This window comes from Anthonomus grandis, chromosome 19 (assembly GCF_022605725.1).
Source record: "Anthonomus grandis grandis chromosome 19, icAntGran1.3, whole genome shotgun sequence".
In the NCBI taxonomy this organism is placed as follows: domain Eukaryota; kingdom Metazoa; phylum Arthropoda; class Insecta; order Coleoptera; family Curculionidae; genus Anthonomus; species Anthonomus grandis.
In genome coordinates, this window is record NC_065564.1 from 2,324,511 (window position 1) to 2,466,796 (window position 142,286).

General features: G+C 37.7%; 7 protein-coding genes, 1 long non-coding RNA gene and 2 other non-coding genes across 24 annotated transcripts in view; 6 read left to right on the plus strand and 4 right to left on the minus strand.

Moving 5' to 3' along the window:
• The first annotated feature begins 46,196 nt into the window (after window positions 1–46,196).
• On the plus strand, window positions 46,197–47,585 carry LOC126747521 (keratin-associated protein 5-5-like). Of its 2 annotated transcripts, XM_050456210.1 has the most exons (3): window positions 46,197–46,455; window positions 46,531–46,910; window positions 46,971–47,585. In XM_050456210.1, the coding sequence occupies exons 1-3, from the start codon at window positions 46,340–46,342 to the stop codon at window positions 47,519–47,521; spliced, it is 1,047 nt and encodes a 348-aa protein (XP_050312167.1). In that variant the 5' UTR covers window positions 46,197–46,339; the 3' UTR covers window positions 47,522–47,585. The 2 variants fall into 2 exon arrangements, with proteins under 2 accessions (XP_050312167.1, XP_050312166.1); XM_050456209.1 differs by having other exon boundaries at window positions 46,197–46,910.
• Window positions 47,586–48,651: 1,066 nt separating this feature from the next.
• Window positions 48,652–63,396, plus strand: LOC126747691 (roquin-1). Of its 5 annotated transcripts, none has more exons than XR_007664326.1 (8): window positions 48,652–48,802; window positions 48,889–49,461; window positions 54,213–54,388; window positions 54,451–54,850; window positions 54,914–56,038; window positions 56,098–56,336; window positions 58,719–59,830; window positions 61,199–63,396. XR_007664326.1 is itself a non-coding variant. In XM_050456486.1 (8 exons), the coding sequence occupies exons 2-8, from the start codon at window positions 48,891–48,893 to the stop codon at window positions 58,884–58,886; spliced, it is 2,625 nt and encodes an 874-aa protein (XP_050312443.1). In that variant the 5' UTR covers window positions 48,652–48,802; window positions 48,889–48,890; the 3' UTR covers window positions 58,887–63,396. The 5 variants fall into 5 exon arrangements, 3 of the variants coding, with proteins under 3 accessions (XP_050312443.1, XP_050312444.1, XP_050312442.1); XR_007664327.1 differs by having other exon boundaries at window positions 62,317–63,396; XM_050456486.1 differs by having other exon boundaries at window positions 54,914–55,434; window positions 55,489–56,038; window positions 58,719–63,396.
• On the plus strand, window positions 56,343–58,160 carry LOC126747693 (uncharacterized). The gene is made up of 2 exons (XR_007664328.1): window positions 56,343–56,612; window positions 56,763–58,160. It is a non-coding gene; the product is annotated as an uncharacterized LOC126747693 (long non-coding RNA).
• Window positions 63,397–66,490: 3,094 nt separating the features above from the next.
• On the minus strand, window positions 66,491–75,908 carry LOC126747690 (trafficking protein particle complex subunit 10). Its single transcript, XM_050456484.1, has 14 exons — window positions 75,694–75,908; window positions 75,409–75,626; window positions 75,190–75,348; window positions 74,890–75,120; window positions 74,553–74,828; window positions 74,284–74,490; window positions 69,860–70,045; window positions 69,070–69,801; window positions 68,751–69,011; window positions 68,537–68,702; window positions 67,469–67,683; window positions 67,248–67,406; window positions 66,983–67,196; window positions 66,491–66,929 (listed from the first exon to the last, which is right to left on the minus strand). Exons 1-14 carry the CDS (start codon window positions 75,752–75,754, stop codon window positions 66,697–66,699), a joined length of 3,318 nt encoding a protein of 1,105 aa, XP_050312441.1. The 5' UTR covers window positions 75,755–75,908; the 3' UTR covers window positions 66,491–66,696.
• Window positions 75,909–80,303: 4,395 nt separating this feature from the next.
• LOC126747692 (nucleolar protein 8) lies at window positions 80,304–82,549 on the minus strand. Of its 3 annotated transcripts, none has more exons than XM_050456490.1 (4): window positions 82,405–82,549; window positions 82,132–82,336; window positions 80,601–81,968; window positions 80,304–80,536 (listed from the first exon to the last, which is right to left on the minus strand). In XM_050456490.1, exons 2-4 carry the CDS (start codon window positions 82,328–82,330, stop codon window positions 80,346–80,348), a joined length of 1,758 nt encoding a protein of 585 aa, XP_050312447.1. In that variant the 5' UTR covers window positions 82,331–82,336; window positions 82,405–82,549; the 3' UTR covers window positions 80,304–80,345. The 3 variants fall into 3 exon arrangements, with proteins under 3 accessions (XP_050312447.1, XP_050312448.1, XP_050312446.1); XM_050456491.1 differs by having other exon boundaries at window positions 82,132–82,345; window positions 82,405–82,547; XM_050456489.1 differs by lacking the exon at window positions 82,405–82,549 and having other exon boundaries at window positions 82,132–82,388.
• Window positions 82,550–82,599: 50 nt separating this feature from the next.
• LOC126747689 (uncharacterized) lies at window positions 82,600–112,625 on the plus strand. 8 transcript variants are annotated; one of them, XM_050456483.1, is made up of 15 exons: window positions 82,930–83,078; window positions 96,110–96,324; window positions 96,381–96,524; window positions 96,580–96,741; window positions 96,810–97,022; window positions 97,085–97,430; window positions 99,788–101,191; window positions 101,247–101,480; window positions 101,538–101,832; window positions 102,807–103,006; window positions 103,073–103,339; window positions 111,125–111,571; window positions 111,623–111,946; window positions 112,008–112,111; window positions 112,522–112,625. In XM_050456483.1, exons 1-14 carry the CDS (start codon window positions 83,042–83,044, stop codon window positions 112,076–112,078), a joined length of 4,359 nt encoding a protein of 1,452 aa, XP_050312440.1. In that variant the 5' UTR covers window positions 82,930–83,041; the 3' UTR covers window positions 112,079–112,111; window positions 112,522–112,625. The 8 variants fall into 8 exon arrangements, with proteins under 8 accessions (XP_050312435.1, XP_050312440.1, XP_050312439.1 ...); XM_050456482.1 differs by lacking the exon at window positions 112,522–112,625 and adding an exon at window positions 112,229–112,470; XM_050456478.1 differs by lacking the exons at window positions 82,930–83,078; window positions 112,522–112,625 and adding exons at window positions 82,600–82,734; window positions 112,229–112,470 and having other exon boundaries at window positions 111,623–112,111.
• A 5,684-nt stretch (window positions 112,626–118,309) lies between these two features.
• Window positions 118,310–141,125, minus strand: LOC126747197 (tyrosine-protein kinase-like otk). The gene is made up of 19 exons (XM_050455700.1): window positions 140,864–141,125; window positions 139,646–139,789; window positions 139,156–139,320; window positions 126,297–126,420; window positions 124,781–124,944; window positions 124,202–124,483; window positions 123,998–124,152; window positions 123,806–123,947; window positions 123,609–123,745; window positions 123,375–123,546; window positions 123,050–123,322; window positions 122,837–122,984; window positions 122,656–122,783; window positions 122,443–122,598; window positions 122,194–122,383; window positions 121,785–122,133; window positions 121,488–121,733; window positions 119,177–119,398; window positions 118,310–119,122 (listed from the first exon to the last, which is right to left on the minus strand). The coding sequence occupies exons 1-19, from the start codon at window positions 140,904–140,906 to the stop codon at window positions 119,036–119,038; spliced, it is 3,327 nt and encodes a 1,108-aa protein (XP_050311657.1). The 5' UTR covers window positions 140,907–141,125; the 3' UTR covers window positions 118,310–119,035.
• Window positions 129,502–129,573, minus strand: Trnah-gug (transfer RNA histidin (anticodon GUG)). The gene has a single exon. It is a non-coding gene; the product is annotated as a tRNA-His (tRNA).
• On the plus strand, window positions 129,764–129,835 carry Trnah-gug (transfer RNA histidin (anticodon GUG)). The gene has a single exon. It is a non-coding gene; the product is annotated as a tRNA-His (tRNA).
• A 1,052-nt stretch (window positions 141,126–142,177) lies between the features above and the next one.
• The window catches only part of LOC126747200 (retinoblastoma-binding protein 5 homolog), a 2,897-nt gene continuing 2,788 nt past the window's right edge, over window positions 142,178–142,286 (plus strand). Inside the window, exon 1 of the mRNA XM_050455703.1 lies at window positions 142,178–142,286. This exon is cut by the window's right edge and continues 122 nt beyond it. The gene's annotated coding sequence lies outside the window, so the exon portion shown is untranslated.

Sequence of the window (142,286 nt, forward strand, 5' to 3'; positions counted from 1 at the left end):
CAACGCAACTATTCCCAAAGTCGTAGCTCCTTTATTAACCGAGATACAAATTTTCAGTTTCCATATATGTGCACCAAAAACCCAAAGTTTGGAAATCTATATCTCGACTTCTGTCAGTACTAGCTTTAAAAATCCAACGGTTTTGTCTTAGTTTCGTCGTTCTGAATCCAACCAGACTATTCCCAAAGTCATAGCTCCTTTATTAACCGAGATACAAATTTTCAGTTTCCATATATGTGCACCAAAAACCCAAAGTTTGGAAATCTATATCTCGACTTCTGTCAGTACTAACTTTAAAAATCCAACGGTTTTGTCTTAATTTCGTCGTTCTGAATCCAACGAGACTATTCCCAAAGTCGTAGCTTCTTTATTAACCGAGATACAAATTTTCAGTTTCCATATATGTGCACCAAAAACCCAAAGTTTGGAAATCTATATCTCGACTTCTGTCAGTACTAGCTTTAAAAATTCAACGGTTTTGTCTTAGTTTCGTCGTTCTAAATCCAACGCAACTATTCCCAAAGTCGTAGCTCCTTTATTAACCGAGATACAAATTTTCAGTTTCCATATATGTGCACCAAAAACCCAAAGTTTGGAAATCTATATCTCGACTTCTGTCAGTACTAACTTTAAAAATCCAACGGTTTTGTCTTAGTTTTGTCGTTCTAAATCCAACGAGACTATTCCCAAAGTCGTAGCTCCTTTATTAACCGAGATACAAATTTTTAGTTTCCATATACAGTACATATATGCACCAAAAACCCAAAGTTTGGAAATCTATATCTCGACTTCTGTCAGTACCAGCTTTAAAAATCCAACGGTTTTGTCTTAGTTTCGTCGTTCTGAATCCAACCAGACTATTCCCAAAGTCATAGCTCCTTTATTAACCGAGATACAAATTTTCAGTTTCCATATATGTGCTCCAAAAACCCAAAGTTTGGAAATCTATATCTCGACTTCTGTCAGTACTAACTTTAAAAATCCAACGGTTTTGTCTTAGTTTTGTCGTTCTGAATCCAACGAGACTATTCCCAAAGTCGTAGCTCCTTTATTAACCGAGATACAAATTTTTAGTTTCCATATACAGTACATATATGCACCAAAAACCCAAAGTTTGGAAATCTATATCTCGACTTCTGTCAGTACCAGCTTTAAAAATCCAACGGTTTTGTCTTAGTTTCGTCGTTCTGAATCCAACGAGACTATTCCCAAAGTCGTAGCTCCTTTATTAACCGAGATACAAATTTTCAGTTTCCATATATGTGCACCAAAAACCCAAAGTTTGGAAATCTATATCTCGACTTCTGTCAGTACTAGCTTTAAAAATCCAACGGTTTTGTCTTAGTTTTGTCGTTCTGAATCCAACCAGACTATTCCCAAAGTCATAGCTCCTTTATTAACCGAGATACAAATTTTCAGTTTCCATATACAGTACATATATGCACCAAAAACCCAAAGTTTGGAAATCTATATCTCGACTTCTGTCAGTACCAGCTTTAAAAATCCAACGGTTTTGTCTTAGTTTCGTCGTTCTGAATCCAACGAGACTATTCCCAAAGTCGTAGCTCCTTTATTAACCGAGATACAAATTTTCAGTTTCCATATATGTGCACCAAAAACCCAAAGTTTGGAAATCTATATCTCGACTTCTGTCAGTACTAGCTTTAAAAATCCAACGGTTTTGTCTTAGTTTCGTCGTTCTAAATCCAACGCAACTATTCCCAAAGTCGTAGCTCCTTTATTAACCGAGATACAAATTTTCAGTTTCCATATATGTGCACCAAAAACCCAAAGTTTGGAAATCTATATCTCGACTTCTGTCAGTACTAACTTGAAAAAATCCAACGGTTTTGTCTTAGTTTTGTCGTTCTGAATCCAACGAGACTATTCCCAAAGTCGTAGCTCCTTTATTAACCGAGATACAAATTTTTAGTTTCCATATACAGTACATATATGCACCAAAAACCCAAAGTTTGGAAATCTATATCTCGACTTCTGTCAGTACTAGCTTTAAAAATCCAACGGTTTTGTCTTAATTTCGTCGTTCTGAATCCAACGAGACTATTCCCAAAGTCGTAGCTCCTTTATTAACCGAGATACAAATTTTTAGTTTCCATATACAGTACATATATGCACCAAAAACCCAAAGTTTGGAAATCTATATCTCGACTTCTGTCAGTACTAGCTTTAAAAATCCAACGGTTTTGTCTTAATTTCGTCGTTCTGAATCCAACGAGACTATTCCCAAAGTCGTAGCTCCTTTATTAACCGAGATACAAATTTTCAGTTTCCATATATGTGCACCAAAAACCCAAAGTTTGGAAATCTATATCTCGACTTCTGTCAGTACTAGCTTTAAAAATCCAACGGTTTTGTCTTAGTTTCGTCGTTCTAAATCCAACGCAACTATTCCCAAAGTCGTAGCTCCTTTATTAACCGAGATACAAATTTTCAGTTTCCATATATGTGCACCAAAAACCCAAAGTTTGGAAATCTATATCTCGACTTCTGTCAGTACTAACTTGAAAAAATCCAACGGTTTTGTCTTAGTTTTGTCGTTCTGAATCCAACGAGACTATTCCCAAAGTCGTAGCTCCTTTATTAACCGAGATACAAATTTTTAGTTTCCATATACAGTACATATATGCACCAAAAACCCAAAGTTTGGAAATCTATATCTCGACTTCTGTCAGTACTAGCTTTAAAAATCCAACGGTTTTGTCTTAGTTTCGTCGTTCTAAATCCAACGCAACTATTCCCAAAGTCGTAGCTCCTTTATTAACCGAGATACAAATTTTCAGTTTCCATATATGTGCACCAAAAACCCAAAGTTTGGAAATCTATATCTCGACTTCTGTCAGTACTAACTTGAAAAAATCCAACGGTTTTGTCTTAGTTTCGTCGTTCTGAATCCAACGAGACTATTCCCAAAGTCGTAGCTCCTTTATTAACCGAGATACAAATTTTCAGTTTCCATATATGTGCTCCAAAAACCCAAAGTTTGGAAATCTATATCTCGACTTCTGTCAGTACTAGCTTTAAAAATCCAACGGTTTTGTCTTAGTTTCGTCGTTCTAAATCCAACGCAACTATTCCCAAAGTCGTAGCTCCTTTATTAACCGAGATACAAATTTTCAGTTTCCATATATGTGCACCAAAAACCCAAAGTTTGGAAATCTATATCTCGACTTCTGTCAGTACTAACTTGAAAAAATCCAACGGTTTTGTCTTAGTTTCGTCGTTCTGAATCCAACCAGACTATTCCCAAAGTCATAGCTCCTTTATTAACCGAGATACAAATTTTCAGTTTCCATATATGTGCTCCAAAAACCAAAGTTTGGAAATCTATATCTCGACTTCTGTCAGTACTAACTTTTAAAATCCAACGGTTTTGTCTTAGTTTTGTCGTTCTGAATCCAACGAGACTATTCCCAAAGTCGTAGCTCCTTTATTAACCGAGATACAAATTTTCAGTTTCCATATATATGCACCAAAAACCCAAAGTTTGGAAATCTATATCTCGACTTCTGTCAGTACTAACTTTAAAAATCCAACAATTTTGTCTTAGTTTCGTCGTTCTGAATTCAACGAGACTATTCCCAAAGTCGTAGCTCCTTTATTAACCGAGATACAAATTTTCAGTTTCCATATATATGCACCAAAAACCCAAAGTTTGGAAATCTATATCTCGACTTCTGTCAGTACTAGCTTTAAAAATCCAACGGTTTTGTCTTAATTTCGTCGTTCTGAATCCAACGAGACTATTCTCAAAGTCGTAGCTCCTTTATTAACCGAGATACAAATTTTCAGTTTCCATATATGTGCACCAAAAACCCAAAGTTTGGAAATCTATATCTCGACTTCTGTCAGTACTAGCTTTAAAAAATCCAACGGTTTTGTCTTAATTTCGTCGTTCTGAATCCAACGAGACTATTCCCAAAGTCGTAGCTCCTTTACTAACCGAGATACAAATTTTCAGTTTCCATATATGTGCACCAAAAACCCAAAGTTTGGAAATTTATATCTCGACTTCTGTCAGTACTAGCTTTAAAAATCCAACGGTTTTGTCTTAATTTCGTCGTTCTGAATCCAACGAGACTATTCCCAAAGTCGTAGCTCCTTTATTAACCGAGATACAAATTTTCAGTTTCCATATATGTGCACCAAAAACCCAAAGTTTGGAAATCTATATCTCGACTTCTGTCAGTACTAACTTTAAAAATCCAACGGTTTTGTCTTAGTTTTGTCGTTCTGAATCCAACGAGACTATTCCCAAAGTCGTAGCTCCTTTATTAACCGAGATACAAATTTTTAGTTTCCATATACAGTACATATATGCACCAAAAACCCAAAGTTTGGAAATCTATATCTCGACTTCTGTCAGTACTAGCTTTAAAAATCCAACGGTTTTGTCTTAATTTCGTCGTTCTGAATCAACGAGACTATTCCCAAAGTCGTAGCTCCTTTATTAACCGAGATACAAATTTTCAGTTTCCATATATGTGCACCAAAAACCCAAAGTTTGGAAATCTATATCTCGACTTCTGTCAGTACTAACTTTAAAAATCCAACGGTTTTGTCTTAGTTTTGTCGTTCTGAATCCAACGAGACTATTCCCAAAGTCGTAGCTCCTTTATTAACCGAGATACAAATTTTTAGTTTCCATATACAGTACATATATGCACCAAAAACCCAAAGTTTGGAAATCTATATCTCGACTTCTGTCAGTACTAGCTTTAAAAATCCAACGGTTTTGTCTTAATTTCGTCGTTCTGAATCCAACGAGACTATTCCCAAAGTCGTAGCTCCTTTATTAACCGAGATACAAATTTTCAGTTTCCATATATGTGCACCAAAAACCCAAAGTTTGGAAATCTATATCTCGACTTCTGTCAGTACAAGCTTTAAAAATTCAACGGTTTTGTCTTAGTTTTGTCGTTCTGAATCTAACGAGACTATTCCCAAAGTCGTAGCTCCTTTATTAACCGAGATACAAATTTTTAGTTTCCATATACAGTACATATATGCACCAAAAACCCAAAGTTTGGAAATCTATATCTCGACTTCTGTCACTACCAGCTTTAAAAGTCCAACGGTTTTGTCTTAGTTTCGTCGTTCTGAATCCAACGAGACTATTCCCAAAGTCGTAGCTCCTTTATTAACCGAGATACAAATTTTCAGTTTCCATATATGTGCACCAAAAACCCAAAGTTTGGAAATCTATATCTCGACTTCTGTCAGTACTAGCTTTAAAAATCCAACGGTTTTGTCTTAATTTCGTCGTTCTGAATCCAACGAGACTATTCCCAAAGTCGTAGCTCCTTTATTAACCGAGATACAAATTTTCAGTTTCCATATATGTGCACCAAAAACCCAAAGTTTGGAAATCTATATCTCGACTTCTGTCAGTACTAACTTTAAAAATCCAACGGTTTTGTCTTAGTTTTGTCGTTCTGAATCCAACGAGACTATTCCCAAAGTCGTAGCTCCTTTATTAACCGAGATACAAATTTTTAGTTTCCATATACAGTACATATATGCACCAAAAACCCAAAGTTTGGAAATCTATATCTCGACTTCTGTCAGTACCAGCTTTAAAAATCCAACGGTCTTGTCTTAGTTTCGTCGTTCTGAATCCAACGAGACTATTCCCAAAGTCGTAGCTCCTTTATTAACCGAGATACAAATTTTCAGTTTCCATATATGTGCACCAAAAACCCAAAGTTTGGAAATCTATATCTCGACTTCTGTCAGTACTAGCTTTAAAAATCCAACGGTTTTGTCTTAGTTTCGTCGTTCTAAATCCAACGCAACTATTCCCAAAGTCGTAGCTCCTTTATTAACCGAGATACAAATTTTCAGTTTCCATATATGTGCACCAAAAACCCAAAGTTTGGAAATCTATATCTCGACTTCTGTCAGTACTAACTTTAAAGATCCAACGGTTTTGTCTTAGTTTTGTCGTTCTGAATCCAACGAGACTATTCCCAAAGTCGTAGCTCCTTTATTAACCGAGATACAAATTTTCAGTTTCCATATATGTGCACCAAAAACCCAAAGTTTGGAAATCTATATCTCGACTTCTGTCAGTACAAGCTTTAAAAATTCAACGGTTTTGTCTTAATTTTGTCGTTCTGAATCCAACGAGACTATTCCCAAAGTCGTAGCTCTTTTATTAACCGAGATACAAATTTTCAGTTTCCATATATGTGCACCAAAAACCCAAAGTTTGGAAATCTATATCTCGACTTCTGTCAGTACAAGCTTTAAAAATTCAACGGTTTTGTCTTAATTTTGTCGTTCTGAATCCAACGAGACTATTCCCAAAGTCGTAGCTCTTTTATTAACCGAGATACAAATTTTCAGTTTCCATATATGTGCACCAAAAACCCAAAGTTTGGAAATCTATATCTCGACTTCTGTCAGTACTAGCTTTAAAAATCCAACGGTTTTGTCTTAATTTCGTCGTTCTGAATCCAACGAGACTATTCCCAAAGTCGTAGCTCCTTTATTAACCGAGATACAAATTTTTAGTTTCCATATACAGTACATATATGCACCAAAAACCCAAAGTTTGGAAATCTATATCTCGACTTCTGTCAGTAGTAGCTTTAAAAATCCAACGGTTTTGTCTTAGTTTTGTCGTTCTGAATCCAACGCAACTATTCCCAAAGTCGTAGCTCCTTTATTAACCGAGATACAAATTTTCAGTTTCCATATATGTGCACCAAAAACCCAAAGTTTGGAAATCTATATCTCGACTTCTGTCAGTACTAGCTTTAAAAATCCAACGGTTTTGTCTTAATTTCGTCGTTCTGAATCCAACGAGACTATTCCCAAAGTCGTAGCTCCTTTATTAACCGAGATACAAATTTTCAGTTTCCATATATGTGCACCAAAAACCCAGAGTTTGGAAATCGATATCTCGACTTCTGTCAGTACTAGCCTTAAAAATCCAACGGTTTTGTCTTAGTTTTGTCGTTCTGAATCCAACGAGACTATTCCCAAAGTCGTAGCTCCTTTATTAACCGAGATACAAATTTTTAGTTTCCATATACAGTACATATATGCACCAAAAACCCAAAGTTTGGAAATCTATATCTCGACTTCTGTCAGTAGTAGCTTTAAAAATCCAACGGTTTTGTCTTAGGTTTGTCGTTCTGAATCCAACGCAACTATTCCCAAAGTCGTAGCTCCTTTATTAACCGAGATACAAATTTTCAGTTTCCATATATGTGCACCAAAAACCCAAAGTTTGGAAATCTATATCTCGACTTCTGTCAGTACTAACTTTAAAAATCCAACGGCTCTGTCTTAGTTTTGTCGTTCTAAATCCAACGCAACTACTCCCAAAGTCGTAGCTCCTTTATTAACCGAGATACAAATTTTCAGTTTCCATATATGTGCACCAAAAACCCAAAGTTTGGAAATCTATATCTCGACTTCTGTCAGTACTAACTTGAAAAATCCAAGGGTTCTGTCTTAGTTTCGTCGTTCTAAATCCAACGCAACTATTCCCAAAGTCGTAGCTCCTTTAATAACCGAGATACAAATTTTCAGTTTCCATATATATGCACCAAAAACCCAAAGTTTGGAAATCTATATCTCGACTTCTGTCAGTAGTAGCTTTAAAAATCCAAGGGTTCTGTCTTAGTTTCGTCGTTCTAAATCCAACGCAACTATTCCCAAAGTCGTAGCTCCTTTAATAACCGAGATACAAATTTTCAGTTTCCATATATATGCACCAAAAACCCAAAGTTTGGAAATCTATATCTCGACTTCTGTCAGTACTAACTTAAAAAATCCAAGGGTTCTGTCTTAGTTTCGTCGTTCTAAATTCAACGCAACTATTCCCAAAGTCGTAGCTCCTTTAATAACCGAGATACAAATTTTCAGTTTCCATATATATGCACCAAAAACCCAAAGTTTGGAAATCTATATCTCGACTTCTGTCAGTAGCAGCTTTAAAAATCCAACGGTTTTGTCTTAGTTTTGTCGTTCTGAATCCAACGCAACTATTCCCAAAGTCGTAGCTCCTTTATTAACCGAGATACAAATTTTCAGTTTCCATATATGTGCACCAAAAACCCAAAGTTTGGAAATCTATATCTCGACTTCTGTCAGTACTAGCTTTAAAAATCCAACGGCTCTGTCTTAGATTTGTCGTTCTAAATCCAACGCAACTACTCCCAAAGTCGTAGCTCCTTTAATAACCGAGATACAAATTTTCAGTTTCCATATGTGTGCACCAAAAACCCAAAGTTTGGAAATCTATATCTCGACTTCTGTCAGTACTAACTTTAAAAATCCAACGGTTCTGTCTTAGTTTCGTCATTCTAAATCCAACGCAACTACTCCCAAAGTCGTAGCTCCTTTAATAACCGAGATACAAATTTTCAGTTTCCATATATATGCACCAAAAACCCAAAGTTTGGAAATCTATATCTCGACTTCTGTCAGTACTAACTTCAAAAATCCTAGGGTTTTGTCTTAGTTTCGTCGTTCTAAATCCAACGCAACTATTCCCAAAGTCGTAGCTCCTTTAATAACCGAGATACAAATTTTCAGTTTCCATATATATGCACCAAAAACCCAAAGTTTGGAAATCTATATCTCGACTTCTGTCAGTAGTAGCTTTAAAAATCCAAGGGTTCTGTCTTAGTTTCGTCGTTCTAAATCCAACGCAACTATTCCCAAAGTCGTAGCTCCTTTAATAACCGAGATACAAATTTTCAGTTTCCATATATATGCATCAAAAACCCAAAGTTTGGAAATCTATATCTCGACTTCTGTCAGTACTAACTTGAAAAATCCAAGGGTTCTGTCTTAGTTTCGTCGTTCTAAATCCAACGCAACTATTCCCAAAGTCGTAGCTCCTTTAATAACCGAGATACAAATTTTCAGTTTCATATATATGCACCAAAAACCCAAAGTTGGGAAATCTATATCTCGACTTCTGTCAGTAGTAGCTTTAAAAATCCAACGGTTTTGTCTTAGTTTTGTCGTTCTGAATCTAACGCAACTATTCCCAAAGTCGTAGCTCCTTTATTAACCGAGATACAAATTTTCAGTTTCCATATATGTGCACCAAAAACCCAAAGTTTGGAAATCTATATCTCGACTTCTGTCAGTACTAACTTGAAAAATCCAAGGGTTCTGTCTTAGTTTCGTCGTTCTAAATCCAACGCAACTATTCCCAAAGTCGTAGCTCCTTTAATAACCGAGATACAAATTTTCAGTTTCCATATATATGCACCAAAAACCCAAAGTTTGGAAATCTATATCTCGACTTCTGTCAGTACTAACTTGAAAAATCCAAGGGTTCTGTCTTAGTTTCGTCGTTCTAAATCCAACGCAACTATTCCCAAAGTCGTAGCTCCTTTAATAACCGAGATACAAATTTTCAGTTTCCATATATATGCACCAAAAACCCAAAGTTGGGAAATCTATATCTCGACTTCTGTCAGTAGTAGCTTTAAAAATCCAACGGTTTTGTCTTAGTTTTGTCGTTCTGAATCTAACGCAACTATTCCCAAAGTCGTAGCTCCTTTAATAACCGAGATACAAATTTTCAGTTTCCATATATATGCACCAAAAACCCAAAGTTGGGAAATCTATATCTCGACTTCTGTCAATAGTAGCTTTAAAAATCCAACGGTTTTGTCTTAGTTTTGTCGTTCTGAATCCAACGCAACTATTCCCAAAGTCGTAGCTCCTTTATTAACCGAGATACAAATTTTCAGTTTCCATATATGTGCACCAAAAACCCAAAGTTTGGAAATCTATATCTCGACTTCTGTCAGTAGTAGCTTTAAAAATCCAACGGTTTTGTCTTAGTTTTGTCGTTCTGAATCCAACGCAACTATTCCCAAAGTCGTAGCTCCTTTATTAACCGAGATACAAATTTTCAGTTTCCATATATGTGGACCAAAAACCCAAAGTTTGGAAATCTATATCTCGACTTCTGTCAGTACTAGCTTTAAAAATCCAACGGCTCTGTCTTAGATTTGTCGTTCTAAATCCAACGCAACTACTCCCAAAGTCGTAGCTCCTTTAATAACCGAGATACAAATTTTCAGTTTCCATATGTGTGCACCAAAAACCCAAAGTTTGGAAATCTATATCTCGACTTCTGTCAGTACTAACTTTAAAAATCCAACGGTTCTGTCTTAGTTTCGTCATTCTAAATCCAACGCAACTATTCCCAAAGTCGTAGCTCCTTTAATAACCGAGATACAAATTTTCAGTTTCCATATATATGCACCAAAAACCCAAAGTTTGGAAATCTATATCTCGACTTCTGTCAGCACTAGCTTAAAAAATCCAACGGTTCTGTCTTAGTTTCGTCGTTCTAAATCCAACGCAACTATTCCCAAAGTCGTAGCTCCTTTAATAACCGAGATACAAATTTTCAGTTTCCATATATGTGCACCAAAAACCCAAAGTTTGGAAATCTATATCTCGACTTCTGTCAGTACTAGCTTTAAAGATCCAACGGCTCTGTCTTAGATTTGTCGTTCTAAATCCAACGCAACTATTCCCAAAGTCGTAGCTCCTTTAATAACCGAGATACAAATTTTCAGTTTCCATATATATGCACCAAAAACCCAAAGTTTGGAAATCTATATCTCGACTTCTGTCAGTACTAACTTGAAAAATCCAAGGGTTCTGTCTTAGTTTCGTCGTTCTAAATCCAACGCAACTATTCCCAAAGTCGTAGCTCCTTTAATAACCGAGATACAAATTTTCAGTTTCCATATATATGCACCAAAAACCCAAAGTTGGGAAATCTATATCTCGACTTCTGTCAGTAGTAGCTTTAAAAATCCAACGGTTTTGTCTTAGTTTTGTCGTTCTGAATCTAACGCAACTATTCCCAAAGTCGTAGCTCCTTTATTAACCGAGATACAAATTTTCAGTTTCCATATATGTGCACCAAAAACCCAAAGTTTGGAAATCTATATCTCGACTTCTGTCAGTACTAACTTTAAAAATCCAACGGTTCTGTCTTAGTTTCGTCATTCTAAATCCAACGCAACTATTCCCAAAGTCGTAGCTCCTTTAATAACCGAGATACAAATTTTCAGTTTCCATATATATGCACCAAAAACCCAAAGTTTGGAAATCTATATCTCGACTTCTGTCTGTACTAACTTTAAAAATCCAACGGTTCTGTCTTAGTTTCGTCGTTCTAAATCCAACGCAACTATTCCCAAAGTCGTAGCTCCTTTAATAACCGAGATACAAATTTTCAGTTTCCATATATATGCACCAAAAACCCAAAGTTTGGAAATCTATATCTCGACTTCTGTCAGTACTAACTTTAAAGATCCAAGGGTTCTGTCTTAGTTTCGTCGTTCTAAATCCAACGCAACTATTCCCAAAGTCGTAGCTCCTTTAATAACCGAGATACAAATTTTCAGTTTCCATATATGTGCACCAAAAACCCAAAGTTTGGAAATCTATATCTCGACTTCTGTCAGTACTAGCTTTAAAAATCCAACGGTTTTGTCTTAATTTCGTCGTTCTGAATCCAACGAGACTATTCCCAAAGTCGTAGCTCCTTTATTAACCGAGATACAAATTTTCAGTTTCCATATATGTGCACCAAAAACCCAAAGTTTGGAAATCTATATCTCGACTTCTGTCAGTACTAGCTTTAAAAATCCAACGGTTTTGTCTTAGTTTCGTCGTTCTAAATCCAACGCAACTATTCCCAAAGTCGTAGCTCCTTTATTAACCGAGATACAAATTTTCAGTTTCCATATATGTGCACCAAAAACCCAAAGTTTGGAAATCTATATCTCGACTTCTGTCAGTACTAACTTTAAAAATCCAACGGTTTTGTCTTAGTTTTGTCGTTCTGAATCCAACGAGACTATTCCCAAAGTCGTAGCTCCTTTATTAACCGAGATACAAATTTTTAGTTTCCATATACAGTACATATATGCACCAAAAACCCAAAGTTTGGAAATCTATATCTCGACTTCTGTCAGTAGTAGCTTTAAAAATCCAACGGTTTTGTCTTAGTTTCGTCGTTCTAAATCCAACGCGACTACTCCCAAAGTCGTAGCTCCTTTATTAACCGAGATACAAATTTTCAGTTTCCATATATGTGCACCAAAAACCCAAAGTTTGGAAATCTATATCTCGACTTCTGTCAGTACTAGCTTTAAAAATCCAACGGTTTTATCTTAATTTTGTCGTTCTGAATCCAACGAGACTATTCTCAAAGTCGTAGCTCCTTTACTAACCGAGATACAAATTTTCAGTTTTCATATATGTGCACCAAAAACCCAAAGTTTGGAAATCTATATCTCAATTTCTGTCAGTACAAGCTTTAAAAATTCAACGGTTTTGTCTTAATTTTGTCGTTCTGAATCCAACGAGACTATTCCCAAAGTCGTAGCTCTTTTATTAACCGAGATACAAATTTTCAGTTTCCATATATGTGCACCAAAAACCCAAAGTTTGGAAATCTATATCTCGACTTCTGTCAGTACTAGCTTTAAAAATCCAACGGTTTTGTCTTAGTTTCGTCGTTCTAAATCCAACGCAACTATTGCCAAAGTCGTAGCTCCTTAACTAACCGAGATACAAATTTTCAATTTCCATATATGTGCACCAAAAACCCAAAGTTTGGAAATCTATATCTCGACTTCTGTCAGTACTAGCTTTAAAAATCCAACGGTTTTGTCTTAGTTTCGTCGTTCTAAATCCAACGCAACTATTGCCAAAGTCGTAGCTCCTTAACTAACCGAGATACAAATTTTCAGTTTCCATATATGTGCACCAAAAAGCCAAAGTTTGGAAATCTATATCTCGACTTCTATCAGTACTAGCTTTAAAAATCCAACGGTTTTGTCTTAATTTCGTCGTTCTGAATCCAACGAGACTATTCCCAAAGTCGTAGCTCCTTTATTAACCGAGATACAAATTTTCAGTTTCCATATATGTGCACCAAAAACCCAAAGTTTGGAAATCTATATCTCGACTTCTGTCAGTACTAGCTTTAAAAATCCAACGGTTTTGTCTTAATTTTGTCGTTCTGAATCCAACGAGACTATTCCCAAAGTCGTAGCTCCTTTATTAACCGAGATACAAATTTTTAGTTTCCATATACAGTACATATATGCACCAAAAACCCAAAGTTTGGAAATCTATATCTCGACTTCTGTCAGTACTAGCTTTAAAAATCCAACGGTTTTGTCTTAATTTCGTCGTTCTGAATCCAACGAGACTATTCCCAAAGTCGTAGCTCCTTTATTAACCGAGATACAAATTTTCAGTTTCCATATATGTGCACCAAAAACCCAAAGTTTGGAAATCTATATCTCGACTTCTGTCAGTACTAGCTTTAAAAATCCAACGGTTTTGTCTTAGTTTCGTCGTTCTTAATCCAACGCAACTATTCCCAAAGTCGTAGCTCCTTTACTAACCAAGATACAAATTTTCAGTTTCCATATATGTGCACCAAAAACCCAAAGTTTGGAAATCTATATCTCGACTTCTGTCAGTACAAGCTTTAAAAATTCAACGGTTTTGTCTTAATTTTGTCGTTCTGAATCCAACGAGACTATTCCCAAAGTCGTAGCTCCTTTATTAACCGAGATACAAATTTTCAGTTTCCATATATGTGCACCAAAAACCCAAAGTTTGGAAATCTATATCTCGACTTCTGTCAGTACTAGCTTTAAAAATCCAACGGTTTTGTCTTAGTTTCGTCGTTCTGAATCCAACGAGACTATTCTCAAAGTCGTAGCTCCTTTATTAACCGAGATACAAATTTTCAGTTTCCATATATGTGCTCCAAAAACCCAAAGTTTGGAAATCTATATCTAGACTTCTGTCAGTACTAGCTTTAAAAATCCAACGGTTTTGTCTTAATTTCGTCGTTCTGAATCCAACGAGACTATTCCCAAAGTCGTAGCTCCTTTATTAACCGAGATACAAATTTTCAGTTTCCATATATGTGCACCAAAAACCCAAAGTTTGGAAATCTATATCTCGACTTCTGTCAGTACTAGCTTTAAAAATCCAACGGTTTTGTCTTAGTTTCGTCGTTCTGAATCCAACGAGACTATTCCCAAAGTCGTAGCTCCTTTATTAACCGAGATACAAATTTTCAGTTTCCATATATGTGCACCAAAAACCCAAAGTTTGGAAATCTATATCTCGACTTCTGTCAGTACTAGCTTTAAAAATCCAACGGTTTTGTCTTAATTTCGTCGTTCTGAATCCAACGAGACTATTCCCAAAGTCGTAGCTCCTTTATTAACCGAGATACAAATTTTCAGTTTCCATATATGTGCACCAAAAACCCAAAGTTTGGAAATCTATATCTCGACTTCTGTCAGTACTAGCTTTAAAAATCCAACGGTTTTGTCTTAGTTTCGTCGTTCTAAATCCAACGCAACTATTCCCAAAGTCGTAGCTCCTTTACTAACCAAGATACAAATTTTCAGTTTCCATATATGTGCACCAAAAACCCAAAGTTTGGAAATCTATATCTCGACTTCTGTCAGTACTAGCTTTAAAAATCCAACGGTTTTGTCTTAATTTCGTCGTTCTGAATCCAACGAGACTATTCCCAAAGTCGTAGCTCCTTTATTAACCGAGATACAAATTTTCAGTTTCCATATATGTGCACCAAAAACCCAAAGTTTGGAAATCTATATCTCGACTTCTGTCAGTACTAGCTTTAAAAATCCAACGGTTTTGTTTTAGTTTTGTCGTTCTGAATCCAACGAGACTATTCTCAAAGTCGTAGCTCCTTTATTAACCGAGATACAAATTTTCAGTTTCCATATATGTGCTCCAAAAACCCAAAGTTTGGAAATCTATATCTCGACTTCTGTCAGTACTAGCTTTAAAAATCCAACGGTTTTGTCTTAATTTCGTCGTTCTGAATCCAACGAGACTATTCCCAAAGTCGTAGCTCCTTTATTAACCGAGATACAAATTTTCAGTTTCCATATATGTGCACCAAAAACCCAAAGTTTGGAAATCTATATCTCGACTTCTGTCAGTACTAGCTTTAAAAATCCAACGGTTTTGTCTTAGTTTTGTCGTTCTGAATCCAACGAGACTATTCCCAAAGTCGTAGCTCCTTTATTAACCGAGATACAAATTTTCAGTTTCCATATATGTGCACCAAAAACCCAAAGTTTGGAAATCTATATCTCGACTTCTGTCAGTACTAGCTTTAAAAATCCAACGGTTTTGTCTTAATTTCGTCGTTCTGAATCCAACGAGACTATTCCCAAAGTCGTAGCTCCTTTATTAACCGAGATACAAATTTTCAGTTTCCATATATGTGCACCAAAAACCCAAAGTTTGGAAATCTATATCTCGACTTCTGTCAGTACTAGCTTTAAAAATCCAACGGTTTTGTCTTAATTTCGTCGTTCTGAATCCAACGAGACTATTCCCAAAGTCGTAGCTCCTTTATTAACCGAGATACAAATTTTCAGTTTCCATATATGTGCACCAAAAACCCAAAGTTTGGAAATCTATATCTCGACTTCTGTCAGTACTAGCTTTAAAAATCCAACGGTTTTGTCTTAATTTCGTCGTTCTGAATCCAACGAGACTATTCCCAAAGTCGTAGCTCCTTTATTAACCGAGATACAAATTTTCAGTTTCCATATATGTGCACCAAAAACCCAAAGTTTGGAAATCTATATCTCGACTTCTGTCAGTACTAGCTTTAAAAATCCAACGGTTTTGTCTTAATTTCGTCGTTCTGAATCCAACGAGACTATTCCCAAAGTCGTAGCTCCTTTATTAACCGAGATACAAATTTTCAGTTTCCATATATGTGCACCAAAAACCCAAAGTTTGGAAATCTATATCTCGACTTCTGTCAGTACTAGCTTTAAAAATCCAACGGTTTTGTCTTAGTTTTGTCGTTCTGAATCCAACGAGACTATTCCCAAAGTCGTAGCTCCTTTATTAACCGAGATACAAATTTTCAGTTTCCATATATGTGCACCAAAAACCCAAAGTTTGGAAATCTATATCTCGACTTCTGTCAGTACTAGCTTTAAAAATCCAACGGTTTTGTCTTAATTTCGTCGTTCTGAATCCAACGAGACTATTCCCAAAGTCGTAGCTCCTTTATTAACCGAGATACAAATTTTCAGTTTCCATATATGTGCACCAAAAACCCAAAGTTTGGAAATCTATATCTCGACTTCTGTCAGTACTAGCTTTAAAAATCCAACGGTTTTGTCTTAGTTTTGTCGTTCTGAATCCAACGAGACTATTCCCAAAGTCGTAGCTCCTTTATTAACCGAGATACAAATTTTCAGTTTCCATATATGTGCTCCAAAAACCCAAAGTTTGGAAATCTATATCTCGACTTCTGTCAGTACTAGCTTTAAAAATCCAACGGTTTTGTCTTAGTTTTGTCGTTCTGAATCCAACGAGACTATTCCCAAAGTCGTAGCTCCTTTATTAACCGAGATACAAATTTTCAGTTTCCATATATGTGCACCAAAAACCCAAAGTTTGGAAATCTATATCTCGACTTCTGTCAGTACTAGCTTTAAAAATCCAACGGTTTTGTCTTAATTTCGTCGTTCTGAATCCAACGAGACTATTCCCAAAGTCGTAGCTCCTTTATTAACCGAGATACAAATTTTCAGTTTCCATATATGTGCACCAAAAACCCAAAGTTTGGAAATCTATATCTCGACTTCTGTCAGTACTAGCTTTAAAAATCCAACGGTTTTGTCTTAATTTCGTCGTTCTGAATCCAACGAGACTATTCCCAAAGTCGTAGCTCCTTTATTAACCGAGATACAAATTTTCAGTTTCCATATATGTGCACCAAAAACCCAAAGTTTGGAAATCTATATCTCGACTTCTGTCAGTACTAGCTTTAAAAATCCAACGGTTTTGTCTTAATTTCGTCGTTCTGAATCCAACGAGACTATTCCCAAAGTCGTAGCTCCTTTATTAACCGAGATACAAATTTTCAGTTTCCATATATGTGCACCAAAAACCCAAAGTTTGGAAATCTATATCTCGACTTCTGTCAGTACTAGCTTTAAAAATCCAACGGTTTTGTCTTAATTTCGTCGTTCTGAATCCAACGAGACTATTCCCAAAGTCGTAGCTCCTTTATTAACCGAGATACAAATTTTCAGTTTCCATATATGTGCACCAAAAACCCAAAGTTTGGAAATCTATATCTCGACTTCTGTCAGTACTAGCTTTAAAAATCCAACGGTTTTGTCTTAGTTTTGTCGTTCTGAATCCAACGAGACTATTCCCAAAGTCGTAGCTCCTTTATTAACCGAGATACAAATTTTCAGTTTCCATATATGTGCACCAAAAACCCAAAGTTTGGAAATCTATATCTCGACTTCTGTCAGTACTAGCTTTAAAAATCCAACGGTTTTGTCTTAATTTCGTCGTTCTGAATCCAACGAGACTATTCCCAAAGTCGTAGCTCCTTTATTAACCGAGATACAAATTTTCAGTTTCCATATATGTGCACCAAAAACCCAAAGTTTGGAAATCTATATCTCGACTTCTGTCAGTACTAGCTTTAAAAATCCAACGGTTTTGTCTTAGTTTTGTCGTTCTGAATCCAACGAGACTATTCCCAAAGTCGTAGCTCCTTTATTAACCGAGATACAAATTTTCAGTTTCCATATATGTGCTCCAAAAACCCAAAGTTTGGAAATCTATATCTCGACTTCTGTCAGTACTAGCTTTAAAAATCCAACGGTTTTGTCTTAATTTCGTCGTTCTGAATCCAACGAGACTATTCCCAAAGTCGTAGCTCCTTTATTAACCGAGATACAAATTTTTAGTTTCCATATATGTGCACCAAAAACCCAAAGTTTGGAAGTTGATATCTCGGCTTCTATAGTCACTATCTTCAAAAATCCAACGGTTTTATCTTAGTTTTGTCGTTCTGAATCCAACGAGGCTATTCTTAAAGTCGTAGCTCCTTTAATAACCGAGATACAAATTTTTAGTTTCCATATATGTGCTCCAAAAACTTAAACTTTCAAAGTCGATATCTCGGCTTCTGTAGGCACTAGATTTAAAAATCCAACGGTTTTGTCTTAATTTCGTCGTTCTGAATCCAACGAGACTATTCCCAAAGTCGTAGCTCCTTTATTAACCGAGATACAAATTTTCAGTTTCCATATATGTGCACCAAAAACCCAAAGTTTGGAAATCTATATCTCGACTTCTGTCAGTACTAGCTTTAAAAATCCAACGGTTTTGTCTTAGTTTTGTCGTTCTGAATCCAACGAGACTATTCCCAAAGTCGTAGCTCCTTTATTAACCGAGATACAAATTTGTAGTTTCCATATATGTGCACCAAAAACCCAAAGTTTGGAAGTTGATATCTCGGCTTCTATAGTCACTATCTTCAAAAATCCAACGGTTTTATCTTAGTTTTGTCGTTCTGAATCCAACGAGACTATTCCCAAAGTCGAAGCTCCTTTAATAACCGAGATACAAATTTTTAGTTTCCATATATGTGCACCAAAAACCAAAAGTTTGGAAGTCGATATCTCGGCTTCTATAGGCACTATCCTCAAAAATCCAACGGTCTTATCTTAGTTTTGTCGTTCTGAATCTAAAGAGACCACTCTTAAAGTCCTAGCTCCTTTAATAACCGAGATACAAATTTTTAGTTTCCATATATGTGCACCAAAAACCCAAAGTTTGGAAGTCTGTATCTCGGCTTCTATAAGCACTATCTTTAAAAATCCAACAGTTTTGTTTTAGTTTTGTCGTTCTGAATCCAACGAGACCATTCTTAAAGTCATAGCTCCTTTAATAACCGAGATACAAATTTTTAGTTTCCATATATGTGCTCCAAAAACTTAAACTTTCAAAGTCGATATCTCGGCTTCTGTAGGTAATAGCTTTAAAAATTCAACGGTTTTATCTTAGTTTTGTCGTTCTGAATCCAACGAGACTATTCCCAAAGTCGTAGCTCCTTTATTAACTGAGATACAATTTTTAGTTTCGATATATGTGCACCAAAAACCCAAAGTTTGGAAGTTGATATCTCGGCTTCTATAGTCACTATCTTCAAAAATCCAACGGTTTTATCTTAGTTTTGTCGTTCTGAATCCAACGAGACTATTCCCAAAGTCGTAGCTCCTTTATTAACCGAGATACAAATTTTTAGTTTCCATATATGTGCTCCAAAAACTTAAACTTTCAAAGTCGATATCTCGGCTTCTGTAGGTACTAGCTTTAAAAATCCAACGGTTTTATCTTAGTTTTGTCGTTCTGAATTCAACGAGACCATACTTAAAGTCGTAGCTCCTTTAATAACAGAGATACAAATTTTTAGTTTCCATATATGTGCACCAAAAACCAAAAGTTTGGAAGTCGATATCTCGGCTTCTATAGGCACTATCTTCAAAAATCCAACGGTCTTATCTTAGTTTTGTCGTTCTGAATCTAAAGAGATCACTCTTAAAGTCGTAGCTCCTTTAATAACAGAGATACAAATTTTCAGTTTCCATATATGTGCACCAAAAACCCAAAGTTTGGAAATCTATATCTCGACTTCTGTCAGTACTAACTTTAAAAATCCAACGGTTTTGTCTTAGTTTTGTCGTTCTGAATCCAACGAGACTATTCCCAAAGTCGTAGCTCCTTTATTAACCGAGATACAAATTTTTAGTTTCCATATACAGTACATATATGCACCAAAAACCCAAAGTTTGGAAATCTATATCTCGACTTCTGTCAGTACTAGCTTTAAAAATCCAACGGTTTTGTCTTAGTTTCGTCGTTCTAAATCCAACGCGACTACTCCCAAAGTCGTAGCTCCTTTATTAACCGAGATACAAATTTTCAGTTTCCATATATGTGCACCAAAAACCCAAAGTTTGGAAATCTATATCTCGACTTCTGTCAGTACTAACTTTAAAAATCCAACGGTTTTGTCTTAGTTTTGTCGTTCTGAATCCAACGAGACTATTCCCAAAGTCGTAGCTCCTTTATTAACCGAGATACAAATTTTTAGTTTCCATATACAGTACATATATGTGCACCAAAAACCCAAAGTTTGGAAATCTATATCTCGACTTCTGTCAGTACTAGCTTTAAAAATCCAACGGTTTTATCTTAATTTTGTCGTTCTGAATCCAACGAGACTATTCTCAAAGTCGTAGCTCCTTTACTAACCGAGATACAAATTTTCAGTTTTCATATATGTGCACCAAAAACCCAAAGTTTGGAAATCTATATCTCAACTTCTGTCAGTACAAGCTTTAAAAATTCAACGGTTTTGTCTTAATTTTGTCGTTCTGAATCCAACGAGACTATTCCCAAAGTCGTAGCTCTTTTATTAACCGAGATACAAATTTTCAGTTTCCATATATGTGCACCAAAAACCCAAAGTTTGGAAATCTATATCTCGACTTCTGTCAGTACTAGCTTTAAAAATCCAACGGTTTTGTCTTAGTTTCGTCGTTCTAAATCCAACGCAACTATTGCCAAAGTCGTAGCTCCTTAACTAACCGAGATACAAATTTTCAATTTCCATATATGTGCACCAAAAACCCAAAGTTTGGAAATCTATATCTCGACTTCTGTCAGTACTAGCTTTAAAAATCCAACGGTTTTGTCTTAGTTTCGTCGTTCTAAATCCAACGCAACTATTGCCAAAGTCGTAGCTCCTTAACTAACCGAGATACAAATTTTCAGTTTCCATATATGTGCACCAAAAAGCCAAAGTTTGGAAATCTATATCTCGACTTCTATCAGTACTAGCTTTAAAAATCCAACGGTTTTGTCTTAATTTCGTCGTTCTGAATCCAACGAGACTATTCCCAAAGTCGTAGCTCCTTTATTAACCGAGATACAAATTTTCAGTTTCCATATATGTGCACCAAAAACCCAAAGTTTGGAAATCTATATCTCGACTTCTGTCAGTACTAGCTTTAAAAATCCAACGGTTTTGTCTTAATTTTGTCGTTCTGAATCCAACGAGACTATTCCCAAAGTCGTAGCTCCTTTATTAACCGAGATACAAATTTTCAGTTTCCATATATGTGCACCAAAAACCCAAAGTTTGGAAATCTATATCTCGACTTCTGTCAGTACTAGCTTTAAAAATCCAACGTTTTTGTCTTAGTTTTGTCGTTCTGAATCCAACGCAACTATTCCCATAGTCGTAGCTCCTTTATTAACCAAGATACAAATTTTTAGTTTCCATATACAGTACATATATGCACCAAAAACCCAAAGTTTGGAAATCTATATCTCGACTTCTGTCAGTACTAGCTTTAAAAATCCAACGGTTTTGTCTTAATTTCGTCGTTCTGAATCCAACGAGACTATTCCCAAAGTCGTAGCTCCTTTATTAACCGAGATACAAATTTTCAGTTTCCATATATGTGCACCAAAAACCCAAAGTTTGGAAATCTATATCTCGACTTCTGTCAGTACTAGCTTTAAAAATCCAACGGTTTTGTCTTAGTTTCGTCGTTCTTAATCCAACGCAACTATTCCCAAAGTCGTAGCTCCTTTACTAACCAAGATACAAATTTTCAGTTTCCATATATGTGCACCAAAAACCCAAAGTTTGGAAATCTATATCTCGACTTCTGTCAGTACAAGCTTTAAAAATTCAACGGTTTTGTCTTAATTTTGTCGTTCTGAATCCAACGAGACTATTCCCAAAGTCGTAGCTCCTTTATTAACCGAGATACAAATTTTCAGTTTCCATATATGTGCACCAAAAACCCAAAGTTTGGAAATCTATATCTCGACTTCTGTCAGTACTAGCTTTAAAAATCCAACGGTTTTGTCTTAGTTTCGTCGTTCTGAATCCAACGAGACTATTCTCAAAGTCGTAGCTCCTTTATTAACCGAGATACAAATTTTCAGTTTCCATATATGTGCTCCAAAAACCCAAAGTTTGGAAATCTATATCTAGACTTCCGTCAGTACTAGCTTTAAAAATCCAACGGTTTTGTCTTAATTTCGTCGTTCTGAATCCAACGAGACTATTCCCAAAGTCGTAGCTCCTTTATTAACCGAGATACAAATTTTCAGTTTCCATATATGTGCACCAAAAACCCAAAGTTTGGAAATCTATATCTCGACTTCTGTCAGTACTAGCTTTAAAAATCCAACGGTTTTGTCTTAGTTTCGTCGTTCTGAATCCAACGAGACTATTCCCAAAGTCGTAGCTCCTTTATTAACCGAGATACAAATTTTCAGTTTCCATATATGTGCACCAAAAACCCAAAGTTTGGAAATCTATATCTCGACTTCTGTCAGTACTAGCTTTAAAAATCCAACGGTTTTGTCTTAATTTCGTCGTTCTGAATCCAACGAGACTATTCCCAAAGTCGTAGCTCCTTTATTAACCGAGATACAAATTTTCAGTTTCCATATATGTGCACCAAAAACCCAAAGTTTGGAAATCTATATCTCGACTTCTGTCAGTACTAGCTTTAAAAATCCAACGGTTTTGTCTTAGTTTCGTCGTTCTAAATCCAACGCAACTATTCCCAAAGTCGTAGCTCCTTTACTAACCAAGATACAAATTTTCAGTTTCCATATATGTGCACCAAAAACCCAAAGTTTGGAAATCTATATCTCGACTTCTGTCAGTACTAGCTTTAAAAATCCAACGGTTTTGTCTTAATTTCGTCGTTCTGAATCCAACGAGACTATTCCCAAAGTCGTAGCTCCTTTATTAACCGAGATACAAATTTTCAGTTTCCATATATGTGCATCAAAAACCCAAAGTTTGGAAATCTATATCTCGACTTCTGTCAGTACTAGCTTTAAAAATCCAACGGTTTTGTTTTAGTTTTGTCGTTCTGAATCCAACGAGACTATTCTCAAAGTCGTAGCTCCTTTATTAACCGAGATACAAATTTTCAGTTTCCATATATGTGCTCCAAAAACCCAAAGTTTGGAAATCTATATCTCGACTTCTGTCAGTACTAGCTTTAAAAATCCAACGGTTTTGTCTTAATTTCGTCGTTCTGAATCCAACGAGACTATTCCCAAAGTCGTAGCTCCTTTATTAACCGAGATACAAATTTTCAGTTTCCATATATGTGCACCAAAAACCCAAAGTTTGGAAATCTATATCTCGACTTCTGTCAGTACTAGCTTTAAAAATCCAACGGTTTTGTCTTAATTTCGTCGTTCTGAATCCAACGAGACTATTCCCAAAGTCGTAGCTCCTTTATTAACCGAGATACAAATTTTCAGTTTCCATATATGTGCACCAAAAACCCAAAGTTTGGAAATCTATATCTCGACTTCTGTCAGTACTAGCTTTAAAAATCCAACGGTTTTGTCTTAGTTTTGTCGTTCTGAATCCAACGAGACTATTCCCAAAGTCGTAGCTCCTTTATTAACCGAGATACAAATTTTCAGTTTCCATATATGTGCTCCAAAAACCCAAAGTTTGGAAATCTATATCTCGACTTCTGTCAGTACTAGCTTTAAAAATCCAACGGTTTTGTCTTAATTTCGTCGTTCTGAATCCAACGAGACTATTCCCAAAGTCGTAGCTCCTTTATTAACCGAGATACAAATTTTTAGTTTCCATATATGTGCACCAAAAACCCAAAGTTTGGAAGTTGATATCTCGGCTTCTATAGTCACTATCTTCAAAAATCCAACGGTTTTATCTTAGTTTTGTCGTTCTGAATCCAACGAGGCTATTCTTAAAGTCGTAGCTCCTTTAATAACCGAGATACAAATTTTTAGTTTCCATATATGTGCTCCAAAAACTTAAACTTTCAAAGTCGATATCTCGGCTTCTGTAGGCACTAGATTTAAAAATCCAACGGTTTTGTCTTAATTTCGTCGTTCTGAATCCAACGAGACTATTCCCAAAGTCGTAGCTCCTTTATTAACCGAGATACAAATTTTCAGTTTCCATATATGTGCACCAAAAACCCAAAGTTTGGAAATCTATATCTCGACTTCTGTCAGTACTAGCTTTAAAAATCCAACGGTTTTGTCTTAGTTTTGTCGTTCTGAATCCAACGAGACTATTCCCAAAGTCGTAGCTCCTTTATTAACCGAGATACAAATTTGTAGTTTCCATATATGTGCACCAAAAACCCAAAGTTTGGAAGTTGATATCTCGGCTTCTATAGTCACTATCTTCAAAAATCCAACGGTTTTATCTTAGTTTTGTCGTTCTGAATCCAACGAGACTATTCCCAAAGTCGAAGCTCCTTTAATAACCGAGATACAAATTTTTAGTTTCCATATATGTGCACCAAAAACCAAAAGTTTGGAAGTCGATATCTCGGCTTCTATAGGCACTATCCTCAAAAATCCAACGGTCTTATCTTAGTTTTGTCGTTCTGAATCTAAAGAGACCACTCTTAAAGTCCTAGCTCCTTTAATAACCGAGATACAAATTTTTAGTTTCCATATATGTGCACCAAAAACCCAAAGTTTGGAAGTCTGTATCTCGGCTTCTATAAGCACTATCTTTAAAAATCCAACAGTTTTGTTTTAGTTTTGTCGTTCTGAATCCAACGAGACCATTCTTAAAGTCATAGCTCCTTTAATAACCGAGATACAAATTTTTAGTTTCCATATATGTGCTCCAAAAACTTAAACTTTCAAAGTCGATATCTCGGCTTCTGTAGGTAATAGCTTTAAAAATTCAACGGTTTTATCTTAGTTTTGTCGTTCTGAATCCAACGAGACTATTCCCAAAGTCGTAGCTCCTTTATTAACTGAGATACAATTTTTAGTTTCGATATATGTGCACCAAAAACCCAAAGTTTGGAAGTTGATATCTCGGCTTCTATAGTCACTATCTTCAAAAATCCAACGGTTTTATCTTAGTTTTGTCGTTCTGAATCCAACGAGACTATTCCCAAAGTCGTAGCTCCTTTATTAACCGAGATACAAATTTTTAGTTTCCATATATGTGCTCCAAAAACTTAAACTTTCAAAGTCGATATCTCGGCTTCTGTAGGTACTAGCTTTAAAAATCCAACGGTTTTATCTTAGTTTTGTCGTTCTGAATTCAACGAGACCATACTTAAAGTCGTAGCTCCTTTAATAACAGAGATACAAATTTTTAGTTTCCATATATGTGCACCAAAAACCAAAAGTTTGGAAGTCGATATCTCGGCTTCTATAGGCACTATCTTTGAAAATCCAACAGTTCTGTTTTAGTTTTGTCGTTTTGAATCCAACGAGACCATTCCCAAAGTTGTAGCTTCTTTATTAACCGAGATACAAATTTTTAGTTTCCATATATGTGCACCAAAAACCCAAAGTTTGGAAGTCTGTATCTCGGCTTCTATAAGCACTATCTTTGAAAATCCAACAGTTCTGTCTTAGTTTTGTCGTTTTGAATCCAACGAGACCATTCCCAAAGTTGTAGCTCCTTTATTAACCGAGATACAAATTTTTAGTTTCTATATATGTGCTCCAAAAACTTAAACTTTCAAAGTCGATATCTCGGCTTCTGTAGGTACTAGCTTTAAAAATCCAACGGTTTTATCTTAGTTTTGTCGTTCTGAATCCAACGAGACTATTCCCAACGTCGAAGCTCCTTTAATAACCGAGATACAAATTTTTAGTTTCCATATATGTGCTCCAAAAACTTAAACTTTCAAAGTCGATATCTCGGCTTCTGTAGGTACTAGCTTTAAAAATCCAACGGTTTTATCTTAGTTTTGTCGTTCTGAATCCAACGAGACCATTCTTAACGTCGTAGCTCCTTTAGTAACCGAGATACAAATTTTTAGTTTCCATATATGTGCTTCAAAAACTTAAACTTTCAAAGTCGATATCTCGGCTTCTGTAGGTACTAGCTTTAAAAATCCAACGTTTTTATCTTAGTTTTGTCGTTCTGAATCCAACGAGACCATTCTTAACGTCGTAGCTCCTTTAGTAACCGAGATATAAATTTTTAGTTTCCATATATGTGCTTCAAAAACTTAAACTTTCAAAGTCGATATCTCGGCTTCTGTAGGTACTGGCTTTAAAAATTCAACGGTTTTATCTTAGTTTTGTTGTTCTGAATCCAACGAGACTATTCCCAACGTCGAAGCTCCTTTAATAACCGAGATACAAATTTTTAATTTCCATATATGTGCTCCAAAAACTTAAAGTTTCAAAGTCGATATCTCGGCTTCTGTAGGTACTGGCTTTAAAAATTCAACGGTTTTATCTTAGTTTTGTCGTTCCGAATCCAACGAGACTATTCTCAAAGTCGTAGCTCCTTTATTAACCGAGATACAAATTTTTAGTTTCCATATATGTGCACCAAAAATCCAAAGTTTGGAAGTTGATATCTCGGCTTCTATAGGCACTATCCTCAAAAATCCAACGGTCTTATCTTAGTTTTGTCGTTCTGAATCTAAAGAGACCACTCTTAAAGTCCTAGCTCCTTTAATAACCGAGATACAAATTTTTAGTTTCCATATATGTGCACCAAAAACCAAAAGTTTGGAAGTCGATATCTCGGCTTCTATAGTCACTATCTTCAAAAATCCAACGGTTTTATCTTAGTTTTGTAGTTCTGAATCCAACGAGTCCATTCTTAAAGTCATAGCTCCTTTAATAACCGAGATACAAATTTTTAGTTTCTATATATGTGCTCCAAAAACTTAAACTTTCAAAGTCGATATCTCGGCTACTGTAGGTACTAGCTTCAAAAATCCAACGGTTTTATCTTAGTTTTGTCGTTCTGAATCCAACGAGACTATTCCCAAAGTCGTAGCTCCTTTAATAACCGAGATACAAATTTTTAGTTTCCATATATGTGCTCCAAAAACTTAAACTTTCAAAGTCGATATCTCGGCTTCTGTAGGCACTAGATTTAAAAATTCAACGGTTTTATCTTAGTTTTGTCGTTCTGAATCCAACGAGACTATTCCCAAAGTCGAAGCTCCTTTAATAACCGAGATACAAATTTTTAGTTTCCATATATGTGCACCAAAAACCAAAAGTTTGGAAGTCGATATCTCGGCTTCTATAGTCACTATCTTCAAAAATCCAACGGTTTTATCTTAGTTTTGTCGTTCTGAATCCAACGAGACTATTCCCAACGTCGAAGCTCCTTTAATAACCGAGATACAAATTTTTAATTTCCATATATGTGCTCCAAAAACTTAAACTTTCAAAGTCGATATCTCGGCTTCTGTAGGTACTAGCTTTAAAAATCCAACGGTTTTATCTTAGTTTTGTTGTTCTGAATCCAACGAGACTATTCCCAACGTCGAAGCTCCTTTAATAACCGAGATACAAATTTTTAATTTCCATATATGTGCTCCAAAAACTTAAACTTTCAAAGTCGATATCTCGGCTTCTGTAGGTACTAGCTTTAAAAATCCAACGGTTTTGTCTTAGTTTTGTCGTTCTGAATCCAACGAGACTATTCCCAAAGTCGTAGCTCCTTTATTAACCGAGATACAAATTTTCAGTTTCCATATATGTGCACCAAAAACCCAAAGTTTGGAAATCTATATCTCGACTTCTGTCAGTACTAGCTTTAAAAATCCAACGGTTTTGTCTTAATTTCGTCGTTCTGAATCCAACGAGACTATTCCCAAAGTCGTAGCTCCTTTATTAACCGAGATACAAATTTTCAGTTTCCATATATGTGCACCAAAAACCCAAAGTTTGGAAATCTATATCTCGACTTCTGTCAGTACTAGCTTTAAAAATCCAACGGTTTTGTCTTAGTTTTGTCGTTCTGAATCCAACGAGACTATTCCCAAAGTCGTAGCTCCTTTATTAACCGAGATACAAATTTTCAGTTTCCATATATGTGCACCAAAAACCCAAAGTTTGGAAATCTATATCTCGACTTCTGTCAGTACTAGCTTTAAAAATCCAACGGTTTTGTCTTAATTTCGTCGTTCTGAATCCAACGAGACTATTCCCAAAGTCGTAGCTCCTTTATTAACCGAGATACAAATTTTCAGTTTCCATATATGTGCACCAAAAACCCAAAGTTTGGAAATCTATATCTCGACTTCTGTCAGTACTAGCTTTAAAAATCCAACGGTTTTGTCTTAGTTTTGTCGTTCTGAATCCAACGAGACTATTCCCAAAGTCGTAGCTCCTTTATTAACCGAGATACAAATTTTCAGTTTCCATATATGTGCTCCAAAAACCCAAAGTTTGGAAATCTATATCTCGACTTCTGTCAGTACTAGCTTTAAAAATCCAACGGTTTTGTCTTAGTTTTGTCGTTCTGAATCCAACGAGACTATTCCCAAAGTCGTAGCTCCTTTATTAACCGAGATACAAATTTTCAGTTTCCATATATGTGCACCAAAAACCCAAAGTTTGGAAATCTATATCTCGACTTCTGTCAGTACTAGCTTTAAAAATCCAACGGTTTTGTCTTAATTTCGTCGTTCTGAATCCAACGAGACTATTCCCAAAGTCGTAGCTCCTTTATTAACCGAGATACAAATTTTCAGTTTCCATATATGTGCACCAAAAACCCAAAGTTTGGAAATCTATATCTCGACTTCTGTCAGTACTAGCTTTAAAAATCCAACGGTTTTGTCTTAATTTCGTCGTTCTGAATCCAACGAGACTATTCCCAAAGTCGTAGCTCCTTTATTAACCGAGATACAAATTTTCAGTTTCCATATATGTGCACCAAAAACCCAAAGTTTGGAAATCTATATCTCGACTTCTGTCAGTACTAGCTTTAAAAATCCAACGGTTTTGTCTTAATTTCGTCGTTCTGAATCCAACGAGACTATTCCCAAAGTCGTAGCTCCTTTATTAACCGAGATACAAATTTTCAGTTTCCATATATGTGCACCAAAAACCCAAAGTTTGGAAATCTATATCTCGACTTCTGTCAGTACTAGCTTTAAAAATCCAACGGTTTTGTCTTAATTTCGTCGTTCTGAATCCAACGAGACTATTCCCAAAGTCGTAGCTCCTTTATTAACCGAGATACAAATTTTCAGTTTCCATATATGTGCACCAAAAACCCAAAGTTTGGAAATCTATATCTCGACTTCTGTCAGTACTAGCTTTAAAAATCCAACGGTTTTGTCTTAGTTTTGTCGTTCTGAATCCAACGAGACTATTCCCAAAGTCGTAGCTCCTTTATTAACCGAGATACAAATTTTCAGTTTCCATATATGTGCACCAAAAACCCAAAGTTTGGAAATCTATATCTCGACTTCTGTCAGTACTAGCTTTAAAAATCCAACGGTTTTGTCTTAATTTCGTCGTTCTGAATCCAACGAGACTATTCCCAAAGTCGTAGCTCCTTTATTAACCGAGATACAAATTTTCAGTTTCCATATATGTGCACCAAAAACCCAAAGTTTGGAAATCTATATCTCGACTTCTGTCAGTACTAGCTTTAAAAATCCAACGGTTTTGTCTTAGTTTTGTCGTTCTGAATCCAACGAGACTATTCCCAAAGTCGTAGCTCCTTTATTAACCGAGATACAAATTTTCAGTTTCCATATATGTGCTCCAAAAACCCAAAGTTTGGAAATCTATATCTCGACTTCTGTCAGTACTAGCTTTAAAAATCCAACGGTTTTGTCTTAATTTCGTCGTTCTGAATCCAACGAGACTATTCCCAAAGTCGTAGCTCCTTTATTAACCGAGATACAAATTTTTAGTTTCCATATATGTGCACCAAAAACCCAAAGTTTGGAAGTTGATATCTCGGCTTCTATAGTCACTATCTTCAAAAATCCAACGGTTTTATCTTAGTTTTGTCGTTCTGAATCCAACGAGGCTATTCTTAAAGTCGTAGCTCCTTTAATAACCGAGATACAAATTTTTAGTTTCCATATATGTGCTCCAAAAACTTAAACTTTCAAAGTCGATATCTCGGCTTCTGTAGGCACTAGATTTAAAAATCCAACGGTTTTGTCTTAATTTCGTCGTTCTGAATCCAACGAGACTATTCCCAAAGTCGTAGCTCCTTTATTAACCGAGATACAAATTTTCAGTTTCCATATATGTGCACCAAAAACCCAAAGTTTGGAAATCTATATCTCGACTTCTGTCAGTACTAGCTTTAAAAATCCAACGGTTTTGTCTTAGTTTTGTCGTTCTGAATCCAACGAGACTATTCCCAAAGTCGTAGCTCCTTTATTAACCGAGATACAAATTTGTAGTTTCCATATATGTGCACCAAAAACCCAAAGTTTGGAAGTTGATATCTCGGCTTCTATAGTCACTATCTTCAAAAATCCAACGGTTTTATCTTAGTTTTGTCGTTCTGAATCCAACGAGACTATTCCCAAAGTCGAAGCTCCTTTAATAACCGAGATACAAATTTTTAGTTTCCATATATGTGCACCAAAAACCAAAAGTTTGGAAGTCGATATCTCGGCTTCTATAGGCACTATCCTCAAAAATCCAACGGTCTTATCTTAGTTTTGTCGTTCTGAATCTAAAGAGACCACTCTTAAAGTCCTAGCTCCTTTAATAACCGAGATACAAATTTTTAGTTTCCATATATGTGCACCAAAAACCCAAAGTTTGGAAGTCTGTATCTCGGCTTCTATAAGCACTATCTTTAAAAATCCAACAGTTTTGTTTTAGTTTTGTCGTTCTGAATCCAACGAGACCATTCTTAAAGTCATAGCTCCTTTAATAACCGAGATACAAATTTTTAGTTTCCATATATGTGCTCCAAAAACTTAAACTTTCAAAGTCGATATCTCGGCTTCTGTAGGTAATAGCTTTAAAAATTCAACGGTTTTATCTTAGTTTTGTCGTTCTGAATCCAACGAGACTATTCCCAAAGTCGTAGCTCCTTTATTAACTGAGATACAATTTTTAGTTTCGATATATGTGCACCAAAAACCCAAAGTTTGGAAGTTGATATCTCGGCTTCTATAGTCACTATCTTCAAAAATCCAACGGTTTTATCTTAGTTTTGTCGTTCTGAATCCAACGAGACTATTCCCAAAGTCGTAGCTCCTTTATTAACCGAGATACAAATTTTTAGTTTCCATATATGTGCTCCAAAAACTTAAACTTTCAAAGTCGATATCTCGGCTTCTGTAGGTACTAGCTTTAAAAATCCAACGGTTTTATCTTAGTTTTGTCGTTCTGAATTCAACGAGACCATACTTAAAGTCGTAGCTCCTTTAATAACAGAGATACAAATTTTTAGTTTCCATATATGTGCACCAAAAACCAAAAGTTTGGAAGTCGATATCTCGGCTTCTATAGGCACTATCTTCAAAAATCCAACGGTCTTATCTTAGTTTTGTCGTTCTGAATCTAAAGAGATCACTCTTAAAGTCGTAGCTCCTTTAATAACAGAGATACAAATTTTCAGTTTCCATATATGTGCACCAAAAACCCAAAGTTTGGAAATCTATATCTCGACTTCTGTCAGTACTAACTTTAAAAATCCAACGGTTTTGTCTTAGTTTTGTCGTTCTGAATCCAACGAGACTATTCCCAAAGTCGTAGCTCCTTTATTAACCGAGATACAAATTTTTAGTTTCCATATACAGTACATATATGCACCAAAAACCCAAAGTTTGGAAATCTATATCTCGACTTCTGTCAGTACTAGCTTTAAAAATCCAACGGTTTTGTCTTAGTTTCGTCGTTCTAAATCCAACGCGACTACTCCCAAAGTCGTAGCTCCTTTATTAACCGAGATACAAATTTTCAGTTTCCATATATGTGCACCAAAAACCCAAAGTTTGGAAATCTATATCTCGACTTCTGTCAGTACTAACTTTAAAAATCCAACGGTTTTGTCTTAGTTTTGTCGTTCTGAATCCAACGAGACTATTCCCAAAGTCGTAGCTCCTTTATTAACCGAGATACAAATTTTTAGTTTCCATATACAGTACATATATGTGCACCAAAAACCCAAAGTTTGGAAATCTATATCTCGACTTCTGTCAGTACTAGCTTTAAAAATCCAACGGTTTTATCTTAATTTTGTCGTTCTGAATCCAACGAGACTATTCTCAAAGTCGTAGCTCCTTTACTAACCGAGATACAAATTTTCAGTTTTCATATATGTGCACCAAAAACCCAAAGTTTGGAAATCTATATCTCAACTTCTGTCAGTACAAGCTTTAAAAATTCAACGGTTTTGTCTTAATTTTGTCGTTCTGAATCCAACGAGACTATTCCCAAAGTCGTAGCTCTTTTATTAACCGAGATACAAATTTTCAGTTTCCATATATGTGCACCAAAAACCCAAAGTTTGGAAATCTATATCTCGACTTCTGTCAGTACTAGCTTTAAAAATCCAACGGTTTTGTCTTAGTTTCGTCGTTCTAAATCCAACGCAACTATTGCCAAAGTCGTAGCTCCTTAACTAACCGAGATACAAATTTTCAATTTCCATATATGTGCACCAAAAACCCAAAGTTTGGAAATCTATATCTCGACTTCTGTCAGTACTAGCTTTAAAAATCCAACGGTTTTGTCTTAGTTTCGTCGTTCTAAATCCAACGCAACTATTGCCAAAGTCGTAGCTCCTTAACTAACCGAGATACAAATTTTCAGTTTCCATATATGTGCACCAAAAAGCCAAAGTTTGGAAATCTATATCTCGACTTCTATCAGTACTAGCTTTAAAAATCCAACGGTTTTGTCTTAATTTCGTCGTTCTGAATCCAACGAGACTATTCCCAAAGTCGTAGCTCCTTTATTAACCGAGATACAAATTTTCAGTTTCCATATATGTGCACCAAAAACCCAAAGTTTGGAAATCTATATCTCGACTTCTGTCAGTACTAGCTTTAAAAATCCAACGGTTTTGTCTTAATTTTGTCGTTCTGAATCCAACGAGACTATTCCCAAAGTCGTAGCTCCTTTATTAACCGAGATACAAATTTTCAGTTTCCATATATGTGCACCAAAAACCCAAAGTTTGGAAATCTATATCTCGACTTCTGTCAGTACTAGCTTTAAAAATCCAACGTTTTTGTCTTAGTTTTGTCGTTCTGAATCCAACGCAACTATTCCCATAGTCGTAGCTCCTTTATTAACCAAGATACAAATTTTTAGTTTCCATATACAGTACATATATGCACCAAAAACCCAAAGTTTGGAAATCTATATCTCGACTTCTGTCAGTACTAGCTTTAAAAATCCAACGGTTTTGTCTTAATTTCGTCGTTCTGAATCCAACGAGACTATTCCCAAAGTCGTAGCTCCTTTATTAACCGAGATACAAATTTTCAGTTTCCATATATGTGCACCAAAAACCCAAAGTTTGGAAATCTATATCTCGACTTCTGTCAGTACTAGCTTTAAAAATCCAACGGTTTTGTCTTAGTTTCGTCGTTCTTAATCCAACGCAACTATTCCCAAAGTCGTAGCTCCTTTACTAACCAAGATACAAATTTTCAGTTTCCATATATGTGCACCAAAAACCCAAAGTTTGGAAATCTATATCTCGACTTCTGTCAGTACAAGCTTTAAAAATTCAACGGTTTTGTCTTAATTTTGTCGTTCTGAATCCAACGAGACTATTCCCAAAGTCGTAGCTCCTTTATTAACCGAGATACAAATTTTCAGTTTCCATATATGTGCACCAAAAACCCAAAGTTTGGAAATCTATATCTCGACTTCTGTCAGTACTAGCTTTAAAAATCCAACGGTTTTGTCTTAGTTTCGTCGTTCTGAATCCAACGAGACTATTCTCAAAGTCGTAGCTCCTTTATTAACCGAGATACAAATTTTCAGTTTCCATATATGTGCTCCAAAAACCCAAAGTTTGGAAATCTATATCTAGACTTCCGTCAGTACTAGCTTTAAAAATCCAACGGTTTTGTCTTAATTTCGTCGTTCTGAATCCAACGAGACTATTCCCAAAGTCGTAGCTCCTTTATTAACCGAGATACAAATTTTCAGTTTCCATATATGTGCACCAAAAACCCAAAGTTTGGAAATCTATATCTCGACTTCTGTCAGTACTAGCTTTAAAAATCCAACGGTTTTGTCTTAGTTTCGTCGTTCTGAATCCAACGAGACTATTCCCAAAGTCGTAGCTCCTTTATTAACCGAGATACAAATTTTCAGTTTCCATATATGTGCACCAAAAACCCAAAGTTTGGAAATCTATATCTCGACTTCTGTCAGTACTAGCTTTAAAAATCCAACGGTTTTGTCTTAATTTCGTCGTTCTGAATCCAACGAGACTATTCCCAAAGTCGTAGCTCCTTTATTAACCGAGATACAAATTTTCAGTTTCCATATATGTGCACCAAAAACCCAAAGTTTGGAAATCTATATCTCGACTTCTGTCAGTACTAGCTTTAAAAATCCAACGGTTTTGTCTTAGTTTCGTCGTTCTAAATCCAACGCAACTATTCCCAAAGTCGTAGCTCCTTTACTAACCAAGATACAAATTTTCAGTTTCCATATATGTGCACCAAAAACCCAAAGTTTGGAAATCTATATCTCGACTTCTGTCAGTACTAGCTTTAAAAATCCAACGGTTTTGTCTTAATTTCGTCGTTCTGAATCCAACGAGACTATTCCCAAAGTCGTAGCTCCTTTATTAACCGAGATACAAATTTTCAGTTTCCATATATGTGCATCAAAAACCCAAAGTTTGGAAATCTATATCTCGACTTCTGTCAGTACTAGCTTTAAAAATCCAACGGTTTTGTTTTAGTTTTGTCGTTCTGAATCCAACGAGACTATTCTCAAAGTCGTAGCTCCTTTATTAACCGAGATACAAATTTTCAGTTTCCATATATGTGCTCCAAAAACCCAAAGTTTGGAAATCTATATCTCGACTTCTGTCAGTACTAGCTTTAAAAATCCAACGGTTTTGTCTTAATTTCGTCGTTCTGAATCCAACGAGACTATTCCCAAAGTCGTAGCTCCTTTATTAACCGAGATACAAATTTTCAGTTTCCATATATGTGCACCAAAAACCCAAAGTTTGGAAATCTATATCTCGACTTCTGTCAGTACTAGCTTTAAAAATCCAACGGTTTTGTCTTAATTTCGTCGTTCTGAATCCAACGAGACTATTCCCAAAGTCGTAGCTCCTTTATTAACCGAGATACAAATTTTCAGTTTCCATATATGTGCACCAAAAACCCAAAGTTTGGAAATCTATATCTCGACTTCTGTCAGTACTAGCTTTAAAAATCCAACGGTTTTGTCTTAGTTTTGTCGTTCTGAATCCAACGAGACTATTCCCAAAGTCGTAGCTCCTTTATTAACCGAGATACAAATTTTCAGTTTCCATATATGTGCTCCAAAAACCCAAAGTTTGGAAATCTATATCTCGACTTCTGTCAGTACTAGCTTTAAAAATCCAACGGTTTTGTCTTAATTTCGTCGTTCTGAATCCAACGAGACTATTCCCAAAGTCGTAGCTCCTTTATTAACCGAGATACAAATTTTTAGTTTCCATATATGTGCACCAAAAACCCAAAGTTTGGAAGTTGATATCTCGGCTTCTATAGTCACTATCTTCAAAAATCCAACGGTTTTATCTTAGTTTTGTCGTTCTGAATCCAACGAGGCTATTCTTAAAGTCGTAGCTCCTTTAATAACCGAGATACAAATTTTTAGTTTCCATATATGTGCTCCAAAAACTTAAACTTTCAAAGTCGATATCTCGGCTTCTGTAGGCACTAGATTTAAAAATCCAACGGTTTTGTCTTAATTTCGTCGTTCTGAATCCAACGAGACTATTCCCAAAGTCGTAGCTCCTTTATTAACCGAGATACAAATTTTCAGTTTCCATATATGTGCACCAAAAACCCAAAGTTTGGAAATCTATATCTCGACTTCTGTCAGTACTAGCTTTAAAAATCCAACGGTTTTGTCTTAGTTTTGTCGTTCTGAATCCAACGAGACTATTCCCAAAGTCGTAGCTCCTTTATTAACCGAGATACAAATTTGTAGTTTCCATATATGTGCACCAAAAACCCAAAGTTTGGAAGTTGATATCTCGGCTTCTATAGTCACTATCTTCAAAAATCCAACGGTTTTATCTTAGTTTTGTCGTTCTGAATCCAACGAGACTATTCCCAAAGTCGAAGCTCCTTTAATAACCGAGATACAAATTTTTAGTTTCCATATATGTGCACCAAAAACCAAAAGTTTGGAAGTCGATATCTCGGCTTCTATAGGCACTATCCTCAAAAATCCAACGGTCTTATCTTAGTTTTGTCGTTCTGAATCTAAAGAGACCACTCTTAAAGTCCTAGCTCCTTTAATAACCGAGATACAAATTTTTAGTTTCCATATATGTGCACCAAAAACCCAAAGTTTGGAAGTCTGTATCTCGGCTTCTATAAGCACTATCTTTAAAAATCCAACAGTTTTGTTTTAGTTTTGTCGTTCTGAATCCAACGAGACCATTCTTAAAGTCATAGCTCCTTTAATAACCGAGATACAAATTTTTAGTTTCCATATATGTGCTCCAAAAACTTAAACTTTCAAAGTCGATATCTCGGCTTCTGTAGGTAATAGCTTTAAAAATTCAACGGTTTTATCTTAGTTTTGTCGTTCTGAATCCAACGAGACTATTCCCAAAGTCGTAGCTCCTTTATTAACTGAGATACAATTTTTAGTTTCGATATATGTGCACCAAAAACCCAAAGTTTGGAAGTTGATATCTCGGCTTCTATAGTCACTATCTTCAAAAATCCAACGGTTTTATCTTAGTTTTGTCGTTCTGAATCCAACGAGACTATTCCCAAAGTCGTAGCTCCTTTATTAACCGAGATACAAATTTTTAGTTTCCATATATGTGCTCCAAAAACTTAAACTTTCAAAGTCGATATCTCGGCTTCTGTAGGTACTAGCTTTAAAAATCCAACGGTTTTATCTTAGTTTTGTCGTTCTGAATTCAACGAGACCATACTTAAAGTCGTAGCTCCTTTAATAACAGAGATACAAATTTTTAGTTTCCATATATGTGCACCAAAAACCAAAAGTTTGGAAGTCGATATCTCGGCTTCTATAGGCACTATCTTTGAAAATCCAACAGTTCTGTTTTAGTTTTGTCGTTTTGAATCCAACGAGACCATTCCCAAAGTTGTAGCTTCTTTATTAACCGAGATACAAATTTTTAGTTTCCATATATGTGCACCAAAAACCCAAAGTTTGGAAGTCTGTATCTCGGCTTCTATAAGCACTATCTTTGAAAATCCAACAGTTCTGTCTTAGTTTTGTCGTTTTGAATCCAACGAGACCATTCCCAAAGTTGTAGCTCCTTTATTAACCGAGATACAAATTTTTAGTTTCTATATATGTGCTCCAAAAACTTAAACTTTCAAAGTCGATATCTCGGCTTCTGTAGGTACTAGCTTTAAAAATCCAACGGTTTTATCTTAGTTTTGTCGTTCTGAATCCAACGAGACTATTCCCAACGTCGAAGCTCCTTTAATAACCGAGATACAAATTTTTAGTTTCCATATATGTGCTCCAAAAACTTAAACTTTCAAAGTCGATATCTCGGCTTCTGTAGGTACTAGCTTTAAAAATCCAACGGTTTTATCTTAGTTTTGTCGTTCTGAATCCAACGAGACCATTCTTAACGTCGTAGCTCCTTTAGTAACCGAGATACAAATTTTTAGTTTCCATATATGTGCTTCAAAAACTTAAACTTTCAAAGTCGATATCTCGGCTTCTGTAGGTACTAGCTTTAAAAATCCAACGTTTTTATCTTAGTTTTGTCGTTCTGAATCCAACGAGACCATTCTTAACGTCGTAGCTCCTTTAGTAACCGAGATATAAATTTTTAGTTTCCATATATGTGCTTCAAAAACTTAAACTTTCAAAGTCGATATCTCGGCTTCTGTAGGTACTGGCTTTAAAAATTCAACGGTTTTATCTTAGTTTTGTTGTTCTGAATCCAACGAGACTATTCCCAACGTCGAAGCTCCTTTAATAACCGAGATACAAATTTTTAATTTCCATATATGTGCTCCAAAAACTTAAAGTTTCAAAGTCGATATCTCGGCTTCTGTAGGTACTGGCTTTAAAAATTCAACGGTTTTATCTTAGTTTTGTCGTTCCGAATCCAACGAGACTATTCTCAAAGTCGTAGCTCCTTTATTAACCGAGATACAAATTTTTAGTTTCCATATATGTGCACCAAAAATCCAAAGTTTGGAAGTTGATATCTCGGCTTCTATAGGCACTATCCTCAAAAATCCAACGGTCTTATCTTAGTTTTGTCGTTCTGAATCTAAAGAGACCACTCTTAAAGTCCTAGCTCCTTTAATAACCGAGATACAAATTTTTAGTTTCCATATATGTGCACCAAAAACCAAAAGTTTGGAAGTCGATATCTCGGCTTCTATAGTCACTATCTTCAAAAATCCAACGGTTTTATCTTAGTTTTGTAGTTCTGAATCCAACGAGTCCATTCTTAAAGTCATAGCTCCTTTAATAACCGAGATACAAATTTTTAGTTTCTATATATGTGCTCCAAAAACTTAAACTTTCAAAGTCGATATCTCGGCTACTGTAGGTACTAGCTTCAAAAATCCAACGGTTTTATCTTAGTTTTGTCGTTCTGAATCCAACGAGACTATTCCCAAAGTCGTAGCTCCTTTAATAACCGAGATACAAATTTTTAGTTTCCATATATGTGCTCCAAAAACTTAAACTTTCAAAGTCGATATCTCGGCTTCTGTAGGCACTAGATTTAAAAATTCAACGGTTTTATCTTAGTTTTGTCGTTCTGAATCCAACGAGACTATTCCCAAAGTCGAAGCTCCTTTAATAACCGAGATACAAATTTTTAGTTTCCATATATGTGCACCAAAAACCAAAAGTTTGGAAGTCGATATCTCGGCTTCTATAGTCACTATCTTCAAAAATCCAACGGTTTTATCTTAGTTTTGTCGTTCTGAATCCAACGAGACTATTCCCAACGTCGAAGCTCCTTTAATAACCGAGATACAAATTTTTAATTTCCATATATGTGCTCCAAAAACTTAAACTTTCAAAGTCGATATCTCGGCTTCTGTAGGTACTAGCTTTAAAAATCCAACGGTTTTATCTTAGTTTTGTTGTTCTGAATCCAACGAGACTATTCCCAACGTCGAAGCTCCTTTAATAACCGAGATACAAATTTTTAATTTCCATATATGTGCTCCAAAAACTTAAACTTTCAAAGTCGATATCTCGGCTTCTGTAGGTACTGGCTTTAAAAATTCAACGGTTTTATCTTAGTTTTGTCGTTCTGAATCCAACGAGACTATTCCCAAAGTCGTAGCTCCTTTATTAACCGAGATACAAATTTTTAGTTTCCATATATGTGCACCAAAAACCCAAAGTTTGGAAGTCTGTATCTCGGCTTCTATAAGCACTATCTTTAAAGATCCAACAGTTTTGTCTTAGTTTTGTCGTTCTGAATCCAACGAGACTATTCCCAACGTCGAAGCTCCTTTAATAACCGAGATACAAATTTTTAGTTTCCATATATGTGCACCAAAAACCCAAAGTTTGGAAGTCTGTATCTCGGCTTCTATAAGCACTATCTTTAAAGATCCAACAGTTTTGTCTTAGTTTTGTCGTTCTGAATCCAACGAGACTATTCCCAACGTCGAAGCTCCTTTAATAACCGAGATACAAATTTTTAATTTCCATATATGTGCTCCAAAAACTTAAACTTTCAAAGTCGATATCTCGGCTTCTGTAGGTACTGGCTTTAAAAATTCAACGGTTTTATCTTAGTTTTGTCGTTTTGAATCCAACGAGACCATTCCCAAAGTTGTAGCTCCTTTATTAACCGAGATACAAATTTTTAGTTTCCATATATGTGCACCAAAAACCAAAAGTTTGGAAGTTGATATCTCGGCTTCTATAGTCACTATCTTCAAAAATCCAACGGTTTTATCTTAGTTTTGTCGTTCTGAATCCAACGAGACCATTCTTAAAGTCGTAGCTCCTTTAATAACCGAGATACAAATTTTTAGTTTCCATATATGTGCTTCAAAAACTTAAACTTTCAAAGTCGATATCTCGGCTTCTGTAGGTACTAGCTTTAAAAATCCAACGGTTTTATCTTAGTTTTGTTATTCTGAATCCAACGAGACTATTCCCAACGTCGAAGCTCCTTTAATTACCGAGATACAAATTTTTAATTTCCATATATGTGCTCCAAAAACTTAAACTTTCAAAGTCGATATCTCGGCTTCTGTAGGTACTGGCTTTAAAAATTCAACGGTTTTATCTTAGTTTTGTCGTTCTGAATCCAACGAGACTATTCCCAAAGTCGTAGCTCCTTTATTAACCGAGATACAAATTTTTAGTTTCCATATATGTGCACCAAAAACCCAAAGTTTGGAAGTCTGTATCTCGGCTTCTATAAGCACTATCTTTTAAAGATCCAACAGTTTTGTCTTAGTTTTGTCGTTCTGAATCCAACGAGACTATTCCCAACGTCGAAGCTCCTTTAATAACCGAGATACAAATTTTTAATTTCCATATATGTGCTCCAAAACCTTAAACTTTCAAACTCGATATCTCGGCTTCTGTAGGTACTGGCTTTAAAAATTCAACGGTTTTATCTATAGTTTTGTCGTTTTGAATCCAACGAGACCATTCCCAAAGTTGTAGCTCCTTTATTAACCGAGATACAAATTTTTAGTTTCCATATAGTGTGCTCCAAAAACTTAAACTTTCAAAGTCGATATCTCGGCTTCTGTAGGTACTAGCTTTAAAAATCCAACGGTTTTATCTTAGTTTTGTCGTTCTGAATCCAACGAGACTATTCCCAACGTCGAAGCTCCTTTTAATAACCGAGATACAAATTTTTAGTTTCCATATATGTGCACCAAAAACCCAAAGTTTGGAAGTCGATATCTCGGCTTCTATAGGCACTATCTTCAAAAGATCCAACGGTCTTATCTTAGTCTCGTTATCGTTTATCTTAGTCTCGTTGGATTGAGAAGGGCGAAACTAAGACAAAACCGTTGGAATTTTCCAGATAGTGCCTATAGAAGCCGAGATATCGACGTCCAAAGTTTGGGATTTTTCATTTTTCGGGTATACCCCCCCCGTATCGAATTTTTCACCAAAAATTGAATTTTTTCGAAATCGAACTAACTATACCAGCGTCTCTTTAGATCACCTACATTACGAAAACACCGGGTTATAACAGGATTCGATCAGAAATAAGGGAATGAGAGCACTTTGAAAATTCGGAAATTGGTCACTTTCTGACCTCGTTTTTGAGCCCCAAAAAATGGGCCCTAAAAATGCGAGATCTCAGCTAATATGAGACCCACGAACTTTGTGGATGGTCTCGTTGGATTCAGAAGGGCGAAACTAAGACAAAACCGTTGGAATTTTCCAGATAGTGCCTATAGAAGCCGAGATATCGTCGTCCAAAGTTTGGGATTTTTCATTTTTCGGGTATACCCCCCCCGTATCGAATTTTTCACCAAAAAATTGAAATTTTTTCGAAATCGAACTAACTATACCAGCGTCTTCTTTAGATCACCTACATTACGAAAACACCGGGTTATAACAGGATTCGATTAGAAATAAGGGAATGAGAGCACTTTAAAAATTCGGAAATTGGTCACTTTCTGACCCCGTTTTTGAGCCCAAAAATGGGCCCTAAAAATGCGAGATCTCAGCTAATATGAGACCCACGAACTTGTGGATGGTCTCGTTGGATTCAGAAGGGCGAAACTAAGACAAAACCGTTGGAATTTTCCAGATAGTGCCTATAGAAGCCGAGATATCGGACGTCCAAAGTTTGGGATTTTTCATTTTTTCGGGTATAACCCCCCCCGTATCGAATTTTTCACCAAAAATTGAATTTTTTCGAAATCGAACTAACTATACCAGCGTCTTCTTTAGATCACCTACATTACGAAAACACCGGGGTTATAACAGGATTCGATTAGAAATAAGGGAATGAGAGCACTTTGAAAATTCGGAAATTGGTCACATTTCTGACCTCGTTTTTGAGCCCAAAAATGGGCCCTAAAAATGCGAGATCTCAGCTAATATGAGACCCACGAACTTGTGGATGGTCTCGTTGGATTGAGAAGGGCGAAACTAAGACAAAACCGTTGGAATTTTCCAGATAGTGCCTATAGAAGCCGAGATATCGACGTCCAAAGTTTGGGATTTTTCATTTTTCGGGTATACCCCCCCCGTATCGAATTTTTCACCAAAAATTGAATTTTTTCGAAATCGAACTAACTATACCAGCGTCTTCTTTAGATCACCTACATTACGAAAACACCGGGTTATAACAGGATTCGATCAGAAATAAGGGGAATGAGAGCACTTTGAAAATTCGGAAATTGGTCACTTTCTGACCTCGTTTTTGAGCCCAAAAATGGGCCCCAAAAATGCGAGATCTCAGCTAATATGAGACCTACGAACTTGTGGATGGTCTCGTTGGATTCAGAAGGGCGAAACTAAGACAAAACCGTTGGAATTTTCCAGATAGTGCCTATAGAAGCCGAGATATCGACGTCCAAAGTTTGGGATTTTTCATTTTTCGGGTATACCCCCCCGTATCGAATTTTTCACCAAAAATTAAATTTTTTCGAAATCGAACTAACTATACCAGCGTCTTCTTTAGATCACCTACATTACGAAAACACCGGGTTATAACAGGATTCGATTAGAAATAAGGGAATGAGAGCACTTTGAAAATTCGGAAATTGGTCACTTTCTGACCTCGTTTTTGAGCCTAAAAATGGGCCCTAAAAATGCGAGATCTCAGCTAATATGAGACCCACGAACTTGTGGATGGTCTCGTTGGATTCAGAAGGGCGAAACTAAGACAAAACCGTTGGAATTTTCCAGATAGTGCCTATAGAAGCCGAGATATCGACGTCCAAAGTTTGGAATTTTTCATTTTTCGGGTATACCCCCCCGTATCGAATTTTTCACCAAAAATTGAATTTTTTTCGAAATCGAACTAACTATACCAGCGTCTTCTTTAGATCACCTACATTACGAAAACACCGGGTTATAACAGGATTCAATTAGAAATAAGGGAATGAGAGCACTTTGAAAATTCGGAAATTGGTCACTTTCTGACCTCGTTTTTGAGCCCAAAAATGGGCCCTAAAAATGCGAGATCTCAGCTAATATGAGACCCACGAACTTGTGGATGGTCTCGTTGGATTCAGAAGGGCAAAACTAAGACAAAACCGTTGGAATTTTCCAGATAGTGCCTATAGAAGCCGAGATATCGACGTCCAAAGTTTGGGATTTTTCATTTTTCGGGTATACCCCCCCGTATCGAATTTTTCACCAAAAATTGAATTTTTTCGAAATCGAACTAACTATACCAGCGTCTTCTTTAGATCACCTACATTACGAAAACACCGGGTTATAACAGGATTCGATCAAAAATAAGGGAATGAGAGCACTTTAAAAATTCGGAAATTGGTCACTTTCTGACCTCGTTTTTGAGCCCAAAAATGGGCCCCAAAAATGCGAGATCTCAGCTAATATGAGACCCACGAACTTGTGGATGGTCTCGTTGGATTCAGAAGGGCGAAACTAAGACAAAACCGTTGGAATTTTCCAGATAGTGCCTATAGAAGCCGAGATATCGACGTCCAAAGTTTGGGATTTTTCATTTTTCGGGTATACCCCCCCGTATCGAATTTTTCACACAAAAATTAAATTTTTTCGAAATCGAACTAACTATACCAGCGTCTTCTTTAGACCACCTACATTACGAAAACACCGGGTTATAACAGGATTTGATCAGAAATAAGGGAATGAAAGCACTTTGAAAATTCGGAAATTGGTCACTTTCTGACCTCGTTTTTGAGCCCAAAAAATGGGCCCCAAAAATGCGAGATCTCAGATTTTTTATTTTGCGGGTACCTCCGAACATGGATTTTTTTGCCTGAAATTTTTTTCGTCGATATTGATTCAACTGCAACCAGCAGCAAAATCGCCTCATATCCATAGACCACAAAAACACCAAGTTTTTTTATGACCTGAGTAGAATGTTAGCTGTTTTTTGATTAGAAGATTTTGAAACAAAAATATTCTAACCCGGCTGTGAAGTAAAATTTACCTATTTCAAAAATTACCAAATTGAACAGTACATATCGCGCCATCTAGTAGCGCAACTCATACATCCTCTCTATATGGCATCAGGGTTATTGCTCGCTAAACCTTCAGATGTATTGTACGTATTGTACAATTAACGCCTAAATTGTACTGTAAAGTCTTGGAGGCCAACGAGAAAATATTCATGCAACACGATATCCCGTTTGAAATCGATCCGAAACCCTTTGGGCCTAATTGATTATTCGCATTTTTGGACGATACAGAGAGCCCGACAGGATGTAAACTTGAGACTTTTTTAGCGATCGTATTCTAGCGCCACCACGTATCGTATTATATCGCGTTTAATAATTAAGACAGGAAACATCTGACAGAAATTATTTGTTTACAAATATTAATATCATTATATCGTTAATTAATAAAATTTTATGCGTTTTAAGGTCGTAAAACTGGCAGCTGATTTCACGTTGCCACCTTATTCGCCTCGATTTATGGACGTTTGACCGCGATATGGCCATTGTTTGCTTTTTATGGCAGCGGACTGGCTTTTTCAGCACATCAGCTGCACGTGGTTTTCTTGTAATATTCCGATATTTCTTCATTCGACTAACGTCCAACGAGGCCTACACTGAAAAACGTATCTCAATCAATGCTTCCCGTTAAGATACCATCGGATTACGTTGGACACGATTCCACTTTTAGCCACATTAAAGGATACATATTTCTTATCTACTAAAATGATTTTTTTGAAAGAAACATCCGCCTCGTCACAAAACATTTCCGTTAAAACGGCTTTGGAGACATGCCTCGCTGCATAGGTGTAAAATCTATATGATATTAAAATATCAAATTAATGGCGGGTTATTTTACATTTAAACCCGATAAGGATCTACCGTGGGGAGGGAGGGAGGCCGCAGATGGCATAAAAGGGTGTAAAAACGTCCACTATAAACAATTTTTTCAACTATTAATTAGCGGGAACAGTGGTACCCAAAGCGGTGCCATCAATCATACCATGTCACTTAGCGGATACCGGAATACCACCGTCGTGTTAAGAACGTTCCTTTTTTCTTCGTTTTACTCGCTACCGCGTCCACACGCGACGAGCGAAAAAAACTTGTTGCGTTATTTTTTTTTGAAATTTAACCACCAAAACGGTTTAATTACTAGAAACGTTTTTTTTTTTAAATACTTCTTTTAATTGACGTGTTATGGTAATTCTTGAGTTATACTAATGTTTTTGTGAAGAATCCGGCTCGAAGGACCATGTCGACCAAAAAAAGGGTCATTGCCGAAGCGCTTATAAGGTGCAAGATGTCCCATCTTGGCGTAAAACTATGCGACTTTTTTAGCGAATCGGTCGCGTCGCGTTAGGCCTCGCATAAAAATCAATAGCGTCAACGGAATGCGATTCACAGCCATATTGGCCGGCCACGACACGCCTTATCCGTACCCGATTACCATCGCGGACCTTCATTATAAGTGTTTAATTTCATTAAAATGCAATGTAAATAATTTGTTATATTATGTGAGATAAGTACCAAGCAGGAGGCTACGGGGATTATAAACTTGCCAAGCCTTCGCTATAAAAACCAGCTTTTATTGCCACGCTAAAATACATTCACGTTGCATTTTAATACGTTTTTGTTAAATGCAATTTGTACCTACGAAACCACGTTATTTATGGCTGAAAGTAGTTTTCTCAGTGTAGCATGGGATCTAAGCCATAATAACCCAAAGTGCCCTCTGTTTGAATGGTTTCATCCGAAGACCTTAATCCGAGAGTGCGCTAATGTAATATAGTACTAGAAGCTGTTTAGGCCCAAGAAAGCGAGTCAAGAGCCATTTTTACCCCCTTTTACGGTGCGCAATTAGACCTAAACGTAATTTGACCGCGTACTTCCGGGGGGCGTCGAAGTCCAACCCACACCGGAACCGTGGGGCCTCCTTTCCATTGTTTTAAATAAAAGCGAACCGCGCCACGGTTACTCTATAATAATAATACAATCATTATATTAGATCGCGTGTTCGTGACATTGTATCATAAATTCAACATATCACGTTTAAGTATGCATATTTAACGTTAATTTCCACTGTAACAACATGGAAAACCGTAAATGAAATACATAATTTATTTTACGAGTAAAATGGTGGGCGCGCGAGGTGGGGCTCGGGTCCAGGTGTACCTCCCCCAGGTGAAACCTTCGTAGCCATGACCACCCCGTCACTAACTAGTCAAAAACAAAAATAGTTGAAGTCAAACCTTCAACTTCAAAATTTCAGTCCTAATTGCCCCCTTTTTTTGAGCATTTTACTGTCGAAATTCAAGTCGTACATCTCCATCCAAATTATCAGTTGCCAAAGAGTCATGGCGTTCGTTTGTCCAGAGAAGAGCCAGAAGCGGCAGAACCTCCTGAAGGATCTCAAGTGTCTGGTGGATAATCTGAGCGGCGGCGACACATCTTGCTGTCCCCCCTGTGGCCCGTCAGTAAACAGTTGTCTTGGTCCGGTAATTGAAATTTACGATCCCTTACCGAAAGCTTGTTTGCCTATTTGCAGCCCAGCAGGCTGTTGCCCCCCAGCATGCTCTCCGCCAGGCTGCTGTCCCCCACCGGGCTGTTGCCCCCCGCCCGGTTGTTGTCCACCGAGATGCACCCCGGGCACGTGTCCACCCCCAAACGCCTCGGTTCCCATTCAATCGCCACCCCCGCAACCGATCTGCGTGCCGCCCATTTTACCGGTGTGCACTCCGGTGCCACCCCCGTGCGTTCCCATTTGCAATCCGAACCCGGAACCGCAGCCCTGCGTCCCCTGTAACCCGCCCCAGATGATGGTGTGCTATCGCAGACCGAAAAAAGGCCCCAAAGAGCCTCGCAGCAAGAGTCGCGAACTCAGGGCGAGCATTTTGCACGTGGGTTGCGATTGCGAGAAGCATAACGGTAGAATAAAGGACGCTTAGGCTCAAAGATTACGAATAACCCTCTTAAATAATTCTGTAGGTTTGCAAGACGATTGTCCCCGCTCGGAGTGCCACGGTTCTCCCGAATGTTTGACCAAACCGGACCCCACTTGCGGCCCCTCGGAGTTTGCCGACGGCAAACACTTGGGTAAAAAGGGGTACAACGGTCGGGACAAGGACCTGGAGGAGTACCAGTGCTATCCTGCCTACGTTCGCTTGCCCACCTGCGCTCCGTGCAACGGAGACAGCGGAAATGGCGGCGGAGGCTCTTCGGGTGCTGGTTGTCCTCCATGTGGACCTTGCGGACCTTGTGGCCCATGTGGACCTTGCGGTCCATGTGGACCGTGTTGTCCTCCATGTTGTCCTCCGCCCTGTGTACCCCTTATCGCCCAAGCGCCGTGTCCGCCCCCGATTATTCCCTCGCCGCCGCCATGTGTCCCGGTGGGACGGGTGGTTCCGGTATGTCCGGCGGTACCGATGCCCATTCCGTGCCCCCCACCGGTCGCTTGCTGTCCCCCCACCAATCAGAAGCAGTGCTGTCCTTGCCCGCCGCCCATTTGCTATCCGGCGCCCTGTCCTTGTCCTTGTTGACCGTCTTAGGGTTGTTGTTGTTGTCATGTAAATAAGTGGAAAATATTAAAAAAATGGTGTTTTATGAAGTTTATTTAGTGTGAATGATTGTCAGTTAGACTGGACAAGGGTTTTTGAAAGAGAGTTAATGGAGATCACTTATATGTCGACGGAATTCGATTTGAATGTGTTTAACAATGTTGCTAGCTTGGAATCATCAAAAATGAATAGGAAATAAACTATCGATTAGAAAAAGCCACGACGGTATGAGATGTGGCTGTATAGGAGAATGCACAGAGGACCATGGACAGCTCACATTACAAAGAAGTTCTGAGAAGAATGAAAAAAGAATCTAGAAATCTAGAATCATGTTAATTAAAATTATGTTATGAGAAATAAAGATCGATACTCCCTACTGCAAATTATAATACAATGGAAGGAGGGTATATTGGGTAAAAGAGGGACGAAGAAGAAGAACATCATAGTTGCGGAACCTACGGACTTGGTTTCGAAAAAACTGAGTAGAACTTTTTCGAGATGTTACAAAAAAAGTTACAGTTGCCAACATCCGAAAACCTGAAGAAGAGAGTGTTTTTTGACGATCAACTGTCTGGAATTGATAAGAAAAATGGTTAAAAGTGCCTAGAAACCACGTTGAGCTTATGATCTTCCGAAATCCTTTAACTGAATTACTTTGAACACACTCCTTCTCGAACCGACGTACTCTAGGAATAGACTTTTACATGTCAAGACAAGAACAGTTTGGAAACGCTTAGAATAATTTACATTGATTTTGCTTAATTTAAACTAGCAGCATTTAGAATAAAATAACCTAAATTGGCCTCAAACAGGATAAACTACTAAAAACTAGACGCTATAATGTGAAAATAATCAACTAAACGTAAGTAGAACCCTAAATAAACTTAACTAATCAATGTAAAATATAAAATAAAAGCAAAATAGTACGAGAACTATGAGAACATTTACATTTCCATAGCGATACGTTTGAAATATAATGAAATTAATATGTAAAAAAGTGACGTCATAGGGTTACGAGATTTATCTGTCACAACTGTCAAATTAAGAACGGTCCCTTTTTTGTCCTAGGCACCTTACGATCGGTAAAGCGTTCAGCGCCATCTCTCGGTGGTCACTGTTAGTTCCGTTGACGTTGACACATGTCCTGTGACGTGACGTTGGCATGACGTGATCCAAAATTCCAGAAAAACGATTTCACAACAAAAATATTGCCCGTTATTAGTCATTCATGATGTGAAAAACGTTAGAAAACGCAAAGTTCAAGTAAGTACCCTCGCCCCCCATATTAGTTTCGCGTCGAAAACTCCGCTTTTTCCCGGTTAATTTGCATGGTAAAATCGACATTTTAGAAATGCCAATACAGGCCCCACAATGGACGGAGTTTCTCTCCTGTCCCGTTTGTTGTAACGCGTTCGATGACAAACTGCGTAGCCCCATCAGTTTGGGGTGCGGGCACACCGTGTGCAGGGGCTGCCTGTCCAATTTGCACCGGAAACAGTGTCCTTTCGATCAAACGCTCATCACTATCGATATTGAAAACTTACCAGTGAACACTGCCTTACTGCAACTGGTGGGGCTCAATGCCAAACCGGACAGTATCGCAGACACTAACGTAATACCCAGGGAAGCCCTTCCTGATTATATTAAATGTAAAACTCATGTAGAAGAACTGGCACTTTATTTGAAACCACATCAGAGTGGCAGCGGGAGCATTTTATCCAGACCTATGCAAAGGAAATTAGTCACTTTAATCAATTGTCAGTTGGTGGAGGATGAGGGAAGAACTAGGGCAATGAGGGCCGCTCGCTCTTTAGGCGAACGCACTGTAACCGAATTGATTTTGCAACATCAGAACCCACAGCAGTTATCGGCTAATTTATGGGCCGCTGTGAGGGCCAGAGGATGTCAGTTTTTAGGACCTGGTAAGTCGTTATTTTATTTAATAGCTTGTAAATGTTTGGGTTGGCTGGTTAGGTCACCTGATTTGACCCCATTTGTGTATAAATAAAGATCTCCCTGGCATTTTTATTTAATTATAATATTAAGGTTGAGTTGTATTTTTGTATGAAGTTGTTTATTTGATATTTTGTTGGTTTTTGTGGTGTTATTTTAAGTTATGTCTCATAGCTAATCGGGAGCTAGCGTGTCCCATTTGTATTTCAGTATTTGTATTTGGTAAGTCAATATAAGTAAGTAAATCAATAAATGTTATTATGCAATAATATTTTACAATTTAATATAACATTCACATAAAGTGTTCTTCCATGCTACCTGAAAAATAAAGTATTAGTATGCAGTTCCAATACAATGCTACTTGCTACTAATAATGCTAAATTCATTACTTAGAGTTACTTAGGTATAGTAAGTATGCATCAGTGTTATTTGAAAAATGTATATATCACACAGTTTATTGTTCATAAAATTCCCTCCTTTCCTTCCCTATTTCTATTGAAAACTGCTCGACTGGTTCAATCAATCAATCTCTAATAGTGTTAATACATAATAAAATGCTTACATCATTAAATAAAAAATATATAACAAAATTTAGGACAATAATAGCACTTTTAAGTACAAGCACAAATAGATTGACAGTTTATAGACAGTACAAGGTTAAAAACAGTAGATTTGCAAGGTATATATTAAAATATACCTCATAGGTATAATAACCATTTTCTATTAGTAAATCCTTGAGTGTATACGTGTGGCTAACAAGAGACTCATTTCTTAAATTCATGAGATGAACATCTTACAGCCCAATATCTTAGTCCATCTTTACACCTTTCATATGAACACAACCTGCCTACAAGTTCACTTGTACTTACTACTCGACAGCAGATTGGATTAAAAGTAAGGCACACTTTAAACCTTTTAATGTACCACCCAAATACTGTGACTTATTGGAGGTTTTTCTCACTATGGTCTTATGCAAATACAGTAAAGTCTCAATAACGTGGACGTCCCATAATGTGAACAACCTAATAATTGGTATTCAGCCTATTCTAAAACGTCAAAAATATCTCAAACTCAAAAATGCTTGATCGTCAACATAAACATAGAAGTTGTAGACAAAGCCAATAGACTGTACATTAAAGGAATAAAAACGAGAAACTAATTTAAAATAAAATTATTTCAAAACTTTGAAAAATACTTAAATGCTAATCATTAAAAAATTCACTTAAACTATAGTAGGCTTTACTAGCAAGAAATATTTTCGTCCTTGTACGTAGGCTTTTTTCAGTCATAAGTTGTCTTATTTCTAATGGAAGTTTATTAAACAGCTTTCTATCTCCATATATGATATTAGAGCTACGGACGACAAGTTCAAAATGAGGAATGGGTAGCCTCAACAAATAATTTTGTCGCGTATTATAGTGGCTTCCTAAGTGGAGTTCCTGTTTATATTTTCTAAAAACTAAGCAAACTGTTTCCAAAATAAAGATACAACACAGGGTTAAAATATTATGACTTACGAAAAGCGGGCGACATGAGTCACGAGGCTTGGCCCCACATAGATATCTAATTGCTGTTAGACATGACTTGGCATCTGTCAGGGTAGATTTGAAGGACTTACTACCATCAATATCCATATTGTGGGTTGCAGGGTGTCTGTAAACAAGACAAGTGGTTATATTTTTGTTATATATATACCACCAAACTCGCCTTTAGAAAATTACTTGTCTCTCTTTGATTATCTTTCCTCTTTTAGGGCAATTCAGAACCAAAATATTTTGTTGTTGGGGGATTTTAATATGAGGTTTATACAGGATAATTATAAACTAAACTTGCTGGCCTAAGGGATTTTATGGCGTTTTTGAATCTCTCTCAATTTAACAATGCCCTTAACTGCGACAATAATTTGCTTGATCTAGTTCTCTCCAACTTCCAGTGTTCTGTGGATAGGGACGACCAACCCCTTGTCACTGAGGATGCATATCACCCTGCTATTAATATCTCGTTGAATCTTGTCAAATTCGAGAGTGTTACAGATTTCCCCTCCAACAATGAGAGTCCTAAGTATAATTTTCGGAGGGCTAACTTTCCTTATCTTTACCAGCTTATCTCTGATGTGGATTGGACTTTTATACGCATCCAGTCAGATGTTAATGAGGCAGTTAAAACCTTTTATGACAAAATCCATGAAATTTTTTGTCTAGCTGTTCCTCGTTTTCGACCCTCTAATAGTAAATACTCATATCCTGTGTGGTACACTCATGAAATTAGGAAATTATTAAAATTAAAGTCTAGGCTACATAGGAGATGGCTTCATACACGGTGCTCTGCTGCTTATGAGGATTTTAGAGCTGCTAGGAGGGTAGTAAAAACAAAAATGAATCTTGCTTATCATGAGTATATATTCAGGAGTGAGTCAGCTATTCGGAGTGATCCAAAGCAATTCTGGAGGTTCATTCACTTTAAACGAAACAACTCTCGCATTCCAGGTTCTATGAGCTATAAAGATACCACTGTTGTGGGTCCTAAAAGTATTGTAAATGCTTTTTCTGATTTTGTCAGGAGTGTTTATGTTGAGTCCTCTATTGCTCAGCCCAAAGAATCTGATACATATAGTCCAGACAACATTTTGGTCCAATCTTTTGTTGAGGCAGATGTAAGAAAAGCTTTACAGAAGTTAAAAAACAAAGAAACTGCGGGTCCTGACCAAATACCTTCATTTCTTTTGCGTGACTGTGCATCGGCCCTGGCTGTACCACTCTTACAAATCTTTAACTTATCACTCAAGACCAATACATTTCCGGAAGAGTGGAAAAAGGCTAAAATATGTCCAGTGTTTAAGAGTGGCGACCATGGCAGAATAGAGAACTACAGACCGGTGTCAATTCTCTCTAATTTTTCGAAGGCCTTTGAGATATGTGTGCACGATAAACTGTCTCCTCAAATTAAGCACATAATTACAGAAAAGCAGCATGGTTTCTTTCAGAAAAGATCTACTGTCACTAATATGGCTTGTTTCTTGGAAACAGCATATCTAGTTATAAATCAGAAAAGCCAGTTGGATGTACTGTACACAGACTTCTCGAAGGCTTTTGATCGGCTGGATCACGGTTTGCTGGCACGGAAGCTGGCTTTGGCTGGATTTCATCCTTGTCTGGTGAAGTTCTTCTGCTCATATCTGACTGGCAGGCTTCAGTATGTTGAATTTAATGGTTTTGGGTCTGAGTATTACGTGGCTTCGAGTGGTGCGCCCCAAGGCAGTAACCTCGCCCCAATGCTGTTCGATCTATTTATTAATGATTTAGTTGATTGTATGGAGAGCTTCTGTCTTTTATTCGCTGATAATCTGAAGTTGTTTCGTATCATTCGTACTATGCTGGACTGCCTGAAGCTGCAAGAGGACATGAATAGGGTCTTTGAATGGTGTGAAAGAAACAACTACCCCTAAACTGTGACAAATGTAAAAAAATGACAATTTCCATTCTTCATGAAGAGATTTTATACCCATATATATTGAGTGGTTCTCAGTTGCAAGACTGTTCTTTAGTGAAGGATTTGGGCATTGAAGTAGATAAGAGGCTCATATTCAACCAGCTTGTAGCACAGGTCACTGGTTCAGCCTTAAAATCCCTCGGGTTTATAGTAAGGTCCACTTCTCAATTTAAGAATATATCCAGCTTGACTGTATTGTATAATTCATTAGTAAAGTCTAAATTAATGTATGGCTCTATGTTGTGGTTCCCCATCTGTGATGTTCATGTTAACAGACTGGCGTATGTACAGCGCAGAAGTTACTTTCTGTTAAGTTGGACGGAGTATATCCAGTAAGAGGTGTGGAACAGGAGTACCTGCTGAATAGATTCAACTATTTGTCACTAAAGCAAAATACTATTCTCTCTAGTCAGATATTTTTATATAAACTTTGCAATAATAAAATTGATTGTTTTGAGCTCTTAGAGAGGCTACCTCTATTTGTTCCTCCTTTTTGAATTTAATTTTTTTCTTATAAAAGTGATTGATTGATACATGAATCTAACCGAAAACTCTTGAATTTCCTGTTAAAAGTGGAAAGAGAGCATGCCCTTATTAAGTTGTATAATTCAGAATTAAACAAGAATACATCGTAATAGTTAAATTAGTTCTTAAAACCTTCAGTTCTATGCAGTATTTGAAATCTGTAGTCTTGCTGTAAAATAATCTGAAAGATATTTAGGGTACCTAGACAATTGTAAATTGTAAAAAACAATGTTGCAGTAATGTATGCTGTGATCAAACAAGAACCTCCACAAGCATTAATTTGACAAAACATGTACTTGAAAGTTTAAGACCCCATCAAAAATTAGACCATGATTCTTTGCTGATGCTGATTGAGGAAGAACACTGTTATTTATATGTAAAGTAGTAAAATTAAATTGAAAAAAATGGTTTTTCTATTGTATTAGAACCTATGAGTGTGTGTGCTTCTATCTTATTTAAATATTTAGTCAAGTTCTCATTAATCTTTTGTACACATTGACTTGCATTATAAGGAGGAAACCGGATAATACTTATATTATAATTAAATAAATTTTCCAGGTATTTTTGTTTAAATATATGAAGGTAAACCTGTCTTTTGTGTGGAACTGTTCATTGTACACTTAATTATATAGTTTGGTCACCTTGTTTAACCCTATGCGAAAAATCTCGAAACTTTTGGTTATATTACTGCACAAAACCCTTTTAGCCATGCAAGAAGAAGTACTAAAACTAGTACTATTGGCTCTGGAGGACGGTTCGGCCCTCTCCAGAAAAGTGTTGGTCATGTTCGTGGTCCAGAGGCTAGAACCTCATTTCCCCCAAGCCTCGAAAACTAGCATAGGTCACGTTGTACAACTCCTTTATAGGGCGTCTTGCTTCAAAGTAAGTTGCTGCCTCGAAAAACGCGCAAATCATCCTAAGACACCCCCTCGTTTACTCTTCAGGTCTCGAAACGAGAGGCCGACTCCTCGCTGATGCAACTCAAAGAGGAATTTCGCACTTACGACGCGTTACGCAGAGAACACGACGCGCAGATCGTCCAAATAGCGACGGAGGCCGGTCTTCGGATCGCTCCCGACCAATGGAGCGCCCTACTTTACGGAGATACTGCGCACAAGTCCCATATGCAATCGATCATCGATAAATTGCAGACTCCCCAGTCGTTTGCGCAGTCGGTGCAGGAGTTGGTGATCGCGTTACAGCGCACAGGGGATCCCGGCAAGTTGTCGGTCCTGCGGGATCCCTTGGAATTGTTGGCGGGGATCGATCCCAGTCCCGAGTCCAGCCCGCCCACTTGGAGGGAGTGCACGGAGTGTTTGGAGGCTGTGAAGCAAGTGGTCACAGGTGAGGAGGTCATCGCGCGAGGGTTCACGAGGTCGTTTTCATTCAAACAATTGGTTCAATTAGGTTTGGTCGAGTTCATTCAGCAGCACGGCAGCAGACGGGTGCAAGACAACTCGCACTCGCAACACGCCAAATACAAAATAAGCATGTGCAGGGATTTGACTTTGAGGGGCAGCTGCCCCCGCGGCACCAACTGCACCTTCGCCCACTCGAACGAGGAACTGGAAAAGTACCGAGCGAAAAATCGGAAAAACTGCAACAGAAACAATAAGCAGGATCAGCACCGCATCGAGTCCCCCGTGATTATCGATAAAATCGTGCCTGCCGCACCTCTACCTTCCGAAGAGTTCGTCCCGATTCCCGTTAACATCCCCTTCAATCCCCCGTATAATCCTTCGTACGTACAAAATCAGCAACAATTCCCCACGCCACCTCCGGTATTCCCTGGTTTCGCCTCTCAAGAAGTGATGACTTCCAACGTTGTCTTAGCCAACGGGGCTCAGGTTTATCCCGCCATGCCCCCCCAACCGGAATTTGGGCCTCTTCAGCAAGAATCCGTAAGGAGAACCGGGTGGGATCACATGGTGAGTTGTCAGTGGCCCGCCAGCTCGCCCGATTTAAGCACCGTTCGCTTTCAGATCATCAAACACCAAAACGTTTCGCCTCAGAAGCCTTCGAGGACTCAAACGAAATCGTTGGCCGAGTTGCATCAACTGAAACGGGAGGTGCTCACCCAACTGGAAAAGGTGGTGGGCAAAAGTGCCGCCACCGAAATCTCCAATACCGCGTGCACTTTGGCTCGTCAAGAGTCCCTACACGACCCGGACAGTCCCTCGTCCCCGTACAATTTTCTGTCCGGACAAATCACCTCGGGGCCGACTTTCGTACGGTCCGATTCCATATTGGCCGCAGACGACGATTACGTGCCGTACGATTGTCCGGCCATCAGTAAATACGGCCCGATATCCAGGATGCAAAAGAGCATCCAGGATCCGCATAATAACGGGGTACCGTCCGGGTTCAGGGACAACGGAAACGGATTGGGCAGGAGACCTTTGGGCTCCGGAAGTCCCGTGACTTCGTGGTTTATTAACAACAACTACCATCATCATCATCAGGGTCCCTCGGGACATGCCATAGTGGTGCCGTCAGGGGCGGCCGGGATCGGTGACGGCTACGTCACTTACGGTGAGAGAGTCCTAGGGGGATTTGTTTTTTTAACTTGACCAATGTCTCGTTGTTCGCAGCAGCCTCTCATCCGATGATGTACCACTCGCGACTGCAAGATCCCTCTGCGAATCCCACGAAAGATTTACTGGCAGAGTCGCAGAGGGTCCAGATTCAGCTCCGGAATCTGGAGAAGCAATTGAATAACTTGAAGTTGGCCTCGCAGGGGGTCACGTCCCTCAGCGAGAGCGAGAGGCTCACCAAGGAACTGCAGCTGATCGAGCAAGGGATCCAGGAGAAGCAGAAGGAGGCTTGTTTGGTAAGTTCATTGATTTCGGCACTTCGTTTTCTTATGTAATCTGTTCAGGTAAGTAATTTTTGTCATGTCTTTCAGTTGATCCTTTAATTGGTGCTTGTTTTTCTTCATATGATAAATAATCATTGGTGTAGCAAAAAAATATGTGGTACTTAGATCAGGAGTTTAGGTAGGTCATTGTTGTCACGGTTTTTGGTTCATACTTTAATTGGTGCTTGTTTTTCATATAATTATCATTGGTGTAGCAAAAAATCCGTGGTACTTAGATCAAGAGTTCAGGTAGGTCATTGTTTTCACGTTTTTCAGTTGATACTTTAATTGCTGCTTGTTTTTCATATAATAATATTGATACAATTTGGTATAATATATTTGTCATATAATAAATGTTGGTGTAGCAAAAAATCTGTGGTACTTAGATCAAGAGTTCAGGTAGGTCATTGTTTTCACGTTTTTCAGTTGATACTTTAATTGCTGCTTGTTTTTCATATAATAATATTGATACAATTTGGTATAATATATTTGTCATATAATAAATATTGGTGTAGCAAAAAATCTGTGGTACTTAGATCAAGAGTTCAGGTAGGTCATTGTTTTCATGTTTTTTAGTTGATATTATAATTGGTGCTTATTTTTCATATAATAATATTGACATAATTTGGTATAATATATTTGTCATATAATAAATATTGGTGTAGCAAAAAATCTGTGGTACTTAGATCAAGAGTTCAGGTAGGTCATTGTTTTCATGTTTTTTAGTTGATATTATAATTGGTGCTTATTTTTCATATAATAATATTGACATAATTTGGTATAATATATTTGTCATATAATAAATATTGGTGTAGCAAAAAATCTGTGGTACTTAGATCAAGAGTTCAGGTAGGTCATTGTTTTCACGTTTTTTAGTTGATACTTTAATTGCTGCTTGTTTTTCATATAATAATATTGATACAATTTGGTATAATATATTTGTCATATAATAAATATTGGTGTAGCAAAAAATCTGTGGTACTTAGATCAAGAATTCAGGTAGGTCATTGTTGTCACGTTTTTTAGTTGATACTTTAATTGCTGCTTGTTTTTTATTTAATAATCATTGATTTAGCAAAAAATCTGTGGTAGTTAGGTGAAGCCTTCAGGTAGGTTATTGTTTTCAGGTGATCCTCTAATTGCTGCTTGTTTTTCATATAATAATATTTTTATACAGCGTGTCAATTTTGAAAACTTTCCATGCAAATATCTCTGAAACTAAAAAAGTTAGAAAAGCGCAATTTGGTACAAATGTTATACAGATAGGGAGAATTTCAACCACCATATTTTGGTTCTAGGGTAAGTCACTCCTTGGGCCCCAAATTTTAAATGGCACCACTCCTTTTGTGATATTTTAAATTAAAGATCTTTTGGAATAATATTCACATGCAGAAGAATTTTTCCTAAATTTTATACAAAGGAAAAAAAAGTTAAATAAAATAAACTCTAGTTGACCCCCAGAGAAAAAGTCGAGGGGTGTTAAATCTGGTGATCTCGCCGGCCATTTCATTGGACTTTTTCTCCCAATCCACTAATCTGCAAGCGCATTAATGTGAAAATTGTCTCACAGGAAGAACATAGTGAGGTGGATCTCCATCTTGTTGAAAACGTAATAAATCTTTGCTTAGGTTCCTACCTCCCATGAATATCCAACTGATTTTCTATTTCTTCAACAGTTGTAATTATTTCAATTCTTAAAGCCATACTGTAAACTAACACAATGTTTTCTAAAACTAGGCCCAAACATCTACTTTCTGGTACGACCTGAAACCTGCATTCCAACATACTGCATTAAAACTAATTATTGTTAATTTATTTGTAAAAATTATTGTTACTTTTGACTGTGAAGTACAATCTGACACACTTGACTTAAATTGGATATTGATCGGTAACGAACAAGGAAAAACAGTTCAGCGTAGAGTACTTGATTATTTTTGGCAACGGATTTATTACAAAGGGTGTATCTATCACAAAAAGGGTGGTAGGTATCGTTTCAAATTTTACTTTGGGGTTGGGGTGCATCTGTAACCAAAATATGCTGGTGGTTGTTCCCCCTACCTGTATAAAATTTGTACCAAATTGCGCTTTTCATCATTGGTGTAGCAAAAAATCTGTGGTACTTAGATCAAGACTTCAGGTAGGTCATTTTGTCCCTGCCGTTAAAAAATGCTTTTGTGTGGCCCTGGAAAGAATCTTTCATCCACATTTCACATCTCCCAGATTAACTTGGTTTAAAGATCATGCTGGTTAAGTTAATTATCACGTTTCCTCTTAACCTTTTTAACCTGGAAACGGGAAATTACCGATGAAAGTCATTGGTGGGGTTCAAAAGGTCTCAAGTGACGGTGTTTTCAGAACAAAATCGTCCACTCTTTAACGCAGGCGAACAGGAACGGGCATTATCAGCCGAAACCTGTAGATGACGCTAGTTACGAGCAGGATATTGCTAACGATATTCGTGAGTTGGAGCGCAGGCTGCAGGAGGAGCTGGAGGAGTGGAGCGGCGAGGATTCTCCCAAGTAAACCCCTTCCTCGGAGGGAGGAAGGTGGAGGATAAAACTATATTTTTTGACCACTACTTAGAACCAGAAAACTCCTATTTTTTACCAAAAAAAACTCAAGAAAAAAGAAAAAAAAACTACCAAAACAATGTGATGAATAATTTTTTCGTTTTTCTCTTTGAATAATTTTTTAGTTGAATTTCGTTGACGTGAACGAAACCCGACGGTGAGATCGGGTTACGATATTTTTTTAAAAATGAAACTAGGTCGGTCGGCACGGTACTTTATTCATAATAAGGGCGCCGGCCGCGCTGATGCAGGGATGAAGTTCATAATTTTCGTGAATTCGGCAATACGCGTTATTCCAGTTTTATGGGAACACATATTCTTTCTGGGGGGTAATCCAGAGGGGGGACAAAGGCGAGGTTTTCAATTTGTCAGCAGTGTATTTAATTTTAATTTGCAATACACTGCTCGCACAAAATAACGTCAAGATCTTTTAGGACAGCTGTATATTTTTTGCAATTTACCATAACACTATGGAAATTTTTTAAAAATAGTGAGTCCTTGTTAGATACTATACATTTCTCTTAAACACATTTACCTGTGAGCAGTGTACTAAATTTCTTATTCTCTATTTTGGGGAATTTTTTTTTTTTTGCACAGGTAGTGTATTTTTTTCGCCACATTTATTTATTTCTTCGTTTTGTAAATACACATTTCTTTAATCTTAATTAAATAGTTCAGGTGTGAATTTTTAAACTTGCGAATAATGTTTTATTCACGTCAGCAGTGTAGGGTCTACCAGTCTAGAAGTCTACCAGTGTAGGGCAGTGTATATATGTCTGTAAGCAGTGTAGGAAATTTTGTATACCGCAGTGTATTTTTTCGCCACGTCATTTATTATATTATCTCCTTGTTTAATTTGTCCTAACCGTTGAAGGAAATACGAGTTATGGTCTATAGGTCATTATTTTCATATTTCATGGTGTGAGCAGTGTAGAAAAAAAATCATACACTTCAAAAAAATCAGATAATTTTTGAGCCCAAGAATAATGATGTTTTCATTACATCAGCGTTTACCTTTTTTAGTGTACTGTATATATTTTTTTGCACGTCATTTAATATATTTTTTTTTAATCTGCACTAATAGACTGATGGTCTACGTGTAATTTTTTAAAGCAGTGTATACAAAAATACAGACTGCTCACACGAAAACAGGTAGTTTTTGAGCCTGAGTGAAATAATGTTTTCGTTACGTCAGCATCTACCTTTTTCGGGGTAGTGTATCATTTACCACTTCATTTAATAATTCTTTTAATTTGTCACTATATTTCATAGTGTGAGCGGTGTACAAAAAAAATTATACACTGCTCACAGAAAATCAGATTGAATCTTTGATTATTTATTTTTTAATTTGACTTAAGGTGTATATTATTTATTCTGCCCTAACACTTCAACGAAGTAAGACTGACGGCCTTTACGTGATGATTTTTGTTACTAGTGTACATTTCATTATTTTAAATTATTAAATATTTCAAGAGGTGAGTAGTGTACAAAAAAAAATATTACACTGCTCACCTGAAATCGGACATTTTTTGAACTCGAAAATAATTTTCTCTTCACGTCAAGTCATATACCTTCTTTAGGACAGTGTATATATCTTTTGCCATCTTATTCATTATTTATTGCTTTCTTTTCACTTCAAGAAAATAAGAACTATGGACGGTAATGCATTAAACAGTTAACGTTTGAGCAGTGTACAGACATTTGCATACACTGCTCACACAAAATCAGATCGAATCTTTGATTATTTATATTTTAATTTACCATAACACTGGAAATTTTAAAAAAATGGCTAGTAAGTCCTTGTTAGATACTATACATTTCTCTTAAACACATTTACCTGTGAGCAGTGTACTAAATTTCGTAGTCTCTGTTTTGGGGAATTCTTTTTTTTGCACAGGCAGTGTATTTCTTTCGACAATTCATTTATTATTTCTGCGTTTTGTAAATACATATTTCGTTAATCTAAATTAAATAGTTCAGGTGTGAATTTTTGAACTCGCTAATAATGTTGCATTCACGTCAGCATCTACCAGTGTAGGGCAGTGTATATACCTTTTGCTGCGTCATTAATTTACCTTTACATTAAGGAAATTAGAGCTTTGGATAGTACGTGTTTTTGTTTGTTGAACAGTAGTAACGTTTGTCTGTAAGCAGTGTAGGAAATTTTGTATACGGCAGTGTATTTTTTCGCCACGTCATTTATTATATTATCTCCTTGTTTAATTTGTCCTAACCGTTAAAGGAAATACGAGTTATGGTCTATAGGTCATTATTTTTATATTTCATGGTGTGAGCAGTGTACAAAAAAAAATTATATACTTCTCACAAAAAATCAGATAATTTTTGAGCACAGGAATAATGATGTTTTCATTACATCAGCGTCTACCTTCTTTAGTGTACTGTATATATTTTTTTGCACGTCATTTAATATTTATTTTTTTAATCTGCACTAATAGACTGATGGTCTACGTGTCATTTTTTAAACATTTCAAAGTATGAGCAGTGTATAAAAAATTACAGACTGCTCACACGAAAAAGGTAGTTTTTGAGCCTGACAATAATGTTTTCGTTACGTCAGCATCTATCTTTTTCAGGGCAGTGTATCTTTTACCTCTTCATTTAATAATTCTTTTAATTTGTCACTATATTTCCTAGTGTGAGCGGTGTACAAAAAAATTATACACTGCTCACACAAAATCAGATTGAATCTTTGATTATTTATTTTTTAATTTGACTTAAGGTGTATATTATTTATTCTGCCCTAACACTTCAACGAAGTATGACTGACGGCCTTTACGTGATGATTTTTTTTACTACTGTACATTTCATTATTTTAAATTAAATATTTCAAGATGTGAGTAGTGTACAAAAAATACACTGCTCACCTGAAATTTTTTGAACTCGAAAATAATTTTCTCTTCACGTCAGTCATCTACCTTCTTTAGGACAGTGTATCTTTTGCCACTTTATTCATTATTTATTCCTTTCTTTTCACTTCAAGAAAATAAGAACTATGGACGGCAAATGCATTAAACAGTTAACGTATGAGCAGTGTACAGACATTTGCATACACTGCTCACACAAAATCTGATCGAATATTTCATTATTTATTTTTAAATGCTTGTATTTTATTTATTTATTTTTTAATTTACCATACCACTGGAAATTAAAAAAAAAATGACTAGTGAGTCCTTGTTAGATACTATACATTTCTCTTAAACACATTTACCTGTGAGCAGTGTACTAAATTTCGTATTCCCTGTTTTGGGGAATTCTTTTTTTTTTGCACAGGCAGTGTATTTTTTTCGCCACGTCATTTATTATATTATCTCCTTGTTTAATTTGTCCTAACCGTTAAAGGAAATACGAGTTATGGTCTATAGGTCATTATTTTTATATTTCATGGTGTGAGCAGTGTACAAAAAAAATTATATACTTCTCACAAAAAATCAGATAATTTTTGAGCACAGGAATAATGATGTTTTCATTACATCAGCGTCTACCCTCTTTAGTCTACTGTATATATTTTGTTGCACGTCATTTAATATTTATTTTTTTTTAATCTGCACTAATAGACTGATGATCTACGTGTAATTTTTTAAATATTTCAAATTATGAGCAGTGTATAAAAAATTACAGACTGCTCACACGAAAACAGGTAGTTTTTGAGCCTGACTGAAATAATGTTTTCGTTACGTCAGCATCTACCTTTTTCAGGGTAGTGTATCTTTTACCACTTCATTTAATAATTCTTTTAATTTGTCGGCCTTTACGTGATGATTTTTGGTACTAGTGTACATTTCATTATTTTAAATTATTAAATATTTCAAGATGTGAGTAGTGTACAAAAAATACACTGCTCACCTGAAATTTTTTGAACTCGAAAATAATTTTCTCTTCACGTCAGTCATCTACCTTCTTTAGGACAGTGTATATATCTTTTGCCATCTTATTCATTATTTCTTCCTTTCTTTTCACTTAACTTCTTTCACTTTCACGGCAAATGCATTAAACAGTTAACGTATGAGCAGTGTACAGACATTTGCATACACTGCTCACACAAAACATTTAATTTTTTTTTAATTAAAAATAAAAACCGCCCTCGCCCCCCTTAAACGAACCGACCCCCCTTAAACGGTTTTTCTTCAAAAAAAAAAAAACAAAATCGAAAATGTCGTCATCTCTCTTAAAAGTAATCATGCTGTGTGTGATCGGTATATAATGTTATATAACGCTATATATACAGGGTGGTCCCGTGCGAAAACCATCCGACGATTTTATGGGGAGGCCACCCTGTATATTATTTATAATATTATTAATAATAATAATAATAACTATGTTTTGTTTATTTTTTCCTTTGCGGCATTTGTTTTCAAAATGTCGCCACGCTAGAACGATTAATTAGGAAAAGTGGTCTATATACAATTATATATTATACATATATATATTTATTTATATATTTACTGCGCTTGATTCTATTATTTATACGTTCTGTGATAAATTCTCCTTCATGAAGTGTCTTTTTTTATCACAAAATTGTACTACATTTAGGACTTACTTACTCTTCTTCGTTTAACCGTTGTTTTAAATGTCACTTGTCTTATTAAATTAAAAAAAAAATGTTCTTATAACGCAATATAACGTTTTACTTAGGCTGTGTAAGTGTTTGATTAATTTTAACTTTTATTTTAATAATGTTTGCCGCCACAGTCATTTATTTTAGGCAACCATTTTGCAAAAAATTATATATATAAAATAAATAAATAAATAAAGGTCATGTTGCACATGCGCTATTACAGTTACGTCCTATATATATATTATGTTACTATTGATCGTACGATTGATTACATTAATCACTAATGTATTTTTTTTTATTTTAATCTTTTATGGTGGAAGTATCTTATACTATAAAAACAAAATAATAATTATGATGCTGTTGATAAATTAATGTTGTAACCGCCATTTTGTTTTATTATCCCCCCCCCCCATCCTTTAAAGTCGTTTCCTTAGAACCCATTTATTATATTAGCACTCAAGACAAGAAAGTTTATACCTAAAAACTGGCTGTCTTGTTTTTTCAAGTACATTAATATAGAAAAAATGTCAGTAGGTTCCAAATCAGGTGTCCACGAGGGATAAATAAAATTAGCACTCGTTTGCAAGTCAAAGAATTATCCCTTTTTTCAGGTACATTAATATAAAAAAAGTTAATAGGTTCCAAATCAGGTGTCCAAGAGGCATAAGTAAAATTAGCACTCGTTTGCAAGTCGAGCAATTTTATACCTAAAAACTGCTTATTGGTTTTTGCAGGTACATTATTATAAATAAAAAGTCAATAGGTTCCAAATCGGGTGTGCAAGACGGCCACCAAAATAAAATTAGCACTCGTTTGCAAGACGAGGAAGTTTGTACCTAAAAACTGCCTATTGGTTTTTTCAGGTACATTATAAATAAAAAGTCAATAGGTTTCAAATCGGGTGTGCAAGATGGGCACCAAAATAAAATTAGCACTCGTTTGCAAGACGAGAAAGTTTGTACCTAAAAACTGCCTATTGGTTTTTTCAGGTACATTATAAATAAAAAGTCAATAGGTTTCAAATCGGGTGTGCAAGACGGGCACCAAAATAAAATTAGCACTCGTTTGCAAGATGAGGAATTTTATACCTAAAAACTGCTTATTGGTTTTTGCAGGTACATTAATATTTAAAAAAAAAGTTAATAGGTCCCAAATCGGGTGTCCAAGAGGGATAAGTAAAATTAGCACTCGTTTGCAAGTCGAGGAATTTTATACCTAAAAACTGCCTATTGGTTTTTTCAGGTACATTATAAATAAAAAGTCAATAGGTTTCAAATCGGGTGTGCAAGACGGGCACCAAAATAAAATTAGCACTCGTTTGCAAGATGAGGAATTTTATACCTAAAAACTGCTTATTGGTTTTTGCAGGTACATTTATATTTAAAAAAAAAGTTAATAGGTCCCAAATCGGGTGTCCAAGAGGGATAAGTAAAATTAGCACTCGTTTGCAAGTCGAGGAATTTTATACCTAAAAACTGCTTATTGGTTTTTGCAGATACATTACTATAAATAAAAAGTCAATAGGTTCCAAATCGGGTGTGCAAGACGGGCACCAAAACAAAATTAGCACTCTTATGCAAGATGAGGAATTTTATACCTAAAAACTGCCTATTGCCTTTTTTCAAGTATGTACATTAATATAAAAAAAACTTAATAGGTCCCAAATAGGGTGTCCAAGACGGATAAATAAAATTAGCACTCGTTTGCAAGTCGAGCAATTTTATACCTAAAAACTGCTTATTGGTTTATGCAGGTATATTATTATAAAAAAAAAGTCAAGAGCTTTCAAATCGGGTGTGCAAGACGGGCACCAAAACAAAATTAGCACTCGTATGCAAAGCGAGGAATTTTACACCTAAAAACTGCTTATTGGTTTTTGCAGGTACATTATTATAAAAAAAAAGTCAATAGGTTCGAAATCGGGTGTGCAAGACGGGTACCAAAATAAAATTAGCACTCGTTTGCAAGACGAGGAAGTTTGTACCTAAAAACTGCCTATTGGTTTTTTCAGGTACATTATTATAAAAAAAAAGTCAATAGGTTCCAAATCGGGTGTGCAAGACGGACACCAAAACAAAATTAGCACTCGTTTGCAAGATGAGGAATTTTATACCTAAAAACTTGCCTTTTTTCAAGTATGTACATTAATATAAAAAAAACTTAATAGGTCCCAAATAGGGTGTCCAAGACGGATAAATAAAATTAGCACTCGTTTGCAAGTCGAAGAATTTTATACCTAAAAACTGCTTATTGCCTTTTTTCAGGTACATTAATATAAAAAAAGTTAATAGGTCCCAAATCGGGTGTGCAAGACGGGCACCAAAATAAAATTAGCACTCGTTTGCAAGTCGAGCAATTTTATACCTAAAAACTGCTTATTGGTTTTTGCAGGTACATTATTATAAAAAAAAAGTCAATAGGTTCCAAATCGGGTGTGCAAGACGGACACCAAAACAAAATTAGCACTCGTTTGCAAGATGAGGAATTTTATACCTAAAAACTGGTTGTCTTGTTTTTTCAAGTACATTAATATAGAAAAAATCTCAATAGGTTCCAAATCAGGTGTCCAAGAGGGATAAGTAAAATTAGCACTCGTTTGCAAGTCGAGCAATTTTATACCTAAAAACTGCTTATTGGTTTTTGCAGGTACATTATTATAAAAAAAAAGTCAATAGGTTCCAAATCGGGTGTGCAAGACGGGCACCAAAATAAAATTAGCACTCGTTTGCAAGTCGAGCAATTTTATACCTAAAAACTGCTTATTGGTTTTTTCAGGTACATTATTATAAATAAAAAGTCAATAGGTTCCAAATCGGGTGTGCAAGACGGGCACCAAAATAAAATTAGCACTCGTTTGCAAGATGAGTTATTTTATACCTAAAAACTGCTTATTGCCTTTTTTTTCAGGCACACTAATATTTTAAAAAAAAGTCAGTAGGTCTCAAATCAGGTGTCCAAGACGGATAAATAAAGCACCATAATAAAAACAACAAATATAACCTTTATTCAGTAAAAATGTACAACATATACAAACCGAGAGAGAAAGAGAAAATAAATGTACAAACGCTTTAAGAACTTAATTCCTATAAAAATTATTGCACAGCAATAGTGAGTGATGGTTTTTCTTTTTTTTTTTTTTATTGTTTGCTAAATGGCACAACTAAATTTGTTCCGGGGGTTGAAAGGTTTAAGGGTTGACCTCGTTGGCCGCCCCTATCACGTGCAACTGCTTCCCTTTGCACTTGTTGTACACCTGCCCGGTACTAAAGGGTTCCAACCGGGGGTGAGTGTCCATCCTGGTTTTATCCGTGGCACTTTCGGCCGGGATGTACTTGGAAATGCGTACCAGCGGCAGAGGGAGGAACCCGCTGGTCAAAGGCATCACCTCCAGTACCACTTGTTGCACGCAATCACTTTGACCTTAAAGAAAAATGGTTTCAGTGTTTTCCCTGGACAAATTGGAGAGTTATTACCGTTAAAACAGATGACTCCCGCGGTTCTACCGCATACGGCCCACACACTTTGCTCCGCCAACACCTCGTACATTATCGAGCGGATTTCCTCGGGATTGTCCTCCTCCTGTTCGGGCAACGTGGAAATTGTCAAATTTAAATGACACACCACCCCCACCCTGCAGAACTCGTTGCCCTTTGCTTTCTCCACTGTGGCGTCCAGTATATACAGCGTCTAAAAGTCCAGAGATTCCTTAATCGGTCCTTCGAATCCGGTGAAACTTACCCTAAAGTCGCAAATATCGAAATAATATTGATAAGCCTTAAATGCGTCCCCTTCAGTCAATTTGTACTGCAAACTAAACTCCACCTTGGCCACGTTGCCCCTAAATTTAGTGAGTATCAGTTCCCACAAGAATGAGTAGCTTAAACCGTTAGAAATAATCTGGAACAACATTCGTTTGGTTACAATTCACCCCCCCGTTATCACCCCCGATCTAAACCCACCAGACTAGAATCACAGTGTTTCGCTTGGACCGCGACCTCCTTTATCCTCAAACTGGGACTTTGGACGAGCAAACTGTCCACGGAATGTCCCACCACGTTGATTTGCACGAACTTTCGGTCGTTTACCGTGAGGAGGCGCCACGTGGTCGACAACGGGGAGGAAAAACTCAGAGGCACCACGATCGGTTTCGGGTTCCACGGTACCTGGATCGTCACTGAAACAAAAACTTGTTAAAAGCGTGCGGAGAGTTAAGTTGCCGCACTGATGACGGATTACTAATGGCCATTAAACATAAAGAGATAAATTAAAGAAAAAACATTTTTCACGCCATAAAAGCACTGAATACAGGCATTTCTCAAGCAAAGAAATATCAATATTATGAAAGCCAAATAGAAAATAATTAATATTTTCAAGTGGGCTTTGATAAACTTTGCTTTTTAAATCTAACCAAAAAAATCTAGTGGTGTTAAGTCTGGCGACCGTGCGGGCCATTCAATTCCACCACGCCTGCCAATCCGCATCCATGTTTATTAACATACATTTTGACTGGGAAATCGCTTCGACCTGCATCACTTTTTTTTTTGGCGAAGTAAGATGGACAATTGTTCGGCATTTAAAATGTCATTTATTACCACACATTTTTGTTTACTATTCGCTTATACGTCAACCGATTTTGTTGTTTTTTGGGTTTGATTAGATAAGAGATTGAATGCCCTTTAAAGTGATTTATTACATTTAGTTTAGCCATTTGAAATACAAAAGTTTATCTATTATTCCTAGACATGTTCGGTCACTGTTCGCTGATACGTCAACCGATTAAATTTTTTTTGGCACTGTTGAATAGACATTTTAATGCTGCTTACACTGATACATTTTTTTTTTTTGAGAAAGTATGAGTTGTAGTTTGTTTGCTTGGAAATTCAGTTCCTTTCTCAATAATTGTCTCCTTTGAAGAATATCATTTTAATTTCTTAAATAAATACACTCCTCAACAGTACATAAGATATCTAGGCACTCCAAAAATATTTTAAATAATTTTTTTGTAATTTAAATTTTGAAATTCATACCTTGATGGTCTTTGGTCAGCAAATCGGCCAAGATCCTCAGAGGCATTTTGGTGCTGGAAAAGGTCGCTTTGTCGCCCACGTCCACCTCCAGGTTGTTCGTTAAAGGTGCCTCCGGATCAGTTTGGATCGCGAGGCCTTGGGACGTGGTCAACTTGATTTTTGCGCTCTGAAAACGACGTTAAGGTCCCCTGTTTTTATTAAAGTGGAAACTTACCGGTTCGATTTCGTAACTCCCAATGGTCAAAATCAGGTTCATCAATTGTTCGATGCCGCACAGCAACGGGGCGGTACGTTTGTAAAGCCTTATCGAGGGCCCTTCCTCTTGCACCTCCAGGGTTAGCCTGGGGCTTAAGGAGGGCGATAGGAGGCGAAGGTTTTTCACGTGAATGACCACCGAATTCAGGCTAAACTTGCCTAAATCGACGGCTTTTTTGGTCAGCTTGATCAAGTTTAGTCCGGGGGTTAGCAGAAGGGGCTGCAATAAAATTGGTTTTTTTTGCCTGAAATTTTAGTTGCTAATTAGTGACTTTTACCAAATTCTCCACTTCCAAAGTGTTAGTAGTAAAATCAGTCTTATTATTGGCCGGCTGACTGTCCTTCCTGTGCAGTATGGTGAGCCTGGAAGCGATTCCAGAGGTCGCCAGCTGCTTGTCCTGCTTCACGTCCAAGGTTTTCTTGATTTTCAGTCGTTGCAGCAGCGGGTCCTGCCACTTTAAGTCCTTGTTGCTCAAAGAGTGCCCCGAGTGCGCTTTCACCTTTTCCTCTTTTTCCAAGGAAACGGCCACCCGGGAGCACAAAACCTCCTTGGGAAAATTCGACTCTAGGCACAACTCCACCTCGATATTGCAATTTTGCATCACCACCAAATCACTGACGATCCTCAACCGGTTTATCCGGATTATCCCCTTAAAAGGTACCTCCAAAGGTTTCTCCAGCTTATCCAGGTACCTGCTCATCTCGTCGAAATAAGTCCAACGGATCAAGGTGTCCATTTCCAAGGCGGCGCATACCGCCGCGCAACTTTTGACGTACCTGCGCCAATCGGAGGCGCGTTTATGACAGTCGGCCAATAAGATTTGAGTGTTGGCGGCCAGTTCGTGCCAGCCGTCTTGTTCGAACGTGCGCACCGCGTCCCCCAAAAACGCCGCCGTTTTCTGGGTTTCGCCCAGCAGCAGGTAGAAGTTGGCCACCTGTTTGCCCACCAGTCGAGCCATCCTGAGACGTCCCACGTGTTTGAAAGTGCCCATGGCCAATTCGGCCAGTTCCTACATGAATAACCTCGACAGTTTTATCGCACCATGGGGTGCCTTCTTGATTAATTACCAGATAAGTTTTGATGAAAACCTCCTGGGAGCAGAGGGCCTCCTTCAAACGATCGGTGGGCGAAGGGTTCTTGGGGGGCCCAGGGTTGTCCCCCATCCCGGCGGATAAACTCACCACGATGTGCAACTGTTCGGAGGTGGGGGTGCTCTGGGGCATCAGTCCGCATAATTCGCCCAAATTCCTAAGCTGAAACCTCCCCCTCATTTAATTCAAGTCACAGAACAGTTTTACTGCTAACCATAATTCTTTAGTCGAGTTTTAATTAAGATCAAGAAGACATCCATAATAACAGAACACACATTCAAAAAATAGAGCAAAAAGTCCCATCATTCAAAGACACAAATCAAATTCCAACAAAAATGCCAATAACCAAAGATCTCAAAAAGGAACCAGTGAACAAAAGTGACAAATCAAGTAAGACTGGACCAATTAGTTTGCAAAAGGTTTCTGTAGCCTGCTTACCTCGTTTTTCTATGCTATTCTCACAATCTCCATTAACAAAAAGGGTCAGTTCAATCCATTCATGATCTGATCATCTAGCATTGTCAATTTTTGTACTTAAAACTATGAGTTACTTGTTTTGTTGATTATAACGTTACTGTTATAGTAAATATCAATTTTAAAAATCTCATTCACTCAATTATTGAAGAGAAGAAGAAAATAGACTTATTCACGTATGTAGAAGAAATATGGACTTCATTTTTACCTAACTTTAATTTGAATGGTGAAAAGAACAAAACACCTATTTATTGAATAAAAATACTTAATTTGAACCAACATTTCGGTAGTTAAATCTACTACCATCATCAAGGTAAATCAAATTAAATTAAACCTCTTGCACGTTCTTCAAGTCAATCTTCTACTTTTTTTATAATTTGACCGTTGTTTGACTTTGATAAACTGTTTCAAAAAGTAACAAAGAAAATACAAAAACATTTTTTTTTAAATAAAGACGTGTGATCCTAATATAATTTAATAATAGAAAATATATGAATAAAACATATCAAATTATCAATTAATGAGTGCCCTATTCTACCTCTCTTATTAAAATCAACGGAACAAGTAGCTATGCTATTCATTTAACATTATAAATGCACTTTCCTTTAATTTACGTAATTTTGAAACTGGTTCCTTTGCTAAAATTGAGGAAGCAGCCCAGTTTATTCTATGGTAATTGTCAAATGCATGTTGTGTAATTTTGGATTTTAGAAAATCATTGTGAGTGTCTACGAGGTTTCACCTTATTCATAAATTAATTATTTATCTTTGGCGGTCGATGTGTAATTTTAATTAAAATGTTTCAACTGCCTGGAAATAAAACAAGTTTAATTTAAACGTTATTAATAAATTAATTAATTATCCCAGGCACTCGATGTGTAATTTCAATTAAAATGCCTCAACTGCCCGGAATTGTAAAAAATTTTTAATTTAAACGTCATTAATAAATTAATTAATTATCCCAGACAGTCCATGTATAATTATAATTGAAATGCCTCAATTGCCTGGAATTGTAAAACAATTTTTAATTTAAACGTCATTAATAAATTAATTAATTATCCCAGGCAGTCCATGTATAATTATAATTGAAATGCCTCAATTGCCTGGAATTGTAAAACAATTTTAATTTAAACATCTTTAAAAAATTAATTAATTAATTATCCCAGACAGTCTATGCATAATTTTAATTGAAATGACTCAATTGCCTGGAATTGTAAAACAATTGTGATTCAAACGTCATTAATAAATTAATTAATTATCCCAGGCACTCGATGTGTAATTTCAATTATTAAAATGCCTTAGTTGCCTGGAGTTGTAAAACAATGTTGATTTAAACAACATTAATAAATTAATTAATTATTCCAGGCAGTCTATTCATAAATTTAATTAAAACGCCTCATTTATTTGGAATTTTAAAACAATTTTAATTTAAACATCATTAATTAATTATCCCAGACAGTCTATGTTTAATTTTAATTAAAATGACTCAATTGTCTGGAATTGTAAATCAATGTTAACTTAAACATCATTAATTAATTAATTATCCCAGGCAGTCTATGCTTAATATAAATTAAAATGTCTTAATTGCCTAGAATTGCAAAACAATTTTAATTCAAACGTCATTAATAAATTAATTAATTATTCCAGGCAGTCTATGTAAAATTATAATTGAAATGCCTCAATTGCCTGGAATTGTAAGACAATTTTAATTCAAACAACATTAATAAATTAATTAATTATCCCAGACAGTCTGTTTGATTTTAATTAAAATGCCTTAACTACCTGGAATTGTAAAACATTTTTTTTATTCAAATGTCACTAATAAATTAACTAATTATCCCAGGCACTCTATGTATAATTTTAATTAAATGTCTCAATTGCCTAGAATTCTAAAACAGTTTTGATTTAAACGTCATTAATTAATTATCCCAGGCACTCAATGTGTAATTTCGATTAAAATGCCTCAATTGCCTGGAATTGTAAAACAATTTTAATTCAAACATCACTAATAAATTAATTAATTATCCCAGGCAGTCTATTCATAATTTTAATCAAAATGCCTCAATTGCCTGGAATTGTAAAACAATTTTAATTAAAATGCCTCATTTACCTGGAATTTTAAAACAATTTTAATTTAAACATCATTAATTAATTATTCCAGGCAGTCTATATATAATTATAATTGAAATGCCTCAATTGCCTGTAATTTTAAAACAATTTTAAATTAAACATCATTAACAAATTAATTAAATATCCCAGGCACTCGATGTGTAATTTCAATTAAAATGCCTTAGTTGCCTGGAGTTGTAAAATAATGTTGATTTAAACGTCATTAATAAATTAATTAATTATTCCAGACAGTCTATTCATAAATTTAATTAAAATGACCCAATTGCCTGGAATTGTAAAACAATTTTAACTTCAACATCATTAATAAAGTAATTATTTATACCAGACAGTCTATGCATAATTTTAATTGAAATGACTCAATTGCCTGGAATTGTAAAACAATTTTAATTTAAACATCATTAAAAAATTAATTAATTATTCCAGGCATTCTATTCATAAATTTAATTAAAATGCCTCATTTACCTGGAATTTAAAAAAAATGAATTTAAACATCATTAATAAATTACTTAATTATTCCAGGCAGTCTATTCATAAATTTAATTAAAATTACTCAATTTCCTGGAATTGTAAAACAATTTTAGCTTCAACATCATTAATAAATTAATTAATTATTATCCCAGACACTCTATGCATAATTTTAATTAAAATTCCTCAACTCATATCTGGGACATTAGTAGAAAGACATAGAAAGTCCAAATTTACCAAAAGGTCATGGAGGTTCAAAGAAATTGTACAAAGTTTTTCTAAAAAGTATTGAAAATTAGGAAGGAACATTTATTTTATGTAATTTTAATAAACCATAAAAATATGGTGTTTTACTATTTTGTGCAGTTAATTTTAAATCTATCAATATCAGAAATATGGTTTTTATGTTTTCTATGTAAATTATTAATTTTCATGTCTTTCAATTTTTTCTGTATCATTAATTAATAAATTTAATTAATTTCATAACTGTTCATATTTAAACAAACAGTCGCATTACCTTAATCCGTGTCTTTAAAGTTTTTTAATTCTAAAGTGTTTAATTTTTATTGGTTCTTTAATTTCTATCTTTGTCCTAATTCTAAATTCTTGTCTTATTGATCCTTTGGTCAGTCTTTAATTTAATTTAGGCAGAACTTTTGGAATAATTGAGTTAAAAACTTAAAAAGTTAAGACCTTAAGAAAACACAAGTTTTTCTGTTTCAAGACAAAACTCTATCTGACAAATTAATAACAGTTTTATTTATAAAATCGTTATTATTTATGTTAAATAGTTCTTGAAATATATTTTTATTATAAAGTAGATGATTTATGTTATTTATATGATTTTTTAATTTTATTATGTCTGTGACATTGAATTATTTCTCTTATGAACCCTTCTTTTTAGATAAAACCTCAGTTCCTGCGTATATCAAAAAATCTATTATACCTCAAGTAAATTATTGTATTTAAGATTTATTGGACTCGTTCTTATCGTATTTTTCTTCTTTTCAATAATTGAACGTATGAAATAGTACTTTCTAAATTGAATTTTACTTTTTACCTTTATTTCACTTAGTTCTAACTATTTTAATTAATTTCATTTTAGTACTATTCTAAAATAGCTGCCCTTATATTAATTACTTTATGTAAGGCTCAAAAGAGCAATAAATTTAATTGAATTAGCCTTCTCCTAAAGATGCTAACATCGTTAACGAAACACGTGTCTAGAATAAGTAGAGTTTTGGTTAGTGGTAAAACTGTTTGGTGATTTGAGTGTCACACCAGAAGATTCCAACCAATTGTTAAAAATTGTTGTGCCAAGTGTTTGGTACCTTTTGGCTCGCGTACTCCCAAAGGGCGGCCGTGTGCCTCGAGTACTCCTCCACCTGGTCCGCCTGGTTGTACCTGTCGCAGTACTGCAGCACCTCCATGCTGGCCAGGAACAACCAGCAGGAAACGGCCCCCGGGGGCGCGGTTATTTCCAGGATGTTCAGTTCTTTTACGCACGTGTGCAAAAACGGAATGCATCGGGAGGCCATCTGTCCCAAAACAGAACGTTGAGAGTGTTAAATGTACTTTTCACGCCACATAAATTACATACCTCCCAAACTTTATTGGTGAGCAGTAGCATTTGGGCCTGCTTAGAAAAAATGTAGGCCCTCAGTTCTAGCAACGAAGGGTTGTCCTCCAACAGGGTGGGGGTTAACCTCAGGCCGTACCACCTTTCCAGTGGCCTCTGGAACTGGGACAACCACTTCAAGTTGTCGCAAGTGCTAAAATTCGCGACGAATTGCGAAAAGAGGGCGTCCAACTCGTCGTACTGCACCAAGGCCTCGTCGGGTATCCCGAGCATCTCGAGTACCTGCGCTAGTTCTTCCTAAAACACGGATTTTCTGAATTTTTCCCCTCCCCCCCTTGAGATTTGTAGAAAAACGTACTTGCAACATAAAATACTTTAAAAAGCTCCATCCGGGGTCGTTACGACGCTCCCGTTGCTGTCTCACGTGGTCCTCCAGTCGCGTTACGGCTTTCGCGTAGCTGACCAACAACAGATGGCGCATACGCCCCACCAACCCTCTCCAAGAATCCGCGGATTTGTTTTCCGGTTTGCCCGGATTTATCACGGAAATGCATCTGTCCCCTTGTTTTAAAGCGAAATCCGCCCTAATCTTTAATTTAAAAAAAAAAAAAACAAAACACTTAAGACTATCAAGCTATGACCTTGAAACTTATCAAACCTTATCGAGCACAGTGGTCCGAGGGATCAACTGTTTGCTCCTCTTCCCATCGTAATTCTCTACCACCACAATAAGCCAATCGGAAATATCTTTACTGGCAAGCTCTTTTAGCCAGTTTTCAATGTCCTCCCTAACGCTACTCTTATATACATCCACATCCTAAAACAATAATTATGATTCCCTTATGTGCCGACTGAGATTCAAGAGTACTACTCTTACGGAACACTCTGTCCAGTAAGTGTGAAACAAGGGTTGTCTAATGAGGTCCCACTGTCCAGGTTTCGGTAAAGAATTCCCACTGAATGGTACAAATCTGGCCCCAATATGGACCATTTTAATCGGTCGCCCCAAAGATCTCTTCCACTCGCATGCATCCTTCGGCAGGGCCTGGCTGAGGTTGTCCTCGATGGCAGAGAACACCTCCAGCTCTCCTGCACCTGGAAAAACGCGTTTTCACCCCATAAGAACCCACTGGGTGGGAATTCGATTCGATTTTTGACCTACATGTTACTATGGGACGTCTGTCGATGCCGCAGCCCTGTTCTTCCCCCAGGGTTCCGTTCATTTTCGTATCTCGGCTTTCTGTTTTGTTAACCAGGGGGCGTGGAACGATACATGGTTCATATAATGGTTGAATTTTCCATTATGGGGTGCGTTTTGCTAATAACAACAATTTAAATATTGGCTTGAGGTCTATGAACAGCTGATTTTGACGTCTGCTGTTGTCAGTGGAGTGTCTTGAACACAGCGTGTTTAAACTTGTGATTTATACCGACGTTTCTGATCTTATGTTCGAAAAACATTTATTGATGTGTAATTTTCCTAAGACGCAACAGATCCAAGATGTAAGGAAAGAGTGACATGCATTTGAACGTGAAAGCGTGGACTCTTGGGCACATAATCTCCTCTGGATCCCAAGATTCTTTGACGATCGCTATGAAATGTTCTCTCTCGTTTGTATACATCATAACTCAATAAGTCAGCATAACATAATTTCAACATGATCTAAGATGTACCAGAAGAGTGATATGCGGTAGAATGCGAAAAAGTGGACTTTTGACCCTGTTTTGGACAATTAACCTCCTCTGAGTCCCAAGATTCTTTGACGATCGCTATGAAATGTTCTCTCTCGTTTGTATACATCATAAATAAGTCAGCAAAACATAATTTCAAGATGATCTATGATGTACCAGAAGAGTGATATGCGGTAGAATGCGAAAAAGTGGACTTTTGACCCTGTTTTGGACAATTAACCTCCTCTGAGTCCCAAGATTCTTTGACGATCGCTATGAAATGTTCTCTCTCGTTTGTATACATCATAAATAAGTCAGCAAAACATAATTTCAAGATGATCTATGATGTACCAGAAGAGTGATATGCGGTAGAATGCGAAAAAGTGGACTTTTGACCCTGTTTTGGACAATTAACCTCCTCTGAGTCCCAAGATTCTTTGACGATCGCTATGAAATGTTCTCTCTCGTTTGTATACATCATAACTAAGTCAGCAAAACATAATTTCAAGATGATCTAAGATGTACCAGAGGAGTTATATGCGGTAGAATGCGAAAAAGTGGACTTTTGACCCTGTTTTGGACACATAACCCCCTCTGAGTCCCAAGATTCTTTGACGATCGCCATCAAATGTTCTCTCTCGTTTGTATACATCATAACTAAGTCAGCAAAACATAATTTCAAGATGATCTAAGATGTACCAGAAGAGTGATATGCGGTAGAATGCGAAAAAGTGGACTTTTGACCCTGTTTTGGACACATAACCCCCTCTGAGTCCCAAGATTCTTTGACGATCGCTATGAAATGTTCTCTCTCGTTTGTATACATCGTAACTAAGTTAGCAAAACATAATTTTAACATGATCCAAGATGTACCAGAAGAGTGATATGCGGTAGACTGCGAAAAGGTGGACTTTTGACCCTGTTTTGGACAGATAACCTTTTCTGAGTCCCAGGATTCTTCGACGATCGCTATAAAATGTTATCTCTCGCTTGTATACATTATAACTAAGTCAGTAAAACATAATTTCAACATGATATAAGATGTACCAGAAGAGTGATATGCGGTAGAATGCGAAAAAGTGGACTTTTGACCCTGTTTTGGACACATAACCCTCTCTGAGTCCCAGGATTCTTTGACGATCGCTATGAAATGTTCTCTCTCGCTTGTATACATCATAACTAAGTCAGTAAAACATAATTTCAACATGATATAAAATGTACCAGAAGAGTGATATGCGGTAGAATGCGAAAAAGTGGACTTTTGACCCTGTTTTGGACACATAACCCCCTCTGAGTCCCAGGATTCTTTGACGATCGCTATGAAATGTTCTCTCTCGCTTGTATACATCATAACTAAGTCAGCATAACATAATTTCAACATGATCTAAGACGTACCAGAAGAGTGATATGCGGTAGAATGCGAAAAAGTGGACTTTTGACCCTGTTTTGGACACATAACCCCCTCGGAGTCCCAAGATTCTTTCACGATCGCTATGAAATGTTCTCTTTCGTTTGTATACATCATAACTAAGTCAGCATAACATAATTTCAACATGATCTAAGACGTACCAGAAGAGTGATATGCGGTAGAATGCGAAAAAGTGGACTTTTGACCCTGTTTTAGACACATAACCCCCTCGGAGTCCCAAGATTCTTTGACGATCGCTATGAAATGTTCTCTCTCGTTTGTATACATCATAACTAAGTCAGCAAAACATAATTTCAAGATGATCTAAGATGTACCAGAAGAGTGATATGCGGTAGAGTGCGAAAAAGTGGACTTTTGACCCTGTTTTGGACACATAACCCCTCGGAGTTCCAAGATTCTCTGACGATCGCCATGAAATGTTCTCTCTCGTTTGTATACATCATAACTAAGTCAGCAAAACATAATTTCAAGATGATCTAAGATGTACCAGAGGAGTTATATGCGGTAGAATGCGAAAAAGTGGACTTTTGACCCTGTTTTGGACACATAACCCCCTGGGAGTCCCAAGATTCTTTGACGATCACTATGATATGTTCTCTCTCGTTTGTATACATCATAACTAAGTCAGCATAACATAATTTCAAGATGATCCAAGATGTACCAGAAGAGTGATATGCGGTAGAATGCGAAAAAGTGGACTTTTGACCCTGTTTTGGACACATAACCCCCTCGGAGTCCCAAGATTCTTTGACGATCGCTATGAAATGTTCTCTCTCGTTTGTATACATCATAACTATGTCAGCAAAACATAATTTCAAGATGATCTAAGATGTACCAGAAGAGTGATATGCGGTAGAATGCGAAAAAGTGGACTTTTGACCCTGTTTTGGACACATAACCCCCTCTGAGTCCCAAGATTCTTTGACGATCGCTATAAAATGTTCTCTCTCGTTTGTATACATCATAACTAAGTCCGCAAAACATAATTTCAAGATGATCTAAGATGTACCAGAGGAGTTATATGCGGTAGAATGCGAAAAAGTGGACTTTTGACCCTGTTTTGGACACATAACCCCCTCTGAGTCCCAAGATTCTTTGACGAACGCCATGAAATGTTCTCTCTCGCTTGTATACATTATAACTAAGTCCGCAAAATATAATTTCAAGATGATCTAAGATGTACCAGAGGAGTTATATGCGGTAGAATGCGGAAAAGTGGCCTTTTGACCCTGTTTTGGACACATAACCCCCTCTGAGTCCCAAGATTCTTTGACGATCGCCATGAAATGTTCTCTCTCGCTTGTATACATTATAACTAAGTCCGCAAAATATAATTTCAAGATGATCTAAGATGTACCAGAGGAGTTATATGCGGTAGAATGCGAAAAAGTGGACTTTTGACCCTGTTTTGGACACATAACCCCCTCTGAGTCCCAAGATTCTTTGACGAACGCCATGAAATGTTCTCTCTCGCTTGTATACATTATAACTAAGTCCGCAAAATATAATTTCAAGATGATCTAAGATGTACCAGAAGAGTGATATGCGGTAGAATGCGAAAAAGTGGACTTTTGACCCTGTTTTGGACACATAACCCCCTCTGAGTCCCAAGATTCTTTGACGATCGCCATGAAATGTTCTCTCTCGTTTGTATACATCATAACTAAGTCAGCAAAACATAATTTCAAGATGATCTAAGATGTACCAGAAGAGTGATATGCGGTAGAATGCGAAAAAGTGGACTTTTGACCCTGTTTTGGACACATAACCCCCTCTGGGTCCCAGGATTCTTTGACGATCGCTATGAAATATTCTCTCTCGTTAGTATACATCATAACTAAGTCAGCAGAACATAATTTTAAGATGATCTAAGATGTACCAGAAGAGTGGTATGCGGTAGAATGCGAAAAAGTGGACTTTTGACCTTGTTTTGGACACATAACCCCCTCTGAGTCCCAAGATTCTTTCACGATCGCTATGAAATGTTCTCTCTCGTTTGTATACATCATAACTAAGACAGCAAAACATAATTTCAAGATGATCTAAGATGTACCAGAAGAGTGGTATGCGGTAGAATGCGAAAAAGTGGACTTTTGACCTTGTTTTGGACACATAACCCCCTCTGAGTCCCAAGATTCTTTCACGATCGCTATGAAATGTTCTCTCTCGTTTGTATACATCATAACTAAGACAGCAAAACATAATTTCAAGATGATCTAAGATGTACCAGAAGAGTGATATTCGGTAGAATGCGAAAAAGTGGACTTTTGACCCTGTTTTGGACAATTAACCTCCTCTGAGTCCCAAGATTCTTTGACGATCGCTATGAAATGTTCTCTCTCGTTTGTATACTTCATAACTAAGTCAGCAAAACATAATATCAAGATGATCTAAGATGTACCAGAAGAATTATATGCGGTAGAATGTGAACTGTTGACCCATATTTGGGCACATAACCCCTTCTGGGTTCGAAGATTCCTTGACGATTGACTGTTTCCTAAAAACTTCTACTTTCAAAGACACCGCAGGATGTGATGCTGTCTGTAAGCCTGTAGACTTTTTATATAGTTCCACAGATGGTGCTCAGATAAAACACTTAGTGGTTGGGCAGTGATATGACACCCACAGATGGGGGAGCTTTTTTTAGCCTCATGAGAAATAAAAAAACAATTAAAATTAAAAAAAAACATTTATTAAAAACGATAAAAGTAATATTATCTCTTAAGTGCCTTTTTCATCCTGACGTGTTTCCTCCTCTTGTTACCGCCGCCCAATTTCTTCTTAAACATTTTGTTCTTCCTCTCATTGTTTCTGACCTTCGCCCTCACGATTCCCTTCAAGTCCCTGCGGATTTTCGCGAACTCTTTGTCCTCCGATCGGATTTTTTCGATAAAATCGAAACCCTCTGGAACAAAAAATAAACAAATTGTTGAGTCCTCTCTAGGTTCCAAATACGACGGAGAACTCACCTTGTAACCTAAAATCGTCATTTTTAAAGAAGAACGGCTCGGTCCAGAACACCGATTGGGCCAAAGCCTTTACCGGAACCGGTTCCGGTATTTTACCGGTGGCCTTATGCGGTACGTCTCCAATATCCTCGTCTTCGTCATCCGAAGAGTCGTATTTAAAAGGGTTTTGGCCGTTTAGTAAGGGTTTCCTCTTGAGTTCCCTCTCGGTTGGTTCCTCCTCCTTTTTATCCTCCTCCTTCACTTGTCCAAACATGCTTAGCAAACTGAACCCTTGTTTCTCTTCTAAAGCCTCCTTCAGCTTCTCAGGCACTTTGTAAAAGACTTCTTTGGAAACCTCTGGGGCAGGTTTCGCCTCTTCTGCCTCCTTAAGTTTCTCTTTTTTCCTCTTTTTCTGCTCTGGCTCAGTCATTTTCAGTTCTAAGTTGGTATGCTCCGGAACAGTAGGATCGAACTTCAGCATGGCCTTTTTGGCAACACTGTCCCTCTTAACAGGAGCCTCTGTCCTTCCCAGGACCTCATTTAAGATTTTGAGCTGATCCTGTTTCTCTTTTTCCACATCATCTTCTACTGCAGCTTCTTCTCCTTGTTCATCTTCAATAAACCGCTCATCCAGGGCAAACCTTTTGTCATTTTTATATCTAGATTGAAGCTCCAAAAGTTTCTGGCCCTTTTTGCCTTGGAACTGCTCCTTAACCTCAAAGTCCGGTTCGAAATCAGAGTCCTCTTGATCAAATAGCCCCCCGTTTTTCTCAGGCGCATTCTGCAGCCCCTCGTCCTCAAAAAGAATCTTCTTATTGGACGGTTTTTCACTGCCATAAGCCAGAGCACTTCTTATCAAACTCTTTTGGCTCTCGTAGCTTTGCTTCATCTCTTTTAGGTGCTGCAGCCTCTTTTTATTGGCCTCGCTGTCGTTTTGAGGGACTTTGGGTTTTTTTAGGGGAATTTCTGCTATTGGGGCTTTGCCAAACGAGGGGATTTTTAGCCCCCCAGGGGCCAGAACCTTAGATTTATTTGATTTTATTATGATATCAGTTTTTTCTGGTTCAGTTTCGGGTTTTTTAGGTGTGTCAGGCTCACTTTCTGACTCTGAGGAAGAGGAGGAGGAAACAGTTCTCTTTAGTTCAGTTTTAGGTTTTTTTGGGGCATCAGGTTCACTTTCCGACCCGGAAGAGGAGGAAGCAGGGGGCCTTTTTTTTAATTTAATAGGACCTGGTTGTACGACAGTGTTTTGTGTATTAATGGTTTGATTATTGGGGCCCTGACCAGCCTCCTCCCTCTCCCTTTTTAGCCGCTCCAGGAAGCTCTCCCTGGCGAGCTGGAGCTGCACAAACTGCCCGTGCCATTTTTTGTTTGATAAGTCCTTGAAACCTGTATGGGGAGTATGAGAAAGTCAGTGCTTTTTGGCCCTAAATAGTGTTAAATGCTCATAACCTTAAAATGTTCGGAGATTAACAGAGGAGCTTTTTAAAGGCATTTGTGTTGATTGATTTAATTTAAATTGGTGCATGTTGATTAAATATAAGGTACTTACACTGATTCAGGCCTAATTCGTCAGTTTTAAGATTAATAAAGGCGAAAAACAGGGAGGTGTTCTTAGGGGTTAACTCTTTCCTCTCTTTTATTTCCACTGAGGTAACGGTTCCATACTTGGAAAAGCTACTTTCCAGCTCCTCTTTCGTGTACGTTTCCGGTAAATCGCTTATGAATATCCTCTTGTTTTCGGGCTTCATGTTATCCTTTAAAAACTAAGGGAACTTAGCACATTTTTAAAAATAAAAATAGGAAGTTGCTCACGTGTGTTTACCTTAAAACGGACATTTCGTGCATTATTAGATCCACGTCAAATGACAATGTGAGGTTAGGACGTCTTATTTAGCGTCAGTTGTGTTTATATTGGCCAGTGCTAAGGCCCTTTTTTTCGGAAATATGCCCGAAAGTCGATAAAAAATGTCGGTACTAATAAGTTTAACGGTTTATTGTGCTCCCCATGCACCCCACCTGACAATTAAATAAGAATTTAATGGCGTTCTCATCGGTTTATTTATTTATTTACATAAATCCCACCTCAAGGTCAGTGTAGTACAGATCAGCCTCCACAAATAAATACAATTTAATCATCGTGCCCCCCTAACAGGTTAGTTTATCAATTAACGCTCCTACCTATGCAATATAAACAACGTCCCTTTTGTTAATCAATAGTGGGAAAACAACCCCTTCCCGCTATTGGGCATGTGCAAACTATCATCAACCCCCACAAAAATTTCACCTTCGCCAACCCTATAAACGATTGCACGACGGATCAATAAAGAAAATTGATACGGGGGGGTGCGATGCCTGGCCAAAGTAAACCCGTAAATTGCAAAAACACTTTTAATTACATGAAAAATAGGCTTTGAGTGTGGGCCGGTCGGTTACGAGGGAACAAGGGCCATTTTGCCAAGATGCAGACCTTAAGGAAGAAAACTAGCCCGCTAAAATGTAGGTAAAACGCTCTGTTTACTGGTTTTTTGTTAATTAAGTAGTTGGTGAGGGACCCCATTTGTAGGACTTAACCCTTTTTTCATTGGCTTTTAAATGCCTAAACAGTTTGAAGTGTAGTTTTGACACATCCCTATATAATTTATATGTGCCACACAGGGAGTGCTATATTTGCAGGCTTTAAAGGTTATTTTTTTAAAGCTTTATTGTGATATATACCCTTTTTGTTAAAACACATTTTGCAATGAAATACAGTTATCTCACTTTGGCGCACACTGTGGGCTATATTTTCTGTTTTTCTTTCAGGTATTTTAGGTTATTTTTCATGGTTTTCATAGTGGTTTTTTATTGTTTATTCTGATTGCTATATAACCTCTCTGTTATTACTCATTTTGCAGAGAAATAAACTTGTCTCCCTCTACTGCCCAGAGAGAGTTATATTTTCCTTGTTTTCAGGCATGTAAATATATTTTTCATTCATTTTTTGGTAGTTTTTTTTCTGTTTTGTTTTTGTGTTATTGTGATATTATATACAATGATTATTATAACATAGTTTTTAATTAAATAAACTAATTCTTCTTTGTCTTACAGCAAGTGTTATATTTTCCTTTTTTTCATGTAGTAAAAGTGGTTTTTTAGTGTGTTCTTTAATGGTTTTTACTTATTTCATATATATTTATTATTATGCAATTTTTAAAGAGATTCTATTATACATAAATGATGTGGTGAAAGGGTTCAAAGTTCAGTATACACTGGTTTTGTTCCTAGATGATACAATGGTATTTATATTATGCAAAAACTGACTAAATTTGAACTTTTTCTTTGAAATTAGAGCTGAAACTTAGCAGCATGTTAGGAAATACGGTTTCTGAATTGGTAGTTTTTAAATCAAGACTCTAACCCTAATAGAAAAAAAGTTGACCCCGAAAAGCAAAATTTTCCAAGTTGAAAAAACCAAGAGTGGCCTAAATTTGCACTTTTTCTTTGAATTCAGAGCTGAAACTTGGCAGCATGTTAGGAAATACGGTTTCTGAATTGGTAGTTTTTAAATCAAGACTCTAACCCTAATAGAAAAAAAGTTGACCCCGAAAAGCAAAATTTTTCAAGTGGAAAAAACCAAAAGTGGCCTAAATTTGCACTTTTTCTTTAAATTCAGAGCTGAAACTTGGCAACATGTTAGGAAATATGGTTTTCTAATTGGTAGTTTTTAAATCAAGACTCTAACCCTAATAGAAAAAAAGTTGACCCCGAAAAGCAAAATTTTTCAAGTGGAAAAAACCAAAAGTGGCCTAAATTTGCACGTTTTCTTTGAATTCAGAGCTGAATTTTGGCAGCGTGTTAGGAAATATGGTTTCCTAATTGGTAGTTTTTAAATCAAGACTCTAACCCTAATAGAAAAAAAGTTGACCCCGAAAAGCAAAATTTTCCAAGTTGAAAAAACCAAAAGTGGCCTAAATTTGCACTTTTTCTTCGAATTCAGAGCTGAAACTTGGCAGCATGTTAGGAAATATGGTTTCCTAATTGGTAGTTTTTAAATCAAGACTCTAACCCTAATAGAAAAAAAGTTGACCCCGAAAAGCAAAATTTTCCAAGTTGAAAAAACCAAAAGTGGCCTAAATTTGCACTTTTTCTTTGAATTCAGAGCTGAAACTTGGCAGCGTGTTAGGAAATATGGTTTCCTAATTGGTAGTTTTTAAATCAAGACTCTAACCCTAATAGAAAAAAAGTTGACCCCGAAAAGCAAAATTTTCCAAGTTGAAAAAACCAAAAGTGGCCTAAATTTGCACTTTTTCTTCGAATTCAGAGCTGAAACTTGGCAGCATGTTAGGAAATAGGGTCTCCTAATTGGTAGTTTTTAAATCAAGACTCTAACCCTAATAGAAAAAAAGTTGACCCTGAAAAGCAAAATTTTTCAAGTGGAAAAAACCAAAAGTGGCCTAAATTTGCACTTTTTCTTTGAATTCAGAGCTGAAACTTGGCAGCATGTTAGGAAATATGGTTTCCTAATTGGTAGTTTTTAAATCAAGACTCTAACCCTAATAGAAAAAAAGTTGACCCCGAAAAGCAAGATTTTTCAAGTGGAAAATACCAAAAGTGGCCTAAATTTGCACTTTTTTTTCGAATTTAGAGCTGAAACTTGGCAGCATGTTAGCAAATATGGTTTCCTAATTGGTAGTTTTTAAATCAAGACTCTAACCCTAATGGAAAAAAATTTCACCCCGAAAAGCAAAATTTTCCAAGTTGAAAAAACCAAAAGTGGCCTAAATTTACACTTTTTCTTTGAATTCAGAGCTGAAACTTGGCAGCATGTTAGGAAATATGGTTTCCTAATTGGTAGTTTTTAAATCAAGACTCTAACCCTAATAGAAAAAATTTCACCCCAAAAAGCAGAATTTGCCAAGTTGAAAAAACCAAAAGTGGCCTAAATTTGCACTTTTTCTTTGAATTCAGAGCTGAAACTTGGCAGCATGTTAGGAAATATGGTTTCCTAATTGGTAGTTTTTAAATCAAGACTCTAACCCTAATGGAAAAAAAGTTGACCCCCAAAAACCAAAAATTTTCAAGTGGAAAAAACCAAAAGTGGCCTAAATTTGCACTTTTTCTTTGAATTCAGAGCTGAAACTTGGCAGCATGTTAGGAAATATGGTTTCCTAATTGGTAGTTTTTAAATCAAGACTCTAACCCTAATAGAAAAAATTTCACCCCAAAAAGCAGAATTTGCCAAGTTGAAAAAACCAAAAGTGGCCTAAATTTGAACTTTTTCTTTGAATTTAGAGCTGAAACTTGGCAGCATGTTAGGAAATATGGTTTCCTAATTGGTAGTTTTTAAATCAAGACTCTAACCCTAATAGAAAAAAAGTTGACCCTGAAAAGCAAAATTTTTCAAGTGGAAAAAACCAAAAGTGGCCTAAATTTGCACTTTTTCTTTGAATTCAGAGCTGAAACTTGGCAGCATGTTAGGAAATAGGGTCTCCTAATTGGTAGTTTTTAAATCAAGACTCTAACCCTAATAGAAAAAAAGTTGACCCTGAAAAGCAAAATTTTTCAAGTGGAAAAAACCAAAAGTGGCCTAAATTTGCACTTTTTCTTTGAATTCAGAGCTGAAACTTGGCAGCATGTTAGGAAATATGGTTTCCTAATTGGTAGTTTTTAAATCAAGACTCTAACCCTAATGGAAAAAAAATTCACCCTGAAAAGCAAAATTTTCCAAGTTGAAAAAACCAAAAGTGGCCTAAATTTACACTTTTTCTTTGAATTCAGAGCTGAAACTTGGCAGCATGTTAGGAAATATGGTTTCCTAATTGGTAGTTTTTAAATCAAGACTCTAACCCTAATGGAAAAAAAATTCACCCTGAAAAGCAAAATTTTCCAAGTTGAAAAAACCAAAAGTGGCCTAAATTTGCACTTTTTCTTTGAATTCAGAGCTGAAACTTGGCAGCATGTTAGGAAATAGGGTCTCCTAATTGGTAGTTTTTAAATCAAGACTCTAACCCTAATAGAAAAAAAGTTGACCCCGAAAAACAAGATTTTTCAAGTGGAAAATACCAAAAGTGGCCTAAATTTGCACTTTTTTTTCGAATTTAGAGCTGAAACTTGGCAGCGTGTTAGGAAATATGGTTTCCTAATTGGTAGTTTTTAAATCAAGACTCTAACCCTAATAGAAAAAAAGTTGACCCCGAAAAGCAAAATTTTCCAAGTTGAAAAAACCAAAAGTGGCCTAAATTTGCACTTTTTCTTCGAATTCAGAGCTGAAACTTGGCAGCATGTTAGGAAATAGGGTCTCCTAATTGGTAGTTTTTAAATCAAGACTCTAACCCTAATAGAAAAAAAGTTGACCCTGAAAAGCAAAATTTTTCAAGTGGAAAAAACCAAAAGTGGCCTAAATTTGCACGTTTTCTTTGAATTCAGAGCTGAATTTTGGCAGCGTGTTAGGAAATATGGTTTCCTAATTGGTAGTTTTTAAATCAAGACTCTAACCCTAATAGAAAAAAAGTTGACCCCGAAAAGCAAAATTTTCCAAGTTGAAAAAACCAAAAGTGGCCTAAATTTGCACTTTTTCTTTGAATTCAGAGCTGAAACTTGGCAGCATGTTAGGAAATAGGGTCTCCTAATTGGTAGTTTTTAAATCAAGACTCTAACCCTAATAGAAAAAAAGTTGACCCCGAAAAACAAGATTTTTCAAGTGGAAAATACCAAAAGTGGCCTAAATTTGCACTTTTTTTTCGAATTTAGAGCTGAAACTTGGCAGCGTGTTAGGAAATATGGTTTCCTAATTGGTAGTTTTTAAATCAAGACTCTAACCCTAATAGAAAAAAAGTTGACCCCGAAAAGCAAAATTTTCCAAGTTGAAAAAACCAAAAGTGGCCTAAATTTGCACTTTTTCTTCGAATTCAGAGCTGAAACTTGGCAGCATGTTAGGAAATAGGGTCTCCTAATTGGTAGTTTTTAAATCAAGACTCTAACCCTAATAGAAAAAAAGTTGACCCTGAAAAGCAAAATTTTTCAAGTGGAAAAAACCAAAAGTGGCCTAAATTTGCACGTTTTCTTTGAATTCAGAGCTGAATTTTGGCAGCGTGTTAGGAAATATGGTTTCCTAATTGGTAGTTTTTAAATCAAGACTCTAACCCTAATAGAAAAAAAGTTGACCCCGAAAAGCAAAATTTTCCAAGTTGAAAAAACCAAAAGTGGCCTAAATTTGCACTTTTTCTTCGAATTCAGAGCTGAAACTTGGCAGCATGTTAGGAAATATGGTTTCCTAATTGGTAGTTTTTAAATCAAGACTCTAACCCTAATAGAAAAAAAGTTGACCCCGAAAAGCAAAATTTTCCAAGTTGAAAAAACCAAAAGTGGCCTAAATTTGCACTTTTTCTTTGAATTCAGAGCTGAAACTTGGCAGCGTGTTAGGAAATATGGTTTCCTAATTGGTAGTTTTTAAATCAAGACTCTAACCCTAATAGAAAAAAAGTTGACCCCGAAAAGCAAAATTTTCCAAGTTGAAAAAACCAAAAGTGGCCTAAATTTGCACTTTTTCTTCGAATTCAGAGCTGAAACTTGGCAGCATGTTAGGAAATAGGGTCTCCTAATTGGTAGTTTTTAAATCAAGACTCTAACCCTAATAGAAAAAAAGTTGACCCTGAAAAGCAAAATTTTTCAAGTGGAAAAAACCAAAAGTGGCCTAAATTTGCACTTTTTCTTTGAATTCAGAGCTGAAACTTGGCAGCATGTTAGGAAATATGGTTTCCTAATTGGTAGTTTTTAAATCAAGACTCTAACCCTAATAGAAAAAAAGTTGACCCCGAAAAGCAAGATTTTTCAAGTGGAAAATACCAAAAGTGGCCTAAATTTGCACTTTTTTTTCGAATTTAGAGCTGAAACTTGGCAGCATGTTAGCAAATATGGTTTCCTAATTGGTAGTTTTTAAATCAAGACTCTAACCCTAATGGAAAAAAATTTCACCCCGAAAAGCAAAATTTTCCAAGTTGAAAAAACCAAAAGTGGCCTAAATTTACACTTTTTCTTTGAATTCAGAGCTGAAACTTGGCAGCATGTTAGGAAATATGGTTTCCTAATTGGTAGTTTTTAAATCAAGACTCTAACCCTAATAGAAAAAATTTCACCCCAAAAAGCAGAATTTGCCAAGTTGAAAAAACCAAAAGTGGCCTAAATTTGCACTTTTTCTTTGAATTCAGAGCTGAAACTTGGCAGCATGTTAGGAAATATGGTTTCCTAATTGGTAGTTTTTAAATCAAGACTCTAACCCTAATGGAAAAAAAGTTGACCCCCAAAAACCAAAAATTTTCAAGTGGAAAAAACCAAAAGTGGCCTAAATTTGCACTTTTTCTTTGAATTCAGAGCTGAAACTTGGCAGCATGTTAGGAAATATGGTTTCCTAATTGGTAGTTTTTAAATCAAGACTCTAACCCTAATAGAAAAAATTTCACCCCAAAAAGCAGAATTTGCCAAGTTGAAAAAACCAAAAGTGGCCTAAATTTGAACTTTTTCTTTGAATTTAGAGCTGAAACTTGGCAGCATGTTAGGAAATATGGTTTCCTAATTGGTAGTTTTTAAATCAAGACTCTAACCCTAATAGAAAAAAAGTTGACCCTGAAAAGCAAAATTTTTCAAGTGGAAAAAACCAAAAGTGGCCTAAATTTGCACTTTTTCTTTGAATTCAGAGCTGAAACTTGGCAGCATGTTAGGAAATAGGGTCTCCTAATTGGTAGTTTTTAAATCAAGACTCTAACCCTAATAGAAAAAAAGTTGACCCTGAAAAGCAAAATTTTTCAAGTGGAAAAAACCAAAAGTGGCCTAAATTTGCACTTTTTCTTTGAATTCAGAGCTGAAACTTGGCAGCATGTTAGGAAATATGGTTTCCTAATTGGTAGTTTTTAAATCAAGACTCTAACCCTAATGGAAAAAAAATTCACCCTGAAAAGCAAAATTTTCCAAGTTGAAAAAACCAAAAGTGGCCTAAATTTGCACTTTTTCTTTGAATTCAGAGCTGAAACTTGGCAGCATGTTAGGAAATAGGGTCTCCTAATTGGTAGTTTTTAAATCAAGACTCTAACCCTAATAGAAAAAAAGTTGACCCCGAAAAGCAAGATTTTTCAAGTGGAAAATACCAAAAGTGGCCTAAATTTGCACTTTTTTTTCGAATTTAGAGCTGAAACTTGGCAGCATGTTAGCAAATATGGTTTCCTAATTGGTAGTTTTTAAATCAAGACTCTAACCCTAATGGAAAAAAATTTCACCCCGAAAAGCAAAATTTTCCAAGTTGAAAAAACCAAAAGTGGCCTAAATTTACACTTTTTCTTTGAATTCAGAGCTGAAACTTGGCAGCATGTTAGGAAATATGGTTTCCTAATTGGTAGTTTTTAAATCAAGACTCTAACCCTAATAGAAAAAAAGTTGACCCCGAAAAGCAAAATTTTCCAAGTTGAAAAAACCAAAAGTGGCCTAAATTTGCACTTTTTCTTCGAATTCAGAGCTGAAACTTGGCAGCATGTTAGGAAATAGGGTCTCCTAATTGGTAGTTTTTAAATCAAGACTCTAACCCTAATAGAAAAAAAGTTGACCCTGAAAAGCAAAATTTTTCAAGTGGAAAAAACCAAAAGTGGCCTAAATTTGCACTTTTTCTTTGAATTCAGAGCTGAAACTTGGCAGCATGTTAGGAAATATGGTTTCCTAATTGGTAGTTTTTAAATCAAGACTCTAACCCTAATAGAAAAAAAGTTGACCCCGAAAAGCAAGATTTTTCAAGTGGAAAATACCAAAAGTGGCCTAAATTTGCACTTTTTTTTCGAATTTAGAGCTGAAACTTGGCAGCATGTTAGCAAATATGGTTTCCTAATTGGTAGTTTTTAAATCAAGACTCTAACCCTAATGGAAAAAAATTTCACCCCGAAAAGCAAAATTTTCCAAGTTGAAAAAACCAAAAGTGGCCTAAATTTACACTTTTTCTTTGAATTCAGAGCTGAAACTTGGCAGCATGTTAGGAAATATGGTTTCCTAATTGGTAGTTTTTAAATCAAGACTCTAACCCTAATAGAAAAAATTTCACCCCAAAAAGCAGAATTTGCCAAGTTGAAAAAACCAAAAGTGGCCTAAATTTGCACTTTTTCTTTGAATTCAGAGCTGAAACTTGGCAGCATGTTAGGAAATATGGTTTCCTAATTGGTAGTTTTTAAATCAAGACTCTAACCCTAATGGAAAAAAAGTTGACCCCCAAAAACCAAAAATTTTCAAGTGGAAAAAACCAAAAGTGGCCTAAATTTGCACTTTTTCTTTGAATTCAGAGCTGAAACTTGGCAGCATGTTAGGAAATATGGTTTCCTAATTGGTAGTTTTTAAATCAAGACTCTAACCCTAATAGAAAAAATTTCACCCCAAAAAGCAGAATTTGCCAAGTTGAAAAAACCAAAAGTGGCCTAAATTTGAACTTTTTCTTTGAATTTAGAGCTGAAACTTGGCAGCATGTTAGGAAATATGGTTTCCTAATTGGTAGTTTTTAAATCAAGACTCTAACCCTAATAGAAAAAAAGTTGACCCTGAAAAGCAAAATTTTTCAAGTGGAAAAAACCAAAAGTGGCCTAAATTTGCACTTTTTCTTTGAATTCAGAGCTGAAACTTGGCAGCATGTTAAGAAATAGGGTCTCCTAATTGGTAGTTTTTAAATCAAGACTCTAACCCTAATAGAAAAAAAGTTGACCCTGAAAAGCAAAATTTTTCAAGTGGAAAAAAACCAAAAGTGGCCTAAATTTGCACTTTTTCTTTGAATTCAGAGCTGAAACTTGGCAGCATGTTAGGAAATATGGTTTCCTAATTGGTAGTTTTTAAATCAAGACTCTAACCCTAATGGAAAAAAAATTCACCCTGAAAAGCAAAATTTTCCAAGTTGAAAAAACCAAAAGTGGCCTAAATTTACACTTTTTCTTTGAATTCAGAGCTGAAACTTGGCAGCATGTTAGGAAATATGGTTTCCTAATTGGTAGTTTTTAAATCAAGACTCTAACCCTAATGGAAAAAAAATTCACCCTGAAAAGCAAAATTTTCCAAGTTGAAAAAACCAAAAGTGGCCTAAATTTGCACTTTTTCTTTGAATTCAGGGCTGAAACTTGGCAGCATGTTAGGAAATAGGGTCTCCTAATTGGTAGTTTTTAAATCAAGACTCTAACCCTAATAGAAAAAAAGTTGACCCCGAAAAGCAAGATTTTTCAAGTGGAAAATACCAAAAGTGGCCTAAATTTGCACTTTTTTTTCGAATTTAGAGCTGAAACTTGGCAGCATGTTAGCAAATATGGTTTCCTAATTGGTAGTTTTTAAATCAAGACTCTAACCCCAATGGAAAAAAATTTCACCCCGAAAAGCAAAATTTTCCAAGTTGAAAAAACCAAAAGTGGCCTAAATTTACACTTTTTCTTTGAATTCAGAGCTGAAACTTGGCAGCATGTTAGGAAATATGGTTTCCTAATTGGTAGTTTTTAAATCAAGACTCTAACCCTAATAGAAAAAATTTCACCCCAAAAAGCAGAATTTGCCAAGTTGAAAAAACCAAAAGTGGCCTAAATTTGCACTTTTTCTTTGAATTCAGAGCTGAAACTTGGCAGCATGTTAGGAAATATGGTTTCCTAATTGGTAGTTTTTAAATCAAGACTCTAACCCTAATGGAAAAAAAATTCACCCTGAAAAGCAAAATTTTCCAAGTTGAAAAAACCAAAAGTGGCCTAAATTTGCACTTTTTCTTTGAATTCAGAGCTGAAACTTGGCAGTATGTTAGGAAATATGGTTTCCTAATTGGTAGTTTTTAAATCAAGACTCTAACCCTAATGGAAAAAAATTTCACCCCGAAAAGCAAAATTTTCCAAGTTGAAAAAACCAAAAGTGTCCTAAATTTGCACTTTTTCTTTGAATTCAGAGCTGAAACTTGGCAGCGTGTTAGGAAATATGGTTTCCTAATTGACAGTTTTTAAATCAAGACTCGAACCCTAATAGAAAAAAATTTCACCCCAAAAAGCAAAATTTTCCAAGTTGAAAAACTAAAAGTGGCCTAAATTTGCACTTTTTCTTTGAATTCAGAGCTGAAACTTGGCAGCATGTTAGGAAATATGGTTTCCTAATTGGTAGTTTTTAAATCAAGACTCTAACCCTAATAGAAAAAAAGTTGACCCCGAAAAGCAAAATTTTCCAAGTTGAAAAAACCAAAAGTGGCCTAAATTTACACTTTTTCTTTGAATTCAGAGCTGAAACTTGGCAGCATGTTAGGAAATATGGTTTCCTAATTGGTAGTTTTTAAATCAAGACTCTAACCCTAATAGAAAAAAAGTTGACCCCGAAAAGCAAAATTTTCCAAGTTGAAAAAACCAAAAGTGGCCTAAATTTACACTTTTTCTTTGAATTCAGAGCTGAAACTTGGCAGCATGTTAGGAAATATGGTTTCCTAATTGGTAGTTTTTAAATCAAGACTCTAACCCTAATGGAAAAAAAGTTGACCCCGAAAAGCAAGATTTTTCAAGTGGAAAATACCAAAAGTGGCCTAAATTTGCACTTTTTCTTCGAATTCAGAGCTGAAACTTGGCAGCATGTGAGAAAATATGGTTTCCTAATTGGTAGTTTTTAAATCAAGACTCTAACCCTAATGGAAAAAAATTTCACCCCGAAAAGCAAAATTTTCCAAGTTGAAAAAACCAAAAGTGTCCTAAATTTGCACTTTTTCTTTGAATTCAGAGCTGAAACTTGGCAGCATGTTAGGAAATATGGTTTCCTAATTGGTAGTTTTTAAATCAAGACTCTAACCCTAATAGAAAAAAAGTTGACCCTGAAAAGCAAAATTTTTCAAGTGGAAAAAACCAAAAGTGGCCTAAATTTGCACTTTTTCTTTGAATTCAGAGCTGAAACTTGGCAGCATGTTAGGAAATATGGTTTCCTAATTGGTAGTTTTTAAATCAAGACTCTAACCCTAATAGAAAAAAAGTTGACCCTGAAAAGCAAAATTTTTCAAGTGGAAAAAACCAAAAGTGGCCTAAATTTGCACTTTTTCTTTGAATTCAGAGCTGAAACTTGGCAGCATGTTAGGAAATAGGGTCTCCTAATTGGTAGTTTTTAAATCAAGACTCTAACCCTAATAGAAAAAAAGTTGACCCTGAAAAGCAAAATTTTTCAAGTGGAAAAAACCAAAAGTGGCCTAAATTTGCACTTTTTCTTTGAATTCAGAGCTGAAACTTGGCAGCATGTTAGGAAATATGGTTTCCTAATTGGTAGTTTTTAAATCAAGACTCTAACCCTAATAGAAAAAAAGTTGACCCCGAAAAGCAAGATTTTTCAAGTGGAAAATACCAAAAGTGGCCTAAATTTGCACTTTTTTTTCGAATTTAGAGCTGAAACTTGGCAGCATGTTAGCAAATATGGTTTCCTAATTGGTAGTTTTTAAATCAAGACTCTAACCCTAATGGAAAAAAATTTCACCCCGAAAAGCAAAATTTTCCAAGTTGAAAAAACCAAAAGTGGCCTAAATTTACACTTTTTCTTTGAATTCAGAGCTGAAACTTGGCAGCATGTTAGGAAATATGGTTTCCTAATTGGTAGTTTTTAAATCAAGACTCTAACCCTAATAGAAAAAATTTCACCCCAAAAAGCAGAATTTGCCAAGTTGAAAAAACCAAAAGTGGCCTAAATTTGCACTTTTTCTTTGAATTCAGAGCTGAAACTTGGCAGCATGTTAGGAAATATGGTTTCCTAATTGGTAGTTTTTAAATCAAGACTCTAACCCTAATGGAAAAAAAGTTGACCCCCAAAAACCAAAAATTTTCAAGTGGAAAAAACCAAAAGTGGCCTAAATTTGCACTTTTTCTTTGAATTCAGAGCTGAAACTTGGCAGCATGTTAGGAAATATGGTTTCCTAATTGGTAGTTTTTAAATCAAGACTCTAACCCTAATAGAAAAAATTTCACCCCAAAAAGCAGAATTTGCCAAGTTGAAAAAACCAAAAGTGGCCTAAATTTGAACTTTTTCTTTGAATTCAGAGCTGAAACTTGGCAGCATGTTAGGAAATATGGTTTCCTAATTGGTAGTTTTTAAATCAAGACTCTAACCCTAATAGAAAAAAAGTTGACCCTGAAAAGCAAAATTTTTCAAGTGGAAAAAACCAAAAGTGGCCTAAATTTGCACTTTTTCTTTGAATTCAGAGCTGAAACTTGGCAGCATGTTAGGAAATATGGTTTCCTAATTGGTAGTTTTTAAATCAAGACTCTAACCCTAATGTGGAAAAAAAGTTGACCCCGAAAAGCAAGATTTTTCAAGTGGAAAATACCAAAAGTGGCCTAAATTTGCACTTTTTCTTCGAATTCAGAGCTGAAACTTGGCAGCATGTGAGAAAATATGGTTTCCTAATTGGTAGTTTTTAAATCAAGACTCTAACCCTAATAGAAAAAAAGTTGACCCCGAAAAGCAAAATTTTTCAAGTGGAAAAAACCAAAAGTGGCCTAAATTTTCACTTTTTCTTTGAATTCAGAGCTGAAACTTGGCAGCATGTTAGGAAATATGGTTTCCTAATTGGTAGTTTTTAAATCAAGACTCTAACCCTAATAGAAAAAGAGTTGACCCCGAAAAGCAGAATTTGCCAAGTTGAAAAAACCAAAAGTGGCCTAAATTTGAACTTTTTCTTTGAAATTAGAGCTGAAACTTGGCAGCCTGTTAGGAAATATGGTTTCCTAAATTGTAGTTTTTAAATGAAGGGTCTAACCCTAATTTTGTATATATTGTGATGGTCTTAAAACTAATTTCTGTTCATCTATAGGAACACTTATAACACTTATACACTCTCAATGTCAATAAGTCTTCCTTCGTCAAAGATAAATAAATTAAAGTTCTTTATAATGTTTTCGTAATGTTCATTTCACAAACCATTTGCTGTAGATTTTTACTAACTATATAGAGCATAGTATCATCAGCAAATAAAATAGTATTTGATTTGTAAGCCATCTTAACCATATCATTTATGTATAATAAACATAAACTATTATTGACCTAGAAGAACAAACAGTTCCTTGGGACACACCGACGTTGACATTTACAGTTTATGACATAGACTTCACACGTTGCGACATTTTAAAGCGTTACGCTCGATTCCTACGAGCTCTAACTGATCTAACGATATATTTCGATTAAATGCCCTTTTAAAATCTAAAAACAACCAACAGATAATTCCCAGAGTCAATTTGCTTGAACAAAAATTATACAACGGATTCACAAGAATGGCATTCACAAAAGCCAGATTGGTTAGGATCTATAATTGGGTTGTTATCACAGGACCGGAGACATACTTTTAAGACCTATTTATATATAGGAACAGTATTGATTGGACGAAACTCGTTAGACAACTTGGTACTTAGCTTCTTTTTTCTAGGCAATTTTTTCATTGTTTTTTTGGAAATTATATCACTTTTACCATCATATACCCCGTTCCATAACATCCAGTTTTGCACTAATTTTCCCACTGAATCTGCTCATTATCACTGAAACAAACTTATCTCTAGTTAAAAACGAAACGACGAGATTCATGGGTGACGGGGTGAGTTTCAAAGCGAAACTCATCGGAATCTTGGAGGTGTCCGAGGCACGTGGAGATCGGATGTGCCAGGAGGCCCTGTGCGACCTTAAAATGGCCATAAGGGCTGCTGGGGAGCACAAGCAAAGAATCACAGTCAATATCGCCCTGGATGGGTTGAGGTTACGAGATGAGAAAACTGGGGTGCGTACATTCTGCATGTGTGTGTCTCTCTTATCACGACTTAAGATCCGTTTTAGGATTGTCTCTATCACCATCCGGTGCATAAAATCTCTTTTATCGCCCAAGATATGACGGACTCGAGGGCTTTCGGGTATATTTTCGGGTCTCCCGACACTGGTCATAGGTTCTTTGGCATTAAAACTGATAAGGCTGCTAGTCAGGTAGGCTATCCATGCCCCCTGCTAGTCTCCTAGCTAGTCAAGGAATTTTTTTTAGGTGGTCATAGCCATGAGGGATCTTTTTCAAGTGGTGTTCGCCTTAAAAAAGAAAGAGATCGAACTTGCGAAGCAACACTTGGAAAAAAACTATTTGCCCACCTCGCCCCTTTTTTCGGAGAATCCCCACGCGAGCTCCAAGGTAAGAAGAAAGAAAACTTGGGTACGTGCAGCGGTATTTCGGTCTCCCCCCGACTGGGGTCTCGTTAACAAGCATTTTCTCGATTCTAGCCCTCGGAAAAGACCAAAATAGAATCCAAAGGTGCGACCAGCACTTTGGATAGTAAAAATAGCGGTACGGCAGTGGCGGATTTGGTCGATCTCGAGCTAGAACTGAACAGTTTGCAACAGGGATTGAACCAAATGGAAAGGATCACCCCTTCGGACCCTTTTGGGTCCAAGGACGACCCTTTTGGCGATAGCTTTATCAGTTATCCCACTAGCGTAAGTAAAGCGAAAAGGGCTGACTTGGGGGGTGCATATTGAGGTATTTGTATTGCATTCAGAAGCTGATTCTGCCTCCGCCTCCCTCCTCGGGTCGAGATCGCACCAATCGGATCTCGGAAAGTTCCAATAAAACCCCACCGAATACGGCGGCCAGTGTGGATAGCGCTTCCGATTCACTGTTTAGCGCCAAAACGAACCAAGAGTTCTCGTTTTCTAGGGATTTTCAGGGCTCCCACGAGGAACCCAGTAGCGGAGACTGGTTCAATGCCTCGTTCGGTAACAGCATTTTTGAGGAACCGTCTGCTATAATCCCCACCACTGAGCCTACGAAAGACGAAAAACACGAGGCGACCAAACAGGAAATTATGTCCCAGTTCGATGTGTTTACCGAGCTGGATCCTTTAGGTGAGTTTCTGCTTGGTGCCTAGGTGAGTTGGTCACGCTTCTTTGCTTTTTTGAGTTTCCCCTTTTTGCCTCCTCATACCGCTAACGAATCATTTGAACGGTCTGATTGGATTTAGATCTGGTGAACTTGTAGGTAGGTCCGTTAAGTTATCTAGATGATATAGCAGTTGCATGCTTCCGAAACGTTCAATCTGCTGCATAATTGAGGACTGTTTTTTTTTAAACCAAGTAAGTACATTTTTACCGAAAAAGAGTTATTATACTCCAGATGGAAGTTCAATGCCCGCTGGTGTCAGATACCTGAAAACGCGATAAATTCAAAAGATTTAAAGGACAATTCCTTGCCTTTTTTTTGTTTGAAGCTCGATGACTACGTGGTTTACTTGAAAACTCGAAAAGTAATGCAGGCCAAATATTTTTATTAAAAAATGCAGTGTGTTAGTTTAGGGCCGTTTGAAATAAAATAGAGATTAATTTAAATGCGCACCTCACAAAAGAGGAAAGACAATTTCGGATTTCTAAGAAAAATCGCTATCAAGAAAGTGACCTTAAAAGTCCCATTATTAAAATAACTGTGAGTCCGTAATTGTATCTTTAAAAATAAAACGCTCCGGAAAAAAAGTAGGAGTGCGTAGTAAAAAATGTAGGGTTGTGTGAAAAATGTTCATAAGTCTTGAATGCTGTACTTGTATATGTAAAAAGGTATAAATGGAAAATAAAACTAGGGGTTTGTAGAAAAATTACTAGTAGATTATCAGCGTAACTAGGAGCATTTTGTACTTTAAATGTGAACTGTATATGAATAAATAAACTAGGAGTTTGTAAAAATGTATCGAGAGACGAACACTCTCACGAGATGTGTTGATTTCGTACTCTTAAATTTTTCCTGACTTTCTGATCTTTGATCTCTTGACTGGGTTTTGTGCATCATCAAGGTTTGAGGCGAACAAGAGATAATCAGGGATGTAACGAAACAACTTCTGGGTTGTTACATTATATTAGTAAAGTTGAAAATTCAGGCTCTTGCTGTTTCCATAACAAGAACAACATAATGTGGACTGTTTTTGGCACCTTTTTGGAAAATTCCAAGATGATGTGAAATTCGTAATTTTTTCCCTATAAAGGATCACAGTTTCACGACCACAGATAGTGTTTTTGGTGGAGTTGAAGAACAGTATTAGAATCGAGAGGAAATTTTAGTGCCAAGAGAAGATTTAGAAGAAAAAACTTCCTTTTAAAATAACTGAAGCTCGTGTCCCTTAGATATCAGAAAATAAATGAGGCAGTGGTCTGTAGAGTTGGTACCACTTATACAGACTATGGCATCCCAAGCAACACACCATACATGACTATCGTTAAATATAGGTACTTAGGTTTATTCAAATATTTTTTAGTAAATATAGCTATATTTCACACTATTGTATAGAAAATAAAAAAATAAAAACATCAATACTTTGTGGCATAACCTTTATTCCTTATATCATCGTCAGCACATCGTCTTGGCATGGATTCAAGAAAATTGTGAATAATATCTCAGAAATTCCATTCCAGGCTTGGAGTAAATCGTCTTTATTATGGAATTCATTAGGATTTAATTGTCTAACTGTTCTCTCTACGTGCTCCCACAAGTTCTCAATAGTATTCAGGTCCGGACTTTGAGGTGGCCACTTCAAAACCCGAATTTGTTGAGAGGTCAAGAGATTTTTTACAATGTGTGCTGGGGATGTTGAAATGTCTAAATTAACGGTAAATTATCTTCAGCATATGGGTTCATATTATTTCTTACGATGTTTAAATAATATTGGACACATCTTCACTGGTGGGCCAAGACCTTTGCCAGAAAAACATTACCGTACCATCACATTACCACCTCCATGTTTTATTGTGGGTTTACTGTACTGTCGTACACGTGAATATCTTATAGTATAATAATGGAATATGACACATAGGGAAATTTAGAAAAAAGTATCTTCAACAAAAACTGGTCGAGTTTTTTGAAAACTGCGTTATTGTTCAATGTTTGTAACCTTATACTAAAGTTTATATCATAAAAATTGTCTCTACTTATCTGCTCCCATTTAGTGGTAGTTGCTTATTAAATTTCCTGAATTAAAATAAAGCAATATTGCAGATCTCAAATTAAAAAAATTCTTTATTTAGTAGTTTAAAAACAAACGGTCCTCAATTAATCGAATCTTCCAAACTGTCACGACTATCTGTGGTAAAATAAAATAATAATTTAAAAAAAAAAGTGTTTTTACCGAGTTTGTTTTGTTGCTGCAAGTTTTCGTTCGTAGTAGAGTAGTGTTCAGTAACCCTCAAAATCGACGTAAACAAGTATTTTATTTTACCCATAGGTACCGGTAGAAGTAAGCCATATATTGATAAGAAACATTTCTTTAAAGAGTTGAAAAACCCCCCTAAAAAAGCGCTCAACGAGCTGGCGACCGCACCGACTACATCAGATACAGTCCTAAAACCGCAAATTTACACGAACACAAGCGTATTTTCCTCGGATCCCTTCGGGGAGGACCCATTTGTCAAAGACGACCCGTTCGCAGGCTCGGATTTCACAAAACAAGACCCCTTCGAAACGGAGTTCGCCCTCAAAGAACTCAGTTTACTCTCAAAGTCTCCGAAACAAGTGAATTTCGAACAAAAACTCTCCTCTGAATCGGAGGGGGCTCCGGAACCACCTCCGAGACCTGCTGCGGTCATCCTGGAGCCCCCTCCTTTGCCCCCTAAGAAACAAGGGGACATCGTGCTAAAACCTCCCCCTCGGCCTCCTCACTCCGAAGAATCCGAATACCTTGAGAGCGTCAAGGAGCAATTTAACGGTCCGCCGCTGCCGCTTCCTCAAAGAAAATTGAAGTTCGACGACTCGTTGCCTCCGGAACGGCCGAGGAAGCAGCAAAACTCCAGCGACGAGGACTATTTGACTCCCATCTCTTTCCCACCCGAGGGGGGCACCTTGTTACCTCCACCACCTCACAGAAGTAAAAAGGTGGAGGTGACTGTGGCGTCTCTGTTGGAGTCGAAACCGGTCGTAACGAACACTGTGGCGGGCGAGAGCTCCTTGGACGGTCTTGATATGACTCTGAGTCAACTCACCTTGAGCGGCTTGAACGAGTTAGCGACCAAACTGAAAATCCCACCGCATAAACTGAGCAATATGACTCTGGTGCAATTGACGAGCTACTTGTCGAGTTTCATTAAGACCCAGAGCCAGCTGGAGCAGCAGAGCGACGGGTTCCAAGCAGATTTCGCCGCCAATTTCAATAATAATAATAATAACAATGCGGTGACAAGTGAGAGCTCTTATGACCGTTACGCCGTCTTCAGGGAGTTACAGGAGGAGATCAAACAAACGAAAATCGACACCGAACCGGAGGAAATCAAGGAGGAGAAGGAGGAACTCCAGAATGCGCCCGCGGATGATAAATACGCGGCCCTCCGGGATATTGTTGAAATTGAAATTCGGCAACAGAGCGTGAACGAGCGAGACGCGAAAAGTGAGGAGGTCAAGATTAATTTATTAAATAAAGAGAACGGGTCGATTATTGAGTATAAAACGCCGGAAAAGTCGCCCGCGAGGTCGCCGGTGATGAAGAGTCCCGTTCCCAGTGCCATCACTGAGCTGATCCAGAGCAACGCGCGACTAAATTCCGGATCGCTATCGGATGTGTTGAGCGGCAGCTCCCCGGAAGTGGATAATACCGGAAGCAATTCGGATATACCCAAGAAAAATCTGGATCCCACGGGTAAGTTCGGGGCTTGCCAAATGAGCTTTACCCTGGAGCCTCCCCGTTGTTCCAGGTGAGTCTTGGGCCATTTTCGACCAACCAAGTGTACCCTCCGAGGCCAAAGACAACCTAATGACCGCCCAAAGTGAGGAGGGAGTCTCTCCTTGGTCGAGCGACTCCAAAGAGTTCGGCAACCGTTCGCCGATCGACTGGAAAACCGAACAAAAACCCACGGAGAGGCGCAAAAAACAAACCAACCGGGCACTAAATCAGGAGGACTGGTGGGACACCTCGGCCGATCCGGAGGGTAGGCCGGTCTCTTATCTCGCAATTTCCTAATTATTCATTCATTAAAAAAAAAAAGGTTCTTACTATCCGGCCAATCGACGCTCGACCGACTCGTACGAGGAGGAGTACTACGAGTGCTACGAGCGTCCGCGCAGACGTAAACAACTTCCGCAGCCGTCTTCGCAGCAGCAGCAACAACAGCCGCAAGCCACGTGGCAACAGCAGGGCGGTCATTCGTCCAGTTCGCGTGACGTCAGTCCGTGGGAGGAGGAGCCGCGTCGACGCGGTTGGGGTCGTCGCGGTCACTCGTTCGATCGACGAGATCGACCGACGACGGCCGACAGCTGGGACGACGACGAAGACGATTACGAGTGAGTTCGAACGAGATTTTTCGCGGGAAAAATTCAAACCAGATATATTCGGGGCAAAATGTTTATTAGTATCATTAGCCGTCATCAGTGCTAACTGAAAATTGAGTGCAACGTGATTTTTTTTGTTTTATATACATTGCCTGGATGATGCAGGTGAACACACCCTCAAAAACTAAATGTGGGGTGTGGAATAGTGCGCGGAAGAGTAATAGGTACAGTTTTCTTTGAACAGACTTTAACGGGACAAGTGTATCTCGATTTTCTCCAATTTGAATTAGTTTCAGCATGACTAGCTTTGTTTCCAAATCCATTAGACCCAGACTATCCTGACGAAGAACTAATTTGGTAGCAAGATGGTGCTCCTCCGTACTATGTGCGTACATTTTTTGATGAAACCTTTGCCAATTGGTGGATAGGACGGAGAGGACCGATCGAATGGCCTGCTAGGTCGCCTGATCTAACACCAATGGACTTTTTTTTGTGGGGTTATTTCAAGTCGAAGTGTTTGTGAGAGGCCTTGAAAGAGAGAAGTGCGCGCCGTAACTGACGGGAAATGATCGAAAATGTGCTACGAGAGTTTATTGATCGCCTTGGATATTGTCAAGTCGTGAATGGCAACCATTTTAAACATTTAATTTAATTTTTGATCTTTTTTAATTTGTTCCATGAATCGTCTTTTTTTTCGATAACTGTTGACTTTAGGTAGATGACGTGATGCATGAAACACACGTAGAATTCCACGCGAAATTCAAAAATGAAATAAGAAAAGGTGCTTTCATTGAATTTATTTTTGAGCAACCCTGTATATACAAACTGCAATAGCACTGACGACGGCTCTTACGCCGAAAGCGCCCTGCTAAACTAATAAGGAACATTTTCCTTCGAATATATCTGGTCTGATTATTTCGTATTATCCTGGAAGCAGACGTCCCTCTTTTAAAAATTTTGTTCACTATTTTGCCGCTGCAATTTAGGTACGACGAGGAGCATCGCTCCCGAGGTGCCTATTTCCAGCGGCACGGTTCAAAGGACCTTAACGACAAGGGTGACAGATGGGGGGGTGGAGATGAGAGGCGGTACCGGGGGCGACGTAGGGAGGGTTCGCGGGAACCTAAAGAGTCCAAGGACGGCAGATGGTGCTGTCCCGACTCGTGGGAGCAAGCAGGAGAGCACGGTGGGATAACGGGGTCTTTTTTTTCTTTTTTGGGCAGTTTTGAATTGAGCGAGGGAACATTTTTAGATAAGACTGTACGGTACTCGAGACAGAGATCCAACCGGGATCAACATCATCGGTACAGCAACAGGGGCAGCAGGGAGTCCCAGGACTCGCCTTGGGAGGACGAGTACAACGAGCGGAAAGTCTCGGATTTTCCGCTCGATTACGATGCGGAGGCTGAGGCGCCGCATTATTTAAGTAAAAAAAATTGGAAACAGCGTCCGAGTAGCGCGTCGGAAACCGACCGGAAAACCGGGGAAATCAAATCGTCCAGGCACTATTTGGGTACCGGTAGGTGCTCAGTACTTAAAACGAATTCAAAAAAGTAGTCGATTTTTCTCAAAGATTGGAGGGACACAAAGTCAGAGTGCCTATTTAAAAAAGAAAACTATTACACGTGTTTCGTCTTAAGGCATCATCAGCATAGACACAAATTACAACATTAAAATACGACTTATCGATAAAACTATTCAGTTAACACCACAAACATTTATAAATAAAATACTCGGTTGTTAATTGAACCAGGGACTATCGGGTTCGCAGGCAAGCGTCTAAACTTATGTGCTATCCAGGTTGTGATTAAGATTGTTAAAAATGAAATAGGGTTCAGAGGTAAAAACATCATTTACAGAAGACAGTACAAAACTCCTTTTAGCCCTTGTGATCTCCGACTTCTCTAACATATCGTGACCGTGTCCTGAATATTATTAATACTCCTTTAGAAAACGGTGTCTTTCCAAGTGCCTGGAAACGGTCTACTGTTATTCCTGTTCCAAAAGTATGAAACACCAACAAATATAATGAGTTTTGACTTATTAACACTGTGCCTGTCTGCGAATAGCTCCTTGATGTTTCTGTAAAAGAACAAGTCCTTAATTTTTACAACGAATATATCAGTTATATTGTCATAATAACTATGTTCTAGGCGTATTCTTACATTTTAAAAGAGCATGTTGACAGAGCAATGTTGCTTTATAAATTAGAAGGTTTGGAAATGAATGGAGGTGTCTTAAACTGGCTTAAATCCTATTTGTGTAATAGAGTTAAATTTGTGAATAGTTTGTCCCAAGCTCTTAATGTCACGTTTGGTGTTCCACAGGGTGCAGTTTTGGGGCCAATTTTTGTTTATTTTGTATATAAATGATATGGTATATGGTATATAAAAATGGTATGGTAGGCATTTCAGATTATTTTATGTAAATCCCCTATTAATATAATGTGTCAGAATTATATTAATAATAATTTACATGAACGGTTCGATATTTTTGTTGACACTATAAGGTCTATTATAGAAAGTATAAAGTAAATACATGATGCAGAGTCTTTTTAGTATGAAAGAAAGAAAGAAAATGTGCTATATTACGTAAGAAAAAACGTAATCTTGTGTACAAGCATCCTAAAAACTAAAAAATTCCAAATTCACTTTAAATTTCAAACAAACGTAACATCTAAAACACTTTACCATTAAATTTACACACATTACTAAAATTAATTATAACAAAACAAATTGAAAAAATAAAAAAAAGCATCTTTTTGATAAATTTGATTAAAAAATAAGTAAAGCTGTCAATAAAACGGAATTTAGAGGAAGTAAATTAAAATATTTAATAGGAAAGAAAACTAAAACACTAAAATGATGTCAGAGCACGGGTCAAAAGGTATCATTAAAAAAATCGTCGAGGCCATAATATGCCCTGGATAATAAACGTGATTTTAATTTCTTTTTGAATTTCTTAACTTCTAAAATTTGTCTGATACATAGAGGAACATTTAAGAAAAAATGTTTTTTTCGTAATATTTTATTAGGTCGTGAAAGTTGTGCATGTCTTTTGGAATCATTTTTTTAAAATATTTTAGACATCTTAAGTCTGCCACCTTTATTAACGGACTGTTTAATTTTCCTGGGCGAATTGAGTCATATCTCATCAAGTTCGGGTTGTCAAAATTAAAAAAGTACGAGTGGTCTAAATATTCAACTTCTAAAGGCATTGGGTTTTTTCTGGCATCTTTTATAATATTAATGTAGTCTGTAGGTAGAAAAATATATTTTTCCTTCAATTCAATAAGGCTATGAGAAGAGTCACACTTTATTTGAGTGTGACCCTTCTCAAGAAATTTTTGTTCAATCTCAATATTAAATTTTGTTGCAAGAAAGGACAATGCATTGGACAGAACGACATTTTTATTTTGATAACCGCAACTGTCCGAGTATAAAATAATAGGTTTTTTGTCTGCCTTTTGTTTGATGATGCAGGTTACAAAAACTGAACAACATAATTCCCCTTCTGTTTCATTCCACAGGAAATTTTTGCATGCATGGCTTGACAAGTTGTAGATGGTAAAATTGTGTATCTGCAATTTTGTTTTATAATACAAGGAGCTTGCTTGTAATTGAGGACATAATTTGACGGCCTGTACGTCCATTGTAAAGCAATAAATAGACTGATCTTGTGCTTTATTCTTGTCGAAGTCTTTTTCCTTTCGAGCATGATCTTTTGCTAAAATATGATTGTGATAAACATGTTCGTCAATCTGATTCATTTTGCATCCACAGCATAAATCGCACTGATCCTTTCTAGGCTTAAACAATGCAAGATATATTTCGTCAAACTCTTTTAGAAAAGTACTCATTGACAAGGGCAGCACATCTTCGTTTAGACATTTGTTTTTATAAAGTTGAAATACGTCAGTTTTTGATTTAAAATATTCCTCTAGACATAACTTGTTTGACTTTTTGCGGCAGTAGTGACTTTCAATTTTAGGCAAACTATCTAAAAATAGGTGCAACTGTTCTAGCTTTTTATTTCGTTCAACTGAATGTACTGATGTATTTTTTTTATTAGTCTTATTTTTGTTTATGTCCTCCTGATTGTTTTGTGTTCCAAACACTGATCCCTCATTAACCCAGTGTCTAACCATTCGTTCTTTTATACCTAGCGTACCAAGAAATGTTTGCTTGCACACTTGGTGTTTTCCGTCCTCAATTTTTAAATAGTACTGAAAGGAACCTTGTCTTCTGGATGGATTTTTTGTGTAACTTCTTTTTCTTTCAACGTAATTAGTTATGTGCAAAACGTAAAGCCTATTTTACTCCCGGATTTCTTCTGATTGTCGGATTTCTTCTGACATTAGGTGGCAGAAACGATTTGCTGCTTTTTTACAAAAACTCGACATACATTTAGGTCCAAGTATTCTTTTATTTCTTTTTGTATCGTGTTTAACTGTCCCGTCTTTAGATCTTGTGTATCCAATGTACTCTTCTCCCATCATTCTTTTTCTTTTGTTGAAATTTTTATCCCATAATTCTTTATTAGCTTTTTTCTTCCTTCTTTTTTCAGCTATTTTTGTATCTATAAAAAAAAAGAAATTGATTCTCAAATAGGTTTTGCAACCCAAAATCGAATATGATGGGAGAAGATTTTCGAATAGGGGTCCAATAAAAGTAAAGCTTCTTTATTTAAATATCGACGTTCGACTTTTATCAAGTTATCTTTAGGACACTACAATGGTAAACGGATTTAAAATGTTTATTTTTTTTTAATTATAAAAAAACTTATAATATCTGGTTTCCATCGAGGGGTCCTGAGGATGACTTTACTGAAGTCGAAACCTCGACATTTAAGTCAAGAAATTTTAGATTTATTGGGCCTCTACCCAACAATTTTCTCCCATCTTTAGTATTTTACTGATGTTAAATTTTACCTTCAGACTGTACTAAACCTGGGCTATCTTTATTTGGGATATTATCTTCGTCTGAGTTATGTTCATGCGAGTTTTCTTTATCAGGGTTATCTTCATCTGGGTTACTTTGATTTTGTTCTTCATTTAAGTCGTGTTCATCGTATAAATTCGGAATCAAAATTATCTTTGGGCTCTTGTACATCTTTAGCTTGGCAAATCTTGCTTTTAAGTTCCAATAGAGATGGGTCATCTTCATCTATTTCATCCGTTTGGGGTGCTTCAATAGTATTATTTAAGTCGATTATTGGCAGACTGTCATAGATTATGTCTGCGGAATCCAAAAAATCAACGTTCACGCAGCGATTATCAAATGGGTGTTGAAAAAAGTTATTGACAACTTCGTTAATTACTTCTAATCGTAAGGCACATTGTACATCATATCGTTAATATTTACTTCGTCATTGATGAATTTGGGTTCATTAGTAATAGTTTCGGTTTGATTTAAAGCCATTGTCATTATCTTTGCTACTCTATTAGAGATTTAAAACAAATAGTCCGTTTAAGTAAAAGGCTTACAATATCTACCCATAACAAACTTTAAAGGTAAAATAAAAAAATAAATAGCTATAACCAGTTTTACTCTAAATAAAAAAATTCTTTTTCGTTCAATTTCTATAGGTGTCACAGTATTTTTTTTTATTTATAATTTGGCTTAAAATGCTTTATAAATTATTCTTATAGATTTTGCTCAGACAAACCCATACAAATACATTTATTTATAGCTCTAATACGACCTAAGCCACAAAATACATGGTATCGTTACGTCGTATTAAGCAGTAATTTTTATAAATATGTCGTATCCAACATGGTTATTCAGAATTACAATACGACGTGTATGACCTAATTATTTAAAAGGCAAATATTGTTACTATAATTTTATAGTATAAATAAATTTAAATGCGTTAAGAAAATAATAGATATTACAATGTAACTTACCTTCGGCATTTTGAAAATATAGACACTTAAGATACTCTTTTTAATTGTAATAATGCAACAAAGTATAGACAAAGTATATACTATCAACACTCACTTAGTAAAACCATGGAGCGACTGTGGTATATACCACCTATTAGAAAGAAAAAAATCAGCTGTTTTATTTACGACATATTAGAAAAGGCGCCTAACAAATATTTCTAGTTAAATGATTTTTACGTTATATTAGAATTCGAAGGAACACAGCGAATTGAAACCATTTTTGTAAAAAAACGTAAAATCGGAAATTTGTGGGATACGTCTTATTAGAATATTGGTATCGATATAAGTCATATATGTATATAGATAGTCTGTTTAAGTACATAGAATGTTAAGCATTTTAATTTTTATACATAATTTGGTAATTTTTTTTTATTCTTACCTGTAATTGGGTAACAAACCTGTTGGAAATAAATGCCTCTTTTTTTTATATGGTAAATATGCTCGCAAAATGCAGAACTATGGTAAGAATCTTGACAAAAAAATATTAATAACGACGTAAATAATTTATTTAACAGGCCGTTTTTTAACAAATTGAGTTTAAATACGAGTAAGTCCAAATTTGATGTCTTCACTAAGAAATCCAAAAATGGTCAGGTGAGGTTATGAAAAAACTAGTCCCACTCTGACAGCCATAATTCAGCTGCATCGCTGTCTTTGGCAACGCGGTTTGCGGCTAGTTATAGTGAAATGATGAAGCTAGATGCCAGTATACTCGGCTTCATCCAACTAGTTGAGAAACAAAAAATATGACTATCAGAAGATGACCTATTTTTGTAACTTTGAAAAAATGGTGAAAAGTAGTCCCACTCTGATTAAAAAACATTGAATTTAATAGATTAGATTACCAGCTAATACTAAGGACTGTGATGGTTTGAACCGGTTTAAAAGACCGTTGAAAACATTTGTTTCATCGCTTAATTTTTATCTTTTATATCGTAGACCTACTATTAATTTCTTTTATTTTTATTTATTGACATGAGAGTGCGTAGTGTGTTCTTTGTTTTTTTTTTTAACTTTGTTGAGTTTTTATTATGTAATTAATTACTATATTATAATAAGCTTTGTAGCTTGATAAAGTAAATTATTATTATTATAGATTTTTGCCTTGCGGCAATCACACTCCCGTTTTACGGGGAACATTCACTTATCCCAGATATCTAAGATAACAAATGGATTAAGCTCTGAGGGGACCCTTTCCAGGTTGTCGGGCCCTGGATGGTGTTCGGTCTTCTGTACCCATGAACTTTCTGACGACCCGCGCTGTACCCCGCTTTTGCATGTTTTTGTAGTGGTGCTCACTTAGTCCCAGTTGTTTGAGGTTCTCTACAAGGGTTTTTGATATCAAGTCCAGTTGACGAGATTATTGTCGGAATTGTTTGAACATGCTCCATCTCCCATTGCCGTCTGATTTGCCCTTCAAGATCTCGATATTTCATGATCTTTTCGTTGTATTTTCCTTGGAGGTTATTGTTATTAGGTACCAGCAACGTCAATCAGCGTGGTTCTCCTTAGTCGCTTATCCACTGGTCTATTGTTGACAGTTCTTTGGTCGGTGAGAACAGTTCGGTCCCATTAGTACAATTTATACTCGCCATTTTCAAGAACTGGATCTGGAGTATAATTGTAATATGGAACTTTGTCCGTCGTCGAGAGGTTCAGTTTAACTGCAAGTTCTCGGTGCAGTATTTTTCCCACGCAGTCATGACGTGCCTTATACTCAGTTTGGGCAAACGTTTGACATCCTCCCGTTGTGTGTTGGATGGATTCTGTCACTTGGCATCCATATCGACATTTGTCACTACTCTGTACTGAAGGATCCGAAATAATGCACTTCAAGTAGTTTCTAGTTGGAATAACTTGGTCTTGTATGGCCAAGAGGAAACCTTCCGTTTCGGGAAACAGTTGTCCCGAAGTTAACCAGTAGTTCGACGCGTTGGTGTCGACATGTCCCTGGCCAACCTCGTTGACGGGTCTCCCGTGCAGTGGTTTTTGTGCCCATGATCGATGTTTTTCTTCATCAGTGACGTGGTGACTTTCGATTTCGCGATTCTTCAGTTTCAGAGGTGTAGAGTCATCGACCTCGCATATAGCACGGTGCAGAGCGGACGATCTTGCCTTTTCATGAAAGAAATTTCTCGGAACTGAAATTTGTCGGTCTAACTGTTTGCCAATGTCTGCCAATCCTCTAGCTCCCTGATGTCTTGGTAGCGTAGTTCTTTCTGTGGCACTTCGAGGGTGGTGTTTTTGAGCGTTAGTCAATAATGTTCGTGCCTTCCGTTGCAAGTTCTGGATGTCCGTCTTGCTCCATCCCACAATTCCAAAGGAATATGTTAGTGCTGTACAGGCATACGTATTCAACGCCTTAAATAGATTCTTACTGTTGAGGCTCGTTTTCACTACGTGCTTTACTCTTGTTGTATACTCAGCAGTGAGTATATCTTTCATTGTTCGGTGGTCTATTCGCGCTGCCTGCACCATTCCCAGGTATTTGTATGTATCACCCTCTTCCATGGCATCTATAGTTTGGCCATCCTGCATCTCGAAGGATCCCGGCTGCATCTTTCCTCGTACAATGTTGTTAATACGCCACTTATCCAGCCCAAACCTCATTCCGATATCAGCAGAGAATTCCTCCACGATGTTCAGCATCTGATCCAGTTGATTACTAGCGGTACCCATTAGCTTTAGATCGTCCATATAGAGCAAATGATTGACTCTTGCGATTTCCCTACTATTCTTCTTAATAGCAAAGCCGTAAGAGGTGGAATTGAGTCGAGATGATAGAGGATTCATGGCTAGACAGAACCAAAGTGGACTCAGAGAGTCCCTTACGGATCGGTATTGTGTTTGTCTCAATACTCTCTCCAGTAGGAAGTTGTAGATGCATAGTTGTTCTCCATATCGCCATTGTGCTCTCCAGTAGAGTCACAATGCGTTCATCTATTTTATATATCCTAAGGACATCAATAAGCCATTCATGTGGGATAGAATCGAAGGCCTTCTTGCAATCGACATAGGCGGTGTAGAGATTTCTCTTACTACTATAGGCCTGGTTGCAAATTACGGAGTCGATGGTCAATTGCTCCTTACTGAAACTACTCCTAACTGAAATGTTTGTGGTGTTAAATGAATAGTTTTACCGGTAAGTCGTATTTTAATATTGTAATTCGCGTCTATGCATTGTTGTTTTTTTATACCAGGGTTGATTTCTACTTTTAGATCTGATGATGCCTTAGGGACGAAACACGTGTAATCTAGTTTTTTTTTTTTAAAATACTTAAACATACTCTGTGATCGTTGCCTTTGTGTCCCTCCAATCTCTGAATACTTTGAAAGGAAAAGTGAGGTTGGTTTGTTTAGGTGGCAGTGACGGCGAAAGGGACCGAAGATACACGAAAGGAGCGCGCAGGTCCCGAAGCCGAGACTCGCAGTACAGCGAACCCTACCGGCACAAACCGGAACCCGCCCTAGTTGCAACGCGCTCCACCCGTTCCAAGTCGCGTAAATCGATGGAACCCGATGGTTACGTGGAGATGCCCTCCTCCTCCTCCTCGAAAAAGTCTCCTTTAGCCGGCGCTGACGTGGAGAAAAAACCGCCGAGCGTCGGCAGGAAAAAGGGCTTGAAAGACAAGGAGGGCGAGCAGCCTCCCAGGAAAGGAGGAGGGAACGTCCTCAGGACCAAATCGTTGTTCGACAACGATTTCGTCCCGTCGGACGAGAGTCCTATAATCCGCGAGGTCGGAAGTAAGTTTAATTTCGAAAAACCGGAAACGGAACCCGTGCAAATCGTCAATAGGTCTTTGAAAGGTCAGTTTTCGAGGGTGGGAGGGCCTGAAACTAAGGTTTTCTCTTTGGTAGGTTTACGTCAGCAAAGTTTGTTCGATAAATCGCAGCTGCGACTAGAGAAATCCTTCAAGGAGCGTCGCGGCGAGTCGTTTCAGGAGCCGAGACTGTCGCCGCACTACCAGGGGAAACCGCGGAGCCCCTTCGAGGACGATTTCTCCCCGAAAAGCGACAAGAGCGACCTCCCGCCGCCGCCTCTTTCTGAACCCAACAACGGTGGCGCCATCTCGAGCATCAAAGAGGAGCCGGATCTGCACGAAGAGGAAGAGGATGAAGACGATGACGAAGAGGAGGAGGAGGAGGACGACTCGTTCACCAACTTGAAAGCGCCCCCCAACGGTCGGAAACGGTTACTGAACCACGTCAATTTAAAAAAGTCCGGCTCTGTAAATATTTTTAGGAGGGAGAGCGATCCGTTCGACGACGATTTTTTTATTAGCGCCCAGGAGGGCGGGAGGCAACAGGAGTTGAGGTGGACCGAGGAGTTCGAGGATTCGGACGGAGGTAGGAAATAATTTCTGCTTTTTTTCCAGTTTACGACTAAATCTGTCCGATCCCCCGTAAAACCGCATCAAAGTAGGTTATGATATGATAATGATGAGTTGGCCTTCACTTTGACAGGCCGTAAACGTCAAAATGTGACGTCGACTGTCCTCGATGGGTCAATTCGCACCTTTAAGCAATGCTTTCGTGATTGTAAACATGCCAGTGAAACAAAATGGCTTCTCTCTATCTCTCCCGTATTGCCATTAATTTTAGTTAATTTATTGTTATTCGTGTAAACTGAACGCATCTAGGTACTTATTGTAGGATAATTTATATAAATACGAATTAAATTTATATATGATATATATATATATTATATTGAACAAATATTGGTTTTTTTCTTCCTTATTATGTCTTTTATTTTTTAGGTGAATTTTAGGACCTTTTTGTTAGCTGTAAGGACTTTCAAATAATTGAATTCTAAATTGTTGTGATATATCTTTGTTTTGAAAATAAATCTCAGTTGAATATGCGTGTGTGCCTTCGTTTTTTGTGAAGATTCGTCCTGTTTTACTCTAGTTTCCACTAATTTATGAAAAAATAATCAGGAAAATAAATTTTATAAAAAAAAATCATTACTCTATTGATATCTAACCAGTTTTACCCTAACTTCCTCTAGTTAATTAAAAAATCCTCATTCTACACTTTAAAAAAATATTTCAGGGTCATTTATATTAAGAAAATAGTTGTTTTGTTGTTCCCGTTTTACTCCCGTTTCCACTGGTTAATTGTATACAAAAAAAAATTCAGGATCATATATTCATAAAAGTATGGTCTTAGGCTAAACGTCAATCACGTTTCTTGGGATGTAACTAGTTGTGATTCCTATAAGCAGATAATATTTATATTTTAATTAGAAAATTAATTTTATTAAGAAAAATCATTGCTCCAATAATATCTGAGCAGTTTTACCCTAGCTTCTCCTAGTTTATTAAAAAACCGTTATACTACAGTGAAAAAAATATTTTAGCGTAATTTTTATGAAAAAAATTATTGCTTCATTAAAATCGGTCCTGTTTTACTCTAGCTTTCACTAATCTATTGCACATCGAAAAAAAATCTCTGAATCATATTTGAATTAAAAAAATAAACTCCATTTAAAAAAAAATCATTGCTCCAATAAAACCAGTTTGATTTTACTCCACCCTCCTCTCGTTTATTAAGAGACCTTTAGGTTTGAAAGTTGAGGGCATATTTAAGGAAAATAATATTTATAATAATAGTAATCGTAATATACAAGGTGTGTACCTCTAAAAAAATATTATTGGTCTAATTTTGCTCTAGTTTCCACTAGTTTTCTGTACACACTGAAAAATAATATATTTTAATTTAATATATGAATTAGAAAATTAATTTTAATTAAAATTTCGGTCTGATTTTGCTTTATCTTCCTCTGGTTTACAAGTCGAGGTTGCTATATTTTTTTGGAAAATGTCTGCTTAAAAAAATATATTGCTTCTTTAAAATAGGTCCTATTTTAATATGGATTCCACTAGTTTAATGAGAAAGCTCAGTTCTATACTAAAAAAATTATTACTTCATTAAAATTGGTCTGATTTTACTCTTAGTTTCACTAATTTATTTAAAATGCTCATTCGGTGAAGAATGAAAAAAATATGTCGTCCTAATTTTTGACTAAAATAAATTTTAAAGTCGAGGTGGTCGTAGTTTTCGCACAATTTTTATTTAAAAAATTGTTGCTCCATTAAAAAACGTCCGATTTTACTTTGGTTTCCACTAATTTATTAAGAAAGGTCCATTCTACACCGAAAGAAATATTTCCGCTCGATTTTTGACTAAAATAAAGTTTTACAGAGTGTTGAAGTTGAGGTTACAATTTTAACCAGAACGCCTGGACAAATCTGTTCATATCTCAAAAACTATTCATAAATATTTTGAAAATTCTTGGTGTCTCTTGTAGAGGACACTTGAGCGCACCCTAGTGTCCAGTTTTTATAACTCCAGTCTTGCCAGTTTTCTTGGAAACTTGTGAGAAACTTTGAGGTCACCTGATCCATTAATTTCACCTTTTTTGCAATTTTTACTGGACCAACCGGACAAAATTGTTTATATCTCAAAAACTATTCATAAATGTTTTGAAAATTCTTGGTGTCTCTTGTAGAGGACACTTGAGCGCACCCTAGTGTCCAGTTTTTATAACTCTACTCTTGCCAGTTTCTTTGGAAACTTGTGAGAAACTTTGGGGTCACCTGATCCATTAATTTCACTTTTTTTGCAATTTTTACTGGACCAACCGAAGAAAATTGTCTATATCTCAAAAGCTAGTCATAAATATGTTGAAAATTCTAGGTGTCTCTTGTAGAGGACACTTGAGCGCACCCTAGTGTCCAGTTTTTATAACACCAGTCTTGCCAGTTTCCTTGGAAACTTGTGAGAAACTTTGAGGTCACCTGATCCATTCATTTCACCTTTTTTGCAATTTTTACTGGACCAACCGGACAAAATTGTTTATATCTCAAAAACTATTCATAAATGTTTTGAAAATTTTTGGTGTCTCTTGTAGAGGACACTTGAGCGCACCCTAGTGTCCAGTTTTTATAACACCAGTCTTGCCAGTTTCCTTGGAAACTTGTGAGAAACTTTGAGGTCACCTGATCCATTCATTTCACCTTTTTTGCAATTTTTACTGGACCAACCGGACAAAATTGTTTATATCTCAAAAACTATTCATAAATGTTTTGAAAATTCTTGGTGTCTCTTGTAGAGGACACTTGAGCGCACCCTAGTGTCCAGTTTTCATAACACCAGTCTTGCCAGTTTCCTTGGAAACTTGTGAGAAACTTTGAGGTCACCTGATCCATTAATTTCACCTTTTTTGCAATTTTTACTGGACCAACCGGAAAAAATTGTCTATATTTCAAAAACTAGTCATAAATAGATTGAAAATTCTTGGTGTCTCTTGTAGAGGACACTTGAGCGCACCCTAGTGTCCAGTTTTTATAACACCAGTCTTGCCAGTTTCCTTGGAAACTTGTGAGAAACTTTGAGGTCACCTGATCCATTCATTTCACCTTTTTTGCAATTTTTACTGGACCAACCGGAAAAAATTGTCTATATCTCAAAAACTAGTCATAAATGTTTTGAAAATTCTTGGTGTCTCTTGTAGAGGACACTTGAGCGCACCCTAGTGTCCAGTTTTTATAACTCCAGTCTTGCCAGTTTCCTTGGAAACTTGTGAGAAACTTTGAGGTCACCTGATCCATTAATTTCACCTTTTTTGCAATTTTTACTGGACCAACCGGACAAAATTGTTTATATCTCAAAAACTATTCATAAATGTTTTGAAAATTCTTGGTGTCTCTTGTAGAGGACACTTGAGCGCACCCTAGTGTCCAGTTTTTATAACTCCAGTCTTGCCAGTTTCCTTGGAAACTTGTGAGAAACTTTGAGGTCACCTGATCCATTAATTTCACCTTTTTTGCAATTTTTACTGGACCAACCGGACAAAATTGTTTATATCTCAAAAACTATTCATAAATGTTTTGAAAATTCTTGGTGTCTCTTGTAGAGGACACTTGAGCGCACCCTAGTGTCCAGTTTTTATAACACCAGTCTTGCCAGTTTCCTTGGAAACTTGTGAGAAACTTTGAGGTCACCTGATCCATTAATTTCACCTTTTTTGCAATTTTTACTGGACCAACCGGACAAAATTGTTTATATCTCAAAAACTATTCATAAATGTTTTGAAAATTCTTGGTGTCTCTTGTAGAGGACACTTGAGCGCACCCTAGTGTCCAGTTTTTATAACTCCAGTCTTGCCAGTTTCCTTGGAAACTTGTGAGAAACTTTGAGGTCACCTGATCCATTAATTTCACCTTTTTTGCAATTTTTACTGGACCAACCGGACAAAATTGTTTATAACTCAAAAACTATTCATAAATGTTTTGAAAATTCGTGGTGTCTCTTGTAGAGGACACTTGAGCGCACCCTAGTGTCCAGTTTTTATAACACCAGTCTTGCCAGTTTCTTTGGAAACTTGTGAGAAACTTTGGGGTTACCTGATCCATTAATTTCTCCTTTTTTGCAATTTTTACTGGACCAACCGGACAAAATTGTTTATATCTCAAAAACTATTCATAAATGTTTTGAAAATTCTTGGTGTCTCTTGTAGAGGACACTTGAGCGCACCCTAGTGTCCAGTTTTTATAACTCCAGTCTTGCCAGTTTCCTTGGAAACTTGTGAGAAACTTTGAGGTCACCTGATCCATTAATTTCACCTTTTTTGCAATTTTTACTGGACCAACCGGACAAAATTGTTTATAACTCAAAAACTATTCATAAATGTTTTGAAAATTCGTGGTGTCTCTTGTAGAGGACACTTGAGCGCACCCTAGTGTCCAGTTTTTATAACACCAGTCTTGCCAGTTTCCTTGGAAACTTGTGAGAAACTTTGAGGTCACCTGATCCATTAATTTCACCTTTTTTGCAATTTTTACTGGACCAACCGGACAAAATTGTTTATATCTCAAAAACTATTCATAAATGTTTTGAAAATTCTTGGTGTCTCTTGTAGAGGACACTTGAGCGCACCCTAGTGTCCAGTTTTTATAACTCCAGTCTTGCCAGTTTCCTTGGAAACTTGTGAGAAACTTTGAGGTCACCTGATCCATTAATTTCACCTTTTTTGCAATTTTTACTGGACCAACCGGACAAAATTGTTTATAACTCAAAAACTATTCATAAATGTTTTGAAAATTCGTGGTGTCTCTTGTAGAGGACACTTGAGCGCACCCTAGTGTCCAGTTTTTATAACACCAGTCTTGCCAGTTTCCTTGGAAACTTGTGAGAAACTTTGAGGTCACCTGATCCATTAATTTCACCTTTTTTGCAATTTTTACTGGACCAACCGGACAAAATTGTTTATAACTCAAAAACTATTCATAAATGTTTTGAAAATTCTTGGTGTCTCTTGTAGAGGACACTTGAGCGCACCCTAGTGTCCAGTTTTTATAACACCAGTCTTGCCAGTTTCCTTGGAAACTTGTGAGAAACTTTGAGGTCACCTGATCCATTAATTTCACCTTTTTTGCAATTTTTACTGGACCAACCGGACAAAATTGTTTATATCTCAAAAACTATTCATAAATGTTTTGAAAATTCTTGGTGTCTCTTGTAGAGGACACTTGAGCGCACCCTAGTGTCCAGTTTTTATAACTCCAGTCTTGCCAGTTTCCTTGGAAACTTGTGAGAAACTTTGAGGTCACCTGATCCATTAATTTCACCTTTTTTGCAATTTTTACTGGACCAACCGGACAAAATTGTTTATAACTCAAAAACTATTCATAAATGTTTTGAAAATTCGTGGTGTCTCTTGTAGAGGACACTTGAGCGCACCCTAGTGTCCAGTTTTTATAACACCAGTCTTGCCAGTTTCCTTGGAAACTTGTGAGAAACTTTGAGGTCACCTGATCCATTAATTTCACCTTTTTTGCAATTTTTACTGGACCAACCGGACAAAATTGTTTATAACTCAAAAACTATTCATAAATGTTTTGAAAATTCTTGGTGTCTCTTGTAGAGGACACTTGAGCGCACCCTAGTGTCCAGTTTTTATAACTCCAGTCTTGCCAGTTTCCTTGGAAACTTGTGAGAAACTTTGAGGTCACCTGATCCATTCATTTCACCTTTTTTGCAATTTTTACTGGACCAACCGGACAAAATTGTTTATATTTTAAAAACTATTCATAAATGTTTTGAAAATTCTTGGTGTCTCTTGTAGAGGACACTTGAGCGCACCCTAGTGTCCAGTTTTTGTAACTCCAGTCTTGCCAGTTTCCTTGGAAACTTGTGAGAAAGTTTGAGGTCGCCTGATCCATTAATTTCACCTTTTTTGCAATTTTTACTGGACCAACCAGACAAAATTGTCTATATCTCAAAAGCTAGTCATAAATATGTTGAAAATTCTTGGTGTCTTTTGTAGAGGACAGTTGAGCGCACCCTAGCGTCCAGTTTTTATAACTCTACTCTTGCCAGTTTCTTTGGAAACTTGAGAAAAACTTTGACATCACCCTCCATTCCGTTCTACACTGAAAAAAAAATTTCTGCACTAAATTTGTTCCGATTTTGCTCTGGCTTCCACTAATTTATTACCTTAACCCCTTTCTACACTGAGAAAGGTAAAATAAAAAATCTGTCTAAATATTATAATTATTTTATTCATAATTTAGAATATGTATCACAATAAGGATGATTACATTAAGAATAATATTAATAATAATAAAAAAACAGTAATTATTTATTTATATATAAAGCTACGACGTTATAAAATCAAAAACTGGACTGGATTACATTTCATACAATTGTTTGGGAACATTTTGATGCTTCCCCAGCATTAAATACTGACTTAAACCTACGAAATCTACTCCTTCATTATGGGCCTATCGTTTACTATGTTACAATGTTCATTCAAGAAACCTTTTAAAGCACGATTAGCTACTTCCGGTATATAAATCTACAATCGTAAGCTAAAAAGAGACCGTCCGACGAAAAGGAAGCGAAATGGGAGTATCTTGGCAGTGTTCAGTGGCGTACGTTTAATATACACAAAATAAAAAACACATGCAAACTTAATATGAATTATACATCCACACCTAAACTAAAATGATATGTACACACCGTCAAGTCTTGTGAACCTCCTAAAAACGAAAAATATGCAGTAAAAAAAAGGAACATTTGTTGGTCCTTTGAGCCGGAAAAAAATCCAGAGAAATCAGTCGAAAAATAATACTTAACATGGCAAGCCCCCATTATTGAGATTATTTTATTGAATTTTCTTATTCAGTCTGTCGCTATTATATGTACAAAAGCTTAATTAATTGACAATAATAATAATAATAATAATAAGGAAAACCCGACAACTTTTTACAAACTCTTGAGAATCTCCTTAATATCCGTCGAGATTTGTCCGAAGGCGGGCCTGTTTTGCGGATTCACGTCCCAACACAACTCCTAAAATAAAAAAATCATAAAGTCCCCGGCACATTTCGAAATTACGATTCTCACCTGAATCTTTTCCAAAGCCTCCGGGGTGCCAGCGAACGATTTCCACTCCAGTTTCTTCTCCTTCAGTTTCCCGAGGAAACTCGTGTCGTTGATTTTACTGTGGGGCAACTCGCCCTGCGCGAAAATCTCCCACACCAGCACCGCGAACGAGTAAACGTCACTTTTGGTCGAGTATTCGTCTTCGTAGACCGCCTCGTACGGAAGCCACCTCAGCGGGATGATCTGGAATTATGCCAGAGTTTAAAAACGAACCGAAAATGCCACTGGTGAAGCGGGTTTTCTTGGTTTTTGCCCGGTTAGGACTGGAGTTCTGGAAAATCCTTTTGGAGGGCGCTAGACAGTTTTATAGGGAAGCGATACTCCAAATTGCAGGTGTCTAGGCTAATTGGTTTCAGAGTAACTTACTGGCTCACCCTGATGTCTCCAAACGAACACTGCCTTATCCAGTTTTCCCACTTAGGGCTGGAGTTCGGGAAAATCCTTAGAAAATCTATACTTAAGGTACAGTGCTGGCTAGCTGCATAAAGAAGTTCTCCTCTAAATTTCATGTGTCTAGGTTATTTATTTCTTGAAATACTCTAATCTCCGTAGTGGGCTCAATGTAAAACTACTGAGCCAGCTACAATAGGCGCAGTATTTCTTAGACCAGTTAACCCAGAGATATGAAATCTATAGGAAAGTTTCTTTATACAGTTGTCCAGCGCTGCACCCAAGGAATTTTCTCTTTTCCAGCCCTAACCACGAAAAACTTGGTAAGCAGATCTTTGCCTAAGATTTTAGTCTGAACGAACAACACTATACAGTGTTTTTCCTAAACCATTGAACCTAGATACATGAAATTTGCAGAAAAGTTTCTTTATACAAAGGTTTATTCATGTGCCAAAGGATTTTCTAGAGTTTCAATATCAACTGGAAAATAATGGCAAAAGAGTTCTCCGTCTAAGGATCTCAGTCTGAACCGGCAACAATGACCATTGTTTCTCCCAAACTATTTAACCTAGAGCCGTCAAATTTGCAGCAAAGTTTCTTCATGTAACGATCCAACCCTGTACCAAAGGATTTTCCAGAATTCTAATTCTAACTGGAAAATAATGGCAAAAAAGTTCTCCGTCTAAGGATCTCAGTCTGAACCAGCAACAATGACCATTGTTTCTCCCAAACTATTTAACCTAGAGCCGTAAATTTTGCATCAAAGTTTCTTTACCTAATGATCCAACCCTGTTCCAAAGGATTTTCCATAATTCAAATCCTAACTGGAAAATAATGGCAAAAGGCTTCTCCGTCTAGGGATCTCAGTCTGAACCAGCAACAATGACCATTGTTTCTCCCAAACTATTTAACCTAGAGCTGTAAAATTTGCAGCAAAGTTTCTTTACTTAACGATCCAACCCTGTGCCAAAGGATTTTCCAGAATTCCAATTCTAACTGGAAAATAATGGCAAAAAAGTTCTCCGTCTAAGGATCTCAGTCTGAACCAGCAACAATGACCATTGTTTCTCCCAAACTATTTAACCTAGAGCTGTCAAATTTGCAGCAAAGTTTCTTTATGCAACGATCCAACGCTGTGCCGAAGGATCTTCTAGAATTCCGATCCTAACTGGAAAATCATGGCAAAAGAGTTCTCCGTCTAAGGATCTCAGTCGGAACCCGCAACAATGACCATTGTTTCTCCCAAACTATTTAACCTAGAGCCGTCAAATTTGCAGCAAAGTTTCTTTATGCAACGATCCAACGCTGTGCCAAAGGATCTTCCAGAATTCCAATTCTAACTGGAAAATAATGGCAAAAGAGTTCTCCGTCTAAGGATCTCAGTCTGAACCAGCAACAATGACCATTGTTTCTCTTAAACTATTTAACCTAGAGCCGTCAAATTTGCAGCAAAGTTTCTTTATGCAACGATCCAACGCTGTACCAAAGGATTTTCCAGAATTCCAATTCTAACTGGAAAATAATGGCAAAAAAGTTCTCCGTCTAAGAATCTCAGTCTGAACTGGCGACAATGACCATTGTTTCTCCCAAACTATTCAACTTAGAGCCGTTAAATTTGCAGCAAAGTTTCTTTACCCAACGATCCAACCCTGTGCCAAAGGATTTTCCAGAATTCCGATCCTAACTGGAAAATAATGGCAAAAAAGTTCTCCGTCTAAGAATCTGAGTCTGAACCGGCAACAATGACCATTGTTTCTCCCAAACTATTCAACCTACATCCATGAAATTTTCAGAAAAGTTTGTTTACGCAACGATCCAACGCTCTATCAATGTATTTTCCAGAAATCTCAACTGGAACAAAGTTCTTCCTTTTTCCACTTACCTGGTTAGCGTGTTTGCAATACTCCTGACTGTACGGCTCCTTGGTCATCCTGGGCAGACCGATCTTCACGACCAAATTCGACGTGATCAGGCAATTCCTCGCGGCCAAATCCTTATGGACCAACCGCTGATTGGCCAAATAATCCATGGCCCTGCTGGTTTGATGCGCTATGGCCACGCTTTGAATGGTGGTCAAGGCGGGTGGACTGCCGGTCTTCGTTGCCAATAAGAACTTCTTTAAGTCTCCCTGAAAATGATCTTAAAAGTGAGTTTTCCCGACTAATCAATCATCTGTTACCCATTCGGTGTGTTCCATGATCAGATAATGCGGCTCCTGTTCCCTGCATAGTCCGAGCAACTTCGTCAGGTTATCGTGGCTCAGTTTGCTGAACATGTCGATTTCCCTCTTGAATTCCGCCAAACTGTTTTCGTCTTTTGTTTGCGTCAGTACCTTTACGAGAACCGAAACCTCTTTGACGATTTCCTCTTGTGCGGAGGCCTCCTCTTCTTTGGCGGAGTTTGAGCTGCTCCTCTTATTGGTCGCTTTGTCCACGTGAGTCTCCGACAGTTTCGCAATCATCACGTCACCGAACTCCCCTCGCCCTATCAGGGTCAGATCTTTTAGCAGGGTTCTGCTGAGGGCCAACCTAAAATATTATTGTAATAAATCAGCTGTTTGTATATGTGTTGAAGGGGTGAAAGCTCACTTGTCGTAGCTGCTTTTCGACTTCTTGGACTGGCCGGAGGCTTGTGAGTTGCAGGTTTCGGCACCGTCGCTCCTCTGGCCCTCTCGGTGCGTTTCTATGCCGTTTAAGGCGCATTTGGAGGGTCCGGGTACGACCCCGTTCTCTGCCGCCTTCAATTCCTGGTTTTCCATGTCTCCGTTGTCAAGTTTTCCTGTGGGAATGCGGTTTTTTTCAAAATGTGGCGCAGTCGCGGTAGGATAACTAACTCACCATCGCCGATAGGGAGCTTTCGGGATTTTCTTCGGTATCTGCACCACACCATCAGGCCGATGACCAGGACTATATACGCTCCCGCTACGGACATGGTGATCAGCACTGCTTTTGTTACGGTTGTGTCCCCTTGGACCGTCTGAAATCCGTCGCTGGCTAAAATGGAAATTCATGTTCTTAAACATAAACTGATAAAAAATTTAAGTCCCTTACTGTGCACAAATAATTCGACTTCTTTCCTGTTTAGTCCGGCACTGCTGCCCGCGGTGCATCCGTATTTGTTTTGATCTTCCCGCCCGACCTCTTTGATGTACAATGAACCGTTTTCCAGCACTCTATATCTAAAATTTCCGTGAATCTAATACGATGTAACGTGGCAAACGAGATATCTTACCTCTTGGGGTCTAAATCGTTCATTTTGGAGTTCTTGTCCCACTGGACAGTAGGCTCTGGGTCTCCCTCTACTATGCAATCAATCATTACCGAGTCTCCCTCGTTAACGTTCAAGGGAGTTTTGGGTGGCACAACGAACCGTGGAGCAACTGGAAATGAATTAACCAGTTGGTCACAGGATTGGCCAGCCCGATCACCCGATCTGAACACTTACCGACAACGTCTATATTAATAGAGGCGTTAATGGTTCCTTGGCTATTGGTGGCGATACAGTGGTACTTCCCTTTGTCGGCAGCGGTCACTTTATTGAAATGCAAGGTGCCGTTCATATCAGTAATGTGGGCTGGAAAATTATCTGGGGTGAGTCCTTCTTTCTCCCAATGGACGAGGGGTGGCGGGGTGCCTTGTGCCTTACAATGGATCTTCTTTCCGGTGCTGTCCAGTTCCAGTTTTCTGTTTACCGGGGCCGGTACGAACCGGAGTTGTTCTGGAAACCCTGGATTTAGTCCGGATGGGGGTCATTAAGGGACGTTTCTTACCTATAACGGATATGGTGGCAGGTTGCGAGGGTACCGCCTCAAATCCTTCGGTGATCACTTCGCAAATGTATTCGCCCCGGTCTGAGGATTGGGTGGAATGAATGATCAACGTCCCGTTGTGTTTGTACACCCGGATCCTTTGGTGCGAGGGGCTGGTTTCGTCAAACTCGTGCTGAAAATAACCATTTTTCGTGCAGCAGAGCAGTGTGTCGGATTTATAAGCAGGCGTGTTACCTTTAAAAGTTTTCCGTCCTTACGCCACTTTACCACGGTATATTTGGGAAAAGAGGTGCTGTATTGGCAGGTCAGCACCGATTTGTCGTTTTCGTCCACGGTGATGCTGACAGGGTCCTGGGTCACCGTTGGCTTAGCTGAAGAAAGGAAAAATCAAGATATATTAAGTCTGGGCATTATATAATTCGTTCACTTACTGGTGACCACTATGTCCACCATCTTCTCAGTTTTTCCCGCAACATTTTCTGCAACACAAGTGTACTTTCCTGCGTCAGACTGTTTCACTTTGGTAATAATCAGTCTGCCATCATCGACATAGATGTCTCCTCGATCAGATATCTGTAAGAAGCCTCTAATTATGTACCCCAATCCCTTTTTATGATCCTTACCGTATGTCCTGCGGAGTTCTGCCACCATTTCTTGGCCAAAGGGAAGCTCTTTGGTTCCAAACAAGTCAACTGAAACAAGGTTCCTTCGCCCACCGGTTGTTCCGAGCCAAACTTCAAAGGCGGCTCGAAAGAGGATTCGGTAAAAGGTTCTATAACTGTGACAAAGGTTACATAGTTGTAAAACTTGGAACTCATACGACTTACAAGCCAAAGCTACTTCGGCGGTGTAGCTCTGAGGTACCTCGGTGGATTCGCTTTTGATCCCCACGCAGTTGTACCAGCCCACGTCCTCCTCGCTCACGTCGTTTATTTGCAAGGTACCATTAGAATGTACCGTGATTCGTTCTTTGGTTTTGAGCGGCCCGGATTCTTTGAAGTACCATTCTAACACGTCTGCTCTTTGGTACGAACAGTGGAAGTAAGCGGTCGTTCCCTTTTTGAGGATTTGGTCCGCGGGTATCGTTTGGATCAGTGGAGAGTTTTCTCCTTTAATAAAAAAGGGAGTTTTAGAGGTTCAAGGGCTGGTGAAGGGGGTTTTAGAGGTAAAAGAGCTTTTCTTCCAAGTAGTTGAAGTCGTTTTTAAAGTCATCCAAGCAATTGAGACATTAAATTAAAACTTGTTAATGACCAAGTGACTTTAATAAGGTGAAAATGGCTTCAAGTTCCTGGAAGAAATGAATAATTTACTTTCGTCCAGGCAGTTGAAGCCTCCTTAATAATTCAAACAAATTATAGTAGTTAAAAGTCGTTTCTAAATTTTATGAACTTTAAAACTTGAACCACCTTCGACTGCCAGAGCGAAGCCCTTGGCACTTTTCCTGCTTCCAGCCGAATTGTTCGCCTCACATTTGTACACTCCATTATCCAGGGAGTCCACATGTTTTATGGTCAGTCTGCGCTTCTTTAGCTCCAGTTTCGTCGAGTTGGTGCTCAGTGGACGAGAGTTTCTGTGAAACACAAGAAAATTATATTGGCCTTATTATTATTACTATTGTGCGTAAATATATTTCCGTGCGAACCAGCCCTAACGCTTGTCGTTTGTCCCCGTTTGACAGTAAAGTCGTTACTAGGAAATAACTGTTGACGTTTGATGTAGGGAGTGCGCCATGACATCGTAATTAAGTCGGAATTGCATGCATAAATCTGATATTAAACGAGCTGAACTAAACTCGGTTTGGTTAAGCAAATAAATTTTGGCAAACAATTGCTGCTGTTCAGTAAATATGGTACACCACTAGATTTCCGTGCAAACCCGCCTTAACCCTTGTCATTTTTTTCCGTTTGACATTTTTGAGAGTCGACTCATTACTAGCAAATGACACTGTTGACGTTTGATATAGGAAGTGCGACATTACGTCATAATTAAGTCTGAATTGTATGCATAAATCCGATATTAAACGCGTTTAACTAAACTCGGTTTAAATAAGCTGCTGTTTAGTAAATATGATGCTCAACTATATTTCCGTGCAACGCTTGTCATTTTTCCCCGTTTGACAAATTTGACAATTGAATCGTTACTAGTAAATGACACTGTTGACGTTTGATTTAAGGAGTGCGCCATGACGTGGCAATTAAATTTGAATTGCACGCATAAATCCGATATTAAACGCGCTTAACTAAACTCGGTTTAAATAAGCTGCTGTTTAGTAAATATGATGCTCAACTATATTTCCGTGCAACGCTTGTCATTTTTCCCCGTTTGACAAATTTGACAATTGAATCGTTACTAGTAAATGACACTGTTGACGTTTGATTTAAGGAGTGCGCCATGACGTGGTAATTAAATTTGAATTGCACGCATAAATCCGATATTAAACGCGCTTAACTAAACTCGATTTAAATAAGCAAACAATTGCTGCTGTTTAGTAAATATCATGTTCAACTATATTTCCGTGCAACGGTTCTCGTTTCTCCCGTTTGACAAATTTGACAATAGAATCGTTACTAGTAAATGACACTGTTGACGTTTGATTTAAGGAGTGCGCCATGACGTGGTAATTAAATTTGAATTGCACGCATAAATCCGATATTAAACGGGCTTAACTAAACACGGTTTGGGTAAGCAAACAAATTTTGGCAACCCAGACATGCAACCTAAATATAAATACCCCCACGAACATAATCCGAGTGTACGTAAGCAAAATAAGGGTGGATTTCGGCCGGAGGGGGTGCGGTAGCGTCCCCGTCTATAGGTTTTGTTCCGGTAACGGAGATATCGCTTACACCCCTAATAATAACGTAAGGGGGAAGGGCTAAACTGGGAAAATTATACATTTTAAGGTCGATTCGGAAGACTTACCTGAACCACTTGATGTGAACGTCTCCGGAGGCGTCCAGGTGGCATTTCAGCACCACGGCACCCCCGTTCTTGATCTCTTGAGGCTTCGGGGGTTCGTGCAGCACCACCTCCGGCTCCTCGATAACTGCAACGAGTTTTTAATTAATTTAAGAAAAAATAAAATAGCTCGAGCTTCTTTTCGCATTAAACGATCGAGTAATTAGTGAAATCCATTCGGTAATTGAATTAGAACGTTAACGAGGACGAGCTTTTTAAATGATAAAATGCCACTCGCGGTAATATTATAGCGTCAGGATTTGAATGCGGCGAGTGTGCTTTTAGCAGTTGAAAAGAAGAACTTCAGCATCTTTTTGATAATAATTACGTTGCGCATTTTTTAAAGGATTTTGTCTTTAGTGGGGACCCGGCTTAATATATGTTTTACAATTGACCCTAATCGCTATGACAAGTGACATGAAAGCTTCGAGGAGCAGTGGAGGATAGGAAGTATGCTGATTTTTAGTTCTCTCGGAACAGAGAGTGCGCCACTGGGCTTAAGCAAACGTGTTTATATGATTTCCCCGATTTAGACAAATTTATGATCGAACTGATGGCAGAGAGCGAGACGAGTTTACGGTCTGTTTTAGGAGGTGTTAAAAGCTCCTGCACTCTGTCAGTTTTTACGAGGGAAATGCCTTCTCGTATAATCGTACGGTTCGCTAAACAAAATGGTAGAAAAACGGAGTCGTGCATTGTCACAGTTTTCCCGCTGATAATTGCTCGGTATCGTATATTTACGACTACGTGGCTACAAATAGGAACGTAAACACTATAAACGGCATTTCCTTTCCTTTATGTTTAGCATATAAAAAAGAAAGAAGTGTCCGTATACGGACGCCTATAAATGGAAAGATGCATATATATAGGGAGGAGCGCTACCACATAACGCTCGAGGAGCCTTAAAAAAAGAAAAGAAACAGATTTTATGACGATACTCGCATGCGGTGTTAATTACCACCACTCGGCTAATGAATTTTTTTCCCGGAATCCGCCTTCCCATACATCGGTTCATTAAAATTTAACAGCGTATTGTGAAAAAGTGCAGTGCAATTTAAAATACACGACCGAGACAAGGGCCCTTCCGTTCAGACAATGGAACGCGATATTTTTCCATTAGTCACGGGATTCGGGCAGAGTCGTTGAATGAGCCGTGTGTTTCTTTACCACTAAAATAAACCCTTCGGGGGGCCCGGTTTATCGACAAAAATCTCACCATTATTAGATCCACAGATACATTGTTTCAATCCGCTCATTCATTATTACAAACCCATTCGTCCCTCAAACTCGATAGCTCTTAGCGAATTAAGACCGTGTAATCCCCAAAATAATCCCCTCGAGCATGCAAAATTAATCGCTGCGCATTGTGTGTTTCCAGATAATTTCCAGGGATGGAAATTATCATTTGTTCAATTATGTTTGACTCCGGCATTATTTACATTTGACCCAAAAAAAAGGAAAAAACGGATATCCGTATTCACGACGCGTCTCGGATCTTTTTTAAAGTGTCCCCGTCCCCATTACCGTTTCACGTTTTCTCTCTTATTTTACATTCCCGGAACATTCGGGCTTAATATACGCAAATCCATGCATAACCGGGAGCAGATAAAGCCCAAAAAAATGCGTTTTATTTCTCCGGAGAGGGTTTGCCATGAATCGGTAAGCAGCTGTTGTTGACGTCTGCCCGTTGTAATTAAAAATATCGAGGCCTGAAGCTTTCAGGATACAGATCAGAATCACCCGAAATGACCAATAGGACCAATGCTTACAAGTGACTTCCTTGTTGTTTCTAGAAGCCGAGTGCAACATTTTCGGCACCTTAGTAGTGCATGCGCATTAAACGACGAATCAGACGATACGAACTAATGTGTTAAGAAGCGAAGAAGAAGAAGAGCGGTCTCGGTGGCCCAAAGCGAGCGCGGTCGCATTCATTAGCAAATTGCGTCGTTTCAATCGTTATCTCCTCGTATTTTATACCTGACTGGTTCTTTTTATATGACGATTCCGTTTCGGTAAATCGGCGAGGAGCCGCAGAAATCGAGTTAAAGAGCCGGAGGGACGAGGCCCATGGATATATCGTAAAAGCCGTAAATACGGAAAGATGTTCGTAAATGCCGAAGAAGAGACACAAACCGGGACGCAGTTCAAAAAACTCATTAAAAGATGGATTCGGTCGTTGCGAACCAAGGTGCCGATGCGGAATGCGATCTTTTCCCCTTTTTTCTATATCATCATTTCATTTCAAAAATTACAATCGGGAAATCGCGTTTATCTGGTGTACGTAAATACGCCTCCGTTCTCTCTGGCTGATGCTTTTCATTTGAGTTTTCCAGTTTTATCCCCCTTGGGGACCACCTTTCTCTGTATAAGTTTCACCGGAACGTGCCCCCGCAACATTTGCTAATTAAATTTATGACTAGTATTAATAGATTAATTTTCTGTGCAGGCTGGAGCTTAAAAATCGCACAATAGAGTATCAAATCTTAGTATCTCTGTCTCGAGAATGTACGACTGACAATAGAGTATCTCTTTACAGTAAACTTCTATGTTCCTGTTTTGAGACTGCTATTACTGAGAACAAAATGATCTCTTCGCAGTAAAACGCTGGTTTCTATCTTGCCGATAGATGGCTGCACTATAATAACGGAACACGGTTCACGCTCATTTCAATGTTATGACCGTTATACGGCTGCAACCGAATTTGGTAGGGTAAAGCTGCAACACTGGGTCATAAAAGTCAGCATTTGGAAATTACGAGCTTTAGGGGATCGTGGGGGAGCGAATTGCCGACACGTTAAGTCGCGCTCTCGACCGCCGTTACCGCTCCACCCCTTGCCTTTCCGACTTTGATCAACGTAATGAGGGTTTGATCCACTAATTTAATGTTTTTAGCCCCCCTCGACCCTCCGTTTCTCTCTGTGCGTTCACCAGATCGGCAGTTTTAAATGACTATACCGTAGTGCTTCGCTTTGCATATATAGTTGAGCTTGTAATTATTTTTCCCTCTTTTTTATGGTAATTCGAGAGATTATGAGAACACTAGTAAGGAGAGAGGTACTCGGTATGGGTGTGCGTGGTTATCACATCCTTCTAACACGCAAATAAAGCGAGTGACACCGGTTCGATGGACCAAAAAAAGTAAATCTCCCCGTGACAATGCTTAGTACATTGCCGTGACCAGGATTCGAACCTGGGTTACTACGGCCACAACGTAGGGTCCTAACCACTAGACGATCACGGCTAACGGAGACCTACCGAACGAAATTCGCCGTTCGATTTTCTCTAGATCGCGTTCTAGATTATTTATTAATAGACTGATAAAACCGACGAGTCATGACCCTTTCACACAAGGATTAGTGCAGTGATCTTAAAACGAGGTGAAAGTGATTTGGTTTTCCGTGGTACCAAGATCAGTACTCACGTCTTGAGTAGCCGTGATCGTCTAGTGGTTAGGACCCTACGTTGTGGCCGTAGTAACCCAGGTTCGAATCCTGGTCACGGCAAGGCTAATTTTTTTATTTATTCGTTAAATATTTGATTTTTTTATGTAAAAGCAAGATGCATCAGCCAGGCTACTGAACCATGGATGCTAATGCTAGTACCCCCTCGATTAAAATGCCCGCCCTGTTGTCGTTTTATAGCGAACGAAAAGCACACCAGAGAATATAGAGAGAAGAAAAACACGTATATAACGTCTTGATTTTCCGTACGGCGACATCTGTAGGCCGTGTGCGTGCCTTTTATTTATTATTTTCCATTATCTGTGTCTCCCGTTTTCGCGTTTCGTGCGGCACATACACGCCGTCGACGAGAGACGATTTTTCCAATTTTCCCGTTGTCTTCTTCTCGTCCCACTTTTCGTTCTTGAACCCTACTGGCGGGCCTAAGCTAATTACCCACCCTTCCCCCGGGGATCGAAAACGGATTATCCCGGAATTCCTGAACTCGTTCGGCAAAGAATTAGTGCCGAAACCGAGAAAAACTGCCACGGCTATTAAACCAAAACGGTTTTCCCTTTATTTCGTTCTATAATCCTCTTTAGGACAAACGTCTCTTGCCAGTAACATTTCTGTCAAACCTCCTTATTCACCGTCGTTCTATCACAACGAAAGGTCTTCACACAGTAATTTATTTGTCAAATTATTAGGACGCCATAACTTTTATATATAATCTAACTTTTTCAGGTTGGTTAACCTGAGGTCGAGTTAATGTCTTTGAGGTGTGTTCTTGCTCTACGTAGCAGCTTTGGAATCCAAATCCCAACTGTGAACAATTAAATTTAATCCAGAGTTTATTACCGAACCATAAACTATGATTTACGGTGCCTAAAGTTCTGAAAAGCGGCTAATTCGGAGCGGAGCTGCGAAACCGACGTTTATGGGCACCTGCATGTGCCACAACTCTCCCATATTCGCTATTTCATTATGCATAAAACACACAAACTTAAAGGAGACATCAGTAGAGGCGGACGTTTCAAACGCCGTCTGTCGGTAGAAAAAACGGCGGCGAGATCAAAGGAAATTAGGTTTTCTTTGCTTTTAAGTGCGGCAAAAGTCGATAAAATGCATGTGCCAGTACGAGATGGCTTTTTACTGCCGCTAGCGTGTATGGACTTGCCAAATTGATGGAAGTAATAAGGCATACAGAGAACCTTAAAGCACTCATTCGGGTTTTCAACCTTCAGATAAGAGGATATGACCTTTTACGATAAAAGGAAGCTCTTTGAAGTAATCGTTGTGTTTTTAATGAGAGCCTGTAATTACTATTCCGAGACGGCGGGCGCTATAAAGCATAGACAGCGCACGTGTGTCAGTTTCGACAATAAATCGTAAACAGATTCCGAACGCCTATCCGATTTCAAAGAGCGGCCGAGTTAAAAATAACAAAGAAACTACTGCTTTTGCCTTGTTTAAACTTTTACGGAAAGGAAGTCGTCGTGCTTTTTCGGGCTTCGTTTTTTTTTTTGTTTGTCTCTGGATAAAACAGGAGCCACCGCACACGTCGAACGGGAGTCACATCTGGACTATGCGCCCGGGTCAATTTGGGATCTGAAACCGCAACAGTCCATACGGTCAATGTAGATAGCCGTTTTCAATTCCATCACCTGCAGGTCGAACGGTTTCAAATTCCGTTTTTAAACGTTGTGTGCCGGAATAATTGGAAAAATTCCAGTCGTCTGGAAATCGGAAACCTGGAAAAAGCAAAAAAAGCCTGTTTGCCAACAGCATCACGTACTGTTATCCTACAACTGATGACACCCGAACTTGTTTTTTCTTTTTTTTGCACGTATGGATGTAATTCACTGTAGCGGACGTTTAGTAACCCCGTTTTAGGATGCCGATGATTCGTTTGATTGGATTTTAAATAGGAAAACACCGGCGGCAATTAAAAACAATTGTCTGCACATGCGTCTTCTATGTGTAGATTTTTTCTGTCTCGAGACCTTATTTGACCCTCTCACGTGCGTCCAATGGCGTTTTGGCCTAAAGGTCATGAGTTTGAGAGATGTTTTACTGGAAAGAGTCTCTTAGGATGACATATAGAGGTGGCACCTGAAGAAAACCTTCTTGTAAGGTTATAAACCTTTAGGAAAGCACTTAAGCCATGCCAATTAGCTTATAGAAGCGACTTTAAGTGGGTAATTATGTGATACATAAGATTTTTTTGATTGCCTTCTTAATCTGAATACTCCCGAGCGTAAAAACTCGTCCAATTATGCGCCGTTCGCGCGGATTCCAATAACTTTTTTGTCGGCAATAAATACGTCGATTAAAATGGGAGAAAATTGCTGGTGTAGCGTGGCATCTCTCGCGGCAATAACCGAACAAAGTCCCCATTAAACTGATTGATTAGTTTTCGCTTATATGTACATGATAACACGCGTTTTTCATTTGTAAATAAACAAACGTTCCATCGGCATCTATAGTGGGCCTTATCGTCTTCTCTCGGTAAAAAGCTAAAAATAACCGACAATTACAAACAAACCGCTCTTGAGCGTCGACGGATTGATTAAAGACGGGCCTTGGCTTAACATACGGAATGTCCTTAGAGTCCGTAACATCAGCCACATTTTTCCTCTAATGACTATAAATCTAGTGAACGTGCGGGCCATTGTTTTGCAACGACTTATACCTACACAAAGTGAAAGTCGCCATTTGATACGAAGACGAATGCCAACACCTACTGAGCTTCATTTATAATTATTGTGCAAATGTAGAATTAATTATGCCGTGTAGACGCAGCCTTATTAGCCTAGCCCAAGACAGTTTTCGAGTAAAATACTGAAACGGGCCGCATTTTTAAGGTGCATTCAGAAGAAATAGTTGAGCGGACAATCGCCGGTGCTCCTCCCACAACGATCCATAGCCGTTCTTCGATGGCCTCTATATCACCTAGCGCGCACCGTAATTAACCCCCATTAATTCGCGGATCGACTAATAAATAATAAACCGTTCGAAGCCCACCATGGTCAAGTTTATAATGCCTTGGGGCTGTATTAGCCCATAGTCGATGGATGCCATGTCGAAATTTAATACGGCTATAAAGCGGTCGTGGACCGACCCCCTCTGCCCCCCTGGCCGCCCTTCGCTCGATAACCGCCCCTCCCCCCGCCCTCCCAGCACGCGAACAGAATTTTAAAACTCTTTTATAGTCGCGTTTTCTCTCGTTTGGTGTGCTGGTTGTTTTTTTTTTCGGGTTATCTTTTTGGCCATCTCTTTGGCCGGTTAAAGACCGTTTGATCACCCGAATTCAAGTTTCGTCTGTCACAAGACGAAAAACAGTAATTTCATTCGCTATGGTCGGGTAAGTGGCTCGCATGCACAATGGGCCTCCCTTACCGAGTGCCCTAATACACAAAAAAAGGGGGCCTATTCATATATCGATGACGTAGCGAGAAAGGGCGTGGAAAGCGAAGGGCAAACATTTGAATTCTTCTCCAAATCTTGAGTTATTTACTCGTCTGATAAGTGAAACAAATAAAAAATGACGCGGTTGAAGATTAGGCACCTGACCCATTTCGATCCTTTTTCTGGATCCTCCCCTGTGCAATGTTTCACCCTCCACCCGTAACACCTTCGCCCTAATAAAGCCTTCACCCTTTTCACCAACCGGGGAGGAGGTTTATGAATGCCATACGTCCTATTTAACAGATGCGCCCTTATGTGTTTCCCCTGCATGCATTTTTTTTTTGTGCAAAAAAACCCACCCAACCGCCACATTTCATCAGCCTAATCACCCGCAGGGGGGCTTCTCGCCCGCTTTTATTCTAAAATTTGAATCTTCTACTTAATATTTGAACGGTGCTGAAAGTGCTTGCTTATCTAACGTACACCATAAAACCCGTCCCTTCTGTCAATATTAGATTTTCTTCCTTTTATCGTCGCGGTTGTCAAAAGGTGCCCATTATGCGACACAATGTCGTAAAAGCTCGTGTCGTAAAGATAACCGTTGCGTATGACGAGGTCTTGTTCGATTTATATTATTTAAAAAAAAATTATTTCGCTGATAAGGCCTTAATAAGATATCGAGAAATGTTATAAAGTAGCAAACGAAACGACCGGAGCAGGTATAGAAAGGTCTTCGCCAAAAAAAACGGACCAGACGTTTCAAAATGCCAAATCGCAGACGTCTGCGTTTTTCTTGATAAAAGACAATCGACTCGTATATAAATTACGGATCCCTGAAAAGGATTTGATGCCTCTCTGGTTCTTCCTTGGCCTGTCGATCTTCATGTTTAATAATTTTTTATCCAAGTGACGTAGAACTCTGATTTCAAATTATCGCGATATAAGGCCTCAATACCTACAGAAAACTCTTATACAAGTATCTTGTAACTATTATAGCTTTTAAAGTATGATATTTTGAAATTTTGCTCAGGTCAGTTACAGTTCAAACTGGCTGGCTCGACATCAGTCTGGATAACTTTTTACTGGAGAAAGATAGAGTAATGATTTAAAAAGATTTGAGTACAGGACCTCATTATCTATGAAAAACTCTCATTCAACTATTTTGTAACTATTATAGTTTTTGAAATACGATTACTTGAAATTTTGCTCATGTCAGTCATCGTTCAAACTGGCTGGCTCGACACCAGATGGGATAACTTTTTACTGGAGCAAGATAGAGCTATGATTTAAAAATAACTTAGTACAGGATCTCATTACGTAGAAGAAACTCTTATATAATTATTTTGGAACTATGACAGTTTTTGAAATATAAATTTTTGAAATTTTGCTCAGGTCAGTCACAGCTCGAACTGGCTGGCTCGACGTCAGTCTCGATAACTTTTTACTGGAGTAAGATAGAGCAATAATCTTAAAAGATTTGAGTACAGAACTTCATTATCTATGAAAATCTCTCATTCAACTATTTTGTAACTATTATAGTTTTTGAAATACGATTACTTGAAATTTTGCTCATGTCAGTCACAGTTCAAACTGGCTGGCTCCACGTCAGTCTGGATAACTTTTTACTGGAGCAAGATAGAGTAATGATTTAAAAAGTTCCTAGTACAGGATCTCATTACCTACAAGAAACTCTTATACAACTATTCTCTAACTATTATAGTTACCGAAATATGAATTTATAAAGTTTTGTTGACGTCAGTTGCAGTCCCAACGGCCTGCCTCGGCATATTTCTGTATAACGGATAATAATAAAGTTATTATTATATAACTACTTGGAAACTGTATTCCATTGGCGTTTTCCCCTTCAAAAAAACAAGAAGCCATAAATTTCCCAACTGAATTTTCTCTGGAAAAACTAATAAACTTTTCCATCGGCTACAAAAATAATAAAGCCCGTACGAGGGCCCGTACGTTGTACATATATACACTTTAATTAGCTTTTCTTCCGTCCCTCCGGTCTTTGTCTATCCTCTATTATTTTTTATAATACGTCGTAAAACATTTTTATAAGAAGGGGGTCATAAAAGTACATTGTTTTCGTAAGGAAAAGTTGCTCGAGAGGTCTTTGTCCCCTCAGCCATTAAAGAACCACTTAAGGTAAAAAACCAACTTGACCCAAAGCGGGAAGCTTAGAGCCTGGGACATTAGACCAGAGGGTCTTTAAAGTTTATAAAGGAATATTTCCCAAATCCTCGGCAACTTGTTTCATCCCGTTAGGTGAATTAGTTTACGAGAAATTCCTGATTATATCCAGGATAGACGCACCGGCTCCAGATACGTTATCTCCTCTTGAATAGTTACGACATCATCACACATTCAGCACACGCATTCACGTCAATCTCCTAAGCACAGTCGTCGGCAAATGGCCTTATATTATGGCGGGCCGTAGCACGTGCTTTTAAGGAACAGTTTTCTGCTTCCAGTGTACTCCAGGTAAGTCAAGCCGACTTGATATGAAGCTAACAGTGATTGAAAGAGACGAATTAAGTGAGGAGTCCAAGACAGAGGTCGGTGATGGATGTAAGAATTCTTGAGAAGAAGAAGTAGAAGAAGATAAGATTTTAGAGAGACAGCTGAGGCTTTGGTCACTTTCCTTGGAGAACAAGATCAGTTTTGAGACTAAAAATTGAATAAAACGAAGTTGACTGTTGATTTTTGATAGCAGAAGAGCTTGATGACCAGCTTTCTACCAGAAAATCTCTGGAAACTCTTCCAACAAGAATTATCGTGCGATTTATTTATAGGAGGAATTGATGGACGTCCATTGCGCGTTACCAAGGCAACGGGTCGATGCGACGCTCGTAAAGTTTTACGGTCTCTGGAGTGGCGCGACGCCGGCCGGCGCCGCGACGTTCAGATTGGACGGAGCTCGTAAAAATCAGGGACGTAGAGGACCGATGAGCGAAGGAAAATCCGACGGATTTCGGGTACTTTTCGGTCGGCTCAGAAGTGGGATTAGACCATGACTTACGTCACGTCGAATGTCACAAATTTGTGACAAGTGACGGCGGGAAATCCAAAATTCGTTTAGCAACGACCCCGATTATTTAATTCTTTAATATAAACACAAGCCTAATCTAAACATAGGGCGATACTGACTGGCTCGTCTGTAAAGACCTAACAAATAAAAAAAAAATATTTATCTTAAGTTCATGTGTGTGTGTGTGTGGTGCCATAAACGGGATCAGTCGTCGACTCGTCACCACGCGAGAAAAAGAGAATGTTTACCAATAGGCGGGTGCTAAAATATATAAAGCAGCAGAGAAGAAGAATCTCGACGTACCGCCGGCTCGGAGGACCATGTAGCATCAAAGGAACCGCCGCCGACCCAATTCACGACCAAAACCGCATTACAAACGAAATTAGCGAGTTTCTAAACACCACGAAGGGCCGTTGGGATTGAAGGGCTGAAGGGGGGTTGCGGAGGGCGAAACGGTCGTCGAGCCGTGAAAGGGTCTCGCTTTTAAAAAGAGGAAGGGCGGGAGGCCCAGGGTAAATGGAAATCCGAGTCGTAAACTAGCGAGTTATCTCGGCCCGAGGGGTACGGATCTCGAGCTCCACCACTGAGTTTTATGAGGTTACTGGCTGGGTGATGGACAGTGGCGGGGTAGTTCCACGTTGGGCCTTCTGAATCCACTAAATAAAGGGCCTTTTGTACCCCAAACCGTTCCTGGTTTGGGGTACGAACACGCAGACCACATTCGATGCATCCGTTAAAATAATTTCACGGTCGCCTGGCTGCAGGAATGTTTATTTGGAAGCCGAATGATGGGTTGAAGATTAATACGTGTTTAATATTATAGCACTCATTGTCTAGACACGCTTTTTTTCTAGCACATTCCCACCCAAACGTCTCTGTATCCCGTTGTTTCTTTTCCTGCAGCAGCGCAAAGTTGAAACCAATTTATCGACACAGCAGGGCCATTCTTTCCCCCGGAAACTCGTAAAGAAACTCTCCCCGGCAAAGTTTATGGTGATTGGTTCTAAGCCGAAGTGGCCTAATAAAAACCATCGGGCCGTGTTTATCTTAAGTGGTTTTTGTGAAATAACACTACTGTGGAAGGGCTAATGTGTGCACGTAACCCATATTTAACCCTCCCTCCTTGTTGTCTCCGGTTACTCGCCACGGAGTCCTGTTACAGTCGTTCACCTGTCATCCTGTCTGCAAAGGTTAATTTCATATATATATATTTTTTTTTTAAATTGATCCTGCCCTTCGCGGGAGTTATCGGCAGCTAAAGAAAACACCATAAAACTAATCCCGACGAAACGGCTCCCACAGGGGAGGGTCGAAATCCGGTATAAACCATAAAAGAAAAACGACAGGGTGACTCACACGCTCACCGGGGGCTTTTTTCGGATATATACTCGTAATTTATTGCATCATCGGTCGCACGACCCCGTTTAGATTATAATTGATCATCATTACCCCGTTATTTTCAATCCTCTAATCAAAGGCCGAGAAGAAAAGAAGAAGAGTTGACACCTGAAGCCACTGTCAGCAAGCGAGCATGCTCTTAACTAGGTAATAATTTGGCTGGTAGGGTGGGTTTGAGAGGAAGAAGAAGAAGAAATGACAGTTCAAACCAAAGGCTTTATAAAACAGATTGTCTGGCTTATGTAGAAGGAATGATGAGGTTGGTAGGGTGGGTTTGAGAGGAAGAAGAGCAAGAAATGACAGTCTGAAGGAAAATTTTTACCATACAGATTGCCTGGGTCAAGCAGAAATAATGATGTGGTTGGTAGGGTGGGTTTGAGAGTAAGAAGATGAAGAAATGACAGTTTGAACTAAAGTTTTTACCAAACAGATTGCCTGGGTCAAGCAGAACTAATGATGTGGTTGGTAGGGTGGGTTTGAGAGCAAGAAGACAAAGACATGACAGTTGAACTAAAGTTTTTACCATACAGATTGCTTGGGTCAAGCAGAAATAGTGATGAGGTTGGTAGGGTGGGTTTGAGAGGAAGAAGAAGAGGAAGAAGAAAAAACAGAATTTGAATAATTTGAATTAAGACACTAAGATACAGATTGTCTGGCAACTTTTTAACCAACTAAAGGGATAACAGCTCCCATTACCATTGAGTTTAAAAAAAAGAAGAAGTAATAGTTTGAATTAATTATCAGGAGGACGAAAATGGCTCCAAATTTCCCTTATCAAGTACTAAACCGAAAATAATTCCGTTCATATTCGATGGTAATCCTGGATATAGGCGCCAGACATCGGGGTCCAACAATCCGGGAATTTATAGAATCGTAAACGTCTGACGGGCGGGCCTGAAATCGAAATTTACCACCGGTCTACGTCAGCTGGTAATAGCCGGTAGACACGAACCTTAAACCGGGAGGGCATTACGTACATTGATTCGACCTCCCGCGTCAAGCCGAACTTCTCGTGAATTTCCAACGAAGACGTTATTTGTCAACGCTATTATCCGTCTGAATAACGAACAAGGCTCAAGCCGAAAGTTTTCCTCGGATAATTTTCACCGATGTTCGGGGAAAGTTTCAGCGTGCGGCGGGTATAGTTGGCGAACTATAAGAAAATGGTCGGACGTGTCCGTCGGAAACAATGTTGCCTTCGCGGATGAGTTCCGGAAGTTTTACCACCTCTGAACTTTCATCGTTCGGGTCTTTATTAGATGATGCGGAGCTCGTGTTTTAATTAAAGTAGATAGACAGCTAACGAACACATTTTTTCGTGGTACATCAGTCATATAATAACAAAGCCTCTCTCGACCCTGTTTTATTCAGAAGTGGGATGAATATCCAATCGGCCAGAGCGCGGATCGAACTCCAATTTACAAGAAGTATCCCGGATAATATGGAAATTTTATTTATTTACCGTTATCAGGTCCGTAATTGGTTTTCTGCGGAGGACAGCTGAAATAATTTGAAAAATATAATTGGGGGTACTTACATTCGAATATTAAGGAAGCGGTGGAGCTGCTGATGGGCGGATTCTTTCGAGAAATATCCTCGACTATGCAAGTGAACTCGCCCACGTCCCGTTCCCGGTCGACCCTGGTGATGTGAAGATCGCTGCCTTGCATAAACCGTCTCGTGGTGTTTATCACTTTGGAACCTGATAAGGAGGAAACATGATATCGTAATGTCAAGAATTTAGGAACCGCATCCGCTGCCCAAGGACCCTCTCGTTCCTTAATTATTTCTTTGGCTTTTTTTTTTAAGTCTCGGGTTAATTACAGACAAGGATGCCATTAATCTCTGGGTAATTAAAAGTTGAAAGGGGCGCCGGCGGATGATTTATCGCCGAAAACGAAATAATTACGTACGTATCCGTCCGGCGACGGGACTCCCAACCGCGTTTATATTTATATTTATCTCCCGAACGAAAGAAAACAAACGAACGGACGTTTTCGCAATAGTTTGCGAAGTTACTTACTTACCGTTCAGTTCCCAGTAGTACACGATTCCGTCACCGGGAGTCGCCTCGCACGGTAACGTCACCGAAGTACCCACCACCACCGGGACGTCTTTGGGACTTTTCGTGAAGTAGGGCTCGTCTGCGTTGCAAAACACCGTGTACAAACCTGAAACAATATGATAATCGAATATTGCAACAAAATGGCGGACGAGAAACTGGTTCAAACTGCACGGGGACCATGGATACTAGAATGGCAGATTGCCTAGAGAAGTACGTCGTCCCTCTTGATGATGATGCCCTCTTGTGGGATTCCCAGCAGTTTGAGTGCATGAAGACCATAGATGTTAGAGAGGGATTGGCCTGGTTACGAACGGAAGTACCTTACAAAGGGATGGTGGGACTCCCAGCGTAAATTAATGAGTGTCCTCAGTAACTCTTGTGCCTCGAACAATAACACAATTCGATTCTTTGCGTCATTCGTTGAAAGGAACAAATAGAGGCAAGAAACCATGGATACTAGAAAGACAGATTGCTTAGGGAAGTACGTCGTCACAAGACGCCCGTTGCAATGCCCTCTTATGGGATTCCCAGCAGTTTGAGTGCATGAATACCATGGATGTTAGAAAGGGTACGAACGGATGTACCGTAAAAAGGGATTGTGACTCCCAGCGTAAATTAATGAATGTCCTCGCTAACTCTTGTGCCTCGAACAATAACGCAATTCCCGAAGATAAAATCTCTTCGCGGCAATACAATAAAAAATTCGATTCTTCTTTGCCGCATTCGTTGAAAGGAACAAATGGGTGCAAGAAACCCAAAGAAACGCGAGGCGAGCTCTCTCGGGGCACCACGACCTACGTTCTCGTTGATTTCTTACCGGTGCCCGAGGTAATTTAGATATAAACTGTATAGAAGATGATATCTGCTACGGCGGTATATCTTTGTTACCATTTTTTTGCGCCCTGAGCATCCTAGGATTAGATACAGGATGTCTTGAGGTGGTTGAGGATTAATGAAGCAGGTTTTAAGAAGAATTTGTGTCGAATGATGTGAAGTAAGTTGGCACACGCAGGAACTTCCTCTGGTCCAGGCAAATTCGTAAACTTCAAGCGCACTCTGAGTTGAAGATGTTGAACGTAAAGTCTGAGTGTAACGTAAGATTGAGTGAGCACTTATTTGGACGATAATAGATGTAAGAAAGTTGATAGTGTTGTCTGGAATGGAATGGAATGGTACTCACCAATAGCAAAAAAGAAATTCACGAAAACTTTGGCCGCAGACATGTCGCTCTTAATAAGGCTTGTGTGAATCCAAACCAAAAAGGGAAACCGCGCACCCTACACTGAACCACGGCGCCCCCACCCCGTGTACATCCTTCTCATTCAAAAGAAGAGAAAAAAGTCCAAAAATAGTTTAGAAAAAATAGCGTAAAACTACGAAGCGAATACGCACGAACTGAACGTTCTTCACCGATCGACGGCACGCGGCAAACTGGCTTTTCGCTTTGGTCATAAAATTCACATCGGAATCAAGCCGGCTAAGTTCAGCCACCCGGCATTTGTTTCAAATCCGAGAGGGCTTCGGGTGCAGAAAAGATAGGGGATACCAGTAGAGAAAGACGCATATAGTATGTGTGAATCGACCATTAAAAAAAAATTGCGCTATATAGCGAGCCGCGCGCCCTCTAACGGAGCGTCCTGAATCACTGTCTTTGAAAATGATGCTTCCTGTGAGTTTGCGGCGTGCGATTCGGTGAAACTTTGGCGGATCGATAAATGGCGATTTGAAAGTAGAAACTTGGCAAAGAATCAATAAATAGAGGCATTTTTTTATTGATTGCTAACTTCTGGCAACCTACTTCTTCTATAGTAATTTGTCTCGAGGCCTTCTTGGCTCCAAGAGATTCAACAGAGATTCACATGGTGAAGGTTCATGTTTTCACAGGGCAGAAAACTGGTTGCGTTAAAATTTCCTGTCCATGGCACACGATTTAATACAAATAAATTCAAAATAAACGTGGAAAACAAGTTACTCTGCAACTTTGAACGTAATCCGTTAATAAAATCAGTAAATATCGAGTAGTCTCTCGATTTAGCAAGCAAATATCCTCCTGTGCCTTCTCCAGATCTGGGGCAGCCATGAAATGGCGTCTGTCCGCTCGCGGCGGCATCAAACGGGCAGTTCCCGGATCTTTACCGTGCACAATTAAAGATTTAATGCAAATAAAGAAGTTACTCTGCAATATTGAACGTAATCCGTTAAAAAAAATCAATAAATATCGACTTTTCTCCCGATATAGCAAGCAAATGTCTTCCAGTGCCTTCTTCAGATCTAGGGCGGCCATGGAATGGCGTCTGTCCGCTCGCGGAGACATCTAACGGGCAGTTCCCGAACCTTTACCATACATAATTAAAGAATTAATGCAACTAAACGTGAACAAACAAGTTAATCTGCAATATTGAACGTAATCCGTAAAGAAAAATCAATAAACATTTATTAATCTCCCGATATAGCGCGAAAACATCCTCTTTCCGACTGCGCCTTCGTCAGATCTGGGGCAGCCATGGAATGGCGTCAGTCCGCTCCCGAAGCCAACTAGCGGGCAGTTCCTGAACTTTTCGCTTCTATCGATGACGTTAGTTTGGCGTCTCGCCGTCAGTGTG

What these genes read in the sequence shown, in the direction of transcription:
- LOC126747521 (XM_050456209.1), top strand. Translation starts at nt 46,340, where the DNA reads ATGGCGTTCGTTTGTCCAGAGAAGAGCCAGAAGCGGCAGAACCTCCTG. An exon ending in CGATTGCGAGAAGCATAACG is followed by an intron (nt 46,911 to 46,970) that starts GTAGAATAAAGG and finishes ATAATTCTGTAG; the next exon opens with GTTTGCAAGACGATTGTCCC.
- LOC126747691 (XM_050456485.1), top strand. Translation starts at nt 48,891, where the DNA reads ATGCCAATACAGGCCCCACAATGGACGGAGTTTCTCTCCTGTCCCGTT. An exon ending in ATAGGGCGTCTTGCTTCAAA is followed by an intron (nt 54,389 to 54,450) that starts GTAAGTTGCTGC and finishes TTTACTCTTCAG; the next exon opens with GTCTCGAAACGAGAGGCCGA. An exon ending in TGTGAAGCAAGTGGTCACAG is followed by an intron (nt 54,851 to 54,913) that starts GTGAGGAGGTCA and finishes TGGTTCAATTAG; the next exon opens with GTTTGGTCGAGTTCATTCAG.
- LOC126747690 (XM_050456484.1), bottom strand. Translation starts at nt 75,754, where the DNA reads ATGAACGGAACCCTGGGGGAAGAACAGGGCTGCGGCATCGACAGACGT. An exon ending in TAAAGTATTTTATGTTGCAA is followed by an intron (nt 74,829 to 74,889) that starts GTACGTTTTTCT and finishes TCCGTGTTTTAG; the next exon opens with GAAGAACTAGCGCAGGTACT. An exon ending in AACACTGTGATTCTAGTCTG is followed by an intron (nt 67,407 to 67,468) that starts GTGGGTTTAGAT and finishes ATGTTGTTCCAG; the next exon opens with ATTATTTCTAACGGTTTAAG.
- LOC126747692 (XM_050456490.1), bottom strand. Translation starts at nt 82,330, where the DNA reads ATGAAGCCCGAAAACAAGAGGATATTCATAAGCGATTTACCGGAAACG. An exon ending in CGAATTAGGCCTGAATCAGT is followed by an intron (nt 81,969 to 82,131) that starts GTAAGTACCTTA and finishes CTCCCCATACAG; the next exon opens with GTTTCAAGGACTTATCAAAC. An exon ending in TGACGATTTTAGGTTACAAG is followed by an intron (nt 80,537 to 80,600) that starts GTGAGTTCTCCG and finishes TTTTTGTTCCAG; the next exon opens with AGGGTTTCGATTTTATCGAA.
- LOC126747689 (XM_050456475.1), top strand. Translation starts at nt 83,042, where the DNA reads ATGCAGACCTTAAGGAAGAAAACTAGCCCGCTAAAAT. An exon ending in CTGATAAGGCTGCTAGTCAG is followed by an intron (nt 96,525 to 96,579) that starts GTAGGCTATCCA and finishes AATTTTTTTTAG; the next exon opens with GTGGTCATAGCCATGAGGGA. An exon ending in GACGACGAAGACGATTACGA is followed by an intron (nt 101,833 to 102,806) that starts GTGAGTTCGAAC and finishes GCTGCAATTTAG; the next exon opens with GTACGACGAGGAGCATCGCT.
- LOC126747197 (XM_050455700.1), bottom strand. Translation starts at nt 140,906, where the DNA reads ATGTCTGCGGCCAAAGTTTTCGTGAATTTCTTTTTTGCTATTG. An exon ending in CTTCGCTCTGGCAGTCGAAG is followed by an intron (nt 124,484 to 124,780) that starts GTGGTTCAAGTT and finishes TTTTTATTAAAG; the next exon opens with GAGAAAACTCTCCACTGATC. An exon ending in TATTAATATAGACGTTGTCG is followed by an intron (nt 122,985 to 123,049) that starts GTAAGTGTTCAG and finishes ATTCATTTCCAG; the next exon opens with TTGCTCCACGGTTCGTTGTG.